Below are 144179 nucleotides of genomic sequence, written 5' to 3' on the forward strand. Positions count from 1 at the left end.
TTGTTCATATGTAGGTTCAAAACAGGGGAAAGTCAGCTTCTGGATATAAAAAACCACAGTGAAATAAACTAGAAACAGCTCATTTATTATTCTATTTGACTCCTTCTTTCTCCTTGTGATGTTCAAAAATAATTCAATCACAAGATTTAAGAGAAAGTGAAGATGATGATAGTCTGTTTTTATTAAAATAAAGATTTAAAATAAACTTTCCAATCCACTTTTCTTGTATTTATTTCTTAAATGCAAGTTTTCTTAAGCAGGGCAGTATTTAATCATCTCAGGTGTGTTCGAATCATAGGTTAGATCATTTCAGGATATGTCCTAAAACTTCTTTAGTAATTTTGGTGCATGTCTGAGTAGACACATTTGTTCTGGATGTTTGGATTTGCATCGGCTACTCTAGGCAGGGCAGTGGATTGCTCTGCAGGGTACCCGAAGCACGCAGTGGGTGACAGTGGCCTGACGGGTTCCTAAAGAGGGGCAGATTTTAAGGGAAGACTGAGGGGGCTGGGGGGAAATGAGATCGTGTCTTTCCAAAAAATACTCAGCAGCCAATTTGTCTGCAGGCATTGTGCAGACCCTCCCTCCCTCCATACGTGCATGTGTGGAAGTAGGAGGTAGGTTGGGGTATGGGTGTGGGGAGGCTGGACTTGCCTGTAGGGTAACTTGTCTCTTCCTAGCTGAAGGCCCTGCTGAAGGTCCCCGCTTCTGGGAGCCTGTTGATCCAAACGTCTGATTAGTGGAGCAGGAATTCCTAACTAAGTGCTTTTGAAACCATGAATTTCAGATGTAATCAACGTAGGAGTTGCCACAAAGATGAGCATTAAAGGCCTGAAAATCATGAGGGCTCGGATATCTTTTAACACCATTGGATTTGCCTTTGAGTCTTTAGATATGATTGCTTCTCACTACTTACTCATACATTTATTTAAACAGAAGTCACGTGTTCTTCGTTCAAGTGGCTCGTGCTTTAAGGATACCGAATATCATAAATTAGTGATAAAATCAGGAGTTTTGGCAACAGGGACTATTGACAAGATAAAAATAGCTTGGTTATCATTTTGAGCCTGGGAAAAGACTAATTCAGAGGAAAAAAAAAAAAAAAAAAAAGGAGTTTGTGAGGTGTACAAAGCTCTTATCCTCTTCTTTAAGTCTTCAGTGCTGTACAGGAATGCAACCCTGTGACTACTTTCTAGCACATTTTTGGAGCTGTGTTATAGTGGGAGGCCTATTTTACAAGCAGGAGATACACTTACGCTACTTTAGCAAAGAACCACAGTTCATTTCCTTGACAAAAATAATGCAAAGAATTAGCTCCAGCCTCTCTGCGTTTTCTCTCGGGACTTCAGTGAGAGCTGCTACAGCTGAAGGGAAATTATTGCAAAATAATGGTGGAGCAACTTAGAATACACCAAATAAATCCAGAAGATTAGATTTTCCAAAGTCATTCAGGGTTTTTTGTACAGATCTAGTCTCATTGCACAGATCTGAACTTTATCAGACTTTTTTTGGGGCAGAATGAGTGATGATTTCCCAGCAGGTTGGGCATGAATGTGGTGGGCATAGCAGATGAGTGATGAATCTGCTGGAACTGCCCCTTGACAGTTTTCTCAAAGCAGCTAGTGTCTGCTAGTTCCTTCCACCTTCCTGGTTCTCCTGTCATCTTCCAAGTCAAAGCTTTACTAATGCTTGCATGTCTTGTCCAGCTTCTCAGCAGTGGAGGAAAAAATACATAACCTTTGTGTATTTACTTAAGAGTTTGATGTAGCAGTACAGCAAGGGGGTTCTGTCATTTGTTTGTTTGTTTGTTTTCACGGTGTCATATTTTCATATTTGCTTGTTTTACACTTTGGTGCAAACTTCTCTTCCTTATGAGACGTCTTAGCTTCTTTCCCTTTTTAACGTAGTGTCCTCACAACTTGTCTTCCCCAAGGCTATGTTTTCATAGTATTTAGCTCTGACCAATAAACTGGATTACAGAATTCCCTCTCTTCCACTTAGCTACTCACCAAATCAACCCCTAGTGCTTTTTTTATCCAGTTAGCACAGAGCATTTGAGCTCCAACACAGCATTGCTTCTCCTCTTTCAGTCAAAAAACAACCAACTAACCAACCAAAAAAAAAACCCCAACCACCAAACCAAAAAAGTCCTGGCCCTATAAATATTCACCTCTTGGTGTAGCTCTCAGTTTCCAAAATTAGCCGTGAAGGGTGTTGCTATTAACTCTAAAGAGGGACAGCATTGAAGATCTTGCTTAGAGATGTCAAGATTGCTACCACAAGCACCTGCAACTAAAACGTACTGGAATGTACAGCCACAAAATAGGCTGAAGAGTGAATTTTAAGAGATGACAAGGCTCATGCTCTGCGGTGAGGCAGTTTGAGCACATTGAGGTCAGCCCTGATGGACGTCTGCATGACCGTTTCTGAAAGACTTCAAGCAGTCTTTCAGATCTTGTGCTGTTTTTTTCCAGCTTGTGAAGTTTTATTTTGTCTTCCAACACGCTTGCAGGCCCTTCTCAGCTTGATACCATTCTCCAATCTAATAAGCATCATCTTTTCCATGTAGCGCACTGATAAGTGACTAGTTGCTGGATAGTGCCCTAATAAAATAGGTATTCATTACCTTTACTCTTATGACGTAAGAAACTAGATTTGAGCAGGTACAGAAGCGATGTGCATTGGATGCAGCTCGGTAACCACAGCAGTGACAGCAGTGCAGAGAGCAGAGACCTGAGCTAGCTAGCATAGATAGCATATAAATACTCACTTAACCTGAAACAGTAATTAGTAACATAATTTGCAGTTTTCTATCTGATCATCTGATTCTCTAGGTGGTGGGGTTTTGTTGTGTTGTTTTTCCCCTGAGAAGCTCCTATCTGCAAGAAGTTGCTGTCTTTAGATATAGCTGCATGCTCACAGTGAGATCACACTCACACTGAAAAAAATTACCGTTCAGGTAAAACTAGTGATGGCTCAGCTTTTCCATGGGCTGAGACATACCGCTCTCCACATCTCATGCCAGGGAGCTGTTAGTGAAATCTAATTGTTTAATAAAAACTCTACTGAATAATACACATGGCCATATAACTTTATTGTACTTACTCTTGCTTCCTAAAAATGTGCATCACGGAGTAATCAAGTGGATTCCTTTGTCAAAGCTGCTGAAAGCTTAAAAATCAAGCACAGGAGTTCCTTTAAGTTTTTTTAAAAAATAAAGTTTTAATTGGCCATTCTCATTAGTTTCAGCAGAGAACACATCAGATAACCTAGAGAGCATGTAAGTGTCCAGGGAGGAATTGCAGAAAGTGGTAGTCCAGAGAGATGTTGTCACACATGTAGCATGCAGCAGATTAGACCTGCTGCTTGGATGGGAGCTGGCAGAAAATCGATGCAAAATTGAACTGGGAAATCACATTTTAGCACAGGCCAAGAGCCATTTCTTTTCACGCAGCCTTGATGGGGATCTCCTGAAGTACCATCTGGGTGGCTTGTGGCCTTTAGGGCCTAAGCCAGATGTGAAGGGGTTGGTGAGCCCCCAGGTCATCCAGGTGTTTGAAAGGTGTGATCCTGTATATTTTTGGCTACAGTCTGTAGTTTAATGTGGCAGGCAAATTGTGTCCCTGAACTAATTCAAAAGTTATTTGGAAGAAAATTCAGGAAATAGCCATTTAGGCCTCCAAGAACTAGCTGCAGTTTAACATGGGAGGAAGAGGACCCAAGCCAGCAGTAGCTCCAAGTCAACCATGAGTAAACGTGCGACCTGTCAGGAGGTGATAGATCCAGAACAGCACTACACATGCACGTCTCTGCTGTGCTGAAGGTATGTCTGCAGCTCATGGCAGGGCTAGCTGTTGATTTGGGGGCCATAGGGATGCTTGTCTGGAGGGATAAATGTGCGACCCCTTTCTCTGTGGGGCCTGGACCTGTACCTAGTTTAATGGAGAGGTGGATGTGCATGTATGCTAGCTGCAGTTAGGCATGTAACTGCTGTGCCTGCTTTAGAAAAAATACACTTCTGTCAGATAACCTTATCTTATTCTTCTGTACACAGAGGGAGATAGGAGCAGGAAGAGTGACTGGTCACTGTGGCCCTGTTCTGTGAATCACACAGATCAGCCACCACAGATCTATTACAGATCTACTTAAGGTCTAACTTTCCATAAAATACTCTTATAAGCAAAATCTCAAACTTATAAAATGTGCTGGGGAAAAAACAAAACAAAACAAACAAACAAAAAAAACAAAACAAAAAAAACACCTGTGTTGTATTTTAATGAGTGATAGCTCAATTTGCAAATATTATTTAAGTTTCTGTGCCTGTGTACACATGCAAGTGTATTCTCTCTCTGTGTTCCTGTGTGTGTTTGCACAGGCTCAAACCCCACGGAGTTTTTTCTAAACCTGTTTCATCAGGAAATAATATTGTTTCATGTTCTAAATCAGGTAGATGTCCAGATGAAAATGTTGATAATATAGTTAAGTCCCCGTCCACTCCCCAGATCATTTACAAATAAAAGATTAAGCAGTATGTTTTGGTTAAACCAGACTATTTACAACTTTCTTTGCCCTTTCTTATTTCTTTTGTTTTTGTATTTTAGCTAGTGCCTAAGAAATAGATCGTCTCTGAAGCTGATATATTGTTATATGGTGCCATTTGATTAGAGGATGAAACATCTATTTAAAAACACACAAAGGAAATTAAAGAGCAGGAACAGTCTTACTTGCAGTATTTTTCATGGCCTTGAAAACCTTCAGCTAGAGTCTCAGCTGCTATAAATTGGCAGAAACTCCAGTCTCTTAATGCTGCATTGGTTTATGTGACCCAAGGAGGAGACCTCAGGGATCTGTGGGACTACTGTATAAATATCAGAGCTTTCAACCTGCCAGCATCGAAATAAATAATGCGTTTGGTCCAGTCCTGGCTCCATGCTTACATGTCGTGTGCCTTGATTTAAGCAGCATCGCGCAAAGTAGCTGAGGGGAGAGCACGGCCTTCAGCAGCTCCGTGCTTCTCCCTTGCCAAAAGCCCACCCTTCTGGGTGTTGCTGTTTTCATCTTTTGACACCAATCAGTTTATAATACCTCACAATACCCTGCTGAAGTAACATGGTCACTCCTTTCAGCTGCCCATCCAGAGGCAGAAGGAAGCTTCTAATCCCTGCCACCGCGGATCTCGCTGCTGAGGAGCAGCCGCCAGCTCCAGCCCAACACCGCCACGCTGCAGCACGTGTTCCGGGATAAAACTCATGTTGGGACACGTTTCCATCTCCAAGAGGGCTAAATCCCAGTGCTACAGAAACCAGAGCTTATCAAGGCCATTTTCTCTCTCAGTTTTACTGCAAATTGGCTCAAGTGTATAGACTCCTGGAGCTTGAAGCCGCATCCAGCTATGTCTTAGAAAGAAGTGGAAAAATAAAGGAGACAGCTGTCTCTGTGAAAGTATTTGTGAGGTAATAATAGCAATAATAAAGGAAAGTCAAATAGAGTGCTTTCACTGTGATATTTTTAAAAAAGTAAGGATTCAATTGAATATGAAATGATCATTGATTTTAGGCACTTTGACTGACTAATGTTTGATTCTAACTGAGTCATTTTCTGAGAAGAGCAGAAAGAAAGCTGTGCTACGAGGAAACAACTCTGGCTTTGTATAGTGGTGCTGCTGAGTAGCACCGCCGGAGTCCTTTATTTAAACAGGAATAATTTCATTGTACAGGAAACTTGGATTTGAGAACAGTTCCTCTGATAATTACTCCTGAAGAGGAATGTATCTGCTGCATTCACCAAAGCTTGAAGGTGGTCTCATGTCACAGAGGGTCATCTGCATTTGGGCTAAAATTAAAATAAAGGGAGAGGTAAGAGTCACATAAGAAAGGACATAAGATTCCCAAAAGGCAGATCCATGAATAAATAAATAAATAAATAAATGAATCAGACGCACAAAAAAGGTTAATTTCACCAAGGAGTGGCAAAATGGTTCTTTAGCATGAACATCTGATGTAGACAGATGTGAGAGGCAAATAAGAGGAAAAACTATGTCGTGCTTGGATTCCTTTTCAAGTGTCCCTGCTGAATTCTTGCTGGACCTTGTCCTTTCACAGCTCTACACCTTCTGCTTTTCTTAGGCTTTCCACAATACCTGGTAGCTCTCACAAAAACCTGTCCTGTGGATAGTATTCCCCGTGAAAAACTGGCAAATTTCACTTGCCCAATAATTCCATGGGGCTTCCACTTCTGAAAGCAGGTTTCTTTACAGCCAGCCTGGAATGAAACCTGCCCTCTCCATCTTGTCTCTGATCTCAAAACATGGCATGGGGCAGGCGCGTCACTGCCTGCGAGGAAGTTGGATCCTTTCCGGGAAGGTCCTGACCACTCTACCTTCAATGCAAAGCAAATCTGTAATTAAACAATGCTTTGAATACTCAGGCCACTGTGGTTTCCTGCTTTAGTTATGAAAATGAAAACTGTCCGGTCAGTCTTACTGGAAATGACTCTCACGTAAGTTTTCATAAGGCTTTCATAGGAAGCTTCTCCATGTGGTAAAGTGCAGTATGGCTCCTAATTTGGAGCCAAAGGCCTCCTAAAAAGGGCCACCAGAATCTAGGGGCTGAAAATAACTGCCTCTGCATGCAAACTAAACCAGGATCAGCTAATACGCTTTATAAGTAGTAAGAGGGAATTTTTCCCTTAAAGTTTCTCTAGATTCTAAGGGATTCAGGTTAATATGCATACGTAGCGGTGAGGAAAGGTCTTTGATTATTGCAGGACAGGTCACTTGCTCACAAGTCAGATCCTCACCTTTCAGGCAGCCTGCTCAACCTGTGCAGGCAAGAGAAATCATTTCATTGCAACTAATGGGCAAAAACGACCTGTTAAAGAGCTGCATTAGAGCAAGGACCAAAATATGCACCTCTGCCACACGATGGTAAAGAACAACAACAACAAAAATTACACAATCAAACAAAAAACAACGAAAACACCATAAAAACAAAACAACCTGTGTCATTCATTTCTAGAAAGAAAGAAGAAGAGGAACAAGATGCTTTAAAAAACCAACAACTCAGAGGAAAATAAAGGAGCAGAAGCTGGCCGGCAGTGCGAGGTTCGCACGGTACACATATGCTCAGAAGCGAAGCTTGGGTGAAAGTCAGAGCAAGGAGGATCCAGCTGCCTGGGTGCAGGAGCAGGGATGCTCTGTGTGCCCCTGTGCAACTCAGCAGGGGGACACCTCGGGCATCTCTGCAGGCAGCTGGGCTGGGCAGGCTTCAGAAGAGGCAACGCTGTGCAGAAGCTGGATGTTGTTGCCCTAACTGGGCCCCTGGCGAAGCCTTTCTCACTCAGTTTGCCTACACAGGAAGCCTGGGGCTGAATGCAAAAGACCTAAATTCTGTGGGGTAAAAATAAACTTCTGCTATTACGCTAATTCATCTTCCACCTGACTTCATGGGTCCATACAGACAAAAAGATGCCCACTAGAAAACTTGCTGCAATTTGGGCAATCCGTATAAATACTGTGCTACGTCTGGCAAATTGAATGGTTGCAAGTGAGAAAGTGCAGAGTTAGCTGACAATTTGATGTAATTAATTCAGTTTCATTTGCCTTATAGGCTCCCTGTGTGCTGTTGTAAATTATTTTTCAGATTGTGAAAAATAATAAAGCAGAATATTTGAAATACCTTGTTGCAGAATCAGTTCTGTGAAGAATAGGAATTGATCTAGAAGACAAATGAGCACATCTGAAATGTGCATTTAAAGAGGACTAAAGCAAATCTGAAATCTAAGTAGCCTGGCCCTTAAAAGCCACAAAGGATGTGCAATCAGTCTAACATTCACGTAAGCTGGGGAGAAAAACAAGCAAACAGATGTTCCCCTATATACCTGCAGCTCCAAATAAAACAGGAAGTTGAAGTTCAGCTTCTCCCATCAACCAAATAAAAGGAAATTAACTGAAAAGCCCACAGGTTGCAGGGAGAGCCACCAGCGTGTTTCCACTGCTGCTCATGAACACATTGCGTGGGCTCCAAGGTAGAGGCTGAAGAAGGGGCAGTGCCAGCAGCCCAAGGATCAGAAAGCTCCCACTCATAGAGGAGGGAACTGATTCTCTTTTAGGAGAATTCAACCTCATTTTTGCTCCCCTGGAATTGGTATAATCACTTTAAAGATCAAGAAAAAGGGGAAAATGCTTTCTTTCACATCCTGTTGTTAGAAAGCCTGCTGAAATCTGATAACCTTTCCCCACATTAAGTCCCATGTTTGCTCATGTAGCTTTTCTTTTAATCACATTTGGCTTGAGGAAGGACACAAAACAGGACCCTTGCCTTTCACCATTTACCTTAAACCTGGAGAAGAACGTGCAGGATCTAGGAAACACTTGGTAGTGTCAAAGGACAGCTCATTATCTGGCCTTACTGACAGAGAAATTAAAGCAACATGACTAGGTTGGACAAAGTAGAGTACAGTGGGCCCACCTGAAACATTTGGAATAGAACAATTTATTTTCATACAAGAATAGTATATCCCATTGCAAGTGCATTCATACTAAGTTATACAGATAAAATCACATCTCTATTGACACAATAATAATAATGAAATAAAGCCCATGTGAAGACTAAGCCTAAAAAGATGATACTACATGCCAAAGGGGTACAGTATTTCTCAATTCCTCCCTATAGCTTGGTAAGGGATAAGAATATCTCAAAGTCAACAAACCTGTAAAGCCATGTTGTTGATTTTCATTACTTTCTCAAGAATGTTATGTGCTGCTCTTTACCTCCATGAGTATGTGGGAGTCTTAGTTAACAGGAAAAGGCATCAAGGTAGGAGAAAAAAAGAAAAAGAAGAAGGAAAAAAAGCTTAAATATGCAAGCTGAAAGTACTCCAAAAGCCTACAAACAAGAACAGGATTTGTAACCATCAGACCATTTAAGCCAATCTCGTCATTTTTTGATTGCTTGTGCTTGATGGTATTTGGAAATCCAACAATGCCATTGTTACAATTGACAGTCCCTTGTGAAAACAAGTGGAATTAATTGCTTAAACCCATCTGAGGTGTTGTGGAGTGTATGAGACATCTGCAGGGGCTGGCAGACTTGAGTTAAGATATCTATCCAGATCTGTGCTCCTCCAGAGCAGTGGCTTTAGGCCAAGTCGGTACCTTGCAATGTCTGAAATGATACTAGACAGCTTCAGATAAGAAGCTGAATCCCACCCTAACAGCTTTCCAAGTGAGAAAAACTTGCTTGCTCACAGTCCCGAGCAGTGCTGTTAGCTACCAGCTTCAGCATCTCTGAATATGCTCCACTGCCATTCAGTGTGGTGACTGTAAGCATTAAAAAAAAAAAAAAAAAAAAGGAATTAAAATGATTTTCCCCCTTTTATGCCCCCAGGAAAGGAGAGGCGTTCAAGGAAAATGTGAACACAGTGCTCAGTCACCCTTGCCACCACCACAGGCCAGCGCCTGGTTGGTCCTGTGACCCTCAAAGGAGTGACCTACCAGGCAGCTCCACCCTGAGTTGTTTTGTGACTTGGACAATTGGAATAAGGAGGACACTCACCAAAATTTGTTTTCCTTAAAAGTAGTATCCCAGTTCAGCTCTTTGGAGAGGAGAGGGACAGGGCGTCCTTCGTGCAGTGGTTTTCCTACATCATAAAGCCACGTGTACTTTCCTCACTCTGAAAGAAACTTCGGTGGAAAGAATGCAACTGCAACAGCACATTGCATAAGCAGTTCACACCAATAGCTCCCTTTCACATTTCTAAGACTGTTGTGTTTTTTTTTTTTTCCCTCCTGTAGCAGAAGGTATTTTCATAAAACAACATGTAATTTATTTTCTACTGTTTCTGTGGGTTCTATAATTACCGAACTAGACGAATAAGAATTTAGAAGGCATTTCTGTAATTTAGTCATTCACAGCTAATTTAACTGTACAGTCTATACCTATCACAATTTGCTCAAATACACTCTGTTCCAGAAATAGCAACTGCTTTGATGCAGCAGCTGAGATAGTATTTCCCCCCCTTCCCCGCCCCGCACAAGAGCAATAAAAATCATCGTGATCCATCTGAAAAGCCCTCAGAACTGTCAATTATATGACATTAAAAAGGGAGGTTACTCGAAAAAGGGCTTGGCTAGAGAAATGATTGCAGGCATAAAGAGCATGGTATGCATGTGATCAAGTGCCAAGGAAGGTTTTCAGCAATTCAAGGCATATTTTTGGGTCCCACGAATTCATGCAATAAATGCCTCCAGCAGAAGTCACAATACAGACGGACTATGTTCACACTGTCAAACAACCATGCCCACAAGTCCCTTGTCCTCCATCATCCACAATACAGAGAACGTTGTGTCGTTCCTGAGCTTTCTTCTGGAGCAAACCAGCTCTTTCTGAAACAAACCCCAGCTGCTGCTTTGGTGACTTGCTCAACAGACACTCCCAAAATGCAGCATGGACAAGGCTGAACCAGTTTTGGCTTCCTCCGCTGTATACAAACATGCAAAACTATCCCAGCAGGCTCTGACCCCTCAGATGTCACATACCCTTTTGTTTCATGCTGTTAATTCCAGTGGGCCAAGAAAAAAAAAGAAAGAAAAAAGAAAAAAGAAAAGAAAAGGCTTAGATTGCTTTAGACCTTTGAACTGAAAAACAAACAAAACCATACTGAAAATAATAATTATGCCTTGTGGCCACAGCAGCACTGTGTGAGGCCGGAGGAGATGCACAGCCAAACGCAGTGAGCGTGGACCTGGCCCGGCTGCTCTGAAGGCTGATGTTAAGCAGCGCGATGTCCCTGGGGCAAGGGACGTCGCTCTCTGCAGGGGAGGCAGCGTTTGGCACCAAAGCGGTGGCCCTGGTCTGTGTATGTGGGCATGCCGGGCTGCGGAGACACGACCCATGGCCGGCTGCCTTGTGGAGAATACCGAAGGTCTCTAAAGTCTCTTGTTTCATTTTGGAGGCCCTAAAAATTACCTGAAGGAGGCACACTGCATGCAGAGAAGTACAAACCCACCGGTTTGGTGGGGCGCCCAGAAGCTTGTGCTGCCCACAAGAGCTTCTCCACTGCTTTGCAAGTGCCCAAGTTGACAAGAAACAAAGCACTTTTTAGAGAAGAAAATCAGCACGTCGTGACCCTCCCTGGCTGCTGACAGCTGTCCAGAAAGTCACTGCAGGTTGAGGTTTAGCGCAAGACAGTGTAAACAGACAGGGTTTGCACTCTCCAACCTTTAGGAGGTGAATTTGAATTGTTTGCTGCTTCTGCTCCACAATGCCCTCTAACACTCCAGTCCTCTATCTCTGCCAGGCATCACCGTGTCTGTTCTCCATCCCACATGCTTGCTCTCAGCAGGCTTCTGGCTCAGTACGTTTGATACATCCGAATTGACTGGTTGACCTGGTGGTTTTCCACATCACTTGCGACCTTGGACTCCTTTCAAGCCAGCCCCGTGCTGATGCAATGTATACAACCTTATGACACAAATCCTTCTTGATTCGGCATGCTTCTAAGGGAGCAGGAATTGCTATTTCTTTTCTTTTGAAAAATGGATCAGAGGAGATTGTGTCAAGAAACCATGGAGCTGCAAACCAGCGGGTTTCATCCTTCCTCTGTCTCTAAGCTTGCTGTGTGATCTCCTGAGGACGTAACTCCTCTGCAGTGCTGCTCTCCCAGGAGGAACGAGTACCTAACGGGGATGACCTGTCAGCATGAAACCCTCCGAGATGTGGGCACGACAAGAGGAAGGGGCATAATGCGCTGACAGTCCCCCCTCCCCTGGTGGTTACCCATCTGTGAGCCGCCCCGGCAGGCAGGTGCAGGCAGAAAGGGCACGAAATGACTGCTTGGGGCTAAATCCATGCCCAATCCTCTGCTCTGAGCAGGGTGCATGCAGTGGGCACGGATGTTGGTGCTGCGGTCAGTGGTACCCACTGGTCAGCGGGTACGCGGCCTGCAGCAGAAGAGCACAGGCTCCCTCATCAAGCTTCTGTGTGTGTCATGAACCAGGGAATTATACTTAACCGGGAGTTTCTTGAACATGCAATTAAGTAAAAAAGTAAAAATAATAATAATAAAAAATTACAAGCTTTTAAAAGACTACCTCCACTTTCTTTTGGCTGTTTGTGTTGCCCCATCTTGTCAGAGTCACGTCACAAGAAAGGAAAGGCCCGACTCGTCTCTCACTTTAAAATGCTTCTTTTTATTTCAGTGGTTGTACATTGGGTGAATGAATTTAACGTCACAACAGAAATAGAATGGCTATTTAACAGACCACTAGTAGTTATATGCTGGAAAAGAGCAAATGGAGGGATTTCTCGAACGGTTACCGAAGTATTCATTGTAAGCGTTGTCAATTATACTGTATGAGAGAGGCAAACGAAAAGGTATTTTGGTGAGGTGCTGTATCATTTGAAGAAAATAAACACTGAGGCATCTCAAGTAACTTGAAACTACGCCTCAGCTACAGTATTCACTGTCTCTGTGTTGGCCCATCTCATGGTTCTTTTAGGGGGTTTATTTGTGTGTTTTTTGTGTGTTTTTTTATTTTTTTTTTTAATTAAACAAAGCATTTAAAATTTAACCATTTTCATTAGACTTTTTTTAAAATATAAACAAAGTTTTGGCAAATAATATTTATACAGAAAAATAGTTTTAGATCTTCCCAAATTTTGAAATAGTCTATAAAATTACTTTATAAATAAATAAAATGCAGAATCTGTTGTACACGTATTTGCACATCTCTGTAATTGCCTCCTTACTGTTAGCATAGGTTTGTACTTGTACAGTTTTTAGGAATATTACAAAGTCATAAAGTCGGAAAGTGGATCTCTTATTAAAAATACATTTTCTCTTTTTGTCTGTCAGTTTATCTGGATGAAAGACCTGATGTATCTGAAGCTTCGTCATCCATGGGCAAAAAATAGTAGTATTGGATTAATTGTAAAAAACATAGAATAACAGTTATTTTGAAACATAAAAAGTTCACACAAAACAATGTCTTGAAGAGTTATCTACATAAAATATTTAAACAACATGGATAATTTACCATTTAGTATTGTACAATAAGCTACCCAAATGCCTAAATTAACTATTATAAAAAAATAAAAACAACTTTGACAGATATAGGCAAGTTGCAGTGTCAACTACCTAGTTATAATGACTGAGAAAGTCTACAAATATTAGTGTTTTAATAGTATATAATGGTGATACCTTAACTGCTAAAGTAACAAGTTAAGATACATTATTTTCCCACAACTTAAAACTAACGCAACGTTACAAGCACTATGTTAATTTTACAATCGAATTGTGATTATTTTTTTTTTTTCTGTCGGATGATCAAATCTCCAGCTTTATATATAAATAGATAGTAATTAGACATTGGACAAACAAGATTTAGCCTGGAAAATAATTTCCAAGACAAATAATTATATGGTTAGTGCCTTCAGTCGTTCAGAACAGGCAGTGCTGCCAAAGTTTAAAATAGTTTACAATCAATCTGAAGAGGTTAAGTTAAAATACTGCAATCACTAATAATGTCCACATAGAAAACTTATGCTGCAAACAATTATACATAATATCCACTTATAACAGCTGTCTTGTTTTTTAAACAATAATTTAAAAACTATGTAATTTCTGTGATACATGTGCAACATATAAAATGTGAAATATGAAATATTTGGTACAATAGTGCTTGAAACAAATCTCAAATCAAACAAATGAAAATTTAATTATACATATATAATTACCTTGTAAATCAACAAAGTATTTAAAAAAGTAAACAACATTAAAATCTGCTTCATCCATATATATGTATGTATGTATATATAATATGTATATAATTGTATTAAAGATATCTTCATACTTTTGTGACATAAAATATGTTTTTAAAGAAAAACAATTAAAAGAACTATTTTTTCTCCATTCTAATCTGGTTACAATCTTATAATCCAATTAAAAAAATGCAAATACAGTAATGATTTATTAAACTGAATCTCATTCTACATTCTTAGTGTTCAGTTAATAACCTAGATTAAAGTCACTTATGAAGTCTCAGTGACTAAACTGAATTTTAATTAAATTAGAATATCATACAAATCTCTTCACCTACATCCTTCTTCTTTTCCTTTTCTTTTGTTAGTTTGGTCTTTTCGTTTGATTTTTTACGTTTATAGAAGTTACTTCTTAAGAGCTTGGATCTTTTTGGTAATGTGACTATGAGTTTGAGAGATTATTCGCTTCCGGTAAGATTGACTGTTGGCATCAGGCTCACTTTCATCAAGTCTGATGTGACAAAATTTAGGCACTTCTGCAAAGTTTCTTTTAAAAACATTATAAATATACTTGTAAAATAATATTTTCAAGACTTTGTTCTTTTGGGGATTGAAAGGGGTATGAAGGTTTTACTGTGCAAAATTTTTAATTTTTTTTTTTCTGCTATTCTGCTATGACTCAAATGCAACTTCTCCATACAAGTCAAACACCAACTATGTGCATCTAAAGGATTTGTGCTTTACTTTGGATTTCTGGCTAAAAATTTTAGACTGGTGGGGTGATGTGCAGGATACTGGGCTTTGTTTGCTTCCTTTGTCTTGGAGTTAACTTGCTGCGGGAGCAAAACCAAGATTTTTTTAACCAAGAAGAAAAACCCCAATCGTAATTTGGTTTAAAATTAAACCTGCAACTGGCGTAAGTTTTTAGCCAATACAAATTAATTATTGCTGAGCTTGAAAGGTTCATGAACGCTGAATCTCCCAAGACTAACTTAATTGGACCATTTCCATTAGGTATAGTTATGGAGAAAAGACAATATTTGCAAGAATTAAACTATGTTTTTAAAAATCTTCAAAACTAAATGTTACCCTTTATGTCTTGAAACATCACAGCTGGTATCAGGTAGTTAACTATTTTAGGTCGGAGTATAGTAAGCATACCATATTTAATATTCATATATGACATAGCAGCACTAGCTTTTTAGAGTTTGTGATTTGTCCGTAAGAACAAATTCTTTACTTAGCATGCAGTTTGTGGCAATTCTAGAGAGGAGGAGACAGGATAGTATGTACAGTAGCCGTGCTTGGCCATCCGCAGGGAGGCTTCTTGACACTCCGTCCCATTCCTGCTGATTACTTCAGGATTATCTGTGGAGAGAAAGGAAAGTGTGATGGTGCTTCCAGGTGGCACTTCAAAGAGCGGGTCACCGGAACGGGTGGCACTGGTCTGACTAAATCCACCTCGTACGAGACGGCCTCCCGTATCCTTAACGCTGGACGGGAGGCCTGTGCGTTTCACAAACCTGTTCGTCACGTCCTCCAGTGTGTGAGGACACATGAAGGGGACGTTTTAGGTATCAAAATATCAGAGGGGGGCCACTCCAGCCAGAGGACAGCCCTGCGAGGTGCCCCTGCCTCCCCGGCTCGGTGCCTCGTGAGGAGGCTGGGGAGGGCATCGGGGCCTGCTGCCCTTCGGCAGCCCCCATCCCAGTCAGGAACAGCGAGGGGCAGAGGTGGAGGCAGGGCCACTCACCGCTATCAAGCCAAAAAAAATAAATATATATATATATATTTATGTGTGTACTGGGCTGGATGTTTTCAACGAGCTAAAGTGCCTTTTTAATGCGTTTTTCGCGACTGCTAATTTCCTAAGAAATTATCTTCAGGTCAGTGAGCCGAGAGCTTCTTCATGCTTCCTTACAGCAGGAGGCCCAGGGGGAGGGTCGTAATGGCACCTCCGCGCGCCCGGCTGGTCACTAACCTTGCTGGTTTGCCTCCACCGTGTCTGAAACTAAGGGTGAGGCAACCATTTTGCAGCTGCAAGCTCTCTTGCTTCCAGTGCTGCGATGTTTAAATGCAGGATGTGCCCAGCACTCTTCCAAAAGGTGAAGGAAGGCAACTGACTCAACCAGCTGGCCGTGTGGGGAAATGACCTGGATTTCCATCGTCTGCCATATAAATGGCTATCAGTGGAAGGGATGTCAGAAGCAAGGGGTGTGATGTTTTACCGTGCCATTGCTAATCTGTACTCCAGACCTAAGCACAAGTCAAGGAATTGGAGTGCATCGCTTGCTCTTCCTGTTTAATTTGGCACTTGACACATTTTTGAGCTGTATTTGTAGGTAGTACGCAAGGCAGGCATGACAGCACTTTGACCTACTTGTGTACTATGCAGACAGACCGCTGCTCAATGCAATATTTATTAAAAAAAAAAAAAAAAAAAAAAATATTTTTTGAAAATAACTTCAGCAACATACTACCTCTGACATACAGAAAAGAAACACGCTCAGCGCTGCGTGGAAGGCACTTGCTGTAGGCACCCCCGAGACCACATCGAACGCACCTCACACTCCCTGCACCAGCGAGGAGGGCTTCGCTGTGGGTACAGCACCTAAAGCCGTAGCCCCCTCCATCACTGCATGCTCTCTGTACTCAGCTCCCTGACCCCGTATGACTTGCTGGCATGCCTAAAAGTAATCTTTGATTGCCACTGATAATCCGGTGGCGCTCGAAGCCCCATTGTAATGATGCTGTATGAACACCTGCCGGCTCCAAGGGGCTGAACATCTAAATACACCATTCATACGACAAGGACATATATTTTTAATGACTTCCACTCATTGTGGGTTTGTTGGCTTATCGTCTATCTTCTGTTTCCTTTTGAAATAACAAAGAAATATCTTTGCTGAAATAATAAAGCCCTGCCTGTGATAATCCTGGTCCATCTACAGCACTGTGATTTGGCAGTGAGTACAAAGAACGTGGCTGCGCTGGAAATAAGAAGTGACCAACATTATCAGCACTGGTATTTTTAGCATGTAACAGCCCGACATGTCAATGTAATTAATACAGCAGCTTTATCTATGCTGGGTTAGTCATAATCACACAAATGTGTTTAAGGGATCCTAATGTCAGTTTTAATGGAACATAACCTGAAATCTACTCAGTTTTTAAAAAAATAAGATTTCAGATACTGCAGCTGCCTACGTCTCCTGACAATTTTTGAGGGGATAGGACTTGTATTTTTCTATAATTTTTTCCTCCTTGTTTCAGAAATACTCAGAGAAAAGACAGAGAGAGATCATTGCAGTTTGTAGAGAGATGTCCTGAAAGGTCAAACAAGCCTGATGCTCCCAGCCCCTCCAAAATATGGGACAGATGAGGAAGCGGACTGTAGCCTAAGAGAAGGGCCAGGCTGTCCCTGGCACTGTGACTGACCTGGGTGCAATTCATGGGGGCCTCTCAGCAGCGTGAAAGAGCAGGGACCCCTTCCCTGCACCACTCAGGGAAGTAGCAGAGACCACGTGAGGACTTCCACCATCGCCTCCCTACTCCTGCCATTTCTCCCCATCTCTCAACACACAGGAAACAGCGAAGACAAGATGAACACTTTCCTTTTGTGTCCTGCTCACGTGGTGGTGGGTGCAGGAGAAGCAGACTGCAGCTGGAGCCCTCCCCACCGTGCTCCTCTGCAGCCCATTCCCACCACATCTTCCTCGCCACCCCACCATGCACGCAGGGGATGTAACTAGGGCATGTTGCACCTTGGCTATTTCTAGTGCACGTAGGAGTCCTCCTAGGAAAAAACCTCAAGTCTCTCCTTCAGAAGAAGCTTCTCCAGCACAGAGACACAGAACAGAGGAGTTACATTTCTTTTTTAACCTTAGCCACAAAGTGTAAAATGCATCCCATAGTCTTTAATTATATCTTCACACCCTATTTCTCCAAAGATATCACAACTCCACCACAGCTACATACACGTGTAGCAGCTTCTGCAACTGTTTTTTTATTCTTCTTTTTTTTTTTTCCACTGTGTCTGATGGAGAAACATAAAATGCTGAACTACTTTACATGGAAAATACACTGTGAACCTCTCCCGTTTAATCTACAAACGAAGTAATAAACTGTGATGGAACATGTAAGCTATCTAAGTCTGCATCACGGCTAATTGCTCCATGCTAATTGCACGCTGAAAAAGAAGAAATTGTACAGACCACACCAGCCAAAGGACATCCCTGCAAACACTTATTACAGACTCTCTACTCCCTCATTACTTGCAAAGAGGTCCAGCAACCTTCGTGCTCTCTGTTTGAAGGATTACGTCTCATGTGCACATCCACATGACTCATTACATTTGCTGTGATACTATTATATTCATTAAACTTCACAGCAACCTGATATAGTGCATCTGACCATAGCAAGTGTAAACAACAGCAAAAAACCTGAAAAATAAGACTACACAATAAGTGTGTTCGTGTGTGTGTGTGCCACACTCCATGTACAAAGGTCTACAGGCCAAGCACGGGAAAGCACTTTCTCATGGATAAGACATATCGACGTCTGCAGGATTGGGTACAGACATGCCAGAAAACAGACTTTCTGTGACCGCAGTAACAGAGCTAATAGGAACGCTATTTCTAGCAAAAGCAGAATGGCCCAGCACTTACAGTCTGGAATAGTAATGCACAGAAGATTTAATAACAGCAAAGGGCATTTTTTTCTCAGGCAATTGCAGACATAGAGTACTCTCTCCACTGCGTTCTCACTTGGTACCTGCTTGAAGTGCCAGAAAGATTGCCTCTCTGTAGACTAAAATCAGTAACACAGCACCAGTGTTGGCTACTAGACCTCACTGAAATGAGTATATACATAGCGTGAACCTAAATTTCTGCTTTCTGAATGCCAGGAAGGGGTTGCTTTTCCAAACTTGCCAGCTGTAAAAAGCGTCTTTTTCACCTCCCAGATGTCAAGACTTTCTTTCTGTCTTTTCCATCAGAGCACGGCTCTTTTAAATGTTGACAGCCCTTCGGCTGAATGGCCGCAGTGGTCATTCAGCCCACTGTGCAGTACAGAACATCCACCAATTCAGCCAGGACAACCCTGGTTACTCCCAAGGGTGACAGATTCCTGCCGTGTGGTCCCTGGGAATGGCAACCAGGAGGTAAGTCACTGCCAGTGGTCTCACTTCTCACCAAACCGCTGGCCTACAGCTTCACGTCAGCTGGTAGTTCCCTCAGAACCCTGAAGAGAAGGCTGCGACTGGTTATTGTTTCAAGATTTACAGGGTAAAATTGAGAATTTGTTTTAAATTAAGGTGGCAATTCCACCTTTGTGAACTCTTTTCTGACCCCCAGGTTACTCCGTGCACTGTTCCACTTGGCATGGCTCACATAATTACCTGAATTCCCTAGAACCACGACTGGGTACTACTGATTTCATGCACACAACTCAGGGAACTTCTCTGTGTGTTAAATCCAGTTCCAGATTTATCATGAAATAATGAATACTGAAAATTTACCTTTCTGCGTGATTTCAGAGTACAAGAATCTTGTTCAGTTTGGAGAGCTGTCACAGTGAATCAGTGGAAAACAAGAGTTTGCATCTGTCTCTGGTACTTTTCTCTTTAAGAAGTTTTGAAGCAATTTCTCCAAATCACGCTTTGCTCTGTAAGCGTTAATACATTCTAAGGTGGGATTTAAGATCATACTTGATCTCCACATTGCAATGTATTTATCCTTCTAAAAATTAACTTATATGTAGTAACATTTTTAGACTACTGAGCCTTTCATTTTTAGAGCAGTGCAGTATTAGGAGTTCTTTGTAGACAAGACTCATCTCAGACGATTTCAGCCATGGCAAGCCTCAGCTGGTCACCCTGTTTTACATCTTGCTAGCCTACCTCAGGCAACTTATCTTAGCATGAGACAAATTATAAACTCATGATGCTTCTTGTCCTCCACCCAATGTTAAGAGTCTGTGGCAAGCAGTTCACACTGAGGTATTTAACTCGTAGACACCTGCGTCAGGGCAGATGACTCCTACCACAGTGACATTTTCTGTGTTCATGTTTTTCACACCAATAGCAGAGTGGTCAGATATAAGTAGGGTATACATTAAAAACGACAGATATTTTCAGACAGCCTGCTCGTATCAGGCTGTCTTATAACTTCTCTCACTTTCTAAAAATAAAAGTAACACCTAGTATTTCTTCCCTTTGACATGAAACCCAAGACTATTTATATTTCTCCATGCCTTTGGGAAGTGCCGCCATCTCTTTATTTTTCATTTTCTCTTAGAATGCTCTTTTGTGGCATGTGCCTTGTTCTTTATCTTCCAAATGAAAGTCTCTTTTTTTCTCAATCAAAAGTGGAAAAGGATGAGTTTCAGCCTGAATGGCTGAAAAGATTCAGACATTTACTGAGAGTAATCCCCATCGTATCAGTTATGCTTGGCCATGTATAATTTCTATGTAGCCTTGTAGATGGATTTTTTTTTTACCTCTTATGTCTCCATGGCTGCAGCAGCACCTCCAGGGAGCACCAAAAGGAGCCATTCAGTGCCCTCCTACAAGACTCCCCACGGGCTGTAAATCTCCCATGGGAAGTCTCTTCCCGACTTGCTGTCTGGATGTCATAGCTCTTGTGACTGTCACGAGAGGCTCCGTTCCTTGTCTCGACCAAATACATCTACCTACATGTTGATGCATCCATCTAACCTCAGGCTTGCCTCGCTGACCTGTCCATTTCCAACTCTACGTATTCGCTCCAATGGGTTATTTACCAGCCAAGTGCACAGAAATCTGCACGTTGTCACAGCCAGAGTGAAACATGCAGACCACACACCCCTGCACGCCAGTTCTGTCCAGTTCCTTCAGGTAAGCTAATATAGCAATGCCTTTTCAGCGTGAATTCAAAGGGTCAGATACGGTGACAAACATCAACTTTGTTCTTAAGGCTGCAAGAATGAGTAAGGAGAACATGTCAAGATCTCAAATCTGCATACTCAGTATATTTCGTTCCTTTCATAAGGAAAAACAGGAGTGGTCTCTTATAAATAGTAGAGATTAATTTATCATTAAAACTAGATTCCAGGTTTTCGCTCTTTTATGCCTGATTTATGCACTTTGCGTGAAAAGCTTGAACTCTCTTGCTAATAGTTGCTAATAGGCCTTTGGAAGCACCAGAGGGTCGGATGTCCATGCTGAGGTGCACACAACTGCTAGCATATTTTCACGCCAACAGGCACAAGCTGTTGGTCATCAGGGTGTTACAAAGCTGACAAACACTGTCTGAATTTAGCGTTTCATGATGACCTAAAGAAAAGATAAAGGAAACTATGGGATCCCAAAGGACTCAAAGGTTCAACAGCATCGTTCTTCTCATTTAAAACTCAGACAGTCCCAAAAGAGAGTCCAAACCCACTGATGCTGCCAACTTCTTAGCACACTTATGAGCTTCGATAGGTATTTACTCAACTAATACTCTATAATATTTAAGTACAACATAATAGGTATTTACTCACTTCCGTGAAATAGGACTAGTTGCTTTTAAAATGAAAGCAATCTGGTTTTATTTATTCTTCTTTAAAGTAATTAATAATGCAGTACTTGAAATTGATCCTAACATACTCTTAACACATTCCACAAAAATCTATTTCAACTAATCATGCAGACAACAGACAGACTACCTAGAAAATGAGAAAACTACTGCTGCAATATTTTAGGAGCCCCCATACAGAGACTGTTTTGAATGGCCACTCAATGCTACCTTTCAGCAGACCTGAGCTACTGCAGTCTGTGTTTTTCACTTCCTATTTTTAGGTCATTGTCCTTATCTTCTTGATCTTTAGAAGCTATCATAATGGGCTTGCACAGAGGAACTGAGAGCACAAAGGAGTGAAAGACCAAACGAAGCTGTGCAAAATGTCCACTATGCGATGGGCATGTTCCTCTTGTAGGAATATGGGTGCCCTTCTTCAAACGTGCGTTTTCTTAGTTCTCATCGAGCAATTTTTTATTTTTATTTTTTCAGAACCTGCTTTATACTTTCCTCCTACATGCCACCCATGCCCATGTCACCCAAAATGAGCCTACCACTACAAGGTGAACACTGCCACAGCAGGCAGAGCAGGGCTAGCTCTTCTCCAGGTTCCTCAGCAGTAAAAGCTGGCATTCAAATTCAGACTCCCTTCAAAGCAAGAGATGCTCTACTGCTACATCCAGAAGTTCTCTTGAACACAGAAAGGCATCGAGTTCACATTTTCTTCATCAAGGTTACAGATGAGACATGACACTTATAATAGCATATATTTATTTCAGTTACTGAACTTTTTGTTGGTTTTATAAAACTAACTATAGTTATCTCTGAGGAGAACTTCATGTTCCTGACTTTTGCCTACTTAGAGCTTCCTTAATTTTTTTTCTTGTCTGAATACTCTCATATTTCCCTGTCCATGGCAGGGAGGTTGGAACTAGATGATCTTTAGAGGTTACTTCCAACACAAATCATTCTATGATTCTACACAAGCCTACCTACATATTCTTGTGTGGCACTGCATGTAATGTTGTGCCAAAAGTGAAGGCTGTCAGAGTTAACAAACCTCTGCCAGAAACCAAAAGACATGGCAGGTACAATAAATAAATAAGTACCTAAGTAAGTAAATAAATAAAGTCAAGCAATGTTTCCCCCGCAGTTATGTGGGCAGCCTCCTGCACACTCAAAGCCAAAAAGTGGCATTTCTGGTGTGTAAAACACTTGTCCAAGAAATCAGACACTAAGATAAAAATATGATATTAGTTACTTTCAAGGACAAATAGCTGCAGCAGCTGTAGATGTACAGACACAATTATTTCAAAGAGCAGAATCCCAAGCAAGTAGTACATCTGGAGCTCTGCACTGCACTGTCTTGTTAAAATTTTATGATGGAAAAGAACAGACTCACAAGAGCTGTGCATACATGCTAAGAACAATGAGACTAACTCATTTTTCCCCAAATGCCTACAAAATCTCTTGACCTCAGAAAAAAATAATCCTGTGTTTAAATAATAAATAGATGTCCCAAAGGACTTTTACTCAACTTGTCAAAGTATCATTTGTTGAATTATTGAAAGAAAGAGCACAAAGAGTTATATCAAATATATCTCCATTGTATTAATTTCAATACTATGAAAGTTAAAACAGTCTATAACAGGAAAGGGAACTATGCCTAGATTTTTGTTATATAAAAGAACTGTGTTTGCCTTTGCTTAATGCTCACGTTATGTGATACTGCCATCTAGCAGGCTACCGGGGGAAGCCAGGCTTCAGTCTCTACAAGGGTGGGACAGAATTACTTAAAAAAATCAAATTGATTTTTCATTTCTTCCCACTTGTTTCTTGCGTATGGGCACGTGATATAAAACTCTGCAAGTAAGACTTCCAGAATTCTTCATTATCTACACAGAACAGCAGTCTGAAGAGACCAAAAATATATTAAAAGTAAAATGAAGACTTAGTTAAACTTTGCATGAGATTTAAAATAAACTTTGCATGAGATTTAAAATAGAGTTCAGCCAAGTTAATCGGTCGGCCTTCAAGAGCGTGATTTCAGCAGATACTCGGAGTGCAACACGCTCGGTGTTGCCCACTTAAAGTTCAAAGCCAGAGTGCTTGGAGCAGCATTTTGGAAGCGTCTTCACTTTCTGGAGGTTCATTTTGCCAGCCTGGTGTGGGCAATCAGTGCCCTGTCACATGCAGCCTGAGGGCCAGGTGGGATGTCCATCCTGAATCCCAGATGCTAAAGCTTTTTGAAAGTTTACAACTTTCTGGAATTTTTAGACCAAAACTTTCAGCCAAAAGAAAAAAGCCAAAAAACTTTTAGATATCACTGCTTCATAGCAGAAGTGCTTTCCTGCTTGTTTTTCCATTCCCTTATAAACTCAATCTAAAGCTTTTCAAATCAGTAACAACAGTGCTGCGCAGACTCTCATTTATAATATTATATCCTGGCACTAAAGATGCAAACAAAATTTGTTTCCCCTTCCCACCCTCCTTCTTAAAGTTTGCTTTTAACAATCCAAAAAAGGACATTTCCAGATTTCCAATTCACTTTCCCACCATATTGTTGCTCTTCTCCCTGTTTAGCAGGTTTCCACAAGGAGCAAAGGGAGCAGGAGACAGAAAAAGCCTTTTCACTCCTCAGCAGCTCTGACGACAGCCATCTGCCCCACCAGGCACCTTCCTGGGGTGAAATGAGCAGCCCGGGGAAAACACCCTTTCTGGGGACACAGGGCTCTATTTGCAAGAGGGAGCAACTGCCACTCCGTGCTTTGCTCTGTGCAGAGGAAGAAATTCACTTGCATGGGGCTGAGTGGGTGCCACAGGATATTTTGGTCTAATGGCAATCTGCCTTTTCAGGCAGCCCCAGACCGATCCTAGCCAAGAGAGGTGTTTTCATGCCGCACTTCCCCGCTCCCCTCGTGCCCAAGAGAGCTGCCGCTCAGGGCTCCTCAAATCCTCACAAAACATTTGGCACATTAGCATGGCGTTAATGACTTTTTGAATCTGGGCAAACATTTAAATTTTTCTCTTGTTTGCGCTCCTAGAATGTAACATAACCATTTTTATTTTTGCTTTTTTTGGTAGTTTTACACATTTTCACAAAACTGAAGGCTACTGAACGATTTCATAATTAATATTTGCATAATTGCCACCTAATTTAGTGCGAACACTGATGCATAATTTAAAACAGCTGTGCTAGATAATCACAAGCCTTAGCATGAGACAGCCTGTTGATCTTTTAATTCTTTTCAGACGTGGCTTGTGAGTATTTTGTTTTTCTACTAGATCTACCTTTTAATTTCTCTTCCTTGGCTAAAGCTCACATACCCAGCAGAATGACATTGTGACCAGGTAGTATCTCCAATCAGTATTCTCTGTAATTCGCTTTTTTATATGGTCAGTCTTTGGCCCATTTTCACTGCTGTAGAAAATAAAGGCTTGTTCTGTTCTGTACCAAAGTGATGTGAGCAAAACTATCTTATTTAAAGCAATTTGGAAATTGGTAATTGCCCTGGAGTAACCAACAGCTAAATAAGCTCTCACTGAGCTTGAGGACACAGATGAAAACATAAATGCTGGTGTCTAAGCTCCCATCGCAGTGAATGGTGTGGCACAATCTCCTCAGCCAGAGGAGCCTGGAGATCACTTCATGTGATCGTCTGCTACAGGCTCAGTTCATTTGCTCACCAGGCTTTGACTACTTTGGGCTAAGGTCTCCTCCCTGTGGTCCAGCTGCATATTCAGAAGTCGGCAGATTTGCCTGTAGGTCCTGTACGGTATCTGCCAAGCCTGTCTTGGATAACCTAGACATTCAAGGTTATCTTAGGGCAATCTTAAATGTCAGGAGGCACATGGTTAGGCAAGGAATCGAGGCCTGCGCACCTTCAGGAGGCTGAGCCAGGCTGTCCTCCAGACTGGGCTGTTCATCTTCGCTGCCTGCTACAGGCGCTTAAACTTCCAGCTTGCGTGTAGACACGTATACTCAGATACCAACTCTTAGGTGTCCTTATTTCAGCCTCAGTCCTATCCTGTAATCCTTGTAGGACTCAGCAATGTGTGTTTGTAATGTAAATGAAGCAGCAGTAAGGCTTTCTACTTAGAAACTAAAGCAAAAGAAACAAACAGAAAACAAACCAAACCGAAAGAAAGCAAAACAACCAAACAGCAACAACAAAACCAGCTGTAAGTTGCTGGAATTATTCAAAATCGGGATTCGGTACCAGAATTCAGTATAACACTTCCCTCAAGTAATGTCAGGACAGATTGTCCCTTTTTGGAGTCTCATGGCTACCTGTGAGTGAAGCTGAGGGGGGAACAGTTGATCTGCTTGCTCAGGTACTATCTGGTCCACTGTCTGCATGAACAATAATTAAAAGTTTTGTTAAAAATATCCAAAGCATACGTTTACACAGAATTACTGCACTGGTGTTTTGAGGAAGCTGCTTACATTTCTCTGCCCACAGGCACGCACTAGAGGGAGCTAGTACCAAACCCTCCATTTATGTTTCCTGACAGTGTTCACTTACTCCACAGTTTTTGGAACTTTTCTGGTTCCATCCTGCAAGGTAATGCTGTCAACATCCAAAAAACACCTAAGTTCATTAAGCCTGAAGTAAGGTGAAGCAGCTGCAGCCTCCAGCACCATTCTGGTGGGAATGGCTGGAGCAGTTGTGTACGGGGGAAGAGGAAAAGGGGAAGAAGTGAGTTACTGAGGGCTGCCCTCTCTTGCTGCTCATGTTCCTAGACTCCTCCCATAGCTCTCAAAGTCCACCTGCCTTTCTCTGGAAAACCCAAGCAGGGCAGAAGTCCCTGCTCGCTCCCCTCTCATCAGTCCTGGCAGCTACAGTAAGTGGGGTGTTCCCCTCACAAGACGCCTGCATGCAGAAAGTGGTGACACCAACAGATCTGGTGTGAAACGAGCCAGTTTTTTATCAGAACTGCGCCAAAGAGATTCTCCTCCCCTCTGAAGTACACTAAAAGAAAATTATTTGGGGTTTAAAACATAATTTATGTAATCAGGAAACACGAGAGACTCCCAATTTTTCTGTATATTCTTAACTGGGTCTCCCTGCATGTATGCATTACGATATAGCTTTTAACCCTACACAGTCTTCTCTTGTGCCTCATCCACACTCATACCGATCATGAAACACAGAGACCTGCTGGCTGAGAATGAATGACTGTGAACAGGTCAATGCAGGCATGTTTTGCACCCTGTTATTAATGTTATTTTCAGAGAGGAAAGATATATAGAAGACATGAGACGCAGCTCATCTTCTTCCAAAGTACAAGCTGACAGCATGTACTATATAATTTTCTGGACCCTACAGAGTTGTTAGTTTTTTTCAGCTGTCAGCTGAGACTCCATGGCTTTTGGGATGTTGCTGGTTCCTCCCACTGGTGCTTCTAGGACACCTGGATCATCAGACTCAACACAAGAAAGTACAGCAATCTTTACCCAGGCTTGAGTATTAAGCCAAAAGGTAATGAGGGGAATGATTAAGCACTGCTGTGACTCTCCTTTCATGCCTGGAGTTGTGAGAAGCCGTGGGAGCAGAAAAGGAACGGAGTGAAGGCTGCAGGTTGATTAAAAAAGTGCAGTAGATACACTGGGAGGAGGAAACTGTATCCCGCAGAGAAGTAAAGAGGCTGCAGTGTGACACAGACCAGAGAAGGAAATTTTATCTAGATGGGAAGAAAGATGTCCTTTTCTGAAATATACAAGAGAATTTAAACCCACACAAGAGGATGCAAACAAAGGACACGATGATCATGAGCTAAGTCTTAACAGGTGAACTCAAGTTAACTACCTGCTGCTTCTGTGTTTCTTGGGCTAGAGAAACACCAAGGGTTAGGAACAGGTATTATGTGGCCTCTCCCAGTGTAGTGTGGTCTTCAGCTCTTAGGACGGTGTAAATAAACAGCAAAGTTGGAGCCTTGCCTCTTATAAAGAAGTAACTACTCCTCCTTTTCCTACTTTCATTTTATTTATTTATTTATTTATTTTTAGTAGCTTTTAAAGGCTTACAGTGGCTTAAACAAAGACAGGAGTGAGAAGAAGAAAGACAGTGATGGCACGCTGCAGAAGCCAATGAGAAAACCTGCTGGGGTGGGGCTCATCCCCTCCAACTGTGGTGCTGCAGAGCTTTAGTTGCTCATCTAACTTCCTTCCACAGCCAACAGAAAGAGGCAAGACCCTCCACGGCTATTTATCTTGCTCCAACAAGGACTTCTAGAAGAGCAGATGAACTGCATGCCGAGCTTCCCAATGGCTGAAGTCAAACAAGTGGAAACCCATCCCTGGGTTAAACCATCCTCTAATGTCAGCATGGAATTATATGTATACAGAGAGAGAGAGAGACATGCATGCAACTAACTAAATAAATACAGACACTTTTACAACTACTGTTATATTTAAAATGCTCTAATCCACCAACGCAAACAAAATCTGCATTGGGAAAGGAGTGGCTGTGCCTGCTGTCCTGGTAGGTGAGAAAAAGCATTGGGGCACACCTCAGTCTCCCAAGCAGCACAAGTTACTTCTGTGAAAGTATTCCCTGTAAAAAGCCCTCCGACTGCTTACTGCTCTTTCTGTGGGTGCCTATATCTTTGTTCAACCTCAGCCACAGCCTGCACCTCTGGTGCTCAGAGGGTGCCAAGGAGTCTGTGGCTGCCTTCCCACCACCCTCCCTGGGCATCTCCTCCACAGCAGTGCATGGTGACCCCCTCCCCCAGAACAGCCCAATTTTCTCATTTTCCATTCTCAAGTGCCACGCTGGGATCACATCACTGCCCTGGGCACCACCAAGCAGACCTTGTTCTTCTGTGCTCCCTACCAAGAACCTGTGATCCCACACACCCACAGGTTCTTCGGCCTACGCAGCCAGAGTGTCGGCCTGCTACGTTACCACACCCGAAATGCAGAAGGGAAGGATGGTTAAATGCATCATCTGCCTGGTACACCTTCTTCCTCGTCCTCCTCGGGTGTTTTCTTCATTAAAACAAGCCAGCCCTCAGAAAGGAGCACACAAAATGACAACCCTCTTTTGATGAAAACGCTAGAAGCACAAACATCACAGTCTTGGCAAACAAGCCTTTCAAAAAAATGAAGAGAAGAGAAAATGGACTGGTTTGTGTTTCTTTCAGAAAGTAGGGTGTATTTCAGAGGTAGTATATTTTTCCTAGATTTTTATAAATTCTTACAGCAAAATCAGTTTTTTTGTGAGATATTTAACCCATTTTGGGACTTAAAAAAAAAGAAAAAATAAATAAACCTGCTAGTATAACATTATTAAGCAAAACATTTTCACTATTTTCCTCATAATTATTTGGCAGGCGGAGGGAATCACTCAACAGGTGTGTGTTTCTGCTAGGTCTGCAGCAGCATGTTGGTCTGGCCGAGAGCAAAACAAGGGGAGACATGTTTGGGACACAGCCCTTTTCTTTCTGTTGGCTTCTTGTCCTCTTTGCAGCTTGGCCCCTCCAGACCTGAGGAAAAACAGGGCATCCCAGGTCTTTCGTGGAAGGGCCCAAGTGTGGTCACAAAGCAAGGAAAAGCCAGAGCTGAGCCTCCGTGGAGTGAAGGGAAGAATCAATGCTGCCCGCAGGGAGCTGCAATAGATACACCTCCCTATGGACCAGGTCCTACTGGAGGAGGGGGAGACCCTAGCAGAATGAAAACTGCCATTAACATAACAAACCGCAGAAGAAAAGGAGAAAGTATCATCTTGCCTAGTCTGTCTCCACCAATAATCCTGGGGAATTGCTGAAATAATGTCCTTCCTTAGGGAAATACTCTTTCCAGGTCAAAGATATTCTTTCAAACATAAAGCAGACACGGTCATAAATACCTCGAGGACTGTTTTGATCACTAGCATTTACAGAAAACATTCAGTTTTTTTTTTTCTTTCATTATTTTTTAGCTGCCTTGTTCCGCTGGTTATTTCAGACAGCTTCCATGCTTACAAATTAGTGACTTCCACACACTGCATGGAGAAGGTTACATTAACACACCTGAATATTTGGAATCTGTGATGGTCTTCATTTGAACGTAAGGAGTTAATAACAGACTATTGTAAGCAGTCCAGTACTACGGTGATTCTAACTTCAGCTGGGTTAATTACACAATAATTAGGTACAAACATCGCAACACAAAACACAGCTACATCATTATTTGCAACAAATGTTAACTCTAAATAAGTGCAACCTGTCCCACAAACACTTGCTATAAACGACTTAAAAATAAAAGTAAAAATTTGATGGGGTAAACACAGAGAAAAAAAAAAATTCTCCGGGAGAATTTTTTTTGTTAAAAAAATAAATGTAAATAAAAATCTCAGCACTCATTTAGAGTTCGGGATCTTGTGAAAGAAAGCTTTAAAAGGAGCAAACCTGATTTGCTGTGGCTGTTGCGGCGAAGGGAACACTTGTTGCAGGAGTTGTTGCTGCAGAGACAGTGGCGGCCGTAGCGTTGTGCATCATGGGTACTTTCAGGAGGGGAACCATGGAAGCAATGAACAGGAGGGTGCAGCATTATGGTAAGAGAAGTGGTATTTTTGGCATGGTGAATATCAAGAGCGGCAAGCCATCGTCATGGGTTAAACCGGCAGATGGCATGCAATCACAGTGCAAAGCGAGAAAGCGTGGCGGAGAAATAAAAAAAAAAAAGGGAAAATAGCTTATTACAAGTACAATTAAAGGAAGGTTGTCAACACAATCGGCGATTCCCAGAAAAAAAAAAAAAAAAGAGCAAGGAACATCGAAAATGAAGATGTTATCGCAAAGAACGGGATAACTTATGTAATAAGTAAGGCCTCTGCCAAAATAGCCTGGTACCTGAGAATTGTTACAGGGACGATTTTTTTTTCTCCCCAGTGTTGCCATAAAGCACTCCAAAATAAAAGTCTACTTAAAAACAGGAGTGTTTGGAACTGGGAAGGAAAATGGTAACTGTTTATCTTAATTTTTAAACAGAATTAAAACCAAATTATTTTAATGCATCTTCATTTTTAAATAAGCCAGATACTCGCTGTCTTCCTTTATAATCCAATTTATGCATTTTTTTTCTACTAGCACTGCATAACTTCTAGGCTTTACCAGAGTTAAATTGCCATCTGCGTTGAGGCAAAAATCAGAAGAAGTATAATAATCATTTTTCCTGATTTAAATATTATTTTTGATCTAAAAAAGCAAGGTCAATTTTGTGAAAGTTGCTGCTTTTGCTCATTTTAAGAATGAATTTTAATCAGCATCTTCATGAGAGAACACTAACTTCACGTTTTAAAGGCTTGGTGCTTTAACTGCTTATCTGAGTAGTCCCACAGAAAAATCACTGGGATGGGGCTACAGAATAGAAGGAAGATTACTTTTCCATCTTAAAGTCAGTTGCACTGGACTTCAATTTTGCATGCCCCAACCGTTCATTCCAAATGTATTTAAAGGAAGAGTAAGATTCAGATCATGGGTTTCAACAGACCCTTTGTGGATCACAGCACGCATTTCTGGGAAACGCTGATAAAACTTTCTAACACACAGCAAAAAGGAGAAATAGGCACACCACTATGAAACTTTAAAACACTGATGAAACTTGCTGGCTTTTCCAGTATTTTATGATTTTATAGTACTAGACAATATAAAATATAAAGAGAAATAAAACTTTGGAAACTGAAAAGCAGACTGGAATTCATGATATTATGCTTTTGCAGTGTAGTTGTTATAGCAGGTGATATCACATCTAAACTGCAGCTTTCATCTACAAATCTAAATACTGCACAAAGTCAACCAGAAGGACAAGTGAACCTTTAATTCTAGTCATTGTCTAAATCTTGCCTAGGATTTTTGAAACAGGTGAATATACATCATATACATTATAAAAGAGATCAATAAAGAAATTTGGAACCTACCAATACTGGTAGCGGGTGTCATGCACAAAACTGACCCTGCGTGTCATGCAATGATAGGTGAAAAAAGTGGATAAAGGGAAGAAACAGGTTAGCTGTTTAGAGTTAACATTCAAAGTGAGATTCAAGCATAACCACAGATAAGTAAGTTAGTTAAATGAAATTTTAAGGTCATTCATAGTTTTGCTTTAACACTAAAAATGTGATTATGTTCACATTAAATTCCTACTTGGGTATACTATATGATTTTGGGCATGTTTCTGGGTGCACACAAGATACTTCATAAGCTCTTTCATTCAGTACTTTTACCCTTTCATTTAGTACTACTGCAGCAACAGGTTTTTTGTTTACAGAAACATCTCTGATTAAATATCACATTATCTGGCAATTTTAGAACTCACTGCATAATTCAGCGAGCTTAATGCTGCACAGATTCATCCACTTTTTGTGCAGCAGAGAAAAAAGTTAAAATGGAAGTACCCAATATCACTCTGCAGAAGCTTTGTCAAATTTACGTTTAATGTTAATGTATGTGTTCTTAATGCAAGGCATGAAGCAGAGGGGAGTTTCTGACCAGCGAAAACACTACTGGGACAGTTCCCAAGCTAAACACATCTAGGTGTGTATGTACCCTTGCAGCAAAAGGTTCCACAGGCTTTGGTGCTGAGTCCACCTTTAGCCTTTCTAAAAAGACAAAATGAAAAATAAAAAATCAATCAATCAAACAAACAAACAAAAAAAAAACAACGTGTTTTCAGTACCGTGCATATAGCAAGCTGGTGAAGGTGAGGAGGCAAGGAGACTACCGCCACGTACACACATATTTGATATAGAATCAAATATGCTTCCTGTATTCCTGTTTAATTATTACAGCAGCCTCTTCCCCGCCCATCACAGCAGCAGCAGCATAACTATGAATGACCTTACCAAAGAACAACCCCCAGAGAACACACACGGTTCCTAGTCTAGCGGCCATAAAAACGCTAACGAACAGCAATGGGAGGAGAGGAGAGAGAAGATCTGTTGTTTTGAGATCGTTCACCAGACAAGAAGGAGAGGTGATGAAGCAATCAAACTGATGTAAAACATGGGAAGTGCAAAAATTTGAAGGTAAGCCATGCTCAGTGAAGCCCCACACGTTTTATTAGGGGAGCAAGTGGTTAAGAAAGCAGAGAGGTTATATAAAACAATTACGTTTTATATATATTCCAGCAGCAAAACTTGTCTTAAAAGTTAACTTTTTTAACACACACGAACACACACACACAAGGAACACATTTGAAAATTATACCAGTTCAGAAAATATCACATTGTCATTTAAAACCCAACAGATAACGTCATGCATTGCTCCTTAGGGCCAGGTGACATGACAGGCCTCGTACCCACCAAATCCAACCTCCTCTTGGACCTCCCAGGAAACACGGGAATATTGGATAAACTGTCTTTAACAAAAAGCACTTTACACCCACTCATATAGAGCAGGTTACCTCTTTCTAGCCTCCTCCCACACCTCACTCCTCTCCCTAATGCCCTAATGGTGTTCACAAAGAGCAGGAGGTTCAACACCTTGAGAAAGGTTTTCCACTCCAGGCCTGGGCTCCGTCTGCTTTGTTATCTCTCCCTCTCTTCCTTTTTGAGCGCTTTTTTTGGGCTTGCCAACAATCTGGCCCTTAAGGTTTGGTTCCAAGATCCAGCCTTTCTACCATCAGAAATTTATAAGGTACTACTGTAATTACAGCCATTAACCAGAAAGAGGGATGGACAATAAATGGCACAAAGAATGAGCTAATTAAAGAATCAATGGCACAAAGAATGAGCTAATTAAGGAATCATGAGCACTCAAAAATGTGGAAAATATCCAAACGCTATTTCACTGAAAAAAAAGTTTAAACTATTTTGCATAGTTAATTTAAAGTCTATGGCAGTTCCTTACAATAGTGATAAGCCCTGAAAGGGAGTGCTTAAGAGAAGGAGTAATGCATCTCAGTACAAATTGTTAGGGTTATGATATACAATAAATTTCTACATCGTTAAGCACAGGGCAGTCTTCCATTCATGTCCAAATAGGCAGTCTCACATTTTTTTTCAAATACTCCCATAAATGTCTGTATGTTTTCTGCCACAGATATGCTGGTGCACGAGTGTGCTAAAAATACAGCATTCTATAACTTGCTCTTATCAACACACAGGGGCAGGCTCCAAGGTTGTTACTCAGGCCTTATAGCAAAATCTCATGAAGTCAATGCCATCTGTGTTTGTTTTCATCCTCAGAGACATACGGGGATGCTGATAGATTGGGCAATCCTCGCGTGTTGTGTTTCATTCCCTGTTATAACCAGCATTATTTCTATAAACTAAAATAACGTTGTTGAAGTGTTAAGTGCATTTGCAAACATGTTGTTGTAAAGGCTTCTGACCGTTCTCCACGATCACGTTCTGATACCAGAACATGCTATTTGTCAACCGCAGACCACATCACATCGTTCCTTAGAGAGGATGTTCAGCTGCAGCAAGTTCGGAGCAGGGGCGACTGACATAATTTAAGGGATTCTGGTGTCACTGTTTATGCAAATACCAAGTGCTTTTCTTCTTTTGTGGTGTTGAGGAGGAGCCCCAGCACCAGCACCGTGGTGCAGCTCAAGCCTCTGGATGATCGGATCTCACAGGCTTCTGCTCACTGACATGCAAAGCGCGTCCTCTCACCTTTGGCTCGCCCGGACGAAGAACTACAACCTCAGCTATTAGCTGCAAATGCTAGGAAAAGTACTGGTAGCATGACAAAAGGAAGGCCATGAGAACAAACCTGATGCCTCCAAGCCCCTTTAGTGCCGAGGCGGGGAGCAATTTGTTTTGAGGATGCTCCTGTGCAGGTATGAGCAGAAGGCTCGTGCTGGTGCACCTGTTCTCACCCTGCTGCAGAGCAGCAGCAGAGGTGCCATGAAGGGACACCCGTGGCATCTCCAAGGCGCTAAGCTTTTCCCAGCATTTTCCCAGCAGCATTCTGCCCTCTCATTCCCTGGGAAAGCTCTGGCAGGTCAAGTCAAAATACAGCCAAATCAATGTAAGAAAAAAGGGTGAACTGTGGGCGATGATGACGGAGGCTATGAAAATGGAAAGCAGCCTAACGGCGTGCCAGGATTTCAGCTTGAACCCTCACACTTTGCAGAAGGAATTAAACCAGCGTGGAAATAACTATGCAGGCCTCATCTCAAGCAGGGCGGGGAGCGTAATAAAACCTTTCCTTAAGCGCAACTGGCTGACGTAGAGGCTACCCTACACAACCTGGGGTCAGTGCGGGTGCAACATACCTGTGGGGATAAACGCTGCATGTTGCTGCAACTGAGCATTGGCAAGAGCCTGTTGGTAGTGCAAGACACTGGGATTGAAAACGGCACTGGCACCATTGCTTTTTTCAAGTGCTTGTCTCTTTGGTAAAGGGTGAAGAACACCAGGAGGAAAGGCCTGTAAATAAGAAAGTTAGTTAAAACAGCGTAATTTCTAAGGCATTGTCTGCAACATATACAAAAGTACAAAAACTTATTATTTTTAAAGCGGCTAAAGATGCCTTGCCATGCATATTAACTCAAAGCACAGCAATGTAAAATGAGTGAAATTTTGTTATTGATAGCAAAAGCATGGTACTATTAACCTAAAACTGTAGCAGCACAACTACTGAAAAGAAAGGCCTTTAAAGCAACGAAAATGGCATTTCCTTTAAATAGGCTTTCAAATATTATAGGGAGAAAAAACCACTTGTGTTTCATTGCCAAGTATGTTCTTTTAATTTAAGTATTGTTTCCTATTATTATATAGATTAATGGATTATGTTAAGCGTTTTCAATTACAAAAGCAGTTTTATCTCAATTCGACTTTTTATGAGGAGGTATTTAAAAATGAAACCATGTTAGGAACCAAACTAAATCGTCTGCGTTTATTACGTATGAGAATGAGATGGATAAATACGGTACCGAGTTTCCGGTAAATTAAGAGTATGTGAAATCATTTCTGGTTGATGTTCAAAAGAAAGCGGTACAAATTTCATTAGTTGCTTCTCCGAAAAAAGCTACATGCAAAGCAAAAGGTGAAAGGTCAAAGTACCAGGTCTACAGTTGCTTCGAGAGGTCGCTTCATTGCTTTGGCAGTCGACTGAGTCTTTTAATAACAGGCAGCGAGCACATGATGGCAGTGGGCCAATGGGATTCAAGCGAATTAACATACAGGTAAACAGCAAGCAGAGGTGCGTCATGGGAACGGCATTGCATTGTGGATAGGTGAGAAGGAAAAAAATATTCTGAATGCAATATACAACATACAAAAAACACTAGGCATGCACAACAACAAAAATGTCTTCTAAAGAAATGAATATTACACTTTCGAATTAGTACTGAAGCAAAAACGCATCTACTATACCTTAGTTAAAAGCATATAAGAGAGTAAAATATAGATGTTTGAAATTCAGGAAAGTTGAGTAAAACAGCAGCTTGCAGACACTATTAAGCATTTTATAAACACTTCACAGAGATGCAGAGAGTTTTAAGGATACTCCTACAAGAATTTCTGATAAGTTAGTTGAGTCAAATTTGCAAACAAAATCAATTTTGAACGCTAAATTTTCCAATCCAAAGCACTAGGGAAAGTTGTAATGCATTACAAATGCTACCGATGCTTGAGCTTGCAAGGTGAGGGTCTTAGGTAATGAAACCACGTAATTCACTAAGTTTGGGATTCAAAACGAGAGGTTCTCCTCTTCCATACAGAATACATAATATGTCTTACACTAACTTATCATTAATTCCTTATTTTTTTCCCTACAAGTGGGTCATTTTTGTATTTTTTTTCCTTGTGACTTACCACATTACATTGAGAGGAAAAAAAACAGCCTTTCAGAATTTAAAACATGTTTTCTAAATTTCGCTACAACCTTCAGTACCAGCTTGGGGAGCAGGGAGTGAAAACACTGCTCCCGGCTTAAAAGTGAACATTAAAGTATGACTTAGGATACTAGTTCAACATTATTAAAAAATTTAAAGAAAATATGTAGGCATAGTACATAGACATATAAATTTATGTATATTTTCATTGTAAGATTAAACCTATGGCTGATACGATGACATTCTTTTAATTTTTTTCATATAAAATATCACTTTTGAGTTTTGTAGTGCAAATAATGTTTACAAACCTTCAGAAAAAAAAAAAAAGGATTATTTACTTATAAATCAGATTTTTTCCTTTTTAAAACGTATATGCTGATATTTAGCTCTTTTTAGGATATGCTGATTATGTCCATCTTGACATCAGTATGTGGAAATGTGGAACAAAAGTATAAAAAAGAGGACAAGGCACAAAACACCTACAAATAGCTTATGGTCATGGTATTAGCTGGTGCCAACAGGGTATTTTGCAGGGTAGCCCTTGCTTTCCTCATTCACAGCTCTGTTGCAGCTATGTTGCATGAAGATTCATGGCTCCTTCCTCAACTCTCCTGCAGCACATTTCTGGATTTTATATACCTAATCTACAGGAGGATCTGCTCATCTGTCTGGATCAAGACTTGGATATAACAAGAAACACCTGATGCCAAGTGAGGATGTGGATAGCATTCTTGCATCTAAGCACGGTGCTGTGCTGTGCCACTGATGTATGGTACCCACCACGGGGGACATCGCTCCGGTAAGCTAACACAACCTCAGACCCACTCTGCATCCACCACTGATGGAAGTTACATGGAGGGGAAGTATTACAACTGAATTTAGCTTTATGTGATGATGAAGCCCATAAATTCAAACCAACATCAAGAAGAGTAGAGCATTTCAGTTAATTACTTTTATTATCCCAAACCACATCTTATCTGATCTCACTTGTTTACTTATTATCTCTATTTCTGATTGCCTTTCTCCACCTCTTCTCCATGCTCTTCTGCCCTTAGTTCCCTACTTTGAAGCTTTTTGCTGGCTTTCATCTCATCTTCCATACCAAGTTCAATCCAAAAGATTTAAATTGATCTGTTTCTAGACCTTCAACCTTGTTTCCATGTAGTCTCTCCCTCTTTTTAAGCTCTCAGACTGCCTATTCACTCCTCTCTCCCACCTTAATGTTTGATTTTGTCCTGATGGTAAAAGCTTCTTTTGATTCTTTCTGTTCCGTCAGCTAAACTCCTCAACATTTAAGCTCCTACGTAACTAACAACCAAAAAATAAACAGTTACAGACTGGATAGGAAAATGCTATGGAAAGCAGATAAAGATAATAATAAAAATTATCAAACTGTCTGAGGCATAATATTTTTCTGTTGTATGTCACACCTGTATGCTATAATGCATCCTGGAATATGAGCATGATACGCACAACTGCATGGATGAGCAAGGAGCTCCTGACTAAGCTTAAACATAAAGAAGAGAAGCACACAAGAAGTGAAGAGATGACCCATAGGGGCATCCTCAGCATGCAGGGATGGTTTAGGAGAGCCAAATCTCACCTGGAGTTGAATCTGGCAAGAGATATGAAAGGTGATAAGAAGGGCTTCTACAGGTGCATCAGCAGCAAAAGGAAGACTGAGGAAAATGCAGGCTGCTGCTGAACGGGGCAGGTGACCTGGTGGCACAAGACACAGAAAAGGCTGAGGTATGAATGTCTGCTTCACCTCAGTCTTTACTGGTAAGACTGGCCTACGGGAATCATGGGTCCTTGAGACCAGTGGGAAAGTTTGGAGTGAGGAGGATTTACCCTTGGTGGAAGAGGATCAAGTTATGGAACCTTTATACAAACTGGATGTCTACAGGACCTGAGATAAGATGCACCAATGGGTGCTGAAGAAAGTAAATGACACTCCTATCTTCAAAACGGGAAAGAAAGGAACGACAGGTCAGTCAGCCTTCCCTCAATGTCTGGGAAGGTGATGGAGCAAATCCTCCTGAAAACCACCTCCAAACACATGGGAGCCAAGAAATTGATGGGGACTAGCCAGCATAGATTTACAAAGTGGAAATTGTGCTTAACCAACCTGATTGCCTTCTACGAGACTGGCTTGGTAGATGAGGGGAGAACAATGGATGTTGTTTCTCTTGACTTCAGGAAGGTTTTCTACACTGTCTCCCATTTCACTTTCACAAACTCATTTGGTATACGCTAAATAAGTGGAAGGGGTAAGGTGGATTGAAAATTGTCTCAGCTGACAGGATCAAAGGGCTGTGATCAACAACATAACACCCAGCCTGAGCCCAGTCAACAGTGGTATAAAACTGGGAGGAGTGATTGATATAGTAGACAGTTGTGTTGCCATTCAGAGGGATCTGGACAGGTTGGAGAAATGGGCAAAGAGGAACCTCATGTTCGAAAAAGGGAAATAACACATCAAGCACCTGGGGAAGAACAGCCACAGCCAGAAGTACATGCTGGGGGCTACCCAGCTGGAAAGCAGCTTAGTAGAAAAGGTTCTTAGGGTCCTGGTGGACACCAAGCTGAACATGAATCTGCACTGTGCCCTTGCAGCAAAGGCAGCCAACAGTGTCTTGGGCTGCTGTGTCCTGGGCTGCACTGGGAAGAGCATCATGATCAACCAACCGAAGGAGGTTATCCTTCCCCTCAGCTCTGGTGAGGCCACATATGCCTTGCCATGTCCAGGTCTGGGCTCCCAGTGCAAGAAAGAAATGGACATACTAGAAGTAGTCTGTTAGAGGTGATGGAGGGACTGAAGCTTCTCTCATATGAGCAAATGCTGAGAGACCTTGAACTGATCAGAAGAAAAGATGCAGGGGGATTTCAACAGCGTGTATAATAAAATAGGGGAGTAAAGATGGAGCTAGGCTCTTTTCAGTGGTGCCCAGTGACAAGGTAAGAGGCAACGAGAACAAACTGAACTACAGAATATTTTGTTTTAATATAACTTAACAAAAATTTTACTGTAATCATGATTTAATCATGGAGTATGTTGCCAAAAGAAGTTGTAGAGTCTTCATCCTTGGAGACATTCAAAAGCCAACTAGGCATGATCCTGGGCAGTCTGCTCTAGCTCATCCTATTAGAGCAGGGAGGGTGGGCTAGACAGTCTCCACAGGTCCGTTCCAACCTCAGCTATCAGTTCATGTTTTAATTTAGGCTGTACATTATTCTGTGACTTTCCATGCTCTCTGATGCTCCACATGAATACCTGCAGCTCCCTGAGTACAATGATGGATGACTGTCCTCTAATGAGCTTTGGATTTATGCTGTATGTGGTTTATAGCCTCTGTCACAGTGCCTTTCTCCTTTCTTTTTAGTTCATATTATGAGGGTCACCTAAGACATCCGAGCAAAACTTCCTAAACTTTAGTGTACAGAAATACAGGCAGGGTATTTTCTGGTACCAGACTGCAAGCTTCATTGACCTTCAATGTTCTTACAAGTTCTGCCTCTGATGCTATAACCCCATCCACAAAGCTCACCTCCAAGAATACCCTCTGGACCAGAGCAGTGCAGACAGCTCCCCCAGGAAGGAAAACCTCTTAGACACAGTTCAACCTGGGAGCAACCTCCAAGTGAGTACTATAGCTAAGCATTCATATTTCTGCCTTATTTTTTCTCTCAAGATGCAATTGAGTATTCATGTTCATTTTTGGGAAGCCTTGCAGGCATGCGTCTCTTCTATGTTTTTCATGTATTTTTGTTGTTGTCATTCTGGTGATTTTTCATTCACTTTATCTGATTGTTTCACATCTACATTAAATAAAAAAGAGTTGGATTGAAAATAATCTTTTCTGTTTGGTAGTCTGAATATTCCATGAAAATATTTTGTATGTATTTTTCTTCAAAAAGTTACCCTGTATTACAGGTCCCAGCCTTCTTCCTCCATGACATCAGAATGCTAACATTTCAGTTCTGTCTTTCCAAATATGCTTCATCTTGCTTTGAGGCTAATGCAACTCCAATTATGGCTTATTTAAAATCACAGGACATCAATCCAACCATTACTGAAGCACACACACACACACACAAAAATTTAATCCCCTCATCTCTCTCCTTTCTTCTTTAATATTCTGTCTAGAAATATTACATTCTCTAAATGGTCAATAAATATTGCACAATAGAAGCTAATTAGAATAAAAATACAATCTCCTCTGCTTTAATTTCCAGATGGTATTCAATTTCCGCAAGCACAGGAAAGTTTAACTAAAAATCATCACGTGAAACAGTAACTGGGAAACTATAAGAGAGAGAATTTACAACTTACGAATTTTTCTTCTGTTTGGAGGTTTACTTTCTTGCATAACTTATCCTTTGTTCCTCAAAAAGTCTGGTCTTTGCTCATTTGCTAAATACAATAGCTTGGGGTAGTTATATACTGTACTGTATTGTGTTTCTGGTAGGCTCCTTACCCAGAGAATAACTGTATTGTCTATGACTATTGTATGCACTGCCCACAAGTCCACAAACCACATCTGCTTAATTATTCCTCCAGTGCCAGCAATGAGGACAATGATTCTTTGATTTACTGCCAGCAATTTTGTCTCCCAAGACAAATCCTGTGTGCTTGATTTATTTAACTTTATCAATGCCACTTCACTTAAATATAACAACTTTCCTGGTAGCAACCATAAGAGATAACCAATACTGGTAAAAGGATGGGCTGACTTGTCTGAACAGCTTTCAGTAAGAGCTTAACATTTCTGAAAATAGAAAGACCTCAATCTCTTTTTTTTTTTTTTCCTCACTACACTCACTCTGCTTTTTCCTAACTATTCCCATTTTAGTTACCTACTTTTTAACACCATTATTCTAATAGAAAATAAAGAGGTAGCATAGAGAGGTTCAAGTAACTTGCCTTGTCAGTGGGAGAGGTAAGACAGGTCTCAGCATGAGACTCATCTCACCTACCCAAAGTTCAAAAAGATATAGTCAACACTTCTTAGGCAGTGGGGAAAGATCTACAGAGACAATTCTTCCTCATCCTGCAGCGGTGGTTCGGATGAACAGCACAGATGAACGTGCAGGTTTTTCTCCACTGCCTCTGAGGTGGGACCAAGGTGTCTGGGTCAGGCTCAGGTATCTAACTGAATGACATCTTAATACAGGTCTCTTCTAGTACCAACCTCCAAAGCAAAAAATGTCTCTTTGCTTTTCTTCCTTTTCTTCCAAATTTCCACATCTACATCTGTTTGTGTATCTGTTTTCAGAGCTAAACCAGCATAGCTGCCCCTGTTTTCCAATGGACATTGAACGATTTTATTTCTGCTTGGAAATATGAGGGGCAAATTTAACATATAATCAAGGCAGAGAACAGAAGTGGTATAGAGTGTCATTTGCTTCACTGTCTTGAATAGAAATACAGCATTCAAATACGGGAATGAAGAAAAAGAGCGCTTCCTCCCATCAAGCAATACTAGCAATTTTATCATTTCTTATCTTTTTACAAAAAAAAAAAAAAAGCAAAAGGGAAAAAGAAAGTATAAGCAAACAGCATTAAATTGAAGCAAAATAGGCATCAAAGAGCTTCTGTCAAGAAAAGCAGCCATATATGCCAGCACTTACCATCACAGTCGCAGCTGCCGCAGCTGCCTGGGCTGCCACCGCAGCCTGGTTGGCTTGGTGTTGCGCCGCTTTGATTTTGGCCTGCAAATGTGCAGGAGGGTGAAAATACTTGCATTTCTCCCTCATGCAACGACCTTTTATGTAATCCATACACACGGTTACGGTGTTGTCGTTTGTGTCAATCATTGTGCTGTCTGCCGGATGTGCAAAGCGGCAATCAGTCTCTCCACGCGCACAGTTGCCCCGCTGGAACTCCCTGCACACCTACGTGCAAAACAACACTGGTTGCAACCCGAAACGGCAGGGAGAGCCCACGTCCCCCCAGAAAGGACCATCCCCTTCCCCGGTGAGATCAGTGAATCTGATTTAATAAACCCATTATCTTCTTCTGGGAGAGGGAAACATGCCTACTTTTACCCTTGCGCATTGGGCTCCTCAGGTAGCTTTGTGGTATGGTGGCTAAATGGACTCAGAACAGAAACATTCCCAAATGTCCCTCCTTTTCCTGTTTAGAAAACAGCTGGGAAGGATTCTTTCTGAAGCAACTGCCCCTGCTAAAGTAGCTGAGGTTCACAAAATGTTCAGTCCCTTTCTAACTGTAGTACATAATCTTGCAGTTTCGCTGGTAGGGAAGCAGTTCCTCTTGCTGATACTGGGGAAGAGAGTCTACAAACAAAGTGGAGAGCCTCCTTAAAAAAATAATTAAATGGACAGAATGGACAAGCTGATTTTTCTAAGGAGAAATGTCCTGTAGACTACTTGGGCCACAGCTTCCACCGAGCTTGGTTGTGCAGGGATCCACCAGCTCCAAGGAGGCTCTGCACATCACTGGGGGTTTGCCTGCTCAGTCTGCTCCAAGGTTTGTAACATTCAACATCTCCATCAGTAGCTCAAGGCTAAAAACTTCCCCTACTACTGATTAATAAAAATCAGGACAGAAATAATACTGCAGGACAGAGTTAACACTGCAATGACAATGTGCTTGCTAGGTATTTCACCAAAGCATACCTTTACGGGCATGCAAACTTGAGGTATATTTGAAGAGATGAAGTTTAAGAAAGATGAATCTTCATGTTGATTTCTGTGTATCAAATTTGAGCAAATGCACTACCTTATAAATGTGTTTAATTACCACTGGCTGCAAGTGTAGGAATTCTGTCTAGTTATGATGTCTATACTTTGAGCAACTACATTTAAGCATAGTTTCTAAAATAATGCTTTTTCTCCGCCAGGAGCTTCCCTACAGCTTGACAGAGAATTGCATTTCTAGTCACGGTGGTGTCCACAATACCTCCAGTTTATCAGTCCTGAGGAGTTTCTGAGTAGCAGTTGAACCAGGGACTGAAACCGGTGGACTTCCAGGAACAATGACAGGCGGCGTGGGTAGGATCTCAGTCGGGACTAAGCCAACTCCTGGTGTTACTGGCGTTAGGTAAGGAGCAAAGCTAATAGCCGTGTTCGTTCCTATTGTGGGACCCACTGGAAATGTGGGCTGCAAAATGAAAACACAGACCAAGATGAAAAAACCCTTAATCAAGAGCTTATTAGTTGTCTTTTGCATGTTCTCCCTGGCGCCGATTCATTTTCTTAATCAAAAAATCTCAAGCAGCTGGCAAAACACACAGCATATTCTCTTCTTTTAATCACGTAACACATTCCAGCTGCATACTAGGAACTGCACATTGTAGCTCTGCTATTGGAAAAGAGGCTGCCATTGCAAAGGAAGTCCCACTGTGAACCTGAATCTCTATGGAGTCCCAGCTTATATTGCAGACTTATTTACACATCAAAAAGTTGAAATAAGATAACTTTATTGCTTTTTCTCAATACCTGCTTTCCTTTGAAAACAGGCTATTTTTTCAAAGTACCAAATTTCACAGGTGAAGCATTATTAACTGTATTAAATCCTTATTTCTAGTAAGACTATAAATAATGAACTCTTTGGCATGTAACTTCCGTCTCTTTGCATGCTGTATTCAGCCACCTCCTGTCATTGTAGGAGTTGCTATGGCTCACACATCAAAAAGTCTCACCTTTGCAAATGTTTGTGTGCTCAGCTGTCACCAGTGGCAAGCAGAATAAATATTATAATCTCAGCTGGACACAGTATTTAGAAAAGGATTACTCAGCCTTAGCTTGAGTTCATCTTACAAAAAAAAAAAAAAAAAGGTTGATTGGAAGGAATGATAAGGGTCTAAAAATCTGTTTCATGCCTCCCTAGAGCACGTCAGTGAAGTCACAACCAGAAGAAAGAGCACTCGTGTAGTGCTAAAACCCAGCCCTACCAAGGCAGAAGAGTGGGTTTGTCACCACCAGCTCCAAGGGGGGTGGAAGCAGAACATCACCATGGTCAGACCACGGTCATGACTGGCAAGTGATTTAGTTCTGCAGAGCAGATGTTTACTCAAGAGAGTGAAGCTATAATGAGAAATAATTATGATTATAAACGCAAAACTCTGCAGAAATAGTACAAATATGACATTAGCTTTGTCATGAGTTAAGTCCCCGGAGTAAAAAAAAAAAAAAAAAGAAAAAAAAAGAACCAAAAGAACCACGGAATAGCTGAGCACTAGAGAGAGACTTAGGAAGACTTAAAAACACTTAATGAAAGAGGAAGGCTTTTCTCATCAAGGTGGCCTGGATACCCTTGGCTGGAGAAGGGAAGCCAACAACACAAATTACCCAGAAAATATGCAAGAGAAAGCACACAAGCTAGAAGGTTTACTTCTAGTTTTTGTTTGTTTGTGTTTTTTTTTACTAAATTATAACGAAGTTTCAGTTAGTACCAAGAAGATGCTGAGAGCAGCACAGTAGCCAAGATAGCCCACTGTACGGAAATGGCATCTATTTGCCCTAGAGAGTTAGAAGTGAATAATGCTCTGTTTTTATCAGAGATCAAAACTGCTCGATATCAAATAGCATGGTTTATATGCCAAGAGTGAGCTAAATTATTTTGAGCACTATACTGAAGATTTATATGAAACAATGGTTCAACTATTTTAGGGACAGTATGTGTTATGTAAAATATAAATACCATCTTTGTATCAGATACAATTTTAAGAATAAATCTACATGTCAAATGACTTCTATGGAATTTTCTTCTACATTTTATCCATTTGGTCAAGGCTGAGTCATCTTAATCAGGCAATTTATGCATGACAGAGAAATAAAACTCTCCACGTTTATCACAGCCATCAGTACAGAAGGCATTACTTCAATGAAATTGTGAAGTTCAAATGATAAAATGAATGAGTAGTAAAAAGCATGATTTTGCCATTTCCAATTTTTATTCATAATACCAAGAAGTGGAATCATTTTATTATTCCATGAAAACTTTTTTTGGTGAAAACTTAAGCAGTAGAAAATCAGGAAATACCAAAACATGTTATGACAATATATCAAGATACATCTTCCATACATATGGAAAGCTGATAAACATGTACCTGAATCTCAGGGACTCCTGACACCCATTTTTTGCTCATGCCTTCCACCTTACAGAAGATGTTTCAAGTGTAAAACCAGGCATCTGGGGTCAGTTAATGTAGCCAAATACAGATGTCCTAACCTGAGATGGTTATACTTATCTCCTTTGACAGTCCATGGAAAGACAAAGGCACTTAAAAGAAACTAAACCATATAATCTGAATGCAGATTTCTGCAAGAAGCCAAGTGAATGGTAATTAGAAGTGCCTACTTCTTTTGATAAACTATCATAGGATTTAGGAAGCCCAGCACAAAATTTGATGCCAATGCTGTAGACGCCTCAAGTTAGAGAAAGAAATCCCACTCCAGTGCCTTACAGTGGGCATTCAATTTGAGAAAATATCATTAGCCGCCATATGTGAAAAGTCTTGTTCAGATTTCGTGTCTTTGGAAGTCTGGTGCAATGAAGAGCTGAACTGCAAAGGCAGCCCACAGCAATCCATCATTTTCATGTATAGCCCAAAGCCGCTGCTTGTTCCTGCAGGACCCTATTTTTATGTCACCTTCTGGATTTGAAGTGTTCCAGGTACCATATGAATTACCTTAAAATAAAACACCGAGTTTGTAGGTGGACGTATCATCAGTTCTTATTTTGGGACACACCAGATTATAAGAGAGAAAGAAATAATTACCCAGAATGACATTATCCTTTTTTCCTGGTATTGGGATTAAATACTGCTTGAAGCTACTCAAATTCACAGGCTCCTGAGAGGGGAACTTTGCAGTCCTACTCAAATAACTTACTAACAAATTATTATTATACAACTTTACACCCCCAGAGATATTATAGGTAAAATCCTTGCAAATCTAGACAGAACCTAACAAGAACTGAATGAAGGAAAAAAAGGGGGGGAGAAAAAAAAGCGAGTGAGTCTAGGATAAAAAAGGTATCAAATCTCCAGCAACACTCCTTCATCTCTTCAAATGCAAATATAAATGAAAATATTTCCAGCATCTCAGCAGTTCCCTAAATCAACAGACGGTGATTATTTTTATCGATACTACTTTAGAGAGCTTTTGTGGGTCAATATAGTCTTCTACCTTAACTTACTTACCAATAACACCGCCAGAGAAATAAACTTACCACTGGCTGTAGTGGTGTTCCTGGAAACATAAACTGCATTTGCTGGGCAAGCATTGCTGCAGCAGTTTTTTGTTGGATTAAGTTGTTCCTGCCATTGATTTCCAGTTGAGTTTTTAAATGTGTTGGTGGATGAAGGTACTTGCAGTTCTCCCTTGTACAACGACCCTGGAAAAAGAAGTCACACTAATTGGTCTATTGCTTTTGATGATAGCTTAATGCCCTGCAGCACAATATTACACCACAAGCTAAGCGAGCAGTAATGAAATGCAGGGTGTTTCCTGGGAACCGTGTAGCAGGCTGGGAGGAGCCGATGGCCTTGAGCTCTGCCTCAGCCCACTGCCTCTGACTGATTGTTAAGGGTATTAGCCACGGACAAGGAGAAAGGCTTTGAAAATTGTTGATGGCACTTTCATTGTTAAGTACAGATCACTGCTATACAATTAATAGTCTGCGTATTATCCAGGCTGCCTGAATTGCCTCTCACGGTATCTTGGCTTGGGTGCCCAGTGTTACCATACCATAAATGTTTTTATGAATTACATTACATTATGAATAGTAAATTTAAACCTCCTTTAAGAGAAATACTTCTTGTAAGTACATTATATATTAAAAAATAACTGTGTGGCAACTCTCTGCTTGTGTTCTCTTGTACGTTCATGCTTATTACAGTGCACTGCCTTCTTGCCTCCTGTTTTTATTACATCAAATAAAACTTTGCCTCCTGTTTTTATTGCATCAAGTAAAACTTTGAACTATTTCCATTCAGGTATAAAATAACAGACGTCGAGTTGGTATTTTTGGAGCCTAGATTTAGTAGCAGTGTGTGGGGCTAAATCTGAAGGTGCACAGCAAAAGGAGACAGCCTGAAGACAGGGGGTTTAGATAGCTGTGAGATAGTACACACAACAGAAGATTATGGATTATTTTGGAAAGTTGATGGTGGTGGGCAGTCATCCTTGAGGTGATTTGTGTTGGAGGAGATGGGCATGGAGCACACTTCTACAAGGACTGACCGCACACTGGCCAAAAGCAGAGCAGCGTAAGAAGCAGGAGCATTTTCCCCAAGAAAAGGAAACTGTAGGGTGCACTAGCAGGTCGTGTATCTGTCTCTGCAGCTGCAGGGCCGGACTTGGTGAGACCGGCTCTTTGACAACATGGCTCATAAATTGTCACGAAGTTTTGAGAGCTGTGACCGGAAGACCTAGAGCATTAGTCAATCTCGATGTGACACACTCAACTTGCAGAAACAAGTTTCCAAATTGAGACCTTTTTTAGAAATGCTTCTTAAACTTTCCGTTCTCTGGTGTGAGCACTTTGTAATGCTTTGCCAGACAGGAATACCCTCCTATAGCCTCGAGAACATTAAGATCCCTGTGAGAGAACATCACGCAGTACACACGTACTCGGATGCCACGTATATGTACGCACACACACACATTTTCCTACAAAACCCTCAGTATGCTTTGGACGTCCCAGAACGGCAGTATTAATGTCACACTTCTTACTCACACACTGAAATGCTCCTGGTTCCACCTCTAATCTGCGATAAGGACTTAATAGCTACCTGTGCAGGAGGACATTAAACACGTCTAGGAATGCTCTCCAGCACCGAGGCCAAGGGGAATGCAGACAGCTATTTCCACGCCATTAAGCCACGGAGAACAGCCCTTACCTGATGCTAACACCAGAACTGCTCCTGGATACTGACTATGACTGCACTGAATGGCAGAGGCCAAAAGGAGTTCAAGAAAGCTAAAAATTTCAGCATATAGACAGCCACGCCTCAGTGCCCAGGAACATTACTTGGTGCTCTTTAGACGTGCTCGTATAGGTGCAGCCGCTTTCGGGACAGTGTGCTCTTCCTTCTCACTTCCACGAGTCACTAATTCTGAGGGTTTTAATTACGCACACAAAAGGAAAGTCACTTTGTCAGCTGGCATAAGGGGAACCAGAAGTCGTCAGGATTCGCCTTGGACAAAGCAAGAGGCAGGCTCTTCCATTCATGGGGTAATAAGGCTGTCGCCTTTACAATGTTAAATGGGAACATGCTTACCCGTGAGCGCGGCAACGAGCGTGTGCTTTTATGTTGGCTGATGAGGATTTCCTGATTAAGACATTTTTAACTGAGACCTATTTAACCTTAATCTAATTTGTATGTAACCTTAATCTAATTTGTATGTAAATGGTTCATACAGCAAACGTGAAAACGAAAACAGCAAAATAAAATCACGTAAATCTATCTGATGGAAATATCCACCAATGCAAATGAAAGTGATCCTCAATTAAGGAGTGAGAGAAACTCTCATCTGCAGTGGCTTTTGAAGTACCTCAACTCTGAAGTAAGCCTACAGCGAGCACTCCACTACCAGCTCCGAAAGCACATGGCTAGCATGTACCATCACTTCAAGCGCTGCAAAGCAACCCACAGAGCACAGAAGACTGGTTATTTCAGAAAACTTTCCAAAATAATCCAAGCACATGAAAATTTCCTCCATTCTCTGAGGTTATTCATGTTTGTGCCTCATTTACTAGTTTTTTTGAGCTCTTGGTTAGCAATGAACTTGTGTAGCCCTGTCATGCTGCTATAGACGCACTGTAGACAGATCAGGCCTTGTTAAAATGAAATGACCCAAAATAAACGGCATTGGAATGAGCACTGAAAATAGTGAGTGGATGAATCCAGTCCTAGCTACCAAAACAAAATAAATTGAGACCCAGTTTCACTTTTTGGACCCTCAGTGGTTGGGGGAAAATGCCTGTAAATGACTTTTTATTTATTTGGCAAGAAATGCCCCATGCCCCTATGAACTGCTGATGAGAACAGTTTCAGAGCAGAACTGGGCTGATTCCCAACAACTGATCAATGCATAAATGAAAATTCAGACTTGTGGTATCATCTCAGTCAAACGTGACCCTGTTATTTTTGTTTATTGAAATGTCAAAACCAAAGTCCAACGGAGACGACAGCAACACACCAACCCAATAGCAGAACAAAGCACTGTGCGTGAAGTGCTGGAGTGTTCAACACGTGGGGTCTACAATAAAGGCCCACTTTGGATTCTTGTAGAAAAATTACTGTGGTAGCAGGATACCTCAGAACAAATACAGAGGCAAAACTGAGTGCTTTGGCTTTGGGGTGCTCCAATATCAAGCCTCTGGAGCGAGGCTTGGTTCATCACAGTAGCTCAGGAGCTGCTCCACAGACTGCCTGGTGCACAGCAGCACTAACTGTTTGAAGGATGAGGCAGGCTGGCAGCAGGGAAAATCATTGCTTCACACAACTTTTAACCCACTCCCAGATATGAGTCAGAGTCCTGAAACAGAGCGTGCAGACAGATTGGTTTGAAACTTGGGCCCTAGAAACTCCTTTCACCCATGAAGTGAAGGTTATCAACACGCACATCACAAGCAGTTGTTCAGTTCCCATGCAATTTCTCTTGAAAAGCTCACTCGCAGTGAGCTGTCTCCCTGCCTGTAATTGATAGTAATGATGAATGGATCTCAGATTAAGTTCCTGGTGCTCTGTTACTCCCTCCCCTCATCCGGGAAGCATGGCACCTACCTCTGACCTCTCATTTTTCTTGGTTGGCTCTCTACAACTAGCCTAGCTAGCTGTACATGACACTTCAGGCACATAATGAAAGTTTCAGCAGAAACACTACTTTTCTACTGCTAATTACACAGACCGAGGACATGCTGTGGCTCGCGCCTGGGGCGTGCCACAGGTTTGTTCACGTAAGGAAGTGAGAAGCAGAAGGGATGCACATGAGGAGATGGGAACTCAACAGGGCTCAAAGGGCCCAGGTGCAGCAAGGAGAGACTCTGCTTCCATGGGGTCCATGGTCTGGAGAGCAGCTACCTGCCTGGCTTGGTACCAAACCCACGTCCCTTAATGAGCTGTGGCACACCACTGACTTCTTCTGCAATCAATAGATTTCCCTAAAAAGACCAATAGGTCATTTGCCTAAAACAGTGGCACAGAACAGCCCAGAGACTGGAGTATATTAAAAAGCTAGGAAATATAATTTTAAAATAAGCAAAAAGAAATGAATGCAGAAGTAAACCACCTTAACTGTGCATATTAGAATACCGAGAACCCATTTCCTGTCTGCAGACTGTATAGCCACATCTCTTTATTTAATATTTTATAAATCTGCAGCTTTCTTCAGTATTTTACCCTTACTTTAATAGTAACAACAATAATAATAATTCATCCAGGCCCAGGCTGGGAATTGCCTATGCATAATAATGAGTTAGTTTTTAACCTACTAAAATTACGTTTATCTCTCGTAAAAATAAAATGTTTGAATTTTATTATTAAAAAAAAAAAAAGCAAAGTAATGTGTTTTTTTATCTTTTAAGCTGAGAATCAACTAATCCATCCACAAGCATTTTGCTCGCCTACTGAAGGCTGCTTTTAAGGCAGGGGTCAATACATATTCCTAGCATGCTTAGCATAAAAGCCTAGTAGTGAATGGAACAGCCCCAATCTGTACAGTCAATCCAAAATTCCAGTGAGGTACTTTTCTGCAGCATTTTTTTGTTTGTTTTTTCTAAAGTAGGGGCTAATTCAGGTTGGAACGGACTTTGAGAGGCCCCCAGTCCAAGCTGCTCCGAGCAGGGTCAGCCCTGAGGTCAGACCAGTCAGGTCTTGAAAATCGCCATGGATGGAGCCTGCACAACCCCTCTGAGCATCCTGCTCAACTGCTTGGCTGTCCTCAAGATGAGGAAGTTTCTCCTTCCTTTCAGCCTGAACCTGACGTGTTTTGGCTTACATTGAATGTCCTGCGTCCTGCCACCACCATGCACGGCTGTGAGGAGCTGGGCCGCACCTTCCGGACACCCCCTTGTTGGTACTGAAGGCTGCCCTACTAGGAGGAGCATCATTACACATTCGTTATGTTTAGAAGACAGGCTACCCGATGAGGAGCAGAAACGGGGAGGCCTGCTTTCTTGCAGATCCCTTGTTCCCATCTCTCTCCCCAAGATACGTCCAGTTACTCCCATATATACCAGCTCTCCCTAAGCTCCCAGATTCGTTCTGTACCCCCATCTGTCCCTCCCTTTCCCCCCCTTTCCCCCAGCACCCTCCCACCTCTCCTGGCTGTAGACTGGCACACAGGTCACGCAATAAATATAACTTGCTCAAGCTGTGCATGTCCTGAACAGCCAGCCAAAATGTGCATGTGGCTGGCAGGCCGCACTCGTGAGTGGCAGCTCAATTTATGCTGTAGCCTTTTCCTTCGCGGGGCAGAAATTTGGATCTCTGTCTTCCACTCAGACACAGATTTTTGTGAGAACTCTTTCATATCAAGTGATACGTCTTTGAGATGTCTGCTTCTAGCAAAGGGGCCTGAAATTGGCCAGGGTGTTCAAACGTTATTGGGGTGCAAAGCTGATGGTGACAAAAATACAGATAGTGCAATTACGCCAAATCTGCTTCCTTGAGAAAATGAGTTCAAACTAACAAATGCAGATGAAATTGTGTGATCTCTGAGGGCTGAATATGCAACTTAAAGAAAAAAAAAATGTTTATGACAATCAAGATGGGTGGTTTTAGAAGATATTTGAGCAACTGGTTCAACAAAGGTCAAAAGATTTTCTGGTTTCCAGCAAAATGCTCATCGATCCCAACATTTCCTGAAGTTAGAAAAGCCACACAAAAAAAAAATCATCAAAATCAACCAAACAAAAAATCACCTGATGCTACAATCACCTCTCCAACAGAAACAGACAAATAAGTAAACCTGTAATTCTGTATCATACAGCTTCAACAAACATTCCACACGCTTGTAAAGATCAGATCAAACTCTAATAAACTATATCCATTTGCAACCGTGGGCACGCCAGTCAACAAGACATCACCTGCTCTTGATATTGATATTAGATACCTGAAGATATTACATGCTGTTCAGAACTTGGCTGAGTAAGAACTATCACTGGCCCCTGTCTGGGATGGTGGCAGCACACGGCAAGAATAGCCACAGAGACAGCAAGGTCAGCAGCTGTGGAGGTACCTATGCCATAAATACTTCTCTAGAAGAGTTTCTGGTGACAGTAGCTTATTTTCCTCTGGGATTCTCCTTCAGCAGCCCCTTGGCAAATTCTGGTTGGGAATGAGTGTGTCCTCACCTAATCAACTTAACAATTTCACCATTGCATTAATAAGGAAGTTCTCATTTCAATGATCTTGGGCTCTGTAGGGCCAAACAACAGACCTGGTAAATATGAGGGCAGGGTATTTTTAGATGACCAAAATACAGGGGCTTACACTCCTGTACATAGTGACACTATCTCTACCATTCCAAAATATTAAGTTCAAATGTTATTTTTCAAATGCAGAAATACCAAAAAGGAATAAATAAATTTAAAAAGGCAAAACAAAAACAAGGACTGTATATTCATTGAGGTATGCAGAGAAGGATGCCTTCTCTTGTTCTCTAGGACTTGCATTACCTTATTTCCCCTTCTGTACTACATGAGAGGTCAAATACCAACAGCCCATTCAACACTCAAGATCAAGGAAAAACACTAGACTTCAGTTTGGACTGAGTTAAAAAGTATTTTCCATCCAGCATCACAATGTTGGGATTCAATTCTCCTGTGCTGGTCTAGCTGCTTCCTAAGTTCTCACAGAAAGTAAAAAAGCAGACGCCTCATTAAAGTATTCCCTTTTTATCTCCAATGAATGCATGCCACCCCACACAATCTATAGGACTTTACATGCCTGCAGAGTTAAGCCTATGTGCAAGGACTTAGGGGATTTAGTTAAGCCTTGGGAGTGACTAGTCAATGATTTTTAAAGATACAACTTAGCATTTTATTTATTCCTTAATGTATATAAAAAAGCTTCAAATGATTTTTGAATTTTGCATTTCATATTGAAAGTATGTTGACTTGCAAATATGCATGCTTATGAAAACATGATTCCTATAGCCTAAGTAGAATTGTATCTAATTTTCTACAGAAGGTGGAAATTGGCATAAAATCTTGTATCTTGAAAATGAGATATAAGTGAACTATCTGAGAGAAAGAAAAAAAAAATTAAAAAGGCCAAACTATACTAGTAACAGAAATATGAAGCTTTTGATTGAGAGTTCAAACACTTGAAAATTCACTTGTTGTCAATACACCTTAGGACAAGGACAAAATTTATTTCAAAAAACTAAACTAAACAACAACAATAAAAAGCATCTCATATATCACACCTAAAATATCAGAGCTGTTAGATCTGCTCCCCCCCAAAAAAACTCAAAATTTTGTAGAGAAATTAATTCCCTATTTCTAAAGCTACCTTGCAAGTCCACCCACCAAAGTTAGTGAGTATGCATACATATTTATATGCACCTACACATATCCACTTTAAGAAAAAGTAGAAGGCAAATTCAGCTTCTCACTTTAAAGTAGAAAAGGAAATGAATGTAAAAAAAAAAAATCTCAGGTGACTTTAGCTTGATTCATTTTCTGAAAAGCAAAGAAAACCCATTAGCTACTCTTCTAATTATTTCAGTTATTTGTAAGAAACCAAAAGCGGGTAGAATAAAAATGATCATTTTATTCATAAAGAGCTAGAACTGCCTGTAACTGACATTAAAAAAAGAAAAATATTGAAGAAAAGTTGAGGTCTTATAAAAAGATGGAATGTCTAAATGATGTAAGAGTCCTAACACTGAAGACTTATTTATGAAGAGATATTTATTTAAATGGAAAAAGACAAAATGTTCTACTGGAGAGCACATTTGCAATGCACAAAGAGCTCTGAGTCTCTCAAGATGCTCTTTCAAACACATGTTGAGAAGGATGGCTACAGAGAATGGTTTAATAATTTGCCTTGCAATATCAAGGGAATTGTACTCAATATTAAATTGCTCAGACGCATATGAAATTGTAAGTTGTTTGACAAACATCCTTGAGATTAACAAATAAGACAAAGAAAATTCAGACAAAGAAACAACAGTTTACATTAATAACATTTTATTTCTATGTTTACTGACTCAAACATGAATTGAGAATAATCAGGAAATAAAGATTTTTTCTTCCCCAATTACATAGACTCTTCTGTTTCTCTCTCTCTTTTTTTATTTTTTTCCTCTTTGATTTCCCCCCTTCATTGGCACTCAAAATCTAAACCAGTTATTTTTACCTCAGCTTCATGCTTGGCTACCAGCACTGATGAATATATCACAGGCAACTATGGACAAGCCTTGAAATTCATCTTCACTCTCACACACGTAGGCAATGTCCATGGAATAAAGACAAGCCAATGTGCAGTACAGTTGAAAACTCCTATAGAACTAACATCAAGGAAGCAGATCGAAGTGAAACTTTGTTTAGTTAAAATTCCACAAATGCATTGCTTGTATTGTATCGGTGGTAAGGCTCTTCACAGGATACGAAGCCACCTTGTGTGGGGCTCTTTACAAAGGCCTAAAGCCCTTACAGAGCCTTGGTATCTGCTGAGCAGAGAGCATTACACACACATAACTGATGACTGGGCAGTTCCAGTGCACCCACTCATTACAAAGATCGACTGTTTTTTTTTCAGACAGAAAAGAACTGTATAAATCCCGGGAGGGACCGCACAGCAATTCAGGGTGACGTGGATTTTTTTGCTGGCAAATGACATGCTCCACTGTTAAGTTCAACTTGACTAAACTGAACTGAAAATCTCAGGAAGAGGCGATTTTCTTCAACCTTTCTCACTATCTCCAGAGCAGAAACAAATAGCTGTTGCAGAATTAATGCCAGTAAAGAAAGACAAGTTGTTTGACTGCAGATCATCTGGCAAGAGAAAAGGCAATAGAGGCATACAGAAGACTAGCATATATCATGTTCCGACCAAGCAAGAAAATGAGCACGGCATGGCGCCGCTCCCTGACAGACCTCCTTCCTCACCTCCTTTACAATCCCCATAAAAGCTTTCAAAGAGACGTATGCTTACTTTAACACAAGCCTGCTCATATGAACAGGAGTGAGTTTAAACTCCAAGCGGTGCTTTACCTCGGTGTGGAAACACCATTTGGCAGCGAAAATGTAGGCAAAGGTAACTGCAGTACTGACAGCCATTGCCCTGAGACACCTTATTTTTCTCTCAGTGGCCTGTGGAGGAAAGACAAAATGTCTTCAACATTCATACAACATGTCTTCTGCCATAACCAGGTTAGAAAAGAAAGAGCGAGCTGTCAGTAGTGAGAACAGGGCTTTGCCATCGGGATGTCTGCAAGCCTCAACAACATAGTAAGGATCTTAACATGCCTCAGGAAAAGCCATAAAGGCGGTTATAAGGCATTTGAAAGGAGCAGGAGAAATACGTCAGCAATGAGGAGCGATCTGTGACCAGACCACAGCAAAATGGGGGGAGAGTGCTGTAAAACCAACCACCTTAGTCACGTACAGTGAGTCACCTGTCCAAGGGAACCTTGAGAAGATGCTTCATTTGGCAGTTGCAGTGAATCACGGAGATTTGGAAAAGGCACATCAGAGTGATCTGGCTCCTACATACCAGGGGAGTCTGCTGCTGCATTAGGAAGAAGGATGGGCCCATTGTATATGGAACAAGCAACAACCTCGGCCATAAAGGTTTCACAGTCCCCAGCTCTCAAAACAGATGACTTCATGGGACCCAGCAGAGTGAGCTGCTAGGTGGGTGAACACCCCTTGGACACTGATCTACTGCTGATGAGTCCCTCTGCTGCTCCATACATGGACCACCTTTCAGCCCAGCTCTGTCACCCCGTGCCACTCCATGGCAGCAGGTCTCCCAGGTAGAGGCTTCCCTACGTGTGCATGTGCACTTACTAACAGGCTGTGGCCCCAGGTCCAGCTGGGGTTTGCTAGGCACTCTGAAGACACAACACACAAAGCTTCTCTTCCCTTGGGGATTTCATGCTTTCTTGGCTGATCACTCTACAAACAAAAGGAAAAACCTACAGCCTGGTTAAATATACAGATAGCCCAGGACACATCACATAATTGCAGAGGTGAAAAGTACACTATCTTGTCCCTTTGCAGAAAGAAGAGTGTTTACCAGCCCTTAATGACAGTGCAGGAACCACAGCTGTGTTATTAATAAATCATAGGCTTCGCTCCCGGGACGCACCAGTGAGGCTGGAACCTGACACAAGTTCCCAATGCATTGGAAAGCTGCTGAAATCACACCGAAATTTCTTGGTGTTTTAGGAACACCATGCATTTGTATTAAAAAGCACAGATTAAGGAGAAGAAGAAAAAAAAACTCCTAAAATTGAGAAGGGAATACACTTGCATTTCCAAAAAAGAATCACACATAAAATCCCTCATACTATCCATCGCCACAAGAAAAGCCACAAACAAATAATCAAGGTGAGATTAAAAACCACTGTACTCTGTAGGACTACTTATCAAGAACAACTTCCACCAAGTATTCCTATCCTGAAAAGCAGAAGGTAAGCAGCCTTTCCTAGCCTTTCCCATACCCAGTCTGTGCTCCCTCTCTTCAGGGAACTGGCTTTCTCAACATCAGTGATAAAATTTCTAGCTTTTCTTGAAATATGGCACACCTCAGATTTCCATGTTTAGGGAATGGAGAAACCAGCACTACTAGCAGGAAGGGTAATAAGATCCCTTCCCCTGAAGCAGCAGGGTGCAAGCATTATTAATGTGAATTATCCGGAGAATCAATGCTCCAGACCAGCTTAAAAATCAATGGGGAGGAGGGTGGCAGGAGATCCAGAAACTCAAGCAAGAGGCAAGAATGAACCCCTGACATCCCAGTAAACGAAACAACAACAAACCTTTTATTTTTGTTGAAGGGCTCTCTGTCCCCTCCACTCTATTAGGAAACCTCCAGAAGATCTAACAAAGCCTAGCAAGAAGTAGAAAGCAGTTGCATTTATCTCAAATGGTAGCTTACAGAATTAGGAGCTAAATCATGGTTATGAGAAAAGATAAGACGTATTACGATGTCTTATTACCTTATTTGAATGCTATATTCATCTAAGTACCAGAATATGTGATTGTGGTCTTGAGAGTGCTTACAACTTCTCAATGTTGTGTTGAAGGAGCAGATAATTACTCTTTTCCTTAAGACAGATTCAGCGACGACTAAATAAAATTCTAGGTTAATCTCAAATTAAAATATTGCCTCTAGGTTTTCCAAAGCATATATCTGTGGCTCTCAGAGGAACGTACAGACTACGTACTAATTACTACATTGCAACTACATTGCCAGTGTACACTTACGTCGATGGCGAGTTACTTCATCAGTGTCATGAGCAGATGTGGCGATACCAACCTCAATTACATGATCACATCTATGTTTTTACACAGCCTTCTTTCCCATACAGTGAATAGGCAGTCTAATAGTATATGTATATGTGTGTGTGTGTGTGTATATATTATATATATATATACACTGTAATTCACATTCATCTCTCCCTTGTCCTGAATGCAGTATGTCCATTTCCTTTTGGGCCTACCCCTAGGGCTGGCCCTAGAGGATCACTTTATGAATGGCTCCGTTAAAATTATTAATGGGTTTCTCGGTGTCCTTGTGAGATTAGACAGCATTACTCCCACTCTACACAGAATGAACTGAGACCAAATATGGTTAAAACGCTGAGAAATGTCTGTGGGTTTTGGCTGAGGATCTCTGTCCTCCTTTGCAGTTGTGCCCACTTGGCACGTACAGGTGGCTTCAGCAGACTCCTATGGCTTTTGATTGTTTGGAGTCCTACCCCAGTTTTTGGAGTCCAACCCCAGTTTTGGGGTCTCCCCCCCATCCTCCAGAGGAGTGGTGAATGCCTGACCAGGAGGCCACGTCCTCCCACTCTGCCCCTGCCTGCCTTACTTGATGAGCCGGCGTCCTCTGGATGGACCCCTCAGCTTCTCCACACACTGGCCCCCCTCCAGAAAGCCATCTGTGATGTGCATGCACCAAGGCAGAGGAGAACACACACTGTTGTTACATGAACAACACGTCTCCAACACGTTTTCCTCAACTCTTGGCTCCCACTCACCTCACATGGGCAAACAGCCGCCGCACCCCAGCTCTCCCTTTCCTCTGCCTTTCCTCACGGCCAGCCTCCTCTGGCCTCGCTTCTTCCTGGCTTCGTGTGCTTTTTTTTTTTTTACGTCCGTGCTTTTTCTTTGCTCTACACAAGGAGGGCAAAAACGGGGAGCACCGACAACAGAGGGGAACAGACAGAGCAAACTCAGAGAGAGTCGTGTTTGAAGCCCTGGTCTGAAGCATGCTCAGAGTCTGTCTGATCTGGATGCCAACCCGTAAAAAGCCTCTGCTAGGCATACATAAAAAGCGAGTTTTCACACTTGCAAAATGACCAAATTTGGGTGAAATTTCACAAAAATAGCATAAGGCAAATTACTGGTATCAGAACAACACTTCTGCTGCGAGATCTCCAATTTCAGCTGTAAACAATGGGAAATCAATTTTATTATTGAACTAGTTTTAAGAAACACTTAAGAAGGAAAAACAAGGTATTTACCTCTCAGCTGTTTCTCAAAAATGGTTGAAGTGTTTCACCAAAACTGTAAATAAACACTGAGTCAGCTAGTGTTTCAGCCCAGGTGATTACATTCTGACTTACAAACCTCAGAAAATGAGGATATTATATCTTCAGGAGGATATTAGATGGAAAGTGGTGGGCAAGATTAAATCCAGGTGATGACAAGGGCACAGCATTGGTAATAAAACACTCATACGTGCTTCATTAAATCACCCAACCGAAGGCTAATGATTGTACGCACTCCAAGCACTTCTGAGAAACAAAATTATTTAAACTTAACTGTAAACAAAACTTTTGGTAACATTTTAAAAGTTTAAGAGGACCATTTGTCCAGTAATGCTTTAATGCAAGTAGCCATTACACATCTCAGCTAATGCATTCCATTGACAAAATAATGAGTTGCCAACCAGTGTTTTGAAGAATGTAATGCCTTTAAGCATGTAAGCACCAATCCAGTGCAAACTCTCTGATATATTTTAAGTTCCATCTATAGTTACCATGTACTTGTGTATGAAGTCTTTCCAGTGTGAAAGTAAATGATCTATAGAGCACGGAAGTCATGACTATTTGACTTAAACAAGGACTTCTCTGAGTTTTCTTCAACGTTTTGTAGACGGTACCTTCACACCCTAAGTCTCAACACGTAAAAGCAGTTCAACAGGTATCGACAGGCTGTATTAGATCTGCCAGGAAATGTGCAAACCCACTTGGATAAATTAATCACCTTGTCCTTCCTTCCCCTTAACATTTCTACAGGAGACAAGCAGGTTCTCTGTGTGAAGGTGGCAAACTGACAGCTTTCAGCGTCTTCCTCCAGGAAGCCCTCGCAATTTTGCACCTCTCTCATCTGTTTCTTGGGAGAAACTACCACAAGGTCTGAAATACTGTTCTCCAAACAGGAAATCAGAGGACCACATAATTTATGACTTTTCTTTGTGAGCAAAGTGTTTCCACTGTCTGCACTGTATCTGAGCAGCAGTCACAAGGCAAGGACTCCCATCAAACATCTTTTTGTCAAAATGCTCCCCTTTGGGTGCCAAGAAGGAAGAGACAGGATGCAGTCCAAAACAGGAGGGGCAGCCAAGGCTTCTGTCACTGTTCTTTATGTCAAAGTGGTAATAATGGCCGAATGAGAAACTCCAGGTGAGGATTACACCGCCTGTGGTCGACAGGCCTTCTCTCCCTTCTGCTCCTGGGCAGGAGTGAAGAGAACAGAAGTACCAAGAACTTTTCCCTCTGGATCAGGCAGGAGAAGACAACAGCAAGGACCTAAAACTGCACACAGAGTTTAACAAGTTGTCTGTCTCACCACCTGGCCTCATGGCATGGCCAAACCATGTTTTTCTCATTCACTGGAGAATCATCCATCACAGCTACATTGTGGTCAGAAAGGACTGCAGCTTAAATACTCTTAAAAAATGTCAAAAGGCTGATGAACACATTAAACTAAAACTCCACAAACCAAAACAAAGTTTTATGGTGGAAAAAATACACAGTGATCTCATGCTTTTCACAAGAGTTGTTCTTTCAAAGCCAGGAACCATGAAGTACTTGTTTCTGTTTTCTATTTTTATTTGTCTGATACGCACATCATAAAGTGATTAAAATTGCTATAGCACTTCAAATTAGATCTGAAGGGCACCCTAGTTAAAATGTAGTATAGTACGAAATGTTAATCATAATTGAAACAATCACGATTCAGATTTTTCACAAAGCCTTTGTAATTGCAAACAGTCTGGAAAAGAAGTATTTAGATGGCTAAATCAGTGTTTTTTCCCACCCTGCTGCTTTCCGGTGAAGAAAAATTGTGATGGATGAGTACCATTCATCAGGAGAAATAGCCAAAATATGAGATCACTAACCAGCAGCTAGACAGGGTTTAACCAACTCCTTTGTTTAATCACTGGGGATTCAATGTCTGGATGGAAAGAAGGAGTGAGGGAGTTTGGACAACTCAATGAATTTAACACCAGCATATTAAAAAAATAAAAAGTTTTAAACAGCCTGTAGCACACAGCAACATCTATTGTAGTTTCCCAGCACAGCACAGAGACAACTCTCTCAAAAAACAGTGACTCTGATAGTTGGCATCTGTAGCACTCAGAACTTCTTTGCCATGTTAGGAAGGCAAGGACTATTGTCAGGCTTTCTTTGGCAAATGTAAACAAAACTATGCCCAAAAGATACAGCTCCTGATACAAGCAGTCATTTACCTCCTACCAGTCCTTCACAAGGCAGACTACAAAATATCATTTTTCAGACTATTAAATCCCTACATTATACAACTTAGCAAATAAATAAAACAATGAAAGCAAAAAGAAAGGTTGACTTTCACATCTTCAAGCCAGTTGAAATGGGACATATGGTGATTTATAGGACTAAGTGTCAGGATGTCTATAAATACAATATGGAAACTTAAAAATCATTAGGAATCCTCTGGAAGACCTAAGACCCAGAAAGAGCACCTTCATACAACAAACGCAAAGCTCCGTCCCCAGCCAGAAGTCAGATAGATAACGAGCACACAGGGAAAACGTGTGGGTGGTCGAAGGACTGCACTCATCTTCCCTTATCCATAGGAAGACCATATACTACAGGATATGTGGATTATGTATAGGCAGAGCAACTACATACAGAAAGTGAGATTTTTATTAGGGTGCCTCCATACCTTTAAAGACATGGGCTTTGATGCAGAGATTGCTCTGGGGATGAGTTGAACATGAATGTCATCATTAACTTTACAATTATTTAATTCTATCTGGTTTTGTAGATTTTTAGACACCTTATTGCAGACTGATTAGAAATACCTTGCTTTCCTACAGTAGGTCAAGTGGCATATAGTAAATAATCTCCATCTTCCCTGGCAAATAACGTCATTAGAAAGGAACAAACAGCCAATGTGGAAAATGTCTTTTAATGAATTTTAACTAGACACTAAGAATACGCCAATGCTGTTAACATTTTTAAAGAAAATTGTCTCCTCCAGTAGACGTCACTAGGCTTTTTATGTATTTCACTTTACCATCCCACACTGAAACTCCAGTGTTTCATCAGTAAGTATTTATCTGAGTTCTCAGCAATGTTAGTCCCAGACTCGAAGTTTCAGTGAATAGAGAATTCCAAATGAGCTTTAAATGTCAACTTTGGTTTGAGAAGAAGAAATGTAGTGAATTTTAAAGGTACTGAGGCCTCAATAGAAGGTTCATCATATGCGCAGCCACTCACCATACTGTAGACCACACTTTATTAGTTTTCCCATGCTGTAATGCTGAGAACAATGAAGCAGAAACAGCAAAAAATGGGGATGCATGCCTGGAGGATTTCCTTGACTGGCTGTATTTAACAAATATGTGTTCAGTTTTAACTAGTTAAGGGACATTTGATTAGCATATCATAGCAAAACCAAAGAAAAGGTAAGAACTATGAAAAACCTTTTCAAGCATCAAACAGAAATGAAACAAACTTATAAATAGAGTTGCCTGCAAGCAAACAATTTCTGGAATGTACTGGGGAAAGCAAAAGAAAATCCCACAACAAAAGAGAATGCAAAAGCCAACCCAGTTTAACAAGTGGAATGACCAGTTTGGAGACTACAGGGAAACAATGCAAAAACGCAGGCATGTTATACAAAGGATTTTTCTCAGCATTTACCAAACAAAACCCCAACATAAAGACCAATCATGAGGTAATTAAATATGGCGCTTTAGAAACACAAAGCCTTAGAGAGTTGTTAACTACTCATGAAGTACTAGAATTAAGGAGAAACTGGAGGTGTCTCAGAGTAAAGCTTAACAATTACAGATAGATTTTAATATATTAATCTTGCTGTGAGCAAGTGAGTGAAATTAGAGCAGAATCCTAAACAAACTATGCTGGATTGCAGTTGGGAAATGTTAAGCTACTTGAGTACCAGACAACATGTTATATATCATCAAACAGCTGTCTGCCAATTTATCATGTACCACTTGTAGACACACAAAGAGCTGATAACATTATGAAGGCCTCTAAAAATATGGCTCTGATACTCTAAATCTACCTTTTATGACTGCTATTAAAAACAAACTCACACAAACGCTACGAGACCCTAGATTTCTAATGAAGTGTTCTTCTGATCTCTCTGACTGCAGCTAAGAGGACAACTACAGCCTCGCTATGATGGAAACGTGATGGTTGTCACTGTTCTCCAACAGTCTAAAAATCCTTAACAGTGCTAGGGGACTAAGGGTAAACGAGCATTTGCCTGTCTGGGAGTGGCCCAAGCCGACACCATGGCTCGTTGATCCATGCAGTGAGTTGCCTACAGAGTCTATGTGAGTGCCTGAGCTGATGGCCACCACACAGCTGTTGGCTCCATAGCAATGTTCAGTGCCCTCAGTTTCCATTCCCTTTTCCCAGTTGGACTGGGTTGGCTATGAGTAGCTGTACCATGAGATGTGAGATTGCTGGTGCTGCCTAAAGGCCAGTGTCCATCGCTGAGGTCCCAATAGAAAAGACAGCAAAGAACCCAACCCAACCCAATTTAATGGTCTTCAGATAAATATCACCTTCCATTTGGAAAAGTAACATATACAAAATAAACTGCATCTGTTTTTTTTTTTTAATTTTTGCTCACGTTCACTAATAGATTAGGGGCTAACGCTAGTATTCGTACATCTCTTTAGCCGCCCTGAATAAATGCGTGTTCCAGAAGTTTAAATTTTCCTTTGTTTAAAGCTAAAACAAACACGCTGGCATTCCTTAAGATCAAAGTCCTCCAAGGAGAGTGGAGTCAGATAAAAATATATTGCTTGTTGGCTACTTCACCTTTGCTGGAGAAGGGAAAACTGGTGTTCCAAGTATTCCTAAATACTGCTAGGACATATTTAGGACAGATATTCAGCCAACTTTAACTAACTCCTGAGCAACAAGTCAACAAAGCCCAGTAGCTGTAAATGCTCTGCCAATTTAAAATTTTAAAATATGGGTCAAGGTTCTCAAACTTTCTAGAGCCCTTAAAAAACATAAAAAGAGTGTACAGTTAGAAGGTGAATGCATCAAATGGCAACACTAAAAAAAAAAAAAAAAAAGTATGTGAAACAGTAACCTCAGGGAAAATAATTAAATCAGATTATAGTGCATTTAATTATAAAATCAGTTCTGATGATCAATTTACTAAGTGGGCAAAAGCACAGTAAAAGTAAATTAAAAGTCTACCTTTGATGTACAAATGTAGAATTTGGTTGAAAATACTGTGAATTCAAATCCTGATACTAAGAAAACAGGAAAGCTTTCACCTTTACATATGGCCACATAAGCAGGTAGGATTAATTAATGCCCAGGAATCTTTGAAGACCTCAGTATGAGGTGAACCTTGTAAGACTATCTTCATTAGTCCACTGTCATTAATAACAGTATTTCTATGATTCCCAGCCAAGTCTGGGCTCCCTGCAGCATGCCACAACACTGACTTCAGTGGCATATGAAGTACTAAAGAAACAAACACAATGAGGCACTTGATCTAAAAACAAAAAAGCAAAAAAAAAAAACCACCTGACTCTGTATTATGCTATGTATTCAAATTAATAAAATATTAATGTATCAAAATGAATTACTGATAAAACACAGATTTCAAAAAGAATGCATGCAAAGTTGTAGTAACAGTCTCTTAAATTTAGCATCTACAGTTTTTATACGATATTATGGAATTTGGAAAACTCCCCAGTTCTTCCCCATTTCCTTTCCAGAGCAGTGGCAACAACAACTACCAAGTCTTGGGCAGATTTTGTTCCCATCTGGCACCCTTTTCTTCCCTCCACAGTGCAAGCTGGGACAGTTTCCCTCTTTGCCTGCTGTTGGAGTCCTCTGGCTATTCTCCTCCTCAAATACGCAGACTTTCTGTAAGTTGCAAACTTCATTGCAACACATGATGACCGACTCTGCGCTCTGCAGAAGGTTACAATTAGGAACACTTCTGCAATTACTTAGATGAGCTGTTGTACACCTCTGAATTTGTCTTTATATTCTCAAGAGCAAACCGCAGACTCCACTTCTTGAGAGCCACTGCAGCTGCATAGAAGTAAATAAATAAAAATCACTTTTTCTGACAAATGATTCAGCATTTAAGAAAATAAAAACAGCTGTACTGTGTTAAGCCAAGGGCCATCCAGCCCAGTATCCTGTTTCCAAAAGCAGTCAGCAGCAGATGCCTAGGGAGTAGTATAAGAACAAGGAAACCATTTAATGATGTATATTGAAAATATTTTTCACATATCCTTGATGGAAAACAGAGATGAAATTTTGACAGAAAGGGGGAAAAAAAGCAAAAGAAAACAAAGAGTCCAACACATACACCCTTTGCAAAAGCATGAAACATTCCTTTCAAAACAAAAAGAGAATTGAGGGGAAGATAAATCTTATGATTTCTCTTTTTTTTTTTTTTTTTTTTTTTTTTAAGAAAAAAAAGCCCACAGGAGCAAGGCAAAGCCAGAATCTCACTTGCTGTGCACAGAAACAGTGTAAGCACATACTGATGCACATCGCTGATAATTTTTAAGAACCCTTAACTATGAGTGTTAAAAGTCTTTTCTCTTGCAAAATGGTCCTCGTGGAAACATACAGCCAGGTATTTATGTCATGATATCACAGCTGAGAGTTGCCAGAATATCTAAATCAATGGATTAAAAAAAAAAAAAAAAAAAAGTATATGCATCAGATGGAGGGAAAGCCTGGAACAACCATTAAATCAGCATACTGGAAAGAGGCAAAATTTAGAAAGGTGCAGAAAATCTGGGGACAGTGAAATGCCCCATGAAATTAATTAGAGGTTTATTATAGGCTTAGTAGGACACAGTATCAGTTCCAGGAGAAGTCATCTGTGAGGGCATAGGCTGGAGGGGCTATGAAGTCACAGATGCAGAAACCAACCACTTTGATTACACTGTTAAGCTTCATATCTCCGGGATACCAGATCTGTGTTTTTCAGAAGCTCCAGATAAGCTAGCGAAATGTGCTGATGACTCAAACTCTGCTGGCAATAGGAAGACAGAAGAATCAGGGTATGGCAGAAGACGATGACCTTGAAATCTGGAGAATAAGAACCAGTATGAAGGAACAAATTATTTCCAACCAGCAGCATGAACTCTGCACATCAGTTCAGACACAAATAGGCAGTTGTCCAGCTATCACCTGGGGATGGAGCTGGCCGTGCCTGAGGAGAACATCATGGATGCTTTGATCAACCACTGACTGATGGTGGAGACACCACTGTGACAAAACTGTGAAAAAGGCAAGCACAGCCCCAAGAAAGTATCAAACAACGACAGTCTAGGAAGGACAGCAAGCTTCTGTGGCAAAAGCTTTTTCTCTCGTGGTGAATGCCTACTTGCAATGCTGTGCGTGCTTCTGGTCACCAGAGTTCAAGAAAGATGGATCTGGTCTGGAGCAGGCATGGGTAAGGGCTGCCAATGTGATTCAACGAAATAAAAGCCTGTCTTACAAGCAAAGAAATAGAGCATGGTGTTTTTTTGGCTTAGTAAAACAAGGGCTGAGGAGGGATATGACTGTCTTCAGTGAATGTCCCCAGAGAAGTTGGGATGGCATGGTAGGGATAATGGGAAAGGGCAGTGCAGTTGCTTAAGCTACAAAATAACAGTGGCATTCAACTAAACAGAGGTAAACTAGCAGTGAATAAATCCACACTGAAGATGAGAAGAATGCACATGAGGAGTGAGACTCTAGGAAAGTCTTGTGATGGAAGCAGAAAAATTCCCTCCCAAAAACTCCACGCATTTTTAGGACGGAAATTAGTGATTTATCCACTGAAGAGGTGACATGGCTGCCCGTGATAAAAAACGGCACAAGAATGCCTGACTTACACAACCCCCTCAGAGCTATTTCTAGCCTATAAGCAAGGTTTTTGCTAAAGTACAGAAATGGTGTCAGGGATTCAGAAGCAGAAGCCCTTGTTCAATAGGGAACTCAAAGCACTGGTTATGAAACACTGCAGCCTCACCTCGAGTTGTGTGTGCGGTTTTGGGTGCACCGATATACAGACATAAAACAATTCGAGAGTGTCCAAAGGAGGGCTACAAAGATGGTGAAGGGTCTGGAGGGCAAGGTGTATGAGGAGCGGCTGAGGCCCCTTGGTTTGCTCAGCCCACACAGAGCAGGCTGAGGGGAGGCCTCATGGCGGCCTGCAGCTCCCTCACGAGGGGAGCGGAGGGGCAGGCGCTGAGCTCTGCTCTCTGGGGACAGCGACAGGACCCGAGGGCACGGCATGGGGCTGGGACAGGGGAGGGTCAGGCTGGGGGTTAGGGAAAGGTTCCGCACCCAGAGGGTCGTTGTGCAGTGGGACAAGCTCCCCAGGGAAGTGGTCACAGCAACAAGCCTGACAGAAATCAAGAAGCATTTGGAAAATGCTTTCAGACATACAGCTTGATTTTTGGGTGGTCCCGGGTAGAGCCAGGAGTGGGACTTGATGATCCTTGTAGATCCCTTCCAACTCAGGATATTCTACTACTCTATGATACTTCATGCCTTTCAAATGACAGTTTTTATAGCTAGAGAAAGCCTCATCAAAGGAGTGCAGTTCTCCACTCAGAAGTTAAGAGAAGATCACATCAAGCTTCAGCAGATACCCTAATGTGAAAACAAAAATACTGTGTGCTTTACAGGTTTTGAGAATCTCTGGAGTGCTGTTCTTTTAAAAAAAGCAGGAAACAAAGTCTCATTCCTTATGGGAGCAGGCATTAGTCTCTTGCAGTGCAAACCAGGGGTCGCCCACTCCTTGCGAAGCCCTTGGGCGCAGTGCGTGGCTGTCGGTGTGGCTGGGGGCTGCTGGGCAATGTCTCTTGCACAACCTGCCTCCATTCTGCGGAGACTGAATTTAAACACCCGGGCCATCAGGTCAAAAGGGAGAGATTTATCCTTAGGTACTGGGTCTAGAGGACCTAAATAAAGGACAAGATCCCTCCATAATTTTGGGTATAAATCTCTTCTCTGAGCTGCAGAAGCAATCAACAGAGCTCTTAATTCCACCACTTCAAACTAATCTAATCATTTTTTGGGTGTCAGAAACCCATGGGTAAACTGCTATTTGATGCCCAGTGCATTCTGGATCTACCAACAATAGTGCTAAATATTGTGCAAGTGTGTGTGTAGGTGATCTATGTATTCACAGATTCCTGTGTGAAAAGTAAGTTGCACTACAGACACAACCTCTCCCAGATATTTTTAAACATTATTTTTTTGACCAGTGAGAATGGCAGATATGATCTGTATTTCCAAGATGCTTTATAATTTTTTATAAATATGACCCAATATTTATAACACCTCTTGTGTGAACACAAGTTTGTGTTTTTTTTTTTTTATTTTTCCAGCTATGTTAGTTATTATTATCTCTCTCCTAACTGTGAACAGCTTATTCATTTCTCCTACTTCTAAAAGACAGAGATAAGTAAATAAAATAAAATAAAATAAAACCACCAGTTGCATCCCTTTCACAAAGGGGAAAACAATGTTAAACAATTTGTTTTAAATAGCACATCAAGTCAGACACCGCCATTTAAATAAACATCTTCTAATATCCAAGGTTATCTATTTGTTATCCAGTAGAGATCCTCTATGAAGCAAGTGGTTACTGTGACTTGTAACCCCAAGAGTGTCATTATTTCAGCTCAGGACAGGCAGACACAAATATTTGGTACATAGTAGTGTGTCTAAATATACACATAAAGATTGCTGTCTTGAAAAGATTCTGATTCACCACTCACTAATGTTAAGGTCAGTGTAAAAGACGGCTGTACCCATAGTAGATTTGTAACTATGAAAAGGTTTTCAAATATTGTAAATTGTACACAAATATTAACAGAGGTCTGCAATGCATCATCAGGCAAATGCTGCCTTGTAAAGGTCACAGAAAAAACCCATCACTTTAGGAAATTATGATTAAATAAAATAATTAAGTTACGACATTTATACTGGTAAGTTATGGATATCTATTTAAACCAGGGTCTTAACTGCATTCAGTATGCACATAAAAAACGTAAAGTCAAAAACATATCAACTAAATCCATTTTTATAGTGATCCTACAGGTGCCATATCAGAAAGCTTCAGCCCTGCCTTCAAGTCATTTAAGGTCTTTTATTATTTTTGTCTACAGCTGTACAGCAAATTTTTATTCTGCATGATAATGCTGTTCTCCCGGTCACTCTGAATTAAGCACCCGAGCCAGAGAACATATTATAGTGTCTGAACATCCTCTTAACAATTTCGGCATTCCTGTGCTCTCTGTGCCTACTGGTTTTTACCCTCGTTCCAGAAAACAATCAGTCTGAGGGAAGATTCTTCCATGCTTTGTGCAACAACAGCACACAGTTCTACCCACGGCTTTCCCCTTTCTACATGTTTACCTTATTCTTACAAACACCACTGAAAAATCAGTAGTGTTTTCCACAAGGTGCTGTCCTCTCTGTGGTCTCGTGGTGTCCGCAGCAACACAGCACACCAGGGTCAGCTGCTCAGCACGTGCCACCTCGGACATGCCATTCTCCTCCTTTGGGTTGCTCTCCTCAAATCTCATCTCAAGTCATAAAGCTGTCTACAACCACAACCATGCTGGGATCAACAAAATCTGCTAGGTATATCAGTTAATTAACTTTTGTTGAACTGAGCTAAAAATCAATTTGCCATCATTTCTCTATGGCCTCTAAAGAAGCAACATATTTATTAACTCCTTTCACCACCTTTCCATCTGATATTTCCAAGTCTGTATCAGTAAGTAAACACACTAAATAGAAGTTGGCCATGTATAGGAATATTTTATGAATTTACTGACCTTCACTTGCTACCTAATTAGCCAGCAATACCATTTCTCGTTTCACATAAGAAACTTGCTGGCTATTTTTACATCTCCAATTTTTGTGTGCACCGCTGAGGTAAACAGATGCTTTATAGCAAATCGATGCACACCATGATACAATTGACAGAGAGCACAGGAGATCTTTCTGCAACATCCAGGATATAAAGGCAAATAACAAACTAGAAAGAACAGCCATTTTCAAATACCTAATAATAAATTCCTTTGCTCATTAAACACATTACATACATGGTAACAGCTGGCGTGCTGAAATACCCAATAAAGGAAAACTTGCGTGCAGTATTGTTGATGCTTTAGGGAAAGATGGCTACATGTATTTTTTATAATGGTATTTGTTTAAAAGACCATCTATGCACGGAAGGACTTTAGCTGCACTGCAAAAATGTCAAGTTTGGGGGAAGAAAAAAGTTACACAAACATCTCTTAGGACAGTCCTGAGTAATGTCAAAGCTTACTCATGCAATGGGACACAGAAAAAGCCTTTGGGACTGCAGCTCTTAAAACAAAGTGAGATGCTAAGAGCTCAGGACAAAATGGCATATAGTTCTTATATAAAGTACTGCCACCCCTTCCCCAGTGCTCCCAGGACTTCTCTTTCTTTCTCTCTCTGTTATTTTTTTTTAAATCAATTGTTTGCCTGAAGTAAAACTGCACAAAGAAACCAAGCAGTAGAGATGGTCACCACAAACTCCCTCCTTCCGAAGGAGCTCTAACCACTAAATCTATAGAGCTACACCTTCTCTTGCTTTCTCTTGCTGTCTTTTATAAATTCGTGCTTCCCACACAATAGCCAGCTTCAGAGAGGTGCGTTAATGCTGACCTTCCCCACCTACCATATGGGATCCTTTCGTTGCCTTGTACAACCATCTAAAATAAGACCTACGCCTGCCTTCCTAATGGAAATTTCCTTCTTGCAGAAGAAAAAGAAGTAAGGGTAAGTACCAATGACTCAATAAGATAAATCTGGTATTTGAAAAGGTCAAAAAAGGAAAATACCATGAAAACCACACTTTAAAAGTATGCGGAGGTTAAGTTTAGAGGGAACAACTGCAAACAGTCCTCTATAACAGCTGCTTCTCAGTAAAAAGACTGCTGGCATCATTAAACAGGTAGTTCTATGAGTGCTGGGACAAATGAAGGCAGGAGTTTTACACCTTTGACTGTAAATCCCCAAACCTGACTCAGTTGTAGTTAACTGAGTTTCAAGGATCTCCTGTACTCTTTGGGAACTTTAAGGAAGCTCCCACCAACCCCTTTTCTTTGGTTTGGGATGGTTTACTGGTCTCTCCTTCTTTGTCCCCCCCCCTCTTTTTGGCTCCCTATTTTCACAGAACTTGTAGGAACTTAATTATCCTTGAGACTACGATCTCTTTGTCAAATTGGCTGAATTTGGCCACTGGGTTCAAAAGTGAGTGGGGGAGGAGGGAAAGAGAGGCAGTCTGATTGCATAAGCCTAATTTCCTCAAGAATCCAGGCTACAAACAATTATAGCCAGAAGGTTCAATTAAAGAAAGAGAACCATAGACTTTCCCCGCACTTCTAACACAGACTGGTTCATGCATACTAATCAGCCAACGCTGCTCTCACTGAAGTAATGAGAGTTTTGCAGCAAATTATTATTCATATTGATTTATACTGAGAACTGTCGAAGGGAGGAACTTCAACAGCATAAACATGTTTAGCGCACAGCACAAAATCCCCTTTACACGAGCTCAGTAATTTACAGATGCAGAAAGATGCCATAACTCCATACCCATATCCACGTACTTCCATCTGTGCACACGCAAATCCCATGTCTTCACTTTTAGTGCCGCTGACGTACATTGCATGACTAGCACTATGAAGCACATAGGTAGGGCAAGATGCCTGTAGGGAAGAGTCTGCATTTTCATGACATTATATAAAAGCCCGACCTTGGGAAAATCGTCATTAAGATGGTTTTTGAAAAGTAAATAGTTCTTCTTGTTTTGGATTACAAGCCAGCTATGTGTTGCTACATCTGATGGTACTTGACACATGGCCACATCTATGACAAACATGAAGTGATGGAAAATTATGCTTCCAGGGAGCGGGGCTTGTTTTTTTAAACTTTCCTGGTTTTTCAAATGCATAGACCATGTCCTGGTTAATTTATAGTATTAAGATCTTCATTAAGAAGAAGTCAATTTAAATTTGCAAAAGATTGCCCATCTTTTTCTTTCTAAATAGACTCGAGTTCACTGCCATAAAATCCCTGTGCCTAGAAAGATTTTCCTTCTTGTCATAGATAGCAAACGAGCCTAGTTACATGGGTTACATTTATTTCAAGTTAATGATTTTACATTAGCTGATAGCATTACTAATAGTGAACTATAAAAGTACATGCTGAAAATGTTCCTCCCCTGCTTGCTCTCCATGCCAGCATTCTTCTGCTACAAAAGACATTTTCTTCTGGGTTTAGCCTATGCACTGATTTTCCTCTCAGCCAGGTCATCGCTGTGACAAATACATTGTCCACCTTTTTACTCAAGGCAGTTGGCAACACAGTCCCCAGTTAGTACAGCAGCTAATGCTGCCTCCTGAGAAGGGCTTCAGTCAGTTGCCATAGAGAAGTCGGCAGGACCATTTGGAGCACCCTGGGACATCCTGGACTTGTGCGCAGTGCCAGCAGATATGACACACTCCTCTAACATGTCACTGGAAAGCCCCCAAGCACACTCTAGGGCATCGTAAATGGCACAAGATACCCCTGTTTGGGCAACTGAATCAAGCCCAAAGACTCGGGTCCCACCCACTGCAAACAAATATGCATTCATTTTAAAGTAATGACCTAATCTAGAAAGTGATCTTAGAAAAAAAAAATGCATTAATATCTCTTTACTTCCACATCTAGCTAGGAAAGTCAGCTTTTGTGAGGTTGTTTACTTGGCTGGGAGTAGGTGCCAGGAGAACTGTTTGACAACAGCCACTGGGGCTTATTCTAGTGCCTGACGTGCTGGATTTTCTTTCTTGGCTTGCTGTAAACCAACAGCACATCCCAGCAGCTCAGTTAGCTTTTCAGTCACAGCTGAACTGTTCTTCTCTCCATTAGGTATCTTCACAGATGCCACCAGACTGACACTCAGTAAGACAACACATAAAATGTGGTACATGAACCCATTCAGAGATGGATCTTCACTGCAGAATGCTCAACTCAAGGCCTCAGCTGAATTTCCAACAAAATAAATAAATCTCTTTTTTACAAAGTAAATCTGTAAATAAATCTCCTTTTTACCAAGTTCAAAAGCTGTCTGGCCTATGGCACAAGGGGGTGAAGCAGAAGCAGCACACCTGATGGGCTGCTAGCCCAAGCCATCCAGCCAGCTGCGATGACAGCGTACACATACATTCCCTCTCATATAAGCCACAGGAATCTGTGAGGAAGCAAGGGCTGAAAACCTGTAAAGCCTTGTGAGAAAGGGTATGTTTACACTGTGGTGACTGCACTCAGCCATCTTTCAGTTAGCAGCATGGCACCACGCAGGGCAGCAGTGTGCTGCAATGTGTGAGCTTGCAGGTTCACAGCTGCCTACAGGAAGCAGGATGGCCCTGTTGGCACGTTGAGCCATCAGTGCTTCACGGATGCAGCTACCTCTGTCATGCATGATGCTGTTTTGCACTAATCATCTACTTTTTTTTTTTTTTTCCCATTCACAGCTCAATGATTTGTCTTTCCAAGCACTGGGGCCATCTGACTTCTGGGACATTGTTCACAACACCTTGCCCTGTGGCTCCTGGACAAAGCAGATGAGAAGACTGCTTCTTTTCTCCATTATTAATTTTTTCCTTGTCTTGGTCAAGACCTTGCAGGAATCTAATCCTGGATGGCACAGTATGCTGCCACCTACCAGAAACAACTTATCAGTGTAGAAGAAAACAGACACTAACAATTTCCTCTTGAATTTTAGTTTTGGGACTGGCACCTCAAACCAGGCTTTCAGTGCTGTGTTCCAACATCTCCAAAACCATAACAGCTTTCCTTTTCTTGCAGTGGGTTTCCAGTGTAATCCACCTCCTCAGAAACAAGGTGCCAGTCCTTGTGTGAGATGTGAGTTGGAAGAGCAGGATGGCTGTCAAATGGACTTGCAGATAAACTAATCAAGTCCTTTCTGAGCTTTTGCTATTAAAAATGTCCTTCCAACCTCGTGCATGACTTTGACTAATAGGAACATGGGTCTTGACCCTGCTAGGCTTTTACATCATGAAGGTCCCTGCATCTGAACGCAACCCTGCCTTTTGTATTCATGATGCAGTCTAAGTATAACAGCTTGGGAAGAACAGCTGATGCCTGAGCTGAGAGAAAGCTGCATACACCGGGCCAAGAGAATAAAAAAAGAGCCTGGAAAGAAAGCAGGACCACCTGCCAGAAAAATAAAGGAGTAGGTGGGAAGACCTGGAGAGCGCAAGCCTGTAGGAACAGTGACCTGAGTTAATAGGGAGCGTGGGGGAGGAGTGGGCAGCAAGCAATTGCTCTTGTGTTCAAAATCCTAGTGATGGGATGAGTCAGAGACTCTGATTGAATTTTGCCTTCACTACACCCACAGACTGGTTATTATAAAGCTTAGGGGAGCATGGGTTGGTGCAGCAACAAAAACTACACAGAGAATCGGTGGGCATATGAAAGACCCACGAGAGCACGAGAATCTGAAGAACATCTGAAATACTGTGCCCTTCCACACAATGTTTCCTGCAGCTCTAACCAGCCTGCCTAGCTGCTCTTCTTCATGCAGACTGAGACTGATAACTGAGTGGCAGCTGTATCTGAGATAAAGGGGTGCAGCACAACTACCTGGGAATGGTCTTTGAGGGTCTGTGCTGGGGCTTCTGGAAGCAGCAAGCTTCAGGAGTTAACTCCACCCAGCCTGGTCAGTGCCCAGGAACTACTAAAAGAGTAACACAGGTCCCTCAGGACAACACTATTCAGGGAACAAGAAGATACATTTGTATTACATCCTTCGGCTACTGTTCTTTAACTATTTTCGTCTTCAACCATTACTGCTCTTACAGCTCATTCTCCTCCACAGGCCAGGGGCCAGAGGACCTGCTCAGCAAGTTCTACCACACGACCACAGCAAAGAGCTGCTGGTAAACACCCACTCGCTCACGCTGGGCAGCCCTAACGGGCCAAAGGAGGCATGAAGTGCTGTGACAGGTCTCCCAAATGCAAAAAGCTTCGGCTCTGATCACAGTAGGGCCCTGCACTGAGCGGCTTGATGGGGAACAGGGGGCCCCGCACCTTCAGAGGGAAGGAGGGTCTGGGTAGCTCAGTTATCAAACACCCAACTTGGCTCTCCTTTGAGAGCAGGACTGCTTTCAAGTTGAAGCAAAGTGCCTGAACTTAAAATTCGACAGCTTTAGTGGCTACAGAGGTTAATAGTGATGGTCAGGATAGCTTCATGCTCACAGTATTGCCACTAGGAGAGCAAACAAGCAAACAAAAGGCCTGAAGGAGACACCCTGTTTTTCTACAGGACAGAAACACTGTCCCCGCAGCGCACAGGTTCAACATCTCTCTGTTTCCCGTAGCTCCAGCCTGGGGGCAGCCATTTCACGGCAGAAGCAGTGGTGACAGGCTAGGACTTGCTGCTCGGAGTTGTCATGCTACTGCTGCCCCTCTGCCCAGGCCTGCACAACAGGCCGGGGCTTCTGCAGGCCGCGGGGCTGAGCTACGCTTCTGGACTTTGCTCTGAAGCCGACGAGAAACGTTCCCCTTTCTCTCTCTCCAGGGAGAGAGAGGCAAAGTCTAGCAAAGGAAAGGGCCCCTTCCACAAAGAATGATTGTCCAAGGCAATTTTTTTTTTTTTTTTTTAAAAAAAAAGAAATGCTAAACACTGTATCATTTCAGGTGAAGGCTTGTTTGGGTCTCTCCTCACCAATTCATGGTCAGCCAAGTTCACGGATCTTTAAGTGTGTGCAGAGCGCTTCAGCTCGCCGGGTGTTAACCGTGCCTTTAGTTAAGCCAGCACAGCTAGCACAAACACAGCTAGGTGAACACAGGGGAGGGAGGCAAAGAGAAAAAAAAGGAAGTGTTTAAGGAGTTTGTGTAAGCTGGGAGGACTGCAGGAGAAAATGGGAATACAGAGGGTTTTGCAAAAAACAAACAAGAGCAGATGATTGACAAGGCAGGAAATAACTGCAAGTCCCTGACCTCAGAGATAAAGGGCACCTCCAGAAAGAGATTTTCCTTTCTTAAACTCCATTGTACCTTGTACCTCAATTAAACTAGATTTTGCTGCCTACATTCATAGTTTCACGTTACATTTAATGCAGTTTTCCCTTGCTTTGGATCTGCTCAAACAAGTTGCATGGCTGCATGACTACTACTACTAAGATGCTCCCTGAGAGCTATCAGGTACAGTCACATCATGTCTGGCTGTCAAAGTCCCTGAGCATCAGACCACTGGGAGCTAAGAAAGCACCCGAGGAAGCCTTTACATATATGCACTACTGACCCTTACTGGGCCACAGGGCTAAATGGGGCTTTGGTCTGACACAGGGTGGTCACAGCTATTCCGACCACAGAGGGAGCCCACAGAATTAATTCTCAGGATGCTAAAACTGGCCTTGATCAATACTTTCTCTTCATGCCCACAGTCCTCTGCAATTGAGAGATAGGAAAGCTTCTGTCAGGTGTTCCCAGCTATCTGTAACTTTTGGGGCTTTTTAGGAGTAAAAGCATATGTGAACAAGAAGTGACATGACTGAACTTATTGCTCTGCCTTTTCTTTGGATAATGCATCCATCAGCCAGAATAAGGGACGTGGATTATGAATCCTCCACCTGAATGGTTTTGGGTTGCAAATTCCACTTCCCCAGATCCTAAATCTACCCTGTCCAACCAGAATTAGGTCACTATGCAGCAAAGCAGGCAAAATTCATGGGCCCATAAGGAACAAGTGATGCTGTTGCCCAGGAGAAATGAGTTTGCCCATTTCAGTCACTCTTCCCCTATTCCCACCAGCTATAAGCACAGCCCTTGAACTCACCTTGTCTTCAAAGAGTGTCACACCACATAACTGTGTGATAGGCAGAAATTCAGCCAGCTAAAACACTATGAACACTCATTTAAATGTTTTCTGGTACAGACAAAACTAGACAGTCTCCTCTGCCTACGATGAATGCCTAGAATCTGTCCAGATTGCCTCAAGTGCAAGGTGAGAGCAGGTATCATCGACCCCACAGTGTGATATGATCCTCATTCCCTGACATTTGTAAAACATTTAGAGATCCCCAAAAGAATCACAGAATTGCACATGACTAGCTAGTGCATCCTAACTCTAAGATCACTCAGCCTGCTCAGTTTACAAAGGCTTTTTTCCCCGCCTTTTTCTAAATAAAGCTGGAGTCCACCTTAAACAGATTCTTTTCAGTTCTACATATTTCAACAGAGTGGATGTTCCTAAAATTTCTTTTTTCCTGGAACCCTTTTAACTTGGTAAACAGGTCTCTCTGTACAGCTTTCAATTACCTTTTATTCTGTAGTGCCAAATGAGACCAGATAGGCATGTTCTTAAAAGGCTTTCATGAAAATGCAAATGAACAGTTCACACTAGTCTGCTAGCTCAATAAATAGAACAGTTCAATGTATTTATACACTAGTAAATAGATTAGAAAAATACAGAAAAATCCATCTTTAGAGATGCTTTCATTCCCTTGTCACCACCATGAAATTTGCAATGACAGTATCTTTAAGATAGCTCCTCTGTTGTCTGTACTAGCTTAGACAATACATCCTTCTAGTAGCTGACTAGCAGAAAGGATATAAATCTGAGTCAAGAGAAATCAGACCATAATTTAAAAGCTAGACTAGCCTGAGAATGTGAGAATCAGCTCTTGCTGAAATGCACATGAGCATATTTTTTATCTGCCAAACCTCTCCCCTCTCCCCCTCATAAACATCACTATTCATTTTAATATATATGTTTTTTTAAATACAGCAAAGTTCTGCATGTTCTTGTAATCTCCCTAGAGATTACATTATATATTAGTATTCCTTTGAAAGGATTTTGTTCTTTACCACTAGCAGAACTAGAAAGTCCTGAAAACAGGTTTGCTTACAGTGTTGAACTTGGAGGACTCTGCATGTGATATATGAAGTGTTACACATCCAGGTTCTTCACTTTTAAAGAATTATGCTACTTGAACTGAGAGAAGTACAAAAACATAAACAGAGGAGTTCCTGAAATCGAAACTTTCCCTTAAACAGTCCTCTTCACAGACCTGAAACCACTGCAACATCCAAATGGGATCTTGGATGGGGAAGCAAATAGCCCCAGAAAGGCTTCAGGAAGGTTTAAGGCAGCAGATGAGGCTCTGGCTCTAGCAACGCTTCCTCACCAGCTCCCTGATTTCCCATCCACCGGCAATGCTCTGGGCTTCGTCATGTAAATATGCTTTAATCTGTGTCAGGCACAGGCAAATGGATTAGCTGGGAGCCACTTTCATCCTGACATTAAGTTAGCAGGAGCCACTCGCCTGGTTCAATTTCGGGTGTCGCATTGGCTGGCAGAGCTGTGGAGGGCTCCTGCAGGTGGGAGTCCAGGAGCTGGAGGCAACGCTGTGAGGGGTTAATGGGTGCTTATCTGCCAGCTGCTGTATCAGCACCAACAGGATTACCAGGAATGATCCCCTACACACTCCTAACTCCTCAAAGTGCCCCATTTAAGCCAGGGCAGGCTCCGTCTCTCACCAGGCAGGGGAACAAACACGGAGCCCTGTCTCAGAGGTCCATGTGGCAGGACCTGGCATTGGCAAGTTTCTGGCCTGAATTTGAACCAGACTCATTAGTTGTTAGCTATTTCTGTCTAGCCTGGAGCATCGTACAGATGAAGGATATTCAGAGCCTAGACAGTCTTCAACAGTGAGCATTTTGGATCCTGAAAACTGTAATCGGGTTGAGGGGCTGTTGTTGCAACTTCTGATGGGTTTAAAGTCAAGTATTACAAGGACAGGTATTCAGAGCCAAAAATGCCTTTTGAGTTAAAAGCAAACACCGTTCATTAAATTTTGTTGACCTTTTACTTGGAACCAGTAGACCTACAAATATACTCCTTTAATACAGGAAAGCTTTGATTCTGATGCAATCACAGTGCTCTTGAAGCCAGGGACTAAGGCCACAGCACTATCAGTGACAGAAGTAATCCCGTGCTCGGCTGGTCCCGTATAGTTGCTGCTGCCACACAGCCCTCCTCCGCTCTGTCAGCAGCAACTACAACACCAACAACTTAGTTTTAACCACAATCAATTTCCCAGCCTGGTGAATTGCACAGCCACAAGACAGTGGTGGTAGCACAAAGGAGGATGCGGTGTGGCATCGAGGCGAGCGTCCCTGCCTGGATTATTTCCTTTCTTAACACCAGCTTTTACAACCTTTGACTGACCATGAGGCTAAGGGCAAAGTCAGAGTAAAGGTGCTTCTGGCAGATAAGGACACCACAATTCCTCTTCTGTCCCAGGAACCCGGAAGGAAGAACACGGCAGAAGGGTGCACGTTCCTTCCCCAAACAGGGACCCTTATGGTATGTGCTTAAAGGACAGCCAGTCTCAGTGCTCTGTCTTGTGTTTGACTGATTTCTTATGGAGCTGCTGTAACTACTAGGCACCACATAAATGGAATACATACCTCAACCTTAGACTAAAAAAAATCTGCTCCTTCTCTGGGTAGGAAGATGTTTATTCAAGGACCCTCAACTTACTAATTTATTTTTACAGCAGGTACACTGAGCCAAGACAGTAAAAGTGCTAAATCTCCAAAGCTCTAAATATTATGTAAATAAACTCTAAATAATTGTCCACATTAAAGTGTGGTTCAGTGTTCAGCAAGGAAAACAGTTCTTGTTTTCTTTTAATTAAATTCTGATTTTATCTATAACTCCAGACTGTTTGTTTATTTACATAACTGCTTTCCCGCCTGTTGAATTCCAAAGCCTTATTCTAAAACTGTATGATTAACACCAGCATTGCAGAAAGCCACACATCAGATAGATTTATGTGACTAATCACACAAGTCTCTCAACCGGCAGCATAAACGAATTGTGCTACCCGGCCCCATTCTTGTTGTATATGCACCAATTTACAAACACCCTTCAGAATAACGCAGGTAATGGCTGTGAGGATGCAAGCTGACAGAGCCCTGCACTTGTAAAGGTTTCTGAAAGCTTTCCATGTACAGGAGGTCAGGCAGCACATGCTGGTGCAGAGCTCTGCCTGATGCTCTGTAGACCTTGCCATCTTGCCCACAGCAGTCGGTAGAAGGAAACCTGAGCCTCCAACTCTGCGCTTTCAGGCCACAATTCAGCTTCTTGGTCTGATCTCATCTTTACCTGCATTGTCATCAAATGGACTTGAGAAGCACTGCACAAGAACCATGGTTACCTGCTCCCTTCTGCCAGCTGCTCGGGGGTGATGCCACGGAGCAGGGGGCAGGACAGGGCAGCTGAGCTTCGGCCACCAGGTTTGAGAGTGCCAAACCATCAGAGCTGGCAACCAAGCGTGCAAGAACAAAGCACACTTGCTTACTTTGACTGCATTTTTAAAATGGTTTTGGACTTCCTCCCGTTGAGCAATGATGCTGGTTGTCAGTGAGTTACCCACGGAGATCCCTCAGGATCTCTTCGCTGCGTTATTAGCTTTGGCTACAACACAAGTTTCAATTCTTGGGTGGTGATCATCCCGGCACAAAAGCCTCCAGCTCGAATAACTGGCACCTCAGCCACAAACATCCTGTGCTGTCAGGGGAAGCAATGGGGACTGGGAGCGGCACTGGCACTGGGGTGAGTCAGGCAGCACCGGCATGCTTCACCACCTCCACTTCGGCCGGGAACATGCAGCAGCAGCCTCTTACCCTGCAAACCAGACGCTTGGCCAACCCTGCCACCAAGGTGGACTGAGCCCTTCACCTTGCGTCCAGCCTCCTGCCCAGCAACGGCATTTAGAGAGGAAGCAACACAGCACAACAGGACTTCTTGTTGCAGCAAAACCTGACGTGAGCAGGGCAGCTTCATAAAACCAGTTCCCTTTTGTCCTCCCTAAAAGGAAGGGACATAGACTCAAAACACTGGGTTTTAGGTTGGCTGGGATTTTCTCCAGCTCTGTTTTGTCTGCATGGCTACTAGGGTGGTGGTACTTCTAGACTTCCAAATTAAGACTTGCTTTGGCGGTGATTTGCCTCGCTGCCAAGTTCTATGTTGTTTAAAAACTCTTTTGGTAGGGGAATCGGAAGTGCCTAAGACTGATTCTCCTCTTACATTAATCCCTTGCTTCCAAGGCTATAGGGATGAACCACAAATTCTTGTACTGTGATTGAGGTTTGATGTCAGAAATAAAGGATTAAGCCACAGTCTGACCAATTCAAAATCTAAAAGTTCTATAAACAAACAAACAAAGCCTTAGTTTTAAATTAAATCTCTTTGGCAGCCCATAAAGTATTTCTCAAGTCTCTACAAAGGGTAAAAAATTGCATCTGAAAAAATTCTACTGACTTGCTTGTTTTCTGTAAAAGCTACTTATTGCCCATTTGCTGCAGATGCTAGCCTGCCTGCTTAAGAAAAAGAAATTATCCCATTGGCAAGCAACCAATATACTAGAACATCTACAAAGAAGCTGTTACAGTTTATCATGCAGTAATCCATGGATTAAGGTCATTAATAGCACTCGATGACATACTGTGATGACTCCAAAGGTGCTGTTCTGGCTTGTAGGATATACAGAACGTAAACCCCTCACAAATATTTCCACAAAGTTACCTTCTTCTAAATCTTTAGAAGAGAAGAAATGAGAAAAGCCAGAAAAAAGAGATGCCTACCTAGTACAATGTTTTGCACTGCACACACACAAAAAAGAACGTAAAATGAAACTAAAGCAACATTTTTAAATAGCACAATTTTCTCCTCACTCACACAGATGTTTCCATAGTAGGAGTTCTTGGTGAGTAACTTAAATTTTGAATTACAGAGCTGAATTTAAAAAACAGGCCAAGACATCCTCCCATGACCAAAAGACAAAGCAATTAGTAAAACTTTTAAAATAAAATCTCAAATGGTTAACTTTCCCTTTGCATCATTTACATGTAAAATAAAAGAGTTTTTCCTTCTGTTTACATGAGAATACAAACATTTCTTCACAGAAAACACTGTGTACTCCCCAAATCCCATGGGGTTATTAAAAGCCCTTTCTACAGTACACAGTATTTTTGCAGAACTTTTTAAATAGTTCTCTAAAGCTTGCTCGATGTCATTAGCAAGTCAGAAGAAGTTGATAGCCTATCAATATAATTGCTAATTCTTCTCCAAGGGAGAGACACCCCTCACTTTGTTCTGAACTCATGTGGCTATATACACTATCAAAATACATAATGAGAAATGCTTTCATTTATCGCAGAGTCCGCAACACCACGGGTAAACCATCTGTTGGGTCTAAACTGATGGACAGGCTTTTCATACTTCTGTTGATTTAAATGAAAATGTCCTTTTTTAATATCATTTGTGTCATTAGCACACTGATAATGGCCCAGTACTCCGCCACCATGTATCTTCATTTGCAGTGAAACAATGGTAATTCATAAAATGTACTCGGGTGACTACAGTTGTCGTACCAGCTGCAAGCAATCCTGTATCCCCCAGTTATAAGACATTTTTGTAAACAACATATTGACACTGGGAAAGAAAAATCCTTAGAAAGAAATCTTTTCAAAGCTTCAATAAATAAAAGTTAAGACCAATAACACTGGTATTAACTCACATCTTACCAAGAACAAATTACTTTCTGATTAGCTGTAACTCAATTTCATTTTTTCCTTTCAACACAATATATTAGCATTTTCACTACAAATGCAATTTTCTTCCTTACCTTTAAGGAATCAAAGCAGGCAATAACTCTTCCATTTTCAACCTGGCAACTTTTAGGGGGGTGTGCAAATTTGCATTCTTCATCAGAGCGTGAACAAGTTCCCCTCTGAAACTGCCTGCACACTTCTAACGTTAGCCATTTTGTATCTCTTACAGGAGCGACATTCAAAGCCATGATGAAAAGCTGAATGAGAACTTGTAAACTGCTGTCACGTTAATTATGCCAAAGAAATTTCCAAAACTACTGATGAGAGGAGGGGAAGGAAAAAAAGAAAAAAAGAAAAAAAAAAAAAAAAAAACACCAAAAAATAATTCCGATTGAAAATAAAGGTAAAAAAATAAAAGTGGGGGACGATTAATGATGTCCGACTCACACAACACAGAATAAACAGAGAAAGTTTATCAGCAGGCAGTCACTCATCAATCATTAAGTCCCACTTGTAGACTTTTGGCTGAAAATGACCATGCTCAGTAGCATTTCTGTCCGTAAAACGTGTGGGTCTGCTGATTGTATCACTGATGTTTCACCAGTTTCAAGCACAGGTCCTTCAATGCAATGGCACTCCTTGATGGAATACTAGCTCGCTGCAGGTCGCTTGCTGGTATTGATTACACAAGAAAAGCAATGCAGTCATTTGTTTGTGTCCCACTAATAATAATTCTTCTTCCTGTTTTTACGGTGAGTTCAGTTTCCCATCAATTAATTGGCAAATCAAGACAGTTGAGGTATCTTCTGCCACGGGTAAGGCCAAGGCAACGTCTAGCTGGCAAAGACAGTATTTTGAAAACACAGGCGTAGCAGTCCTCTCTCATAAAAGTGACTTCACAAAGGCACTTTTTAAATCACTGACCTGACAAAACAAATACAATATCAGTTCACATTCAGCTCATTCACATCAACATTATGAGATCTATCATCACTTCTTATCAGGTATTATAAATACACTGCCAATACTCGCTTCTATTTCTTTTTCCAGAGAAAATCAGCATCCTTCATGAAGTAGTGCATGACAAGGGAATAGCCAGTTGAAACACGTACTGCAGTAATATTCTAGGCAGCAATCCAAAAGTTGGGAATGATTTAAATAGATGAATGTGGCAGACACAATAATTAGGCATGCTGGTTGTGAAACAATTCAATCTAATGTGCTTAGTCTCCAAAACAATATACAAGAACCAGTTTCCATTAATTTATCATTTGGCCCTTCAGATTGTCTTATTATATTAGAAACTGCTACTTTTTATTTGGTCTTCCTTAGAAATGAAGATGGTAACATTCTGTTCAGATTTCTCGTCTCTCTCCCTCTCTGTTTCTCTACAAAAAAAGAAATCCCAAAGAACTGTCATCCCAAAATTACAGGAAAAAAAAAAACAAAAAACTTACATTTCCAGAAAATAGCATGAGTTTCCCTGTTATGCTAAAGGTTGTTTCAGAAAGGCTTCATGAAAGGGTTCACTACTCCAGGTCATCATCCTCTAATGAGTTATTTCTAGTATGAACCAGCCTTTATCTGAAATTTTCTTTGATTAAATTAGCTTTCATTTACCTTTAAAAATACACGGTTCAGCATCAAAATAAAAGGCTTTTAAATATGGATTTTACGACTATAAAATACCTAGGATATTTTATAGCTAAACGGATTTGAAAATCAAAGGGTTAGATGTTATAAACAATTTTTAATACATGACTATATTATATGCAGATAGTGAAACCATGGTCATGATGTTTCCTCCTGTTCAGCTTCAAAGGAACACACAAACTTCCCTTTGCAGATACCAGCCAGAAACAGTTGACGGATTATTTTTATGCAAGAAGAATAAAGAAAGATGGAAGACTGGAATAAGTGATGTTTTAAAATGCAGCAATAAAAATAGCTCTAAAAACACTGACAGCTTTCCCATGCCAGAATCATTACCATTCTGTGCTTGGATTCATCCTATCTAATTGGAGTTGGGATTGCTAGTAATGCGAGTAAGAATTACTCACACGGTTTCAGGAACAGATCCCAGTTCTGCCTTCCAAGTCTTCATATCAAAAGGCTCTTCTATTACTTAGTAATGCTACCAAAAACGACCTTGCTATGTGACTGATACCTGCAACAGAATTTGCTACTACTAGCATGAATACAGGTAAAGCAATGCTAATTGCTCAAAAATTCAGTTACAAATCAAACGTAACAAGATGTGTCTGGATGATACTTAGGTAGCCTTAGAATTAGTACATTTTAAATTAGTACGTTTAGAGTTAGTATATTTTAAAATCTACACAACTGTAGCACCGTATACGATATGAATTAAATATTCATTTAATTAAATATTCTATTGATGTTGTCCCACAGCATCAACGAAGAGTGAGGTTAAACTGAAAATGTACAAAATGGTGAGAAAATACTCCTAAATGATTAAAAGGAAAGAGAGGAGGAAAGAAAAGGAGAGCCTTTCCAGAAAAAGCCTGTTGAGCTGATGGTTTGCTGGGCTGGTGATACAGCTGGATAAATGCAAAAGAGAAAATATTCTCTCTAGAGCCACCCATTCAAGTTCAGAAATGCCAGTAATGGTTTTCAGTAATATATGTAGGAGACAGACTGAAATTTTAGGACAAGGGTAAATGTTAAACTGCACACTGCTCACAATCACAAGTAGTAATAGTCTGCTGCACTGCATAGTACTAAAAATGACAAAGTCATTTCTCACATAGTAGGTGTGAAGACTGAAGAAAAACAGACTTTACGCATGGTAGCAATGCAAACAGCCTACATTATATAAATGGCCGTAGCCATGGTTTTTAAAAAAATGTGCACAACAGAATGCCATACAAGATTCATGAGACTGCAGCAAGAACTAACACCACAAAGCGTATGGGCTGGGGGAGTAGGGAGGAGAAGAGGAGTGAAGTGCAGCCTCATCATACTTCCTATCTCCTTAATATATCAACATCCTAACGGAGAATTTCTAAAGAAAGGGGAGCATGAAAAGTTTTTCTCATAAACCCATACCCTGTCAAAAATAATGATACTATTTGACTTCTCAAGAAGCCCTGAGGATGAACGAAGAAGTGCTGCTTGGAAAGCTGGAGTTTGAGAGGGAAGCAATACAAGGAGAAGGGAGAGGATATACAAACTGAAAAAAAACACTATAGGAGGAAGCAAGGAATGTAGGAGTTCCAGGCATGAGGCAAGAGCTCAAGAGGAGGAAAATAGGGGAATAGAAAGTAGGAAAGTAAAATGGCTGGTTATGGAAAAGGGAGAGAGAGGGAGAGGGAGAAAGGGAGGGGCTTTATGGGAAGCGACCAAAATATGAGATGGGTATGAATGAAAGACTGAGGGAAAACGGGGGAGAAGGAATTTTAGAAGGCAGAAGAGAATATGGTTATGGGGGAAAATCCAGTGGTTTTGGTAAACAGATGGGAGTAAATGAAGGAAAGAAGCAGAGGATTTATGAAAAAAATGCAATAATAATAGTAAAAAAGCCCCCGTAAAATACCTCTCGGGCCACAAGCCATTACTAACATCACAGCCCACTCTGACCACGTGTTGCAGAGCCCATCCATATGGAGAACACTGGGGCCTCCAGCAAGTGTCAACTCTGCTGTTCTTTCCACCCCTTCTAACTTTGATTTGCATCCCAAAGTACCAGCAAAGTCAGCTGTCCTGCTAAAAGCAATGGGACCACACCAGCCTACAGACTTAGCAGTAACTGGATCCCTTACCCAGGCAGAAAGGTTTGCTTTTTCGGTTTGCTCGGGGGTTTCAGCTACTTGTTTTGTTGTTAATAAATAATTAAATAATAACAAATAAGTAATTATTCATGTATTTAAATAAATTTATTGACATTTATTTGGAAAAACTATATGGCTTCAGATCCCTCCTTTCAGATAAGCCTTCCTTCCCTTTTGCAGAAAGCTATCAAGGCGTAGAGGAGCAGGAGGCTTCTGCCAATCTCATGTTCTGAGATAGCAGGAAAGAGTTTTTTAGACCTGTGTTTTAAACCACAAAATCCTTTTTGCTTTTCCAAGTAGGCAAAGAAGCCTTCCCAGTAAAATACTAAAATAATACTAATAAAATCCCTGTATCACACATGGCAAAGCATTCAGGTGCTAGGAGCCCCCAAAGAAGGTTTTAATTCTGAGCTTGCACACCAAGCAGCCAGCAGCTTTCGGAGTTTCAAGCGAGCACAAAACCCTGCCCTGTTATAAACCAGTGGATCGCTCAGCTGGAAAATAAGAGCTCTTGCTAGACACAAAATATGGGCTGCTCTGGTTTTAGTTATCTGACAGATTATGTAGTGATGGATTATGTAGTATCTGTGTAATGGATAAGCTAAGGCTTCCTGGACATGATATTTTCATGCTTCAGCTGATGCCATGTAGCAACGAGCTAAGACTTCATCTTCAGAAAGTTACCTCTGCAGGTGATTGTCAGTTGGAGGCAGCTGAGAACAGGTTGTCTCATAAAATTAGATGTTCACCAGAACCATCACTTCATGCTCTACAATGCAAATTCGCAAACTTGCAACGACGTCTCAGCCACGTATTGCTCTCAGATTCCCAAGATGTTCAGTCAGTTCCAGATATTTGTCCAGGACATAAAATAATCCGTAAGAAATAATACCCTCAGCTTAGCCTCTGCCTTCAGTCTGGTCTTACTAGTTTCAAGCCAGTTATTTTACCTGTGACAGGCAATATTGGACATAGTACAACCATACCTTGATGTCCCAGGACATTCCATTAAATCCAAACACAAGCCAAGAGGTCTCTGCTACATGAAGCCACTGACACTGCTGGCTAGCAGCACCTTGCTACTATGGTCAACTGCTCCCGCCAACGTCAAAGTGCTGGTCTACCAGAATAGCTTCAAATTCAATTTGAAGAGAGAAAAAAAATGAAATCTGGGTGCACACACACCCATTCTTTTCTCCTCAAAAAGCCTATGAATCAAAAAGACTCAAAACCTATGGAAAGATTACATGTGTAAATCTAATATGTAAGGGAGTCTTCTGCATAAAGCAGAACCAGATTGACTTGAACATCTTATATATTCATAGTGGAAATACAGATATTCAAAGTCTGACAGCTACTGAACATGAACTCTCACCCTTAAAGCCGGGAAAAGGTATCCAAATCCCATGAAGCCATACCTCGTACTTGCAGCTGCACTGTGGACTCCGTCTTCAGAGCACTGCCACACATCCAGGGGACACTGGCAGGCACTTCAGTCCAAAAGATGGTGGGACTGCTCTTCAGCTTTTCACCTACTCCTCACTGTTACTTTCTTTTAAGTGTCATTTTTTCCATTATTTGTGCTTTAAATAGCATTATTTGTGCTTTAAATAGCATTCAAGGCCTCCAAACCAAGTAGGAGGTGCATATCAAGTGACCGCCACAAACCCACGAGCGCACTCCAGCATCATTTAAATGCCACCTACCTGCTGTTTCCTTGACCCACCCCGAATTGCCTTCTCTTGTTCTCCCTCAGGCTCTCTACCGAGAGGCTCAAGAAAGCAAGGATGTACTAAAACTGGACATAACGCTCCACACAACAGCGTGCTGGTCTGGTATATGCTCTCAACGAGTCCAAGTTTGTTAATAGCCTTTCAAAACTTGACTTTGTTCCAGCAGAGTTTCTGATAAGTCACCAGCTGCCCATTCATACCACTTCACTTTACGTGCTGGATCAGCTACGATCTGCCTCCCTAGACAAAGAATGGAGCTGAAAGAGCAGCAAAAAGCAGCCAGAAGCCTTGCATCACCCATGCTGACTATCCATAGCAACATGCCCACGCCTCATACCTGCTGGGTAAGTGGGACAGGGCCGGTGCTGATGGGCCTGGCACCATGGGCTGCATCCCTGCTCCCTTCCCCACACTCCACCTGCCCTTTTTGCTGCAGCAGGTCTGGCTCTTAGTTGCAAGATCGTATATTTATTTATAACGCCCGATCACACAGAACAGGCTCCCTAACCTTGGAAAGCAAGGCTGATCGAGTCATCCCACTGGTTTAAGCCTCAGCGCGCAAAATCCCCTGTTAACCAACAGTGGATCTTGTTTCAAAAGATGCTGCCATGAGTGGAAGATAATTATCCTACAGACGAGCAATATGTCAGTCGGCATGCTTGTTAATCGCATTTCAATAAATCACGTTCTGAAAGACAGAACACGCAAGAAATTTTTGTTTGGTAGATAAGTTTTTCTCACTTCATCGGCCCACCAGATTAGGAAAGAGGACTAGAAAGTGATACTCGACACAGAGGTATCATTCATCAGTGAGTACAATGCCAGTTCTGTGTTCTTCTTGTGAACCAATTTCTAACGCCTCATTCATATTTTTGGTACGTAATCTAATATTAGAGTATCCAGTAAGACGGGACAATGCATCATAGAGTAATGTCTTAGCATAGGTCAGTAAAATTAAAGTATTAAAAACAGAAGCAGGCTACTGGCTCTTTTCTGAACTGTTGTGAAGTCACAAAACTAATATTCACTACATTCAAGAAACAAGAGGGAAAAAAAAAGAAAGACTTCCATGACATATCATATGTTCTTTGATGGAAAACATGAATGGAAAACCTTCCTGCCCCCACAGCATTTTAAGAAAAAAACATTCAATTATAGTAGAAAGTGATTAAGACATTTTCTTCAACAAATTTCATATGTTATTTTGAACATTTCCTTAATCATTTACAGTGTTCCCCCACACACTTTTTTTTTTTTTTTTTTTTAAGATATTGAGCAGCTTCCATTTTTCCTTCAACTAACCATTATTGCTCAAACGAGGAAGAAAACACAACTGTCCTACCAGGGAGGTAGCCCAGTACCTTGAGCAGGTGGCTGGGGGCCAAAACCACTAAAACTCTGATGTCAGTTCCTGTATTAATTTGACCTGAACTTTATTGAATCAAACGTGCCCTGACTTACAAAAGACCCATTATTTATGTTATTTGCTTGACTTGGAGATAACTGTTGCAACACCTCTCCTTGCCTGTTATACAACCAGAGATGAACACTCACCAACTGTAATTCAAATGGTAAGCCTGCCAAGAGTCGATCCGAACTCTTTTACTTAAGCTGACAGAAGTCCAGGGACAGGTTAGAAAATGCCAGTCTGGTTTATTTGAACTGAGCATGACCTCTAAATATCAGTTTTGCTAAATGAGCCACAATCTCCTCGCCAAGATCACTAATGTGCCGTGTTGATCCTTCTGCTGCGCTGCGGTTCAGGTTTTCAGTGTGCTCCACGCTATTTACAGTATAGCGCTGAGCTTCTTACAAAAACCTGTCGGTGCGCTTTGAAGCTGGCTTTACAATATAAAAACACTAATGTCCTTTGTCCTCTGGGAAACAGGTGAGGAAAAGTGTGCTGCCAGCTGTGAAACAACAGCCGCAGCTCAGGACCTTTTCAGCGGTCCCCTGCACTACTTTGGTAATGGACCATGAAATATTTCTGCTGAAGTTCAAGCCTGTAGGTGACTGGAACCCACAAGAGTATTTCCTAACATCAAAGTGCTTAGAAGTCATGCTGATAAAACTAAAGCTCATTATGCTTCAGTTAAAATGCAGTTGCAGAAAACAGCTTTCCCTTATTCTAGCAAACATTTTTTTGGTTTTTACAATTATTTTCAACCTGATCCACTGAACCTTCACTTCCCTTCTTGGTCTGCATCTTCTCTCACAGTCTGTAACTTAAACGGTTCTTGTCTCCAAGTACAATGAAAATTTCTCATCCTCTAGCCGTATGAATTTCATACATAAAATTCTCTTCCCACCTTGACAAGAGGGCTAAAGCAATTTCTGTTTCTGTGCTTCTGTGAGCAGAATTAATCATCCCTGGCAGCAATGACGCTATCACTTGGCCTCTTGTGAACACCAATGTTTTGCTTTTGGCAGAGTGCACCATGTAACAGCTATTAATCAAACCTGATTCCCCAGGGAAGGGTACCCCAGTACATTAGGAGGTCCTGCACACACACGGCTACAGGCATGCATTATAGTTTTTCAGGACTGTAAAAATATTTATAGAAGAGTGTGTGCATATACTCTGAATTTTTTATAGTCCTGGACTGGCATGGAGGGGATCCATGATCAAGTGACTGTTCTCACCCGCCAAAGGACCAACAACATGCTGTTACAAAGGAGCACAACTTAAAAGAGCTCAGGCTTCTGTGAGTTTTCCATTTTTTGTACTCCAGTTTAACACTAAGTTCAGAAGACAAAACTTAGGAAGGTATTTATTTATGTGACCAACAGTATCCGTTTTCTGTGAGAGACAGGGACAGTTCTGGCTGAACCAGTAACTCCATGTAAATTTAGAACCTGCAAGCTGAAAATACATACAAGACTGCCAATGGCGTTATAATATATTCCAACAAATTACCCAGCTCTGGAAAGCTGTACGGTGCATTCAAACAAAGCTCTGGAGGGGAATGTAGCAAGAGCACTACCTAATGCTATTAACTACGACTGCCTCTTAAGCAGTAAATCCATTCTGATGTACAGATTCCTGCACAACCTCCGGGAAGCACCACTGTCCTGAGATACCTCCATCTCTGGGCCATTTTCTCCATTTCCATTTTAACTGAGAACAAGACACAAAAGTAAATGAGGATGACTTTTACAGGTCAGCTGAAATATCCATCTAGCGCAATATCTCGTCTCCAACCATGGCCAAATACCAGACATCTACTGAAGATGATGAAAACAGGGCAGGCAAGAGTGTGGTAATTGCCAGGAATATACTCCCACCTCCAGCATCCTAAGACTGATGCCTTTGTATTTAATAGGTCTTGTTTGATTTTTCTTCCATGGATTTGCCCACTCCCTTTTTGAATACTGCTCTGTTAGCAGTGTCTTTCATCACATGCATGAAAGGTGGGAGGGAATCTGACTGGTTTGCAATTGTTGACAAAAGATTGGCATCTCTGGAGAGGCCAGTGGATACGGAAGGAAACATCATCATGTTTGAAAGCAGCAAATGTAGCTGGGGAGTAAGGTGGCTAACAACAACAACAAAAACACAACCAAACAAACAAAGAAAAAACCCCCACCACCACTAACAAAAAAACGTTTACTAAATCTGTGTTATTACTGTCTTTTTACTACCCCTGAATGTGTTAAACCAGAAGAGAAGACATCCTTTTTCCTTCCACCCAAAGTGGAGCTTTGAGGGAAGTGCTTTTAAAACCCATCAGCACAGGAATAAACATCAAGATCCCTTCTTCTGCATCCCAAGCTCCATAAGCTAAAAATATGCCTAAAAGCAATGCTATGTTAGCAATCCAACAGGGGATCGGAGAGAATAAGGAAAACCCAAGAGCATGCCCAAAAGATCCAACCTTTGGCTCACTGATTGTGCCCTACCCAACCCTAAATATTTCACAACAATCTCAAACACATTTTGAAGGCAACTCATCACAACAGGGAAGTACTTACAACAGGAAAAATAAATATCATCTAGAGTGTCTTTGCTTCTCAAAGGGTTGCCCAGGCAATCCTTTGTCAGTGTCCATTTTAACACAAGCATTCAATTCTCCTTCCTCTTTGTTAGTGGCATGCACGTAACAAATAAAGCCAGTTTTATTTACTTCCAAAATTAAAAAAAATAAATCATCACAAGGCTGAACATACCCAAGATTTTTATTTCATGGGACAAACTGCATAGATGCATTAAATGTGTATGTCAAAATACTTTACATCTTACGGCAGTTAGAAGGATGGAACAGTGACCTAAGCTTGATGTCTATGGGGTATCAGACTGTTATCAAGTACCTTCAACAGCAAATCTATATCTTCCTAAAACAATGAACGTTTTCATGGCAACATTCAGACAGAGAAGGTTGTGGATAACCTACGCTGAAACCTTTCACTGAAAGCTGTTTTTCAAAGACCCTTCCTAGTCGAAAAGAAAATACATATATTTTTTCACATGGGCCCAAAGTATCGGGGGAAAAAGTATTTAATAAGTTCATTAGTCTCTTCTGAAAGTATCCTGCTTTTTTTTTTTTGAACATAAAGATTATTTTTGGTCCTCCAAGGTGAATAAAGGAAATATCTAATCACACTCAGTGTGAAAATGACAGTAAAAGACCTCTTCTTTTCAAAATTTGTCCACATTAAAAATAATCAGACTACCTGTGTTGTATTTAACAATACATAATAGAAATTCATATTTAAATAAAATTGCATTTATGAATTACTATTCAGTTGTCAGTGTATCACAGGTTCAAAGAGAGAATGCTCTTCCTCAAAAATTGGTTTTGCAACTGATAGCAAAAAAAAAAAAAAAAAAAAAGAAGAGTTTTTTTCAGAGTACTTGAAAGTTCTGGTGAATTTCTGTTTTCCAGGAAAACCTGAAAAACTCTACTTAATCCTGAATGAAAAAGGAAGAGTTACAACTGGAAGAACTGTACATCAACTGTCTGCAGGTACCACCTCCCATAGTAAACATTTTTTTTTTTTTTTTTTTCCCCCTCTGATCTCTGGGATGATGAATTTGACGCAGTACTGACCTTCGTTTTTGCCTGAGCACTGATTAGGAAGTGCTGACCCAATAAAAATGGGTCATTTTGATCTTGGTCCAAAAATCTCATTACCTGTTGGCATTTGAAGACAGTTACTTTTTAACCCAGTTTAATTTTAGAAACAAACAAACAAATATATATATTTATGTAAGTAATGGGAGATAAACCACTTAAAACAATGGACAAGAAGGATACACAGGAAGAAGCTGAGGAAGTTCATTGGCCAATAACAATGATATCAGGTAAACTTAAACTATGCACGTGGCAGAAAACAGAGTACAACTGCCTACAAGAGGAAAGGGGGACACTGTATGAGAAGATCAGGTTTGAGACTGCATAAGGAACCTAAAGGTGCACAAGTCCAGGGGACTTGATGAGATGCATCTGAGGGTCCTGAGGGAACTGGCAGATTAAGTTGCTAAGCCACTATCCATCATACTCAAGAAGCTGTGGCAGTCCGGTGAAATTGGCAGGGATGTCACCCACTAGATCAGGTTGCCCAGGGCCTCATCCAACCTGGTCTTGAACATCTCCAGGGACGGGGCATCTACGACCACTCTGGGCAACCACAACCTCTCTGATCTTTGTTGGTGACATTGACAGTGGGATTGAGTGCACCCTCAGCAAGTTTGCCAACAACACCAAGACACGTAGTACAAGTCAACACGCTGGCGGGAAGGGATGCCATCCAGAGGGACCTGGACAGGCTCAAGAGGTGGTTCAGTGTGAACCTCATGAATTTCAACAAGGCCGAGTACAAGGTCTTGCACCTGAGTTGGGGCAATCCCAGGCACAGATACAAGCTGGACAGAGAATGGATTGAAAGCAACTCAGGGAAGGATGTGGGGGTGTTGGCTGATGGGAAACTCAACACAAGCAAGCAACAGGCCCTTGCAGCCCAGGATATGGTTAGCTTCAGAGATATGGTATGCATCAGAGATGTGGCCAGCAGGTTGAGTGAGGTGATTGTCCCCCTCTACTCTGCTCTTGTGAGACCGTACCCGGAGTGCTGCATCCAGCTCTGGGGGCCCAACACAAGAAGGCAATGAAAGTATCAGAACGAGTCCAAAGGAGGGCCATGAGGATGATCAGAGGGCTGGAGCACCTCTCCTACAAAGACAGACTGAGAGAGCTGAGGTTGTTCAGCCTGGAGAAGAGAAGGATGTGGGATGACCTTATAGTAGCCTTCCAGTACCTAAAGGAGGCCTACATAAAAGATGTAGAGGGACTCTTTTTCAGGGAGTGTGGTGATGGGACAAGGGCAAATAGCTTTAAACTGAAAAAGTGTAGATTGAGATTAGATTTCAGAAGAAATTCTTCACTGTGAGAGTGGTGAGGCACTGGAACAGGTTGCCCGGAGAAGCTCTGGATGCCCTATCCCTGCAAACCAGGCTGGACGGGGCTTTGGGCAACCTGGTTTAGTGGGAGGTGTCCCTGCCCATGGCAGGGGGTTGGAACTGGGTGATCTTTAAGGTGCCTCCCAACCCAACCCCTTCTATCATAAAAAACATTCAGATTTCCAAAAGGAAACAAGACTTGTTGTAAAACCAACTATAAATGTATAGTATTCCTTTTCATTTCTGCTGGCTTCCAAGTTGAAATGGGCATGGATACAGGTAGTAGTACTGACTGGGTAGGCAGTGCCAGTCCTAGGCTATTTAGTTTCTAAACCCTGCTTCAAAACAGACTGTAAATTTTTAATCAATATTGAAATGAAAATCCATCTCTATTTTATCTCTACTATTTTATATGGAAATAGAGCAATAGGAAAAAGTCCTTCCTACTCTTACTAGGATTTATTGAAAACTTTCCTGAAGGAAATCTCAGTATCTCAATGCTTCCTTAGACTGAAAGGGGAAAATATCAGGGGAAAAAGTAAAAATATTTTTAGCAATATTGAAACAATTCCATCTGAACACTTTATTTTCATATGGCTGAGCCATTTTATCGTAACTTAAATGTTATCATGGACAAGCACACAGTTACTCAGGAACACATCATAAATTTTGTTTTGATATGAGAGTTGAATAAGAGTTCTTTCATCCTACCAAAACAAGGAGCTGCAGTATGTTTTCAGTGAAAATTTCCACTGAATACATTTCCCAGAAATGTTTTGATGGAACACTTTTCCAGACCTTTGCCTACTATCTCTTCTTACCTGTAACTGCAGAGATTTCTCTCTCCAGCTGGGAACTGCTAAGCACAGCCTGGTGTTCATGAGTATTTCTGAACAATGGATATGCTTGTGACACTAAGTACAAGCAACTGGATTTTGGCAAGAGCACGTTTTCTGCTCAAACTGCAGAAGATTTGGACTGTTTAAAATAAGTCTACACAGTTTTGGCCTTTTCAAAGGTTTAATTCATTTGTTGTACTTCAAACTTAGTCATAAAGGGCTATTTAAATCAACATTTCGTTTTACACTCTATGTTTTGTACTGCCTTGCATAACTTCTGCATTAAAACTGTAATGCAAAAAAAATCATTTAAACTTGTATACATCTCACCTTGATAGACAGCACTGTTTTAAAAGGTTTTTTTTTTTTTTTTTTTTTTTTTTTTTCCCCCTAGCATTTCTTTCCCTAAAGAATGTTTTCTGTATAGCACAAAAAGTATTCTGGATTACACAGTATTCTGGCACAAATAGCACAAAAAGTATTCTGGATTTGGTCAATTAAACAACACCAAAAACATCACTCAGAGCTAAAACACTGTCTGTTTATAAACATAAGAAATGGACTGCTGTGATTATGCTATTTTTTATGCTGATTTCTATCTCAGAAACCAACTTTCAAAAATGACCTAACAGATTTTTCTGTTCAATGTGCTTCATTTTTATGCAATATTTTCTTAGCTTGTAAATAAGAGATTTTCTCTCTTCTAACCTCCAGCCTGTATACACACACAGGCCTGTGACACTTGATAGTTCTTCTCATTTCATACATCATTTCCAGGACGTAGCAAGTAGGACATAAAATCAAACCAGACCAGGAACAAAAAAAAAAAAAAAAAAAATCAACTAGCTCCCTCTCAGTCAAAATTATGCCCTCAAGTAATCCTGTGCAACTTTGTGTGCTGCAAAGTAGACGTTACCAATATTTGGATTTTCCAGAGATAGCTACTCTATTACAACACATAGACTTTAGAAATCCTGAAAAACTATTTGAAATGTCCTTCTCCAGGTTTATCCCTCTGTCCATCATCTGAAATAACAGTAACCATGGAACCACTTCACAGGAACTGAACAGAATTGCCCATCCACTACCAAAAAATAAGCTCTATTGTACTCTGAAAAGTCAGAAAAGGGAGAGACTAAAGGTATAATGATATTATAGTTTCATGTAACTGGATTTTTTAGAAACAAAGCCTACTTAATCTGTATCTTCAGTTTTATTTTTTTTTAGAAAAGAAAAATATTATAATTTTGTAATGTTAGATTTAATCCACAATTTAGGCCTTTTTTTTTTTCTTCTCCTTCTCTGGCTATATTATTGCCACACACTCACTCGATGAGAAAGGTCTCTATGAAAAATCTGATGAATCTAAATTCCATAAGTGAAGCACTGGAGTCAATAAAGGCACACATATACAAACATTCAGTATTTTTAAATCAGAAGAGCAGAAAGTTGTCTGCTGTTTCTGAAATTCTACTTTCAGGCAATTGTTTTTACCTCCAGACGAAGTACTCTAAAGATGAAAACCATCACATTTACCTTTCCCTCCAGTGACAACTATGTTAACTTCTTGGTATCTGAAGGCCATGAGGGCTGATATACAGCTACCTATCTTTACCAAAGCAAACCACTGCTACCAGGACAGCTTTATTTTCTTAAATATAAATAAAATTAACTTATATTGATTCCTCTCACAGAAATCCTCAAGTTCAAGGATATACTACGCTATTCTACTGCAGCATAGCTAACTCTCACCCCTTTCACTGGAAGCCTTAAAACATCGGTGCATTTCATAAAGCCTTATCACCTACAAACATGTTTACAAGAACTGTTTTTAATAAGGAGTACAAATCTGACAGCTGTGGATAATAGTAAAAAAACACAAATCCTAAAAAGTTCAGAATTAAGCAAAAAAAAAAGCAAATGAATCAGTCATCTTTGTAACGTGATGATTTTTGTGGGACCTAATTCTCATGATGTTATGTTATGGCGAATGTTATGGATGTGAAAGAAAATTTAATTAAAAGAGGTAGCTAAAAATGCCAAGTACTTGCAGATGGCATGAAGACCAAAGTCAGCAGAAGTTCTGGGTCAATAAACTCTGTGAAAGCCCCCCAAACTCATCAAGTTCACATGGTTAAATAGCACACTTTTACTTATCTGCTGCTACAAGTTTTGTAATGATGGAGTTTACTAATAGCTGTCCTCCTCTGCTGCGCAGTTTATCCATAAACACTGAAGGAGAGTTTGCTGTTAACATTATATACTGTGAAATCATTCCTGGAGCTAACTGTGAGGAGTTACAAAAGGATCTCATGATAATGAGTACACTGGATGATAAAATGACATAAGAATTTGACATAAAAACAGACAAAATAATGCAGAGGAGGGGAAAAAAAAAAAAAAAAAAAAAACAACAAAAGTAATAAATAACACACATATAACACCAAGTTCAAACAAGACACTACTACAGAGGAAAGATATTGTGAGCTCCCTCATCTCAGAGGGGTGATAGCTGAGATGGGAAAGAGAGGGGCAACAGCAACAGCACCGTCAGCATTATGAAAAGGCTACTAAATACAATGGAAACTTCTCCTCAGAAAGTCTCTAACCCCTGGTGACTAAAAGCTGAAGTCACATGCCTCACATGCCTATCAAGGTATGCATTCCTGTCCTCAACTTACCCCTCTGCCTTCTCCGCTTTGGGACTGCAACTCCTTACAAGCAGCCTAGTTCTGCAACTAGGGCTGGCAACAGATCCGTGGGGACACGCTGATCCTCAAGCCCTCCCATGAGAAAGTCAACACTCTCATCTCTTATTTCAAACACAGATTTCTGAGACCGTGGACTTGTGCCACCTATCTTCATGGCACATAAATGCGCCACCGGTGACTGAAAAACACAACATTCTTAGTTGCCCTCGGTGCCAAAGGAGATGTGGGTACCTCCTAAGAGTGATTCAGAGCGTGGAGGCATGGCTATACCTCCTGGAGGTACCACAAAGCTACAGACCATCCTTTGCAGAAAAATCCCTACAGAGAACGGCAGCGTGGGCCACATGCTCTGCTCTGCGTGGGAAGTATCTAGCAGCTTGGGAGGGCAAAAAACTGGCAGAAGCGGGCATTTGTTCTCAGGCCACGGTCCTTCACCCTTCAGCTGCTGGGCCCTGCTCCTCAAGAGACTGGGGACAGAAGGGAGGACAGACAGAGAGAGGAAAAATAACGGGAGGGAGAAGGGGAACTGGATCCCTCATGGTCTACAACAATCCAACCGCTTCCAGCTCCACAGGTGAAGTCCAGGTCTGTGAGATGGATTTAATTCCAGGTATCACTCTCCAGCTTACCCCTACGAGATGGATGCTGTGGCTTCTTACCACTTCGGATGTTTTATACTGAGGATTAAGCTGCAGGCGTGTCCCCTGCCGGCGTTTCCACTTCAAAGAGCTGCGGTTGTGGATTGCAAAGCCTTTGAAAGTGGCCTCACCGCACAAAGTCCTGAGCATTAAATGAGGTCTTAAAAAAAATAAAAACACAACTAGGTAAAAAGAAAAAAATGCTGGCTTTAAACACTTCAGCGTAGCTACTTTCAAAGGCATTCATGCCTTGCTCACTGTGGCAAAGAAAATCTTTTTTTTTTTTTTTTTTTTTTGGCATTTCTCTATACTTCAAAATGATGAAAATAAAGCAATCCAGACTGGAAGCATGCCCCAGGATTAGCAGAGGGGAACTGAAATACAGAAGGGACCTGAAAAAATACCCGTGAAGCAAAAAAAAAAAAATAAAAATAAAAATAAAAGAAGTTTTTAAATGCATGTGGTACCGCTCCAGGACAGCAGTGCACCGTGCTGCTGCCAGCGCATGTTCAGCATCTCAATAAGGACTGCAGCACTGCAAGCAGTAGCACAAGCGGCCCACACACAAGTGTCCTCTGGCACAGAAACCTCGTGACAGATAAAGGTCTGTCCAAAGCCACCGTCACCGCCAAGCTCCTGTAGGCCTTGCAGCTCCCCGCCTTGCTCCTCGGGCCGCAGAGAGCATTTCTCCGTCCCCGCTTTGCCATGGCATTTGGCCAGCAGCCCACCTTCACTGGCTTGGGGACCTCCTGCCTTGGAGCCCCAGACCCTCCTTTTGGGCTGTGGGTGGAGGGAGGCAAGGTAGGAAAATCAATATTGCTCTTTGCAGAGCAGTAAAGAGGCAGGGAAAATGTGCTACCAGTGAATACAGCTGCCAGGGAAATCCCATAATTGTAATGGCAACCTTTTAAATAAATAAAATGCAAGGCTCTGCTGAAGTCCTGAATCATTAACTGGGCACCCACGTACACATGTGCCAGCTACCAATGTGGGAAGGGAAGGATAGCCATAGGTGTCTCCTTACAAACCAGCGCAGTTGTAGAAGTGAAATATTTATGTAGCTGTTGATAACAGCACCAAAAGACACCTAGAAAGGGAGAATGAGTAAGGAAACAAAAAATGGACTATAGCTAGGCTTTGATATTCTACAGGGCAGTCACTTCCCCCACCTCAACGTCAAGCAGAGTCTCCTACTGATTGCTGCCAGCTGAATGCGTTAAAAGCAGAAAAGCAACACACTTCAATTCATTTATTGAAAATCATATTCCAAGCTCTTGAAAGTAGAGTGGAAATCTTATCTTGCTGCTTTCCAATTTAAGGTTAGTTTTAGACTAAGTTCCGGACACTGCCCAATATAAATGCTGTATAATAAACTTGCCATAAAATAAAATAAAATCACAACAGATTCAGGAAATGGGTGAGGGGGGTGAGATTTCAAGCCTTTTGGTATACACACCTGAAGCTTGAAAAAAGCATTTGAAAAAGGATAAAAATCCTCAGTTTCTGAAGAAAAAAAAATTCAGCCTGGACAGGAGAGAACCTTAGACGGAGGTGAAAAAAATTATTTGTTAAGCCTATCTCTTAAAAGTGATCGCACCCCCAAAACATTGAAAATTTGCCTTCAGAATCCTCAAAAAGTGGAAAAAAAAAAGGCACTTCAAAGTCTGAGCTTCCTTACATAAAACTCTACAGGGAAAACATGTCTGTATTTTTCTTTACCTGTATTCTCTAATTCTTCCTATTGTTCAAAGTGCTGTACTCTCTGCAGGAGGAAAGATTTTTCCGCCATATGAACCTTCCTACCACTCATGTCTCTGCTTACAAGTTCAAAAATGTGCACTACCCAGACATTCTTCAAATGGCATGCATCATCCACTCAGAAATGTCTAAAAATTATTGATCTAATGTAGATAAAAGAGTAATAGACTCTGATATAAGCCATCTGTTCGTACTTGATTGATTTCTTCATGTAAGAACCGCACCAGTAAAGTCCTCCTGTCTCATTATGTATTTCTTTGTATTTCAAACATCACAACAACGTAAAATATTTTTTTTTTTTGTATTACACGTTTGTTTGCATACATCTACATATAAAAATAGGAGGAAAGAAAAAACGTGTTTGTCTCTTTCATGTACCAGAAATACATCCGAGCTCTGAATTGTCAGGTTCACGGTGTCACAAGCCCACCAGACCCTTTGCCAGACTTACACCTCCAGGAATCCTACAGGTGTTCCGTAACAGCAGCCAGCTGAACACTGGCACCTCTCAACAGCGTTAGTAACAAGCACTAGCACAAAAAGCCCTCTGCGTACTTTGTCTGTCTTTGCACTGGTTACAAGAATTTTTACATATAATCTCCTGGTGGGTACACTCTTTAATTTCCAGTTCCAAACTCTCCTTTTTTAGCATGCCCAAAATACTGAACTAAAAATTTTATCTACCTTATTATAGATACAGATACACACGCATACATAAGATGCTGGCAAATTCTAGGAAGATGATGCGTCATTTCTTTCTCCTCAAGCATCTTCTACCCCAACCAGCTGAAAAGTTTGTTTTTAGAAGGAGACTTGGGGCTCCACACGTCAATAACCAACAACTGTCACTGCATAATCTATAAGAAGATGAGTTTAATTAGTCAAGTAGATAATACTACCATTATTTGAACTAGTTTTCACCGCTGACACCCTCTTAAAATGAGTTTTATTTTCCTCAGGCTATAATTTCAGCCTTTACAGACAAGTTACATAGCACTAGTTCACACCAGTTAACCATAACACATTATGCTAAACACAACATATCAAATTAGCTTCACGACCAAAGGCTGGAAAATGGTTTTAAAAAGAAAAAATACTAATAAATTCTAAAGCAAGAGATTATATTCTCTTTTGCTAGGGTTTTGTAAAGAGGTATGTGTTTTTACTCACAAAGAAAGTAGAAAGTCACTGAGCTTTAAAAAAAGCATTTCTTCTCTGAAAGATAAAAAGAATCCTTAAAGTCAAAGAAATTTCCAGTAACTCTGGAGAGCAAGATATCATTAATAGCTGTTATTTGAAATTTAAACCTTAGCAATGTGTCTCACTAACGATTTAAGAAATAAAACCATATGTGGAATTACTAATGAGGAATTTCATTTGAACACTAGGTCTTTTTCTCATCTCTCCATGTTATAAAAAGTGAACATTTTACAGACCTTTTTACAAATAAACACAGTGCAGCTTATTCCTGACATACTTGCAAGCAACAGAGAAGAACATTCATCCACAGCTGAGATGACTTACCAGACCTGAGTGCCTGAAATCCTATATAATATTAGTAGCTATTTTTCTTGCTCAGAAAAAAAATATATATTTTTAGCATATACTTATTTTAGCGTTTTGTAAAATACATGCTTACAAATGAAGAACTTGATCTCCCTTTATAAACATTCTTGAGTCACAACACTATACTTCAGGACTAGTAACTCACTAGTAAATACTATCTTAGGAAAATGAAGAAACTAATTCAATACTGAGTAATTTATTCCCTGAAAAAAAGACAGACTGAACACAGTAAGATATTACTGCACAAATGGCTCTGATGAAACCCACAGAGAAATTAAGCAGAAAAGATATTAAATGAAAAGAGGTACCAGAATCTGGCCCAAAATAATTTTATTACCAACTATTTACATAAAAACAAATTCAGAGTATTTATTACCATCCTTGCCCTCCAAGACAAAAACCCTCCACAAAAAAAAGCGTACCTTGAGCAGGCAAGATTTTTGTTAAATCCCTTTGTTGACTGATTGTGTATTCCACCTGGTGTGTTGTTACAAGCTGTTTGATTGAGTGATGAATGCAAGTTTTCACTTTGGCAGTTAGACATAAGAATGATAATTCTACATATTGCCATCTCAAAGATAAAAAAAACAGCCGCTTAAATCATCTGAAAAAGGCAGTCTCGAAAAATGAGGCTGAAAATTTTCCTGTGTAAGCTGTGCATGAAAACAGTTTTATTTGCAAAAGTAAAAAAAAAAAAAAAAACCCTCACACTTCATAACATAAGATTGACTTCTAATTATCAATTTTTGCTTCAAATGCTTAGCATACTGTGCACACAAACACTACATTTGAACATCAACAGCGAAATGTACATATTCATACTCCATTAATAATAATTTTCTACATCCTGACATATGCAGCTTGTTAGCAGCTTGAAATTCTCAGAAGACACGTGAGGTTGCTGTAACTTAGAAGAGCGCGGTGTTTGTAAATTACTGATTCATAAACTGAAGATGTGTCAACATCCCAGCTCCGGGTCTGCAGCAAGCATTTAGCCAGGTAACAAGGAATTTGAATCAACCTCTGCAGAAAAAAAGTCAGATGTGAGGAGCTGGGCGGTGACATCAGAAGTTTTGAGCCCATGTCCTGCACCTCTCCTTGAAAAGGTAGGGGATGAATGGGACAGGACAAGGGGGACAGTTGGTCTAGCAGGACCTATTTAATGAAACCCTTGAAAAATTAGCTTAAATTGAAAGGTTTCTTTTTTCTTTTTCTTTTTTTAAACACCATTTAAAGTTTTCTGCTCAGTAAAATGTTCGTTTACCTTATTTCTTCTTGGAGACATTGATCTTCAGTCCTCCTTAGCTCACACGCTTGACTTTTTTTTAACCCACATCTTATCTGAATACAAATATTTATATATAGTGTTCAAGGGTATTATTGTTTCACCAACTGTTAATCTTCATAAAAAAGCTTCTTTTTTTTTTTTTTTTTTTTAAAACTTTGTTGTGTATTCTGATGATATTGCTATCAACACAGCTAAAGACAGCATGGTAATTCAGGTAGCTAATTGGGTGGGATCCTGATTGGTACTGAGCGCCATCAGTGCATATGGCAGTCTGAGAAAGTTGAAGAGGCTTTAGCACATCACAGGATGAGGCAATGTCCTCAGACCCTTCCAGCAATACAATGGTAAAGTTTGCTTCCAACCCCTAACAAGTAATAATAATGAATAATAATTCTATCCTTCCAAAATTCTACAGACTTCTGTCTAAATAATCTTTTTCCTTCTCTCCAGAGCACTTAACATAAATCTTTTCCATTGCTTCCCGAGGCTCCTCCTCAGCAAGAAAGTTGATGCGTCTCAGCAGTGAAATCATTGCTGCGAAAGCCAGCCTGCTCATTAAATTATTCTGCTAGCTGTGTGTTCTCTCATTAAAAATGCATAAAGATCAGATAATTGCAGTACGTATTATTAACCTTGTTTTCCTTGTTTTCACGTAAAGGTCCTGTTTTGTTGCCGAGACAAAGACCTGGAAATGGCAGGGGAAATGCTCGACTGAACTACAATACGACAAACTCTAACAGCTTGCCTTCAGGAACACAAGGAATCACTGCGCAGTCTAAAATGCCTAGACTTTTGTAATGGAGTAAAATACTGTAATCTCACCGTGCAGCTCCTTCAAGCCCCAGGCAGACCGTCCTGGCTTTAGTTAAAGCCTCCAATAGGGAATTATTTATAAGAGCCATTCTAATTCACATAAATCTTCAGACGTATCTGCTATAAACTTCACAGATTTCCAGGTTGACTCATTCTCTTTATTAGAGCTAGGAAGCACTGCCAGGCGGCAGCCCAGCTAAAAATCCAATTAGGGTGCCGTACTTCTGAAACACACTGACCTATTTCTTTATTTTTGCTCGCGTTATTTTTAATACGCATATACTCACGGTCTATTTCTGAAAAGAGCTGCTTGTGTTGTGACTGAACTCCCCTAGAAAACAAGTTAGCATAAAATCCGCATACTGCGCCCCGACAGCAGGTATTCACCGGAGAAATCTTGTTTCCCCGACTCCCCCAGGCAACACATACAGTATGCAGCACACTGCAGCAAACTCTTTAAACATTCAATAAAAGACAACGATCCTCCTACCTTGTTCAGCTCTGTCTATTCGGCACATTTCCAACGGGAACAGAAACGTCTGCTATCAACAAACAGCCGCACCTTTCCCGTTCCATCATCGTGATGAATATTTTTCACCCAAAACGATCCGCAGTCCCCCCCCCCCCTCCTTTTTTTTTGGCGCTCGGGAAGCCCTGTGCCTTATCGGGGGATTTTTCCCCTCAGATGATGAAGCAAAGACACAGCCTAAACTCTGTTGCTGAAGGACTGCAGCCCTTCCTTCTCCCAGAGCCCTCCCAGCATATGGCAGCCAATCACACCCCGCATCGTCAGCCCTGCCGCTCTCGCACCGACTGTATCGGGGTGATTGACACAGCAACACAGCGCTTCCAACGTGTAAAAACAATGCGTCCATACTGATGAACCGGGAATTTCCCTCGCCCAGGAAAGGAGTTTTGCTGGCGAGGAGGCGAAGCGATCCCCTCCATGAAATACCACATGCGGCAAACGCAAACAGCTCCCTTCCCCTCCATCGCCGCGGCACCTCGGCGATGTTTTTGCACGAGGGATTTAGGAGCTTTTGCTGGGCATAAAGGCGTGCACAAACAGCACTGGTGAAATCGTAGAACTGCAGCGATGCCGTTTTGTTTGTAAAGGTTTGCCGTGCATCTCAAGGCAAATAATCCGCCCCTTATTTTAACGTGCAGCCAACGCGCACTCCGATTCAGACTGTGATGTTCTCATTTTAATACTGCACAACCCCACTGCGCAGTGTTTGCATTTAACAGCCACATATACAGCGACTTTCATAATATTTGAGACCTTTTGTCATGGACCGCAGGTATGGGATGCTCCTTGACAAAGACACTATCCACCTGACGATGTTTTAATGCCCTTGGCAGAAAAAACACATAAGCGGCCCCCAAACTGTGGTACATGCCCACACTGATGTTCATTAGCGTCGAGGTTCAGGCGTAAGGACTATGAAACCAGTTGCCATTTTCAAGCCAAACTGTGGGCAGATCGATACACCCGTTACACAAGGTCTGGTGTCAGTCAATTTGCTCACAGTTTTTGCTGGAGTTTTAAATAAGAGAGCAAGGCAGCAAAGGATTATTGAACAAGAGTTGCAATTAAGAAAAAATACAAAAATGAGCTTAACCAGAAAGTCAATCTTTATCCAGAGAGGGATAAAGATTGCAGTGCAATACTACTTTAGACAGCTGTTTATGCAATTCAATCCATTATAGAAAAATGTGTAAAATCTATTTAAATTCCACTAAAACTTGAAAAATGTGAATAGACGAGAGGAAAACAAAGCCTTCATTCAACCAGCAGCTCCATCCCAAGGCTTCATTGTTTCCTATCGCCTGTTTTGCATATTAGAAATGACGCTTTCCAAAATCCATTACCCTGCCATCCAGCAAGCAAAAAAAAACCTCTCCTTTGGACTTCATCATCTCCCATCCAATTTATTAGGGTCTCCCCCTCCCTGGCACTACCACCACCCTGGCTCAGCCCCCTGGCCCGCTGCCACCGGTGTCCCCACCACCTGACCATGACACTCCTCTCCCCCGTCCCTTCACAGCTCCACCTCCTTCAAGTTCAAGTTTCTGCTGGCTTCAGCCTAGGAGACTCCTACAAGACAGCCCTCCCTCTCTGCTGAATCACCCCCTCCATTCTCTGCTTTTAACAACAACAACAAAACCCTAAATAATTGGTTTTGAAAAGTCTCAGGAGAACCCCACAGACAGGTCACACGGCTGGCCTGCTCCATCTATTATCGAGGTGGCCTGGTGCATCTCGTTGGTATTTTCCACATTCCTCTGATTCTGTCAAACTCAAACGGCCTGTGTTAAAATTTTCCATGCTGGACATCTGCTGCAGGATTTATTTATTTGTCTGCCAAAACACAGTTTGCCCATTTCTGAGACAGGCTAGACAAAAACACGGTGCTCTGCCGTTCTCGCAACCGACTCAACTGGGGAACTCTACTCGCCCTTGACAGGGCAGGCTTGAAATTTGGCAGGGTGCTGATCCCTCACTTTATTATTTACTTTGTTATTTATTTACTTTAAATTTTAAAGGCTAGAATAGCTATTTTGTTATTCTTATGAAAATATCTTTGTATCAGACAAAGCCTTAGGACCTACCAGAATTCAGCTGATACACCTTCCCATTTTTCCTTCTGAGTTCTGCAACGTAAATCACAGAAAATGTTCTGCAGCAAGCATCCACCACCTCCTCCCTATGTGGCTGGAAAGGCACCAGCCCCACAGTGTGACTGAGCATGTAATGGGCTCAGGTTACAGGAGATTAGCAGGATTTCCCCTGTAACTGCTGCTCCCATCTGCCAAAGACCAGACATTGGAAGTGACAGCAGGAAGACAACCTCGCCTGTTGCTTTCGTGACCCTTCGGCTGATGCCCCACGGATGTGCAGGAGACAGACTCTTCATACAGCACCACAGTAGGGTGTGAGAAAAGGTCAAGAGGACTAAAACATGGCACGAAGCTGGGCAGAACAGGAGAGGTCGCAATTAGAGGAAGGGGAGGAAAAGCAGGAGCCGGAGTCTGGGAATCCTGGGTCTGGTTGAGCAAAAGGTTAAAACAAGGAAGCAGAGTGTCTCAGCTGGATGAGGAGCTTGAGAGAGCAGCCAGCACGGAGAACCAGCGGGTCCAGCACGGCCAGGAGCCGAGAGATGATACCAAGGGAAGGACAAAAGAGCGATGAAGCCCGATGGCCCCACAGCACCACACAGGGCCCAAGGATGAGGATGTGCAATGCAGACACCACCATTCTGCCCACAGAGGAGCTGTGGAAAGGCAGGCCAGCCATGTTGCTCAGCTTGGTGCCAGCACCCTGTCCCCTGACCTCTCCTGTCCAGCAGGACACACAGCTATGGTCCCCCTTTCCCAATGAACCAATGTGGCAACACACATCAGGAACTTTGGTGTGTGGTTAGTTTGCTTCTGAGAAGGAAACTTCCAAGATACCCCAAAAATTTAAACCAGACAAGTTACCAGCACAAAGCCCAGAAGCACTGGGATTCACCACTGCCTGCACAGCTTTATTTCAGTGGCACTGCTCCACAGCACACACATTGACGGTGCCAAAGCTTCCAGGTGTGGGACAGGGAGCGTTGGAGGACCAAACCAGGCCCATGCTGAGCATCAGCTCTGAGCAAGAGACAGGCTGAGGGAGCTGGGGCTGTTCAGCCTGGAGAAGAGAAGCTCTAGGGAGACCTTACAGAGGCCTCCCACTACCTAAACAGGGCCTACAGGAAAGCTGGGCAGGGACTCTGTCAGGGAGTCTGGTGATGGGTCAAGGGGGAATGGCTTTAAACTGAAAGAGGGGAGATTTAATTAGATTTAAGAAGAAATTCTTCACTTTGAGAGTGGTGAGGCACTGGCAGAGGTTGCCCAGAGAAGCTGTGGATGCCCCATCCCTAGAGGTGTTCAAGGCCAGGCTGGATGGGGCTGGAACCTGGTCTGGTGGAAGGTGTCCCTGCCCATGGAAGGGGGTTGGGACTAGATCGTCTTTAAGGTCCCTTCCAACCCAACCCATTCTATGACGATCCTCTTAAATTATGTAAGCAAAACTAGCAGCTATGTGCTTACCTGGTTCCTCGAGTGGATGATTACATTTTAGTTCCTCCCTTGTCAAATTACAAGAATCCTCTCAAATCACTAAGGTGTGCTGAAAATAAATGGTCGTATGTGTCAGCCCCTCAGCTAAGCCCCATCAAAAAGCTCAAGATAAAAATACATAATCTTTCTAAAAAAATGGTGTTTGAGTAGCATGCAGCAAGTAAGGCATGAGTTCACAGACTGAAGGAAAATATATATTTAAAAATACCTTTTCTGTACATTGAGCAAGGAGCTCCAGAGTGACTGATCTGAAGTTGAGATGTGCCCATCCAATCATGCATTTTTCACATTAGTTACAAAGAAAAAGGACAGGATTTCATTTTTCAGGCCTACTTATACATTCTATTATATATTTAATTGCAATATGACAAAATCTTACAGAAGCAGAGAAACTCAGATGACAAACTGAGAGAAGAAAAACAAATAAAGGTACATTCTGAACACAGAAATGCCATCTGCTCTGTTTGAGAGCTTCCTGTAATTAATGATTCAAGGTAAAAACACTGCTGAAGGTGATTCTTACACACAATTTTCTGAAGGTTGTGGATAAAACTTTTGGAGAAAATTGAACAATTTTGGAAGCAATAAAGTTGCAGTAAACTGGAATAAGCAAAATGTACATTTTTCTTTTTGCGTTTTTTACTCTTGAATGATAGCTATTAGATCTAATCCCCAAAACAACAAAACTTCTTGATTTAAACACAGCTATGCAAGTATGGACTATAGGTATCACCAGCATTTAAAGCGCCAAGCAACTGACATGATACTGAGTACAGCAGGAAGATGATTTTCAGCCCTGCATAAATGACCTATGGCAACAGTGACATTTCGGTAAGTTCAGCAATGGGGAAAAGAACTTCAAAACTATTTCTTGTGTCAGTAATAGACTCTTCCCCTAGTAACTTCCCACAACTGCTACTACCGGCAAAATTCAGCCTTAGTAGCTATGGTCTGAATGACAGCAGAAAGAAAATTCAAGGCAGCTGGCAAGAGTTTAAATCTAGACACCCAGACCTATTCATGCACAATGCTACTGATGCCAGCCTTTGCAAAATATCTCACTATTTCTGAGATAATGGGGCTGAAGCAATGCTAGAAATCCTTTTAAGTTTAAAAAATAAGATCTCCAGCACTGCCAAAATTCAAGTTACTGACCAGAATTAGGCATGATGTTCTGAAAGGATGCTGAGAGACCCAATTTGTTTTTTTAAATATGCTTAGAGGAACTGTGAGTCCAGGATTCCAAATGCTTTAACTTTCTCATACCTAGACATCCCCACTTCCTCCTAACCTAGAAAACCTTGAAATTGATTGTACACAGACAAGAAAAGACTGATCTAGTTTCACCATCTATGCGGAGAGAAGTATGAAACAAAAAGACAGAAGCAAGCACTTACTCAAAGTCAGAAGTTAGGATTCACCTTACCAAACCTGAGGTGGCTTCTGGAGGCCTTCTAAATCTCCTCTCTCCACCCGCTGGTTGCACAGGGAATTTAAGCCATCTAAATTACGAGATCCAAACGCATGGGTTCAGGCTCGCACCCTGCCTGCATCCTGACTTTATTTTGGGATGACACCACATCCCCATCAGGAAGAAAACTGAGTATGCATGCACCCTTCCTTCTCACGGTGGTTGCAGCTGGGACGGGCAATGAACGTGCCAGCCAGAAGAAGCTGCAGCACACTCCAACCAGGTTTTATAGCTGAACATTTGAGACATGTATCCTGGGTGCACCGCAGAGCCGAGCTGCCTCTGGATGTAGCCTTATGTGCTTAGCTCGAAATATATGTGGCCAAATATAAACAACCACATCTCAGTGAGTCACCCTACTCCCCCTCTCTCTTTATAGTCACTGGAGAGAAATAGGCATTTGTAGGCTGTGATTCATCTTATCCCGAAGAAAGATATTCTAAGAGATGCTTCCATATCCTAAAAATGTCTTTCTATTGATTACCTGAGATGGCCACCCTTCTATTAAGTCCTTTGTTAAGCATATAAAAAGTGAGATATTACTATAGAAGAATCTTCATTAGGAGCTTAAGAATGTAGCCTCTTAAGTTACATTGCTGGATAGTTCTTTTCATTTTCAAATTAACTTCAAGTAACTAAAGACATAAGCATATAGCTTAAGAACACATATATTTTCACAATGCACAGTTACAGCTTTGGTGTAAATCCTCAGCTTGCTATACGCATGTTCCAGTTATGTTGCTATATAAGCTACATAAGCTTGTTCTCTAAGCTATGCTGAATATGTTCCAGGGTGATTTTTTTTTTTTTTTTTTTCGCTGACTGAACATCAGTCCTTGCACACCCTCATGCTTTCTTCCTCTGAACAACTGACTGACACCAAATTAACCTAAGAGGAGTCAGACTAGGTTCTTCTTTCTGATTCTCTCTTTGGCTTTCAGGGGAGGATTTTAGGAGAGGAAAGATTAGTAAGACAACTGATTTCTTGCTGGGTTGTCTGTATAAGCTAGGAAAATGGCAAAATAATAAGTCAGGTAAAATAAACTATCAAATGACCTTCGTTATCTAGCTCTTAGAATGCAGTCTTACACAAAAGTTTCATCAGAAACATTCATGACAGCCAAAAAAGCTGTTTGCAGTTATCTGAAGTACCAAATCACAGAAGCGTTAAAACAGTAGCATCAACATTGTAGTCACCCAAGCTCAGATATCTAGTGCCTTCTTAGACTTCCTAGGGAGTTCCCTTTGGGCTCCAGTGGCAACTGCTGAAAGAGTGAGCCATTGGTATGGCCTGCGTTATATCTGTGTGCCCTATGCAGATCTCTCAGATATAAAATGGTCCTGTGTCATTTTAGATGTCATATATTTAGGTACCTAAACCCATCCAAAAATGTACACAATATCCTCAATAAACATCAGAGCATAACCTTCCAACTCTTTTAGCAACGTGTCTAGTTAGGAAGAAAGAAAACATTGTGCCTGTAAGTCTTCAGTATCCAGCTGGAAACAATGCAAAGGTGTAAACAGCCACTGTGCAGTACTACCTAAATTATCTTCAGTGAGACCACTGGGTATTGGGAAGTTCTTCCATTGCTGATAAAAACATGCTCCTTCCTCCTCAGATCCTTCCATGACTAATTTCCTCCATAGCTATTGTTCTGGCCTCAGATTTGGAGTAGCTCCCGTTCAAACCTACAACAGGAGGAAACCACTTGATAAATCACCTTGTCAGAGAAACCTACTAACCTCATCCCAAAGTCACATGGACGTAGGAAATACCCCTTGTGCTTCAGGGAGCATAGGTGGAAGACACATATACGAAACTTCTGCCTCTTATCCTGAGAAGCTAGCATTTGCTGGCTTCCTGGAACAGCCAACCTACCGGGCTGTTAAATAAAGGAACAAGATTTGTCCTCTAAAAAGTTCCTAATTAACACAAATAATATTTAATAGAATTACCTGAAAAAATATTCTGATTACATTTTCTGCAGGTAAACCAAGTATTTCTTAGTCTTCTGTGAAGCTTCAGTTATCAGCCTCTAACATAACCCAGATCCTGCATATAATTCAGGCAATGGCTGCAAATGATAATTTTTCTGACCAGTGATGTAATGAGGACTCTTTAATTATCCTTTAAATCCAAGAGCTCTATTTTATTACTCCATTATAAACCCAAGGGGAAAAAGATGACACCAAAAGTAAGCTGTATTTTGATTATCCCTATCTTCAATTAGCACAAAAATAATTCAACTCACTCCAATTGGTTAAAATTATTCTATTGTTTTTGCACCCTACTGCGACGTAGGTGCAAAACATCCCATTGCTATTTAGCAGGTGACGCTAGCTGCCATTTCCCTACAAGCCGCCACTTAACAGCATGAGCCCGTAGGGTAGATGCTCAGGGGCATGCAGCAAAATCATCAAGCAATCTCCACTGTAAGCAGAGAAAATAAGCTCCAGGAGACTTCAGAGAAAATGAGAAGCAATTGAATAATTTTTGTTTTATAAAATCAGTAAGAGCAGGATTGAATCCCTCACCCTTTTACAGCAATTAATGACCCGCACACGTAAGAGTAGAGGACTCCATGTAATTAACAAAGCATTACTTTGGCAAGGAGGATAGGACTGGAGTATGTAAGTACAGGGTTTTATTTCTTTCTGTGAAGTATGGATGACAGGTAGGAGAAAGCTATGCCAACTGAACTGCTGGCAAGCAACTAGCCTTTTGGTTAGCAGGCAGTTCTGTTTTGTGAAGTCTTTGAGTTTGTGTTCACATAGGCAAGCTTTTCTTTAAACATCAGAATTACGTGCATTCAAACAGTCATGAGTTTTACACCAAATTTCAATTTTCACCTCAAAAAAGGTTGATTTGTTTCAGCTTGCTGTATGGTTACTGTGAAGCACCAAGAATGCTTTCATTTGTGTAATGTTTTAAAACATTACATGTGGTTCTTTGCCCGGTTATTCTGCCACATAACACTATATAAATATACATGATCATGGACCTTCATTTTTTCTGATGTCACATTAAGCTAACAGAAACCAAGAAAATAAAGAGCTGTACACTGAGGAAGAAACAAGAATTGCTTTCACTCAGGAAAAATAAGCAAACAAGGAGTAATGAAGGGCGAGAAACAAGGTTCTCTAGCAGAAGCACTAGATGTGGGATAAAATGGCATCCAAAAGCCTAATCTCTGATGACAGTATGGCTCCAGCAGCATACTTCCAGATTTAATCCCACCACCTCAAAAATGAAGGAAATTGCAGAAAGAATGCCTCAAAATCAAAATGCACACACTATTTCATTCACTAGAGGTCCAAAGACAGAAAGGAGAGTTTATTTGTAGGGAAAACTCTGTAAGTGGATAGCATCCAGCTTTCTAACACTGTGCACTTTACTGCTTCAATATTTTACTCTGACTCTCTTCTCTTCCTCTCTCAGAAAAAATGAAATAAAAAATTGTCAGAGCCATTCATTTGGCTATTCCCCCAGTACCAACTGGAATAACGATTAAATATTAGCACTAATACATATTAGTGGAGGCAAAATAAGATTAGAAGGTATCCTGTCTGCTACCTTCAGCTTACAGGGAGTACTAGGCAAAGGGGACTGCAGAGGAAAAGTGCAGCATGGAGATTATATAGATCCTTTGCTGCACTCGGAATACAGTCTTATGAACTTAAGATCTTAAGGCCAGTTTCACCACAGTCCACCTGCCCTCTTGGTGATCACGATGGCACCTCATCCTGTGAAGCCAGCTTTAGCAGGCCCATGACTCGGGGTTTGTCTCTTCAGGCAGTATTAACCACACAAGGATTTTTGCCCTCCTATCTGGGCTGGGTGAGACAAAAAGAAGCCTGTTAATGGGGGTTACCTGCTCCAGCCTTCAACTCAAAACAAAACCATCACCACCAGCAGACCAGTTCAGCTGTTGCACTGTCTCGATGAGTCCTGGGGACAGGTATTGGCCTCTCTGGAGGACCTGCCATAGTGCTGCACTATCCTCCCAATGTCCAACCTGAATCTCCAAAGCAAAAAACATGTTGCTATTGCCCTTCGCTGTCATCAGGCTCTACTTAGGAGAGTTTGGCTTTAATATCTTCATAAGCATATCCTTGAGTGCCTGTAAGCAGCTACCGAGTTGTCCTTTAGCTTTGTCATCCGATTCAAACCCCCAGCTCCCTCAGCCCAGACCCCTGTTCATAATGGTAGCTCCACACTGGATCTAGACACAGCAACAGGTCTTCGTCTGAGCTGGACGTAGCACCTTGAACAAAAGCAGTGAAGGTATGCTTGGTTCAATATGGGTGAACTACAGAAACGTTAGCTTTATCTCATTCATAGGATCATTAAGGTTGGGAAAGACTTTTAAGATCATCTGGTCCTTTACTTTTGGCAGCATATACAAGGGAATACCGCTCAAGTGTTTTTTGCATTTGCTTCTTTTGTTTCTTCTTTGAACTGCTGGCAGAAGGATAGGTTAAAAGCCATGGATCCTGCACAGAAAGGTCCACAGAATTTTGGGCCCTGCTATTATGTCCTCTCAGATATTTTATGTATTGAGCACACTTCCATTTTACACAGATATCTACCACGAAGCCACACTGTCTCATTAAAACCCTTCCAGCTACTGAAAGACAACCGAACAACAAAGAAATGAAGTTATTAGTGCTTGCTTTCTAGATGAATCCTTTATGCATCCTTCAGAAACCAAGATTTGATGCAGACATTGCCCGTTATGGCCATGTCCAAACATTTCTTTTTGAGACAACATAACCTGAAGTGTATTGACAGCTCTAAAAAAAATCCCTTTAAGAATATCTCATTTTGTTCAGTCTACTCCTTTTTTCAGTCTTTTATGCAGAAAGCAACAAATAATTACAACCCCTTGACAAAATTCTGCTGATGTAAACAAAGCAGAACTACAGCAGTTTTAATCACTCCTCCAGTTCAGAAAACTCATTGTCTCAATCCCCAAAGCCTTTTGCACTGCATCCCACAAACTGACATCATCCTCGTTTCCAGTTTGTTTCCAGACCTCCTCCACTAGGGACTCAGCAGCATCAGGGACCAGCCCTTGCAGGATTGGCACTGCAGGTACTGCTGCAAGAAAAAGGGCTTCAGTCATCTCTGAAAATTTTAAAGAAGCATGAAGTAAGCTCTCTAGAAAGTGAGGACAATGCCGTACTAATCCTCCTGTCAGCCCTCGGGCCATCACCACAATTCAGACTACCAAACCACCCTGCTGCCTCACGAGGGAGGAGTACTGAGCTCCACCCAGCTCTGGCCTCCAGTTATTGCCACGCTATTAGTCAATAGGCTGCTTTACAGCTCAGAAAGTGTATTGATTTTTCTTCCCCCTTCCTCTAATTCATGGCAGTAAGGACAGGTTATGTCAAGAAAATGTCAGACACCATTGCTTGTACAGGATGCATTGCCAGGTCTAACCATTCCCAAAACTCATCAGTCTGTAGCCCCAGGAAGAATACCAGGGTAACCATACTTCTCCTGGGGCATCTAGCAATCCATATGACAGAGTCCACTACCATGTACTCACTACCAAAGTATTAACTGGAATAGACAGTTCAAGAAATTTGGAAAAGAGCCAGAGAAATCAGATATCTTCTAAAAGCTGTATCACGAGAAATGCAGTCCATCACAAACAGGAAGCAAAGAGCATAAAGCATTATGAAATTAAGTGAATGAATTGAGTAACATAAGACCTACCTCTAACTGCCAACAGGCAATACAGATTCTCAGGAGTGAAATACCTGATCGGAATTGCATCACCCAAAGCTGGAGATCTAAATCCTACATCTTTTTCTTCCCCCCCTCATGATACTAAGTCAAAGACTCAAGCACAAGCAGATGGCAGGAAGCATTTTATTCACCTGTTCTGCAAATATGAAATCTAAGGTGTTTCTTGTAAGGCATTTTTATTATATTTCACTAATCTGGAAAGCTAAAGTTAACATTTATTCACTTAAAGGCTACAATAGACGAACAGATTTAGGAAGGCTAACACTAATACCTTGTAATGGAAGGTAGCAAAATGTACCAGAATGATAAATCTATGGAATTTCAGCAAGTATATTGACAAGGCTAAACATGCTAAGTCTCCAGAATTCATCTTTTCATGTTTTGTATGAAAAGCCAATTTCCTCATAGTTCCCTTGACACCTTCACAGGTCACCTCTGGTCCAACCTGAAGAACTGGCTGTATTACGGACCTGACAGAGAATTTGAAGATTAAGGATGTCACAACATTATTGCCATTTTGGAAAAAGCACCTCCTCATTCAAGCAAGTGGAAGAACTCCCAGTTAATTGGGAACTACAGTAAGCCACGGTAGAACAAAGGCTGGGAAACTCCAAAATTTTGTACAGTTCACAGAAGGCAAGCATGGCAAGCACCTGAGTGCTCAGGGAACTGCTAACTGGTGCTACTAGCAAAGATCATAAACACAGTAAAAACTCAACAACCACTGCTCCAGTAACACACCCAAAAATCAAAAATCACCTTGATATTTTTAGACTATTCAATCACACATATAGGACAGAAGTTCCAGATTGTAGGACAGCAAATAATGGCCAAGTAACCAATTCATCAAAGCTTATGCTAAGGCCATTGATGCTCAGCGCCCATAACGTCCATATAAACTTAGAGCGCTGCAGGGAAACGTCCTACTTCATAAAAACCTTGTGCACACTTTGAAACCCCTTTCAGCTAACAAGAACACACTTCACCCATACCCACTAACAGCTCACTCACAAACCAAGCTGAGTACATTTTGACATCCCTGTTCTTCAAAACATGTTTTCTTCCAAGACCTGTGAATTCAACCCACACTCTTTCCAGACTTAAACCATTAACAAAATACTCAGAATTTCCCTTCCTCCTTGAAAAATTTAAAAATCTTGCCACTCTCCTGAGCAAGCACTGGCTAGTGCCAAATCTCCCATTCCTGAGAAAGGTCAATAACAAAGCCAACTATCAGCTCACCTAATTGAGCCTAAAGCTATGGACCAGGGACACCAAATTAAAGAGAGGGCACATCCTGCACATCAAATGAGTTCCTGTCAGCAGAGATGCAGGTTCATATATACTCAGCCTCCCAGACCTCCTCCGGATAGCATCAGGCATGAAATACTGGTCTGTCACCAGAGGGTGGGGACACCTCACAAGAGTCCACAAAATATGATAAAGTCTGGGTCCTTCCCGAATAAGCTAGGAGCAATTGAAAAGAAGCAGCAATATAATTTGGTAGCAGTGGGAAGCTGCTCCACCAGCCTTCGGCCTTCCCCGGTGGAGACCTACAGAGCTCAGTTCTCTCCGTGCTGCTTTCCAACATCAGCATCAAAGCAGCAAGTGAACGCGTCAGAAACAGTCTCTAATTCTTCCAATACAGAGACAACAAGACCTATTTATCCTTCAGCACAAACAGCTGTGGCACTGTCAAAACGACCTGCTGCTGAGGAGTGGTTGAAGTTAAATTGAATTGAAGTTAAATCTAAACCTGTAATTCACCAGCGAGCAGAGAAAACACTCGAGAGTCTGCAGCCACCTACAGACTCTGGTTTTGTTGCTTTAAGATACATGATCCCAGCTGGTCATAGGTCAGAAGTATTTCTGGACTTTACACTGACATTATACTTTCATACTGAAACATTACTCAACGACAGCGTTGCTGTCTCAGCTCTATCTAGGCAAAGAGTGACCTGTGCCTGCAATACACTGTAGCAGGCCATGAAGCCTTCCACTCTAGGAAATTTCATTACTTCAGAATGTGCTGTGTCTTTCCCTAGGAACAGAGCTGCAGACCACCACAACTTTCATCCCCCCATCTCCCAAACTGCATCCTCCCAGTGCTCAACAACTGCCTCGCAGTCTTAAAGCGCTCTATGGCCTAGGCCCTGGACAGCAAAAAGGCTACCTCAGGCTCCACAAAAAAACAATCCCTGACAATAATTTCCTTCAGTCACCAAGCATGAGCAAAAAATGTTGGTCAACTGCAAGACAGGGATAAACTGTTGCATTATCCACCACTTCCAGCTCTTTGAAGATGCCTGCTCTTCCCTCATACCTGTATTTGTTTGAGCCATACCCGACTGCATTTCTATTCCAAATTTAGTTGAGTGCTTCAGTATCACGTTTCTCTGAAGCTTTAAAGGTGTCAAACCCAGTTATCACAAATAATCCATCCATAATGATCAAGACTGTGCAAAAAGCACAGGGGAATTATCAATAGCCTAAAATGGAGATTATTTTTGTTTTTAAAGGTTTATTCACAAGAAATGAGTGACTAGAAAATGAAAAGTATTTTGATCAACACTTTTCCTGACTTTCAATTCAGTGACATTTTAATGAACACTTTCTAGCTACCTCTACTTACAAAAAGTTGCAAATGAACGTGGGAGAGTACTGACGAAAGATAGAGAAAAAAAAAAAAAAGAAAGAAAAAAAGAAAAAGAAAGAAACTTTCATCAGGCATTTCAATTTATTGGATGCCTATATAAAAAAAAAAAAAAAAACGCATAACTCATGTGGAGAAAAGTGATCCAGCAAAGATTTGATTAGTGAAAGACATCTGGAAAGAGTAATGACTAGACAGAAAGAGTTTGAAATATGATAGAGGGGCATGAGGAAAAATACACTGAGATTTGGAATCCAGTTAGGTTACTTTACAACTCTTCAAAGATGAAGGTAGTATGTTCACATCTGTCCTGAGTACTCACTCCAGCACCATAGAGCTAAGAATAAATGGCCAAAACAAACAAAAAAAAATGTAAAAGAGAAGTAACTGTGATTGTAGCACTGGATGGAGCCATCTGAAGCGAGGTTTCTACCCTGATAACGGACAGTATTAAAATACCTTATTCACTAACAAGTTTAATATGGCTCATGGATCTTTGTTTCTGTTTTTGTTGGCAGGTTAAACCAAATTCTGAAACCTACTAATACCACAGTAAGACCTATGGGGGCCTATTAAAAATGAAAAAAAAAAAAAGAAGGTAGTATAAACAAGCAGACTGTTCATTCACCTAGCATAGCATCAGTTTCAGTAAGAACATGCCAAACCTAAATAAACTAGGCTCTATAATTTTACTCATCAGTGTAAGGAGTAAAAATAATCATAAAGCATTGCTGAGATTCCAAGAGCTACCCAGAGGATGTAGAAACATCCAACACCATCACGCAGCAAAAGGAATACCAATTTTGTATGCTTTTCCTTCTTCCTGCCATAAATTGTTAACAGAATTTTTTCCGCTGCCTTGTAATTGAGCTTTCAAGCTAAGAAAAAGCAAGACTAGGAGGGTTCCCAAACCCGGGGCAGTCACACATCACTGGTCCACCTCACATACCACTTTTGCTATGGTACATGTACTATGGTTTGAGAATCCCTAGGCTAGAAGAAAAGGCAGTCTATTCAGTACTGCATACTACGATTCTAGAGACTATGCAGCTAGCAGAGAAGCTACAGACCAGATGTAGTAGACAAGATGAAAATTTCACCCACCAAGTGTTAACAGCAAGTAGACTTTATTTTTAATCTTCTTATGACAACTGTTATTCTGCAAAAGCCAAATTTAAGAAAATGATGCTCAAATGAAGATTTCAGCATCACAATCCCAAACAGACCAATGCAAAGATTTGAGATTTTGGCAGGTCTACCGAGGTCTAAAAATAGGCCGTTTCTTCAGAGAGGGCCATAAATGATAACAGAGGTAAGTTTCCGAGGGAAAGCAGATTGGGGTGACACAAGCCATGTGGCCCACCCACATACCTGCCCAGCGCTGAGGTACCACTCCTCTGGTGACATAGGGAAACATATTCTGAATTTCACCTGCACATAGACGAGCCATAGCACGGGCCAGCAACGCTGGCAAGACCCAAAGACTGGCTTGCCCCACTTTGGGGCTCCAGCCAGCATCTGATGAGCAGCACCGGCTGGCACCCCCAGACCTCCACAGCATGGAAGGGAGAGGCTGCGGGGCTCTTCCCCAGCTTCACGTACCCTATAAGATCCTACTTAGCTGACACTACACAAAAGGGCCTTGTCCCCAGCGGGAAGAACGGCATGCTTTCCAGCAGTGGTACCAGCTGCAGTGCGTGTATGCAAACAGCCTTAACACCCAGTGCATTGCAAGTTACCAACTGGCATCGCTGAAGCAATTTTAAAATAAAAACAAACACATAGTCAAAAGACTGCATCAAAGAAGCTTCCCATCAGTCCTCCACAGTAACTTTAGAGTATTTCCCAGAAGAGTTTAAGCACGTATTTGGCCCTAAAGCCTACTATAGGCACATTTTTCATTTGTGTGAACACACACACCGGTATGTGCATGCAAGAAGGGAAAAGGCAGGACAGATGGCTAAATCTATGCATATTTACCAAGGTATGAACGCCACGTTAAAATGATAAGCACCGGGCCAAGTCACGTGCTTCAAATTAATCGCACTTCCGCTCCTGCCTGCAAGTCCACACTGCTTTAAAAACCCACAAGCCCGAACAAGGTACACCGGCGCGACACGCTCGCTTCAGCGCGCAAATCCCACGTGGCCGTCCTCCGTGGGGGGAATTAAAGGCGACCGCGTTGCTCCTTGCTCCTGTTTCAAGCACGCATTCCTACTGCCGGGCTCACCTCTGAGCAGAAATGCAAATAAGCCTGAGGGAAACAGAAAGGAAAGCGTCTGGAAACAGAAGCCCGGAGGCGATGTTGTCACGGCTCGAAAAACATACGTGTGCGTGTATAGGTGCCGTGTGCGCCTATAGGTGCCTGTTCCTTGCGTGTGCTGGCTTTCTGCACGCCGCCGGCTGCGGGGAGGACATCCAGCCAAGCTCCTGGGGTGCGCGCTGGCCTCCCGCCCCGTGCCTTCACCGACACGGGTGGGTGCGTGGGAGGCTCGGGGCGCGTACCCCAGCACCCTGGAGGGGAAGGGAGTGTGTGTGTGCGGTGGGTGCCGCTCGGGGAAGGTGGCTCCGAGCCCCCCCTTTGCAAAGTCACCCAAACTTGCTGCCTAGCGCCGAGCCCACGGACCCAGGTCCCACAAGGAACACGAGGGGGGGGAGAAACTGCGGGCGTGGGAGGGGAGGAGAAGGAGAGGCCAGGAAGCGGCCGAGCTGTGTGTTCCCGGGGACACCGGCGACGTCCCCGGGAGAGGGGCTACGGGGAAGGGGGAACCCCGCGGGGTGGGGGGCCGCCTTACCTCGGAGCGGGGCCGGGGAGCGGCCGCTTCTCCCAGCCGGGCGGCGGCGCCTCCACGCAGCGGCTCCTCGCCTCTCCCGCCGCGGCGGCGGCGGCGGCTGCTGGCGGAGGGGCGGCCCCGACCCGCCCCAGCCCGCCCCGCACCGCCCCCCGGCCCCAGCGCTTCCCCCACGGCTCGAACGGGGCGGTGCGGGGCGGTGCGGGGAAGGAAGGGGCTCCCCGGCCGCCTGGTCAACCCCGTGCTCCGGCCGGGTCGCCCAGGGCAGGTTACCCGGGTCTGTGTGGGCTCCGCGGCCGCCTGGTCAACCCCTGCCCCGTCAGGGCTGCCCAGGCCTGCATCTAGGTGGTTTCTGTAGATCGCCAAGGAGGAAACCCCACAGCCTCCCATGGTAGCCTGTGCCAGTGCTGTCACAGCTCAGAAGTGCTGCCTGGTGTTTAGGGATCCACACACTACCCTGCTATCTCAGCTCCCCCTGCCCCAGATGGGAGCCTCATATGAGGAGACCCACGATCCATTCGTTCCCACATGGTCCCTGAGGAGGCTCTCGAAAGTCAAGACAAGAAGGGGATAGTCATACACCGCCAGGAGCCCCTCTCTACATGAATTTAAACTGTTGTAGCATCACAATGCAAGGGGAAAAAAAATAAATCAGAAAGCATCTGCACTCCATTTCAACTAAATTCCTTTAATCTACCCCCGGGGTCTTTTGCAAGGATCAGTTATTGAACTTGCAGGCTTCTGTTCATACGCAATGTGTTACATTTTGAGAAAGAAAGTCAGCAAACATTTAAATTCATCTGCTTCGTTTTTACAGAGGCTGAAAAAGGGAGAAAAAAAAAGAGAAAGATTTTATTTTATTTTTAAAGTAATGAGCAGAGTGATGAATTAATATTTTAACGTTAATTGGAGATCGGCTCTAACCAGTTTGTTCAAGGTGACCCCGTGAATAAAGATGTTTGAGTAAAACCAATTAGGAAAAGTATATTAATATTGCTCTGCTTTGAAAGGGAAATACAATGCAAAGAACAAATACAAAGATCAGCCGGAGCTCGGGATGCCACCGGGAAGAACCCAGTACAACATGCACCCTGCCCTAGTTGGTAGGAGGGAGAATGGCTTTGAAAAGGGCAAATAAATAAATAAATAAATAATATTAATTAATAAAATAAAATAAAATAAAATAAAAAAGATAAAATAAAATAAAATAAAAATTGCTGCTGCTGCTGCTCCAGCTCATCCCACTGCTGAGAACTGTCATCCCCAGGCACCCAGGAAGAGCACCAGCAAAATCTCTACCAATTCTTTACCTCCATTTGTACAATTTTGGCCTTGGTGAATGGCATTTCTGCAGAGGAAAATAACTGAGGTTGTAAAACATTTCCATGACACTTTTTTTTTTTTCCTTAATCTTCATTACATGAGAGAAGAGAGAACCAAGAAAGATATTGTTAAATATCTAAAAAGCCTCAACAGGATGTTCCATCAATAAGATTTTAGTACACAGCTGACATCATAAAATGCAAGATCTCAAGAGGCCTTCTATTAGGTGTCTACTCAGAGCAAAGCAGTATTAAACATATTTCAGGTCAAGTCAAACATGTTTTACGTTTTTTTTTTTTTTTTTTTTTTTTTTTTTCCCAAGCTTTTAAAAACCTCAAGTGAAGAACATATTATCTCCAAGCAACCTGTTGTGCCCATTAACCATTTTCGCCTAAGCCTGTCTTTCTGCAAATTAACCCAATTAAATTTTGTCTTTCTCTTGTGGAGGTCAACTGATATTATCCTGTTTACAACACTGTTTTGCATATACATCTAAAGGTATGATGAAGTAAATGTTCATGTTTTGCAAATATTTATCATACTTGTTGGTCTGCTCAAGATGTGTGAATGTGATGTCCAAAATAGACATTGTAGAACATCCCAGCCTCATCAGTAATTAAAAAAGTAGAACAATTACGTGTGTGTTACATACAGTGTATTTGCTAATAATCCCCTTAATAACATTTCTTTGTGGTGATGACAACTTCACATTGACTCTTTCAGTACAGGGTGAGCATCAATACCAGGCTTTTTCAACCAGCTACTCCCTGTATAAATTTCATGCCATTCTAAGCACTTGCCTAGCACTTGCCCTTATCTTGCTAATTTTGAATCATCCCTCCACCAACTGAGAGTATCTTTTAGTAGCAATAGTTTAACATTGTACGTCCTAAAGTGGCTTATTGATATTAGAACATGGTTCATTAATTTTGCATGTTTCTTAAAAAAACTCTGAATCAGTTTAATGAGGCTTAGTCAATATTATCTTACTTTGAGAGACACAGTCTAGAAAATTTATGAGAAAAATAAGGCAAATTTAAATACCATTAACTCTTTACTATTTTCAGCTTTTTTATCTCATTTGCCTTATATTGCTTTTTATTAACAGCATACCACAAAGACTCTCATACCAAACAAGGCATGCGAGTAGGGCCATTAATATTTTACAAAATGCTAAAATCATAACAAGACATTTTGAGTACACTTAAAACAGATCTCTCAATTCTTTTAACAGAGCATGAGATCCATTCTTTTGGTCTCCTACCAAAAGTGCTGCAGCTGCCCTGCTGCACCACTGGCACCTCTGGTGCTTGCAGTGACAACAATGCCACACACCAAGAGCCCAGGAGGGCAAAGCAGTCAGCCCCCAGAAGGTGCCAGAAGACATTAATTTTCCACCAGCAGCCAGTGGTGCCCCCATGTGTCTTCACGCATAAATTTCAAACATTGAGATTCCAGTAATTTGCTTGAATGTTATGTGACACTAGAAATGTGGCATGCACAGGCTGTACGCTGTGCAACTCCTTTCTCTGGAGACCCCAAACAGTTAAAGAATTTCATGCAAGGGAGGATGTATGAAATGAAATAACTTGAGCCTATACTAACATAAGCCATGCTGTTAGTTGAAATACAGAAGGTAACCATAAATATCCAACAGCCTATTCTGGCAAACTTGTAAGTTCAGGCATGAACTCTTGTTCATTGATTTCCAAGACCACCAGTTTAAATAAACATTACAACTTCTTAGTATCTATATGTTCACATGCTGCAGCTAGGGAAAGCTGGCATGCTTTCACTGAAATTATTCCTCTCTATACAAATTGAAATTAAACGGATGTTTTAAAGGCAGTCAAGTGAGTTCAACTCTGTCTCACTTTTTTTGTAAAGAACAGAAAAAAATCACCCGAGTATGAAGTTTTCTTATATGTGGACACCTATATATACATAGAGAAGCATACTTACAGAAGCATAGCCAGTGCTATACTTCTTTTTATACTATCATCTTTCTTTCTTTCTTTCTTTCTTTCTTTCTTTCTTTCTTTCTTTCTTTCTTTCTTTCTTTCTTTCTTTCTCTTTCTTTCTTTTTCTTCCTTTCTTCCTTTCTTCCTTCCTTCCTTCCTCTCTCTCTCTCTCTCTCTCTCTTTCTCTTCCTTTTCTCTCTCCTTTTCTCATTTCTTTTTTTCTTTCATGAGAAAACACATCAAAATTACCTATGAACTCATACAAGTTAATAGATTAAGTTGCTTATTATTTAATGTTGGAGCATCAGATTTCCATAAACAATTCACCCAAAGTTTGTGTAAAGCAATCACCCAAGGAAAGAAAGTCTGCAAATTTCTTCTTTACAAGTTTTGCGGTGCCTTTATTTCATGCATGTGATGTTAAATTTGTTCGTATGACAATCGGACCATCTGCCCCATCTGTTTGGATTGCTTTTGGAAATAATACTTCAAATACTCTGACAATGTATTTATTAGGAAGTTTCACAGACCTTCAATATTTCAGCACTAAAGCCCATAGAGCACAAATAGATTATGGACACCATATGCTATGTGCTGTTAAGTTTTATCTAGACACAACCACAGAGAGCCAGCCCAATGACTTTGTTACTCATTTTCAACAGTCTCAGCAGAAGCTGTCTTATCCTGCAGCAGACTGAGCTTTGCATGCTACACTCAAAGAAAAGGATAAACTAGGGTTGACCAAGAGCCTGGTAGAGGCTGGCTTCTTTAATCTGCAGTGGTGCCATATCTCCAGATGATCCTAACAGAAAATGCAAAGGAGATAACTTCCAAAATACAACTGGGCTATCATGCAACAAAGGAGCCTTCCCTTACTATGGCAGCCAACCAGCTGAAGTCCAGACATACAAGATTTTAATACATTCATTGTCTTAATGAAGAGCTACAGAAGCAATGAACAAGTACGGGACAACACAGTGCTTGTTTTCTTCTGCAAAGGGACATCTTTACACTGCTAAATAGGACAGGCCTTGACTCTCATCCTATGGACAAGTGACGCAGTGTGCATTGCATGCACATTGCTGAACCTTCTTCTGTGCCCAGTAAATCTGGCCACATCTGTACTGCCTTGTGTGTGTCATTATTCCCTGGGCTTAGGGGATGGTGTTGCCTGTTCACTCGCTCAGTGTTGTCTGAAAAAGCATTAGTTGCTATGTAACTATACCATGTGCTAGGTAATCATTGAACAGCAGGGTTCAACACCAACAGTCAATGCTCAGCCCAAACCACTGCCCTGTGCAGTTTTCTTGTATGCACATAACTTCATGAACTCCTCAACCAAAAGGAACAGGCAGCACTATGACCATCCACCCTGAAACAAGGCTAACTTGAGTATATTGAGAAGAATTCCAATGAGGTTTTCACATACCTAATGAGCATGGGTCCTCTGTCTTCCCCAGAAACCTATTCCAATGGTTGTTTGTTGATAGCTGGATGTCTCTCATTTGTTTTTATCCTTCAAACTTGCAGACACCTAGCAGTGTGCTAACTTTGATATCCGTGTTGATAAACCAGCCAGGACTGAGATCTCCCACTTCTTTTTTTGCTATACCTACCAGTCAGTTTAATTCTCTTCAGTCTCTAATAAGCTGCATGCACCACATTTCTCAAGTCTCGCATTGAAAAATTCCTTTCCAAGTCTCCTACCCTATAGATATGGCTAGTATCGTCAGAGCCCATGTGTAATAAATTCTATTTGTCCCCTTTAATTTGCCTTTTGTTGGACTGTAACTCTCAATCAGATGATTCAGCCCCATTGGCAAAAGTAATACATACTCTTCAATATTTGCCATTATCTGCAAACTTTATCACAATATTTTATGTTGTCTAGACCGTTGATAAAAGTATTGGGAAAAAATCAATCTCTGGGTAAAAAAACCTCAGCACAATAACTGTCTTTGTTTATGTCTTTTCATTAACAGTGACATCTGGAGATCTACCAGTGAGTCAGTTTTTAATCCATGCAATGTTAATTGCATATAATGGATGTTCTCTTAAATCAAAGTGTTACTGTGGTATTGACTAAAATGCTTTGAAGAAATCAATGCTCTTATGTGAACACAGTTGTCCTCAGCACACAGAATTATAAACTTCTCAAAGCAAGCTAAGGAGCACAGACAGCCCCCCAGCAACACAACTTCAGTAAGACCTACCTTCTATGATGCCATGGTGACTTATCTTAATTATATTTTAGCCTCTAATTTTTTTGGGGATAAGATCACAAATTAGCAATCTCTTTGCTGTGGTTATGAATTACATCTGTTATTTATTCAATAGGTCCTTTCAAGCTTGCAAAAACTGAGAAAGTTTTGATAATACTCCTCTGGAATTTCCCATGACCTGAAGAAATGTATTGGTAGCAGCTGAAGACAGGTACTCATCTAGCTCTATTAAAGGCTGAAGTTTAGTTTGAACAGATCCTGCCCTGCTTGCTTTCTTGCAGGTGATTTTTATTCTATTTGCCACTTTCTCATGTAGATACATAACTTCTTTTTTGCAAATACCGAAGAGATATCTATGGAACTATATTTATTTTATTTTATTTTCATACACTTTACTCACCATGCTTCATGAATACTTAATGTAGGATTCTTCTTTCCTTTTCCACCTACTACTAATTAAAAGAGCCCTTTTACTGCATTTAATCCAGTTGCCCACTAGTATTCCAGCAAGTAACTTCTTTATCTATCTTGTTACTTTTAATCCCTGTCATTAATTTCTTTTTTTCCCACCTGAGTCTTTACAAACTGATTTTATATTTTCTCATTTTCTCATTTAATTTTTTAACCAGGATGGCTTTCTGCCCAGTAAAAGCTTTACATGCTAATTAAATCACGGCCTTTTACATATCCAACTGGATATCTTTGAACAACTGGCAGCTTCTGTTAACACTTCCTACTTCAAAGCCATGTTTCTGTCCATTATGATGACAATTACTCTAAGCCTTGGGTAATTAGCTCTTTTTGAGTTTCATAGATGGATATTGGTGGCAACATTACATGTTTACGCAAATGGAGTGTAATCAGATTCTAATCAGAAATACATAAACAACAGAGCAACGTTCAGAGTGAAAATTAACTATTCTTTGTCTGTCAAGAGGTCTGATAATGAGACATCCCCTTTGGGAGCAGGGCATATTGCATTAAGAAACTTTAAAAACAATAACCCTTCTCCCTGAAGCTTGTCACTTATTTTTTTTTCCATATGTGCTGTCCAGAAAATGTTTCCTACATGGGATTAACTAATGTTCTGTATTTTCTGTGTGATTTTTTATATGTAGTTCATTAGATTTACAATGAAAAAAACATGTCATACGGTAAGATCCAAATGTTTTGATAATTTACATACAGAAGAACCTATTTTCACACCTTTCACTCCGTAGCATTTTAAGGCTAGTAGAGACCATAGAAATAATCCAATCAGACCTGCATTAAAATAGAATCTACATCAAGGCCATATCCTCCTAAACTCATAGTATCAAGAAGTCAAACTTTGTACTATTTGCTTCAACATTGGCTAAATCTGTGCAAAACGTGATGCTACAGATACTCATCTACTAGGGAAGACATATTTTTAAAATCATATCCTTACTCTTTTTATACAAATCTCCACTGTGCATCTGTTTTAGGCATTGGAACTGATTGTCCAGGGAGGTGGTGGAGTCACCATCCATGGGGTTGTTCAAGGAAAGGTTGGACCTGGTGCTAAGGGACATTGTTTAGTGGGTAATATTGGTGGTAGGTAGATCATTGGACCAGATGGTCTTGGAGGTCTTTTCTAACCTTAAAGATTCTATGATTCTATGTTTCTACATGTTTTTTTTAAAAACATCATTTTTTAAATGTGTATGTAATCATACTGCGTAACTGTAGAAAGATAGCATATATGTTTTTAACTGTTGTTATTTCACCAGCAGAGGAGTTTTCTCAGATTCATTATTCAGGTTTCTAAAGCTCATACTTTACAGCTTCACCTACGTCTATTTAATGATTTACAGGGTGAGAATTACATTGCTGAACTCAGTTTCAACAAAGCACTTAACAATAAGCATTTGTTTAAGTCTATCACTATTTGTCAGACCACTTCAGTATGTCTTGACGTTCCAGTGGAGCCTTGGTATGTTTAAGTGGCCTGCTGAAGAGAGATGATTTTAAGTATACACTTACACATTTGGATTTTTTTCTTTTCTGAAATACAGACTTGTTCTCCTATATAATATATACTGGTGGTGTTTCTCCTACTAAATGTCTGAGAATGATAGCTGTTTAAGAGCTTTGATTTTAAAATTACCTAGGAATAATATGCAAATATTTTTTTTTTTTTTTTTAGAATTTGTCCTTTGAAATACAGAACAAAGCACTGAAATATCCAGTGGCTCATAGACAGCAGTAAAATTGTAAAATGTGCAAATTACTCTTATAGGGATACACTCAATGAATACTTAACAGATACCTAAAGCTACTGGCACAACTTCACAGAAGTCATGTCAGAGTTTTATACCTGTGCAGCACTGCTGCAAATGGATAATGCTTAAATAATTCATTTCCTTATACATGCAATGCATTGGTAAGCACAGGTGCCCTACTATCTTGCTGAACCTCAGTTATGGTGTAAAAAAAAAAGAGTTGAAAATTTCTGGAAACACAGAGGTGCGAAAGTAACATAACCAAGGGTGAAGTTGTGCAGATCCTGACATGAGCAATGAGTGCTGAAAACGAGAGGCAGCTAATCCATTTAAATGGGAAAAAAAAAAAAAAAATCCTAGGAAAAGGGCATGAGTCCCAACTGCAATGAAGCAGGTTCGCAGCCAGTCAATACCTAGCGGGTGTCCCAGTTCTGACTGCACCATCTGGATTGTGAATTAGCACAGACAGAGCAATCGGGGAGCAAGTGCTCGGAGAGGCCAGCTATGAGCTGCAGATGACATGATAAAGTTGTGCGACCCTGGCAGAATATGGGACTGGAACTGAGCAACTGATTAGGGAAAAAACAGAAGGGTTTTTTATTTCAAAATCAATAGAGATAGCAATATGAAGCAAAGTTGCAGATGGGAAAACGATACATGCTTCCACATCTACATTATTCTCCACTAATGTATGATGTATAAATGTTTCGTTACGGATAAACCCAAGAGTACACTAAGAAGAAGCAATGTATCTATAGGTTAACTAATAAGGTATCTGGCACTGAATGGGGAAATCATGTACTTGATATGTTACAAATGGAATAAAGTTGATTTGGCATCATGCTATTTTTAATTGTGATCCTGCTAGTCTGCACCAAATTTACAGCATGTAGGGTACAAATAGTATCTTAAGTATGCTAAACATATGCTTTTTACACTTAAATGGATGTCTACACTTAAACAAATGTCTACACTGTGTTCTACAAATCTGAATAATTATATATATGTTAGGTATAATCCCCAGTATTTTATCTTTGTTTTTTTCTCTCCTACAACTTATTGAGTGCCCTCTTTTTTGAAACAACGTATCTCAAAACAATGTGACAGTGGAAGTCCCCTGCCTACCCAGTTTAAAGTCTTCTTTATTTTAAAAACTTAAATAAAGCTTTATATAGGGGAAAAAATACTTAAAAATGAAGCTGTGAAACACGTTTTACCTGGAAGCACTATGGAAACATGGTACTTCATCAGTGAAAGTTCAGTTGTGGTTTGTGATGCTAGGAGAAGGTATGATAGATAGTATATAAATATATAATATATATTTATCTCAATTTACCTTATGGATAAAACATTTACCTTAATATGTCTACAATGTGGGTGTGGGACTGAACACCAGATTATAAATAAGCAAATGTGGGTGTCCATAAATAAGACAGGTATCTATAGAGAGTGAGTAAATACTGCCAGTGGAGCCAGGGCAGCTGCATAGTTCACCCTAATGTGAACTACTTACTGAGCTCAAAGCTCTGACGACTTTGTCAGCCAGAGATTCATTGACTATAATGCAAGCTCACCCAACAAGCTCACATAGACGCACCTAGGCTGTGATCTTGGACAGCTGAGTCCCCCTTGATATCTACACTGTAAAAATCTGTTTGAGGTAATTTACCGATTTTAGACTCCTACTTTAGGAAGAGACAAATGGCATCTTAGAATAATGTCCCTCTGTTGTCTGAAAAAGAAGTCGAGACAGTTGATGCATAGACAGCTGCATCATGGATATATGAAATTAGGTGAGCTGAAAACAGCCCTTTTTGTCCTTCTGAGATGTGTTATCTGACTGTGGTCTCCCGTCACCAGGACTAGAATAATGTTTGCTTTGCAATAACAGTGTGGCAAAATAATTAGCTAAATTTAATACTGTAATGCATTTCTAAGTAATTAACCTTAGAAACATAGTTAGAATGAGACCTCTATATTTCGTGGGTAGGAAAATCTATACATCTCATGGGGAGGGCACAGGGGCGTTCAAAGCCCCTGTGACAAGTTGTTAGACTGGGAGGTAAACAGCTCTCTGTATCCGTAATTGTACCCAGGCTATCTGGATGGGCTGGTCTTTGCTATCCTAAACCCTCCTGTCTCCAGGCACGATTCCAGAGTGTTTCCAGTATATAAGGTTCTTTGTACGATTGCGGATTTTACATGTTGGCATTTCAGGACTTGAAAGCACAGTTACTTTATGGCAGCACATCTCAATGGAGCTGGGTAGGGTTCAGGTTATATGAGCATTTATTTTCCTTTTGGATGGATTTCAAGCTGCATTGGGAAAACCAGCTGCAGCTACAAATTGCAACCATGTGAATTCCTAGGTAATAACAAAGGTCAGTAGGACTTAGCCCTTCTTATTCTGTTATTTTGCCTACCATTATCTACCTTTAAAAGTATCATTTCTGGGGCAGTTGAGTCCTGAATAAAGCAAATTCAACTCAGTGGTACAATAATACAAAGGAAGAATGGCACCATAGAGAAAATGAGTCAGGCAAAGTGCCTATGAAATCACTGGATAATAAAAAAGTGCTCTGTGTAAAAATTGAGGGGGTTGTTGCAGAGCTATTTCTGTTACTGATCTTTATAATAATTTTGGAAAAACAGGGAATTATATAGAATAATTAACTCAGTGGAAATCTCACCTTTGGGCTTCTATTTCTCATTGCCAAAAACAAGAGCTGGGAAATGGATACAGTCTTTCCTACCCCCAAGTAAAACCACATGCTACCACAGTCTTTTTAAATACTCAGTAACAGCTCTTTGCTGCATGATCAATACTTTATAGCACTTTGCCTCTTCAAAGTCCAACATAAGTGCTAGGAATTCAATATAATGTTACACTGAAGTTTAATAGGCTAACGATTATATTCATTTAGGGGAACGCTATCAAGTCAGAAATTACATTAAAGTCCTCTTACTTGTGTTATTGATTAGAACTATCTAAGTTTTCTTCTAAGGCTTAGTGCTATGCCCATTTGCATTGGTCCTATCTACTTTAACACAAGACTAACACAGGTCCTAATACACCTTATTTCTCTTGCTCTCTCCCTGCCTGAGTCATCTTTGCTTTGCAGCTTCATACCACAATACCAACAAAGTCGCCATACCTTTGGAGAGGCAAAGGCTCACGTCTTCATAATTTGCACTAAACTTAATGCTTTGGAATATATATTAATTGATTGTCTGCCACAACATTCTTTTTTTTTCTTCTTCTTCTTCTTCTTTTTTTTTTTTTCTTTTTTTTCCCCCGTCTTTTAATTGTGGATGTACCCTTTCTATACTAGAGGATTCTCCTATTCACTCTTATTGCACCTGCAAAAAATACAGTAAAGGTTAGTGGCGAATATTACTGCTATTGAAATACAGCTTGTGTATAGGTTTCTTGAGATGGTGCCTCATATGTCAGGGAGAAAAGGCATCGGGAGCATAGTTCCCCTTGGGACAAGACATAATAGCTGACTGGATGAGGGCCAAAGAGCCTTGGCGCAGATATTCCAGGTATATATTCTTAGATCAGCCTGCATGGAGTTAAGAGCAGACTGAAGCAAAGGGAAGATTTTGTTTCTAGGCCCGGCAACAATGCTAACAAGAAATATGCTAATTCAGAGCCAGAGATGCAGAAAATAATGTTTTTGAAAAAACACAGCTTCTCCAGAGGGAATACGAAAGTGGGTGACAGAGACTCTGGAAGGAAAGCAGACTTACCCAGATTCCTGTCTAAAGGATGTGAACTGGATCTGTTCTTTTCCTGTATCCAGAGAAGGATGCCATCACATTAGATGAGATGAAAATGCGTTTTGGTTGTTTGCTAAAGAAAATCATTTCAAAGTAACATATTAGTCAATTTGCTAATAGTTTTCAAATTGTTTTCAGAAGGCTCTTGTCTCATCCCCAATACAGCTACTCCCAGTCTCCATGGCATCGATAAAAACTTAAAGACTGTCAAGACAGTGAGAGATCGACCTGGAAGATGCAGTACCATCTGATTCCAGTCAAAGAGGAGGAATGCTATGAAATTCCACACCTATCCATGAAAGGGACAAAGGCCTAGTTCTTAAAAGACTACACTCATTTGCTCTTTCAAACCACTCTCTGCTGTTTTACTATATTTTATAAAATCATTGCACACCATATGGAATTAAAATAGCATATGGGAACTGGCTCAGAATTCCAGTTTACATACAATCCTCAGCTGTGTCTTTCAAATTCATGCATATATTTTGGATATCTTCCAAATTATTTATAAGATCTATTTTGTAGATGACCAAAACCAAAACCAAAACAAAAACAAGCCACAAACAAACAAAATCCCCTTCTATATTGTTCTTTAGGGTTTTTTAGTCTGATGTATTTATTTATTTTATTCCAAGACACAAGATTAGAATCTTATGTCCCTTTTTGACTTATAGCAGTCTCTAGAAAATTATCAGTACCATTTTGTCTTTGTATTTAAATCCCCACCCAAAAGATTTTCTCTGATCATCTCATTAACAGTATTGAAAGCAGCTCCCATAAATCCATATGTTTGCACTCCAGCAGATAATGTTGAAGACCTTGACATGAGTTTTGCAGCTGTGTATCAACCCTGTAATGCTCCCAGCATATCCTTCAACAAACACATACAGAGGGCCTTAATAATATTACTGATCCTTTATAATGATGTTTTTTGGACAAACAGAAGTGGATGTCTGTGAGCATTTCAGCATCCCAGAGAGACATATAAATGAAGCCTTCTGTGCAAGTTCTTATTTCTCAGCAGATAGATCCAGAAAAACAACAGAGAAGGGGGTAGATTGGGACACATCATTTTTTTGATGCTGGGATTCCTTATAAGAGGAGCTGTGATTTCTCAGTCTTCTTCGAATTGTCTCCTGGAGAATGTGAATTGGCAATGAGCTGTGATTGATATTACATTTGCATTATTTACAACTCTTTAAAAGGCAGATTTAAATTATTCTTTTAGTTACTATGGCAATCTAGGAGACCTTTTCAGCCTCCAGCTTTTCTGAGTAAGGAATGAACTGTTGCTTCAAAACTCTTTCAATATTGCTAAAGAAGATTATTTATGATTTCTATATTTATTTGTTTTAGTATTTTCTTTTTATACTCATTTGGCTGGTAACACATTAGATTGCTGTCATCTGGAGTGGTAACATCAACGTAATAGTTCTGGCATCAGTTCTGCAGACAGCACGGGTTAAAGATTCTCATACCACTTATCTTCATGTGTAATGATGTAAACTTAGGTTTGTCCAGTATCAGGTCATAAATGCACTCCTGATTAATAAAATATGAGGTCAAAAGTTGGAATTTATTTTATTATAAGGTTACACAGATTTTTTTTTATTATTATTTTCTTGTCTTCATTGAAGGTTTTACATTGAAGGTAGCATTTGAAGTACCCTTACAGATGCCCTTTTTCTGATGAGAAAGCACTTATGAGAAGTGCTTATTACTACTATCTCCAAACTTCACTGAATAGTACTAAACCTTGGTAAAATGTTTTAAAATAATAATTTATTAGTCATTTTTTGTGCAACCTGAACGCAGTAATATATAGGAATTACGCAGCTGTGAGAAGTGATTGATAGACTGGGAGAGCCCTGGAGCCTGAGATCTTAACTCACAGAGAAAGTACAATACTGAACAAGTGCAGTACTGGAGTTTTGCTTAATTTGTCTCTCTAGTCAGCCCAAATCTCAAACAAAAGCAATAGTGAGCTTAAGAAGGCACTGCTATCTCTATACCTTTCCACTTGCCTACTGTCCAAATATTTCAGTTCTTTGTCAGGTCTGGTGGAAGTGTGATGGGATAGTTTTATGATACACACACAAGTCTTCAGGGAAACCAGACTGACATTGCCTCAGTAGTGATCCTGATGATAAGAAGAAATCTCAGTCACTGTTGACCTGGATTTAATTTGAATCACAGATCAAAGGATTAGTTTTAAACTTGATTTATACTAGTTCTTTTTATATCTGAATGTCAGTGGATTTAAGTGATACTCTTTTAATCGTTGGCATGACTCTGTGTTGATTGGAAGCCATAATTTTAATTAAAACACATATTTTATAATTTTCTACTGCTGCATTTTCCCCACATTTGTAAAGGTAGAGGCACTTAAGTATTCAGGGGATTTAGGTAGGCTTTGTATTCAAATCACTTTCTCTGTCCAACCTCCTGTATACACTGCAGTGAAAATATCACAAAAATATAACATTAGGTTTGTGTAAACAATCGTGTTGCGGTGGTAACCACCATCTCAGGGCTTCTGTTAGATTAACTTGGTTCTCTGGCTTTTAAATCCATTACGTGTGCAGCAACACAATGCAAGTAAAATTCATATTGACAGAATTCATGCTTCTTTCCAGAAGAAGGCATTGAATTAAAACTTTTGGATTTTTCCACCTCATGATAGATCATTTGTCAATTTCAAGCTACTTTTAAGTACTCTTTAAAGAGAATGCTTACTAATAACACTGGTTTTAAGTTACATGAATTGTATACATCTTGTTGATGTAAAGGAAACACTGACCAAGTCAACAAATTTAACTAGAAAATGAATTCAACTGTGTCTACATTGACATTTTGGCTTGGGCTATTAAAGCAGTTTTGAATCAAATTCCCCAGTTGTTCGCACTTACTGCATATTGTTGCATAAAAGGAATGGTTTTTGTATACACAAACTAGATTTCTTTCAGAGAAACTGAATCTCAACCACCACACCAGGTGCTCCCCAAATGTGCTCCATCCCCAAGAGGGGTCCAAACCACAGTGCCCGAAACAAACTTCAGACAGTTTCTAACCACATGTGTGCCAGAGGCATTTGGTCCAGAACACTAGGTTAGACCTAGCCTGAGTCAAAGCTCCTGACCACATTTATTGAAGATGTAGAAGGCCAGACATCTAACAGAAGATCTATTGATCCACTCCTTATGCATCAAATTGCTGGCTGACATGCCAGTTTTCTCTGCCTCAGTTTTGCCTGTGTGTGTGTAGGCCTGGTGCAGCCGGGAGGGATGTGTCTGCACGCTTTTTGCAAACCATTGCGCAAACCTGTGAGCTGAGGCAGCTATAGCTGTGGCTGAGTGAACCACAGCTACTAAACCTTGCTGCAAGACAGGCTGATCATCGCACTGTCACTGCATGGCTTCTGTGTGGCTCAGCATGCAGGCCAGCTCCTGCCTGCACACCAAAGTCTGTGTGCCCATCCTCAGGGCACTGCTCCACATGTGCTGAGCGTGATTCTGCACAGAGCTTCCTTAGGAGCAGGAAGACGCTCTGAGGAGATAACCCAAACACGCTGCTCCCAGGCGCAGGGCCTGTTCCGGTGCCCCTCGGAGGAATGTTCTAATGATGGCATGCAAAATTATACAACGCTATCAGATTTCAGCCAAATCAGGACCATAGGTCACGTACTACACAGAGATGTCTGGAAAACAGATGCTCCTCATAGCTCTGGTTATCTAAATGTAGGCGGCTGATTGCTTTTTTCACGTTTGTAAACAGAAATCATGGGAAATCTTCAGAGAAGAGATTAAAATAATCGTGACTGCAGCGGGTCCAGGAGGTCCAAGGATGTTTTGCAAGCACATTTAAAAATGTAGCAGCTCTGAAGCCACAATGAATACTTGACACAGAGTCACTTCTGTCAGTATACATAATGTTTCCCTTACTGTTCTTGATGAGATACTCAGAATACATTTCTGAAGCTTATTTTTAAGCCTATTTGTGGATTACTTTCAGCAACTCAGTTTTACAAAACAGTCCTAACAAGAAGCACACAGTATAGCTTTTCATAACAATATATTTCCTATTCCAGTTTTTTATAGGTTCTTTATAGTCCACCAATCTTATCACATAAAAGAAAAAAACACCTTTATTACTGAGAACCAGCTTTCATATGAAATAGTATAACACAATACTTTTCTGCTAGGTAGAAAAATGAATCATTCCCTGTTAAAAACTCTGTTTTCATCTCAGTCTTTTCACTTTATCAACCAAACTGGAGATGAGCAAATTTCAAACATATGTTCAGCATTTCAGCTAAATATCCACCAGTGTATTTGAAAAAGCCAAGCTTCAGACAGGCAGAAAGACAGTTGTTTTTTTTTTTTTTTTTTTTTTTCTCTCTTGACACAACTTTGAAGAACACTTATGAGAAGATCCACTCACTTGGTCGGAGAACATTTTAGTAAACAGAAATGGTAGTTCAAGCATAGTTTAAGTCCTAAATTGTAATGCCCAGCATTAAATGTTCTGCCATCTCTACAGCATGTAAAAGAGCTCCTCTTTTTCTTCTTCCAGTTAGTTCAGCTGCTTGCCTGTACTTATCTTTTCCTCTCTTATCAGGCTTAGCAACTACACAAGACTAATTTCTGTAACAGCATGTTCAAAAAGTAGCATTATCCCTCAGGGTAGGGAGGACTGGATGGCCAAGCAACAAAATTTGCTTCTGCAAGGAGATTTATAAAAATAAAGTAATTGAAAGAAAAGTCAAGAAATGATTAATCTCTCTTTAAATATAGTTTCTGAATGCAATCTTGGATGTATTCTTGCTACATAGAATTGATCTTACTGGAAAAGTGAACACAAGAAAAGAAAGGAAAGGCTTAAGTTCATAAATCCCAGCTATCCTAGACTGAGAAAAGTCATCTATGTTTATCTAGAGAGGTTCACTGAAGCTGTTGTCACCAGCCAGAGATTCAAAGTCATCATATGGCTCAAGGCATTTTAAGATGTACAGAGGCAGAAACGTCACTGTCAATGTAGTTTGCTCCAGCACAACTCAATGGGTGAAAAAAAAAAAAAAAAAAAAAAAAAAAAAAAGAGAGAGTTAGCTGTGGATATAAAAGGGACATCTGCCCTCAACAGTTCTTCAAACACACTTGAAGTGCAGATCTAAGCACTCTCTTTCTGCTTTTGAGAACTGGTTTTAAATCAGCAAAAACTGTCCTGCCTGGAGTCAAGCAAAAATTAATACCTCCTAGTCTTGATGTGACTTCAACTGGACTCTTTTGTGTAGTTCTGCCCACCCATGGTTAAGAGAGAGGAGTTTAGGTTTCAATAGTTGCAAATGATATTCAGCTAATCTGGGGAATGTAGAACTTGTTTCAAAACAGGAAGCTAAAAGGCTTTGGATTGCTTAGTCTAGCAAAAAGGTGACTATGAGGGAATATGATTCATGTCATATGCCTGGGTTTGTTCCAAACTGTGTAAATTCTGACCAGCTGGTCAGTACACATGTGCTAGCAGGCTAGTGGGCAAGCCAAACAGATCAAAGTCATACTGGAGCCTTTCCAACAGTGGCCTGCTGGTGCGGGCCTGTCTTGTCTGCCTAGCAAAACTTTCAGTTTCGTAAAACTCATAAAAACTTAATAACTCAACTTTCAATCCCTCTGTCAAAGCCAGCTAAAACTGAGCAATGTCTTCAAAAGATACTGAGGTGAGAGCAGGCTGAAATGGACTAACCATCAGGCAGACAGAGCCAATAGTTTCTTCGTAAACCAGACAAAAAATGACAGCTGTGGAAACCTTATTAAAACTGTATAATGACAGTAAATATTACTTAAACAAGAAAACAATGGTGAGACAGAGAGGCAAGAGATATTTGCATGCATTGAATAAGCCAAGAGAGAAAACGGCTCTTTTGCTACTTTGATCAGCACTAGCACTGTATTATGTTCTGGGCATCTCTTTTTAACACATACAGACTGCAAGTAGGAACAGCTACATTAAAAATACAATAAACAGCACACTGTAACATTATCTTAAATTACAACAATCATAGTTTCAGGAATTGCAATGAGAAAAAAAAAAAAAAAAACAGCAATCTGGTTGCAACACAGTCTGCAATTATAGGCACCATGTTTTAACATTGAAACATTTATTTTAAGAGCTCTGGTTCACTAAGGTATCTGTACAGAGAGATGTGTGTCTATGAAAACTTCCACCCCTTTACTTCTTAAAGAACTTAAGCCCTTGCTTTGGGAGAGGTGATTCAACAGACATCTAAAATTGAGGTAAAAGTCAAATATTCAGGAAACGTGGATTGAAAACCATCCTTACAGTGAAGTATGGTCTCAAGCTCCATTTTGTTGTTGTTGCTGTTGTTTTGGTTTGGTTTGTTTGGAATCAATACCTTACTGATTGCAAGAAAACACTTACTTTCCTTATTTTTTATATGTACACTGTAAACAACATTGTTTCCTGGTCCCCTGTATTGTAAAGCGTAGATCCCTCCCACATACATTCAACACTTCAACATCCCACTGCTACATTTTAATTTAGTTAAGAAGTTGGCCTGGAAAGTTTATAGAATGATCAAATAGATTTAACTTTCAGCTGCTGTCATTCATGGGTTTGCACAAGAAATTGTTGTCTTTTCCTCCCTTGAATGTCAGGAGGGAATTTAATTCTTTTTCTCTGACATTTATATCCAGGAAGAAAGTCAGGAGACTCCACAGACCACCAGAGTGGAAGGACTTGTAGTCCAGAATTAAATTATATTTGAAATACTCAAACATTGTTGTCTTTTACTTATGGTTTATAATCAAAAAGCCCATTGGTGCAAATTTCTGTTAGTAGCCTGGGCTTAATTAGCACTAGGCATTGATTGCAATGGGTTGTGAAGCATACAGACAGATTACCTGGGTGGGATGAAAGCAATGAGAAATGGGAAAAGAACTTTCTGTGAGGCGGACGGGAGATGGTCCTGTGCCACCTGCAACAGGAGGACTGCCAGGTGGGGTGGCTGCTGTAACATTTGTGTGGAGCAGCATGGCTTCTGAAACACATGCACACCATAGGAGAGAAGAACTGATGAAAATAAAAGTGAAGGGGATTTCATGCCACTTGTGTTCGTCTGCAAGGAGGAGAGCTGCATCATGTCAGTCAGCTGGGTGATGCGTGCAGCACTCCAGGTGGCTAGGAGACCCCTTCTCCCAAATCCCAGTGGCAGCATCTCTGCCTTGATGCTGTCAGGAGCAGTGCAAAGTCCGGATGTCAGGAGCTGTCTAGTGACCCTTGTCTGAGTTTCCACCAGAAAACATGAGAATAGTGAAAAAACGCTGAATAGTGAAATTATGATTGTTTGGCAAACATGTCCCCATGAAGAAACCATTAGGAGATTCAGAATTGCAGCTTGACAGAATTTTTATAGGGACTTCTTTTCCACATCTTAACTCCTCAAATAAGGAGAGAGAAAAGAGGAAACAACAGCAACAACAACAACACACACGCAGGAAGAAAATGAACAAACAAACAGAAAACACTCACAGCCCATACCCTAGCCTTTTCTCTCCTCTCTTTGTTCAGCCCACTGGTGCAGAGAGGAGCGTGGCTTTTTATTCTGTGCTGTTTTGCATCTAGTTCTCCGCAGGAAGCCTGCCTAATCTAACAACTCCCTCCGACTGACTCCAGGCCAGTAACTGGGTCTTTGCAGGAAGATCAGTGAGCTGCTGAAAAGCCCTGCTGAACTGGACCATGTTTCAAGATCAGAGCAACACAACTAAGGAACAGCTTTCCAAGAGATCACAATATATTTCAAGGAATATAAGGTATTTAATATTTACGGCGGCCTAGCTCTTGTGTAAGATGTTAGAGTGTGTACAACAGAGTAGGCTTTGGGATGGACTGGATAATCCAATATAATGAAAAGCTTTCACTTCTAGCATCTGTAACAACATTTCCATATCAGGCATATTTGACACTGATCTTTACTTGCTGTATTTTGGATTAGTCGTCCAAGTGATAGCTTTTCCAGGTATTAGCAGACAGAATAATAACAGCTTATTCTTGTAGTCAGCAGCAGGCATAAACAGCAGGAGACATTAATTATAACCCTTTTGGTTTACAACTACAGAGACCACCATTAAACAAAAACCAAAACAACAGAAAACTAACAAACAAAAATCACACACAAACACACACACAAAAAAGGTAACTTTTCACTATCAAAGCTTCATTTCCTACGAAAAAAATGATGTAACAAAGGAAATAATGTTGAGATTATGCTGCACTTAATTTTTATGAAGTATAGAGGCAATCTGAAAAAAAAAAATAAAAGATGGTTACATTTGAAATACTGGTGTACAATATGTGGAGAACAAAAGGAATGTACCAATAAAAACTGAGCACAGGAAGAAGGAAAGGACTTACTCGGGTTAAGTGTTTTACTGTCTATTAATAGTGACAAGTCCTAGGTAAACTTGACAAATGCATAGATGGCACAAAGCATATCACTTCCATCTCTCCTAAAACACCAGAAGAAAGTAGCCATATTATCTTTTGCTTGGTGTAGACTGACATCAACTCTTCTTTGCCTTAATTGCATTTTCTAATTTTCATTATTGCATTTATACATCTGATGTTTATGTTACAAATATTTCACACATTATTGCAGGGAAGGCTTCCATATGGGTAGAGATTTTTTGTATCAAATAAATTCATAGCAGTTGAAGTAGTGCTACAGTCATTAAAAGCATAAGGTTTTCTATCTGTATCCTGCTTTCCAACTTTATTACTATGTCTGTGATTAGGCAATTTTAGTCAAGCTTTAAGAAGAGGCAATAAGAAGATAGTATTAACTCTGAAGTCTCCCTCAGAAAGATATGGATTAGGGAATCCTCTCTCAAAAGGAGATGTGATTAAAGCTGAGGTTATAAAAATACACTAGAAACTTTTAAAAGCAATTGGGAAGGAACTGAACTTGAATTGTGTGATGCAACGTTACTCTGGAGATCTTTCAATGCCAAATCTACATCTTGAAATAATGCTGCAGTAATTCTGTTTTAGCAGTTTCATCTATTTTAGATATTCTATTTGTAATCCCAAAGTGGACCAAAGGTGTTTGGTATAAAAAAGCTGCATAGAAGCCATTCAAGAAGGAGCATGCATTAAAAGCAAAATCTTTTATCCTGCCAAAAATCTGACACTGATCCAACTGACCCATTGCAGTATAAACAAATTGCTGCTATACCACATCAGCTTTTCCAAAAACAGACCATGTGATTTATTGGATTGTGTGTTTGTGATCTCACCCTCTTAGGTTTTCAAGGCTAATGATTCTTCATATGCCTATTGTTGGAGGCTTCTAATAGCCTCAGCTATGTATCTGACATTTGATATATACCAAACCAATTCAATTTAACTTTTAATGCAGTGCCCCGACTCTGCTTTTCAACAATATGTAATGTCAACTTGGATCCAAATCAATTTGGATGACAGTTCCTGAAATCCCTCTTCTGGCTGAATTGCAGAATCAAGAGGCCAATGGCATGGAGAGGCATCTACAGAAAGGCACTGGTGTGGTGCAGTCCATGACGTGTTCAGCTCAGGTGTTGTCAACCTCTTTGTTGTAACAGAGACAGAAACTTCTGCCCAAAGCTTGTTCTACCCAAACCTGTCATTCTTAAAATTTCTTAAATGGTTCTTAGCAGTATGAGGTAGTACTGCCGCTGAAAGAAGGGCTCTCCAGTCTCCCACATGCTCTACAGCTCGTTCCCACCTCTGCACTACTGCCACCCTTTTGTGGACACAGCTGTTCTCACAGCTACATGCCCAGCCAGACAGGAGATCAGGTCAGACTGTGTATTAGCCTACAGCTCTGTCTGCTCTCGGCGTAGCCACACAAACATGCATGACTCTATAAAGCAGAGAATGAGCAGCTGGGGACTAGTGGAAGCTTATTCTGGCTTAAAGAGTTCCTCAAATTACAGACTTGGCTATGAGCCACACGTGGGGATGGCGACTCAGGCTGGTGAAGTCCTGAAAAATACCCTTGGGAACATTAAAAGGACTTAATCTAGCCAGGTAAATAAATAGCAGAATGGAGGGCTAAGCTCGACATTGCTAGATAATGAATGTGTGAGGGGAAATTTTGAATTATTTGGGATTCTTGCTCAGGAAGGACACCTGCTTACCAGCAGGGACAACTCAAATGAAAGGCTTTCTTCAGTACACAACTATATTCAGAAGCAAAACCAGACACTGTAATGCCTGAGAATGGGACAGACAAAAGCACCAAAAAATACTATCAAATTGTTATCTGAATAGAAGCTTAGCCTCCTGTTTGCAAAAGTGATTGTGCCATAGCAAACAGACTACGGTGCTGAGAGGAAGACAACAAGAATGATTAGGAGTAAAGAAAAAATAAGCACAAATAGATTGAAATGATTGGGATTGTTCATTTTACAAAGTAGACGTTTAAAAGAGAGAATGATAATTGTATTTAAAGTATGGAATGGTACAGGCAAAGGTAGATAAAAAGCTGTGTTGAGACAGCTTTGTTCCTTGGCTCAACACAAGACTAGCGAGACATTCAGTGAAATTGCAAGGTAGCAAATTAAACACTGATAAAAGTACCACTTTTTATCACAATATGTAATTAGAGGACGTGGTACTGAGGCAGGGGGGTTGAGATATAGGGTGAATGGGGTAATTTGAGGTTGCTAACTTCTCAGTGAAAGAATAAGCTACCAAGCACGCAGGGTAAGGTAAGAAAGCATGAACTCAGGCAGCTGCTGCAGGTCGACTGATTGCCACCAGCTGCTAACCTGTGCTAGCTTGCTATCTGTCTGGACTTGTAACCATCCATCTCTTGTTGTGCTCAGGGGTTCTTAATTAGAAAACCAGCAGGATTCCCACTTTTTGAATAGTGTGAGAGGTGTCTATTCAAAGGAAGTCAAACGCATTCCCTTTAAGGGATTAAGCGTATACAAACACACAATCATGTAGAAGGGGATTTCCTAAAAAAGAATGGTCTACAAAGGGACTTTCACTGCATGAAGAAGACATGAATTACCACAGGAAATATGTATTGTGTTTCAGAAGAGAGAAACCATCACATCTGAAGACTTAGGCCAACCTGATGCATCTTACCCTACACATGGAGACAGGTGACTCCTCCTGTTTTCCTACCATTGGACAAACAGTGAAGACCAATACACAAAGTCATCAAAATAAATTAATATGGAAACAAGATCTAAGGTTGCATTTGTCAGTGTTAATATATATATATATGTAATAAAAATATAAAACAGTTCACTGGGGGTGAAAAAAGCAACATTCCTGTACTGGGTGCCTTCACCCACTCCCTGCCAAAGGCCGCGCTGCCTCAGGCCTGCCATGCAGTGAGGGTGGTTCGTGCATGAGGTGACTTGGTGCCCTTGGCACAGTGTAGCTGTTGGGCTGGGAGGCCAGGATTTTTGTCCCTTCCTTGAGAACAACGTTGGGCAGTTTCGTGTGAGAGGACATTGGTGGCACACAGTGGGCTGGTGTCACCAAGCTCCTCGCAGGGTGGCGACCGTAGTCAGAGCCCTGGATGTACCTCAGTGCTGTAGTCTTTGAGGCTCTGGCTCAGTGTTACAAAATCCTGCAGATGGTATTAGGAAAATAATGATGTGGTATGTGGTTTTCTAGTGTGAAATGTGTAGCGCTCAACAGCTCTGAATAAAATTGTCATGCTGTATTTACAGTACAAGATGAGAAGAGGCAGCCATATGATAGTTGGGGTACAACACAAAAACAAGGAATGGGCTTATTTCAGTTTCTTGGAGCTAGTGGATCCTATGAAAGAAAGAAAAAGTGAGCAGTTGACATAATTTTAGTCATGAATTTACTTCCTTAAGAGAAAATGGGGACAACT

General features: G+C 41.1%; 1 protein-coding gene and 1 long non-coding RNA gene across 12 annotated transcripts; both read right to left on the reverse strand.

The window, feature by feature from the left end:
- Positions 1–12170: 12170 nt before the first annotated feature.
- Positions 12171–120855, reverse strand: MBNL2 (muscleblind like splicing regulator 2). Of its 11 annotated transcripts, XM_035319123.1 has the most exons (11): positions 120740–120855; positions 82792–83339; positions 82490–82754; positions 46267–46431; positions 42991–43191; positions 41700–41963; positions 35296–35349; positions 34506–34659; positions 31201–31236; positions 29690–29784; positions 12171–15128 (listed from the first exon to the last, which is right to left on the reverse strand). In XM_035319123.1, the coding sequence occupies exons 3-11, from the start codon at positions 82661–82663 to the stop codon at positions 15114–15116; spliced, it is 1158 nt and encodes a 385-aa protein (XP_035175014.1). In that variant the 5' UTR covers positions 82664–82754; positions 82792–83339; positions 120740–120855; the 3' UTR covers positions 12171–15113. The 11 variants fall into 11 exon arrangements, with proteins under 11 accessions (XP_035175014.1, XP_035175011.1, XP_035174953.1 ...); XM_035319120.1 differs by lacking the exon at positions 29690–29784 and having other exon boundaries at positions 82490–82759; positions 82796–83339; XM_035319062.1 differs by lacking the exons at positions 82490–82754; positions 82792–83339 and having other exon boundaries at positions 120740–120845.
- LOC118162743 lies at positions 65168–66307 on the reverse strand. The gene is made up of 2 exons (XR_004748601.1): positions 65934–66307; positions 65168–65831 (listed from the first exon to the last, which is right to left on the reverse strand). It is a non-coding gene; the product is annotated as an uncharacterized LOC118162743 (long non-coding RNA).
- Positions 120856–144179: the final 23324 nt, after the last annotated feature.

Source organism: Oxyura jamaicensis, chromosome 1 (genome assembly GCF_011077185.1).
Source record: "Oxyura jamaicensis isolate SHBP4307 breed ruddy duck chromosome 1, BPBGC_Ojam_1.0, whole genome shotgun sequence".
Taxonomy (NCBI): Eukaryota; Metazoa; Chordata; class Aves; order Anseriformes; family Anatidae; genus Oxyura; species Oxyura jamaicensis.

Excerpts from the sequence above, each read along its gene's own strand:
- MBNL2 (XM_035319120.1), bottom strand. The coding sequence starts at position 82,663 with ATGGCTTTGAATGTCGCTCCTGTAAGAGATACAAAATGGCTAACGTTA. Across the intron at positions 46,432-82,489 it reads CCTGCTTTGATTCCTTAAAG|GGTCGTTGTACAAGGGAGAA; the intron begins GTAAGGAAGAAA and ends TTCTTTTTCCAG. Across the intron at positions 41,964-42,990 it reads TCAGGACTGATAAACTGGAG|GTGTGCAGGGAGTTCCAGCG; the intron begins GTATTGTGGACA and ends TTTTGCACGTAG.